The 141712-nt window shown below is 39.5% G+C and overlaps 12 protein-coding genes, 1 long non-coding RNA gene and 2 pseudogenes across 17 annotated transcripts; 2 read left to right on the top strand and 13 right to left on the bottom strand.

Annotated features, from left to right (window-relative positions):
- Positions 1–2394: 2394 nt before the first annotated feature.
- LOC115732299 lies at positions 2395–3544 on the bottom strand (annotated as a pseudogene).
- Positions 3545–18305: 14761 nt separating this feature from the next.
- LOC125316143 (cytosolic sulfotransferase 15-like) lies at positions 18306–19493 on the bottom strand. Of its 2 annotated transcripts, XR_007199463.1 has the most exons (2): positions 18378–19493; positions 18306–18338 (listed from the first exon to the last, which is right to left on the bottom strand). XR_007199463.1 is itself a non-coding variant. In XM_048283552.1 (1 exon), the coding sequence occupies exon 1, from the start codon at positions 19476–19478 to the stop codon at positions 18483–18485; it is 996 nt and encodes a 331-aa protein (XP_048139509.1). In that variant the 5' UTR covers positions 19479–19493; the 3' UTR covers positions 18327–18482. The 2 variants fall into 2 exon arrangements, 1 of the variants encoding a protein (XP_048139509.1); XM_048283552.1 differs by having other exon boundaries at positions 18327–19493.
- A 6638-nt stretch (positions 19494–26131) lies between these two features.
- On the bottom strand, positions 26132–27303 carry LOC125316144 (cytosolic sulfotransferase 15-like). The gene is made up of 2 exons (XM_048283553.1): positions 26186–27303; positions 26132–26146 (listed from the first exon to the last, which is right to left on the bottom strand). Exon 1 carries the CDS (start codon positions 27284–27286, stop codon positions 26291–26293), a length of 996 nt encoding a protein of 331 aa, XP_048139510.1. The 5' UTR covers positions 27287–27303; the 3' UTR covers positions 26132–26146; positions 26186–26290.
- A 1314-nt stretch (positions 27304–28617) lies between these two features.
- Positions 28618–29650, bottom strand: LOC115733049 (annotated as a pseudogene).
- Positions 29651–31508: 1858 nt separating this feature from the next.
- LOC125316313 (cytosolic sulfotransferase 15-like) lies at positions 31509–32465 on the bottom strand. The gene has a single exon (XM_048284331.1). The coding sequence runs from the start codon at positions 32463–32465 to the stop codon at positions 31509–31511; it is 957 nt and encodes a 318-aa protein (XP_048140288.1).
- A 31629-nt stretch (positions 32466–64094) lies between these two features.
- Positions 64095–65413, bottom strand: LOC125316145 (cytosolic sulfotransferase 15-like). Its single transcript, XM_048283555.1, has one exon. The coding sequence runs from the start codon at positions 65350–65352 to the stop codon at positions 64372–64374; it is 981 nt and encodes a 326-aa protein (XP_048139512.1). The 5' UTR covers positions 65353–65413; the 3' UTR covers positions 64095–64371.
- A 1776-nt stretch (positions 65414–67189) lies between these two features.
- LOC125316312 (cytosolic sulfotransferase 15-like) lies at positions 67190–68146 on the bottom strand. Its single transcript, XM_048284330.1, has one exon. It carries the CDS (start codon positions 68144–68146, stop codon positions 67190–67192), a length of 957 nt encoding a protein of 318 aa, XP_048140287.1.
- An 8135-nt stretch (positions 68147–76281) lies between these two features.
- On the bottom strand, positions 76282–77576 carry LOC125316227 (cytosolic sulfotransferase 15-like). Its single transcript, XM_048283941.1, has 2 exons — positions 76452–77576; positions 76282–76412 (listed from the first exon to the last, which is right to left on the bottom strand). Exon 1 carries the CDS (start codon positions 77539–77541, stop codon positions 76561–76563), a length of 981 nt encoding a protein of 326 aa, XP_048139898.1. The 5' UTR covers positions 77542–77576; the 3' UTR covers positions 76282–76412; positions 76452–76560.
- Positions 77577–79365: 1789 nt separating this feature from the next.
- LOC115733839 (cytosolic sulfotransferase 15-like) lies at positions 79366–80333 on the bottom strand. The gene has a single exon (XM_030664448.2). The coding sequence runs from the start codon at positions 80331–80333 to the stop codon at positions 79380–79382; it is 954 nt and encodes a 317-aa protein (XP_030520308.2). The 3' UTR covers positions 79366–79379.
- A 3484-nt stretch (positions 80334–83817) lies between these two features.
- Positions 83818–85265, bottom strand: LOC115756500 (cytosolic sulfotransferase 15-like). Its single transcript, XM_030696311.2, has one exon. It carries the CDS (start codon positions 85122–85124, stop codon positions 84099–84101), a length of 1026 nt encoding a protein of 341 aa, XP_030552171.1. The 5' UTR covers positions 85125–85265; the 3' UTR covers positions 83818–84098.
- Positions 85266–87082: 1817 nt separating this feature from the next.
- Positions 87083–90523, bottom strand: LOC115756498 (protein LNK3). The gene is made up of 6 exons (XM_030696310.2): positions 90353–90523; positions 89262–89623; positions 88654–88888; positions 88420–88545; positions 88187–88335; positions 87083–87745 (listed from the first exon to the last, which is right to left on the bottom strand). Exons 2-6 carry the CDS (start codon positions 89612–89614, stop codon positions 87541–87543), a joined length of 1068 nt encoding a protein of 355 aa, XP_030552170.1. The 5' UTR covers positions 89615–89623; positions 90353–90523; the 3' UTR covers positions 87083–87540.
- An 8209-nt stretch (positions 90524–98732) lies between these two features.
- LOC115756496 (protein unc-13 homolog) lies at positions 98733–113826 on the top strand. 2 transcript variants are annotated; one of them, XM_030696306.2, is made up of 27 exons: positions 98733–98977; positions 99533–99589; positions 99710–99885; positions 99963–100027; positions 100436–100796; positions 101552–101618; positions 101748–101901; positions 102030–102197; positions 102352–102462; positions 102980–103189; positions 103721–103822; positions 104674–104904; positions 105917–105991; positions 106672–106752; positions 107873–108055; positions 108146–108301; positions 108432–108524; positions 109038–109109; positions 110242–110359; positions 110631–110812; positions 111413–111491; positions 112059–112148; positions 112221–112327; positions 112564–112641; positions 112723–112818; positions 112934–113029; positions 113444–113826. In XM_030696306.2, exons 2-27 carry the CDS (start codon positions 99582–99584, stop codon positions 113615–113617), a joined length of 3333 nt encoding a protein of 1110 aa, XP_030552166.1. In that variant the 5' UTR covers positions 98733–98977; positions 99533–99581; the 3' UTR covers positions 113618–113826. The 2 variants fall into 2 exon arrangements, with proteins under 2 accessions (XP_030552166.1, XP_048139419.1); XM_048283462.1 differs by lacking the exons at positions 98733–98977; positions 99533–99589 and having other exon boundaries at positions 99710–99848.
- Positions 113827–115072: 1246 nt separating this feature from the next.
- Positions 115073–120126, bottom strand: LOC115756497 (programmed cell death protein 2-like). 3 transcript variants are annotated; one of them, XM_030696307.2, is made up of 11 exons: positions 119952–120126; positions 118634–118887; positions 118304–118387; positions 117665–117798; positions 117460–117557; positions 117066–117154; positions 116904–116988; positions 116385–116539; positions 116232–116302; positions 115633–115747; positions 115073–115456 (listed from the first exon to the last, which is right to left on the bottom strand). In XM_030696307.2, the coding sequence occupies exons 1-11, from the start codon at positions 120109–120111 to the stop codon at positions 115289–115291; spliced, it is 1413 nt and encodes a 470-aa protein (XP_030552167.1). In that variant the 5' UTR covers positions 120112–120126; the 3' UTR covers positions 115073–115288. The 3 variants fall into 3 exon arrangements, with proteins under 3 accessions (XP_030552167.1, XP_030552168.1, XP_048139420.1); XM_030696308.2 differs by having other exon boundaries at positions 117066–117157; positions 118634–118898; positions 119981–120126; XM_048283463.1 differs by having other exon boundaries at positions 117066–117157; positions 119981–120029.
- A 3591-nt stretch (positions 120127–123717) lies between these two features.
- Positions 123718–124960, top strand: LOC125316338. The gene is made up of 2 exons (XR_007199575.1): positions 123718–124183; positions 124251–124960. It is a non-coding gene; the product is annotated as an uncharacterized LOC125316338 (long non-coding RNA).
- A 12701-nt stretch (positions 124961–137661) lies between these two features.
- On the bottom strand, positions 137662–139874 carry LOC115756523 (aspartyl protease AED3-like). Its single transcript, XM_030696350.2, has 3 exons — positions 139244–139874; positions 138327–138801; positions 137662–138228 (listed from the first exon to the last, which is right to left on the bottom strand). Exons 1-3 carry the CDS (start codon positions 139862–139864, stop codon positions 137867–137869), a joined length of 1458 nt encoding a protein of 485 aa, XP_030552210.2. The 5' UTR covers positions 139865–139874; the 3' UTR covers positions 137662–137866.
- Positions 139875–141712: the final 1838 nt, after the last annotated feature.

The following is a 141712-nucleotide window of genomic DNA, read 5'->3' as shown; positions in this document are numbered from 1 at the left end:
TTTATTTTATAGGAAAAATTCTAAATGAGGGCATGGAGTACTCTTATCTTTTCAAATAAAGGCCTAAAGTGTTATCGTTTTCTCAAATAAGGGTCCGAAGTGAACTTTCTTTCAAATAATGGTATGAAGTAGTTATGTTAATCTCAACGAATGGCCCAACATTCACTTTGGTCAAGAGCATTTTTATCTTTTATTTAAAATTTTTTTCCTTTTTTCTTTCTTTTCTTTACGCCCGTGGTCGGAGGTCGGCCACGGGCCATGCCTAGAGAGGATTGGGCAAGGGCGACCCTTGCCGGTCGTAGCAAAGAAAATAGTAAAATAAAAGATAATTTTGAATTAAAATTGTCTTTGGACCAAAATGTCTTTGACTAGTTGGAATATTTAATCGGTTGGTGCCAGGCCCTCATTAGAAACTGGGAAAAATTCTAAATATGGGCACCAAGTGTCTTCGTTTTCTCAAACAAAGCCTAAAGTGGTCCTTGTTTCAAATAAGTGCCCAAAGTGTTCTATTTATTTCAAATAAAGATCCGAAGTGGCTATGCCTGTTTCAAATAATGGTCCGACTTAGTTAGCCAGCCGACTAGTCAAATATTCCTATTGATCAAGGGCATTTTTGTAAAAATATAATTTTAACCTAATTTTTAGTTAAATTAAATTAAAATTTTAAAAAAATTAAAAGTAAGGAAAAAATAGAGATTTAGGCAGGAGGGTGTTGCCCTCCCGCATGTGGTTCTTTTTTGCTTTTATATTTTTTAAATTTTTGGAAAACTGAAGAAAGGAAAAAAAAATGTTATAAAAAAATACAAAATGCCCTTACCAACCGGTGAGTTAGGCCCTTTTTTTGAGACTACAAGGTCACTTCAGATCCTTATTTAAAATAAAGTCCACTTCAGGCCCTTATTTGAGAAAATAAATCACTTCATGCACTTATTTGAAATAAGGTAAACTTCAAGTCCTTGTTTGAGAAAATAAAGACACTTTGGGCCCTTTTTTGAAATTTATCCTAGAAATTGTCATGGCTACGTCAGGCTCTAATTTGATACTGATATAGCATCATCATGCCCTTATTTAAAGCAAGATCCATTACATTATTTTATTTGAGAAAATAGAAGCTCTTTATACTTTTATCTAGAAATTTGTACCCCGTACTTGATGGATCACTGTTGGTCTTTGGTTTATATGTTAGTATGTGGGAAAGAATTGTGCGAAAAAACAACAAGGATGAACATATGAGAGTTTATTATCGGCAAGAGACTACAAGGAAAAGAGAAGACTTTTGTTATTTGGTAAGTATCACAATGAAACGGAAAGGAGCTAAGCTTGTTGGTCTACTCTACAAAATGAACATCCACTCTCCTATTTATAGCCTATAGGCACTCATCACCGCCTCATAGCACAAATTATCTCTGCATGTCACTGATTTTTTTTGTTTTTGTTTTTTTTGCTTTCATCTTATCCACGCTTTTTTAGAGACTTCAACACTAATCTTAAAACTTTCTTATGGAGGCTAGACTCTTCTAGACATATACTGATCATGAAAATTAAACCAATCATTTTAACACCACTCCATGATCCAATTTTTTTGATACTCCAAGCATAGTCCACAAGGTCTCGAACTTGGATGGCACATGGCAGTAGTGCTTTATTGAATATGTTTGTCACTTGATCATCCGTCTTGCAATATTTGAGCTCGATCTTTCCATTACTTTGCACTTCTCGTGTGCCGACTTTACATCTAGTTGATGGATCTTCCATTCTTTAAGAGGTGTGTTGTCTCAATAAAGGTTGATTTTTTTTTCTTTCCTCACTTCGGTTCCCACTTTATGTCCTACAAGACTTAGGTTTTGGTGTATCAATATGATCAACAGATTTATGGAAAAAAATAATTTAAAAAGTCTTAAACCTATTGTACTTTTGTCAATTTAGTCATAAACATTTTAATTTTGTCAATTGAGCTCTAAACATTTTGAAACTTTGTCAATTGAGTCTTAAACTTTTTGACACTTTGCCAATTGAGTCCATTCAGCCAATTTTAGTCGAAACTTGCTGACTTTGATTATGATGTGTAGTAAGTGGATTATGTCTGGCTCATAAGGTTTGGTATATCAATTAAGCTCAAACTTTCTATCACATCGGGTTGTAGTAACACGATTTGCTGGGGGCTTGCTTGGTTCCTTTGCTATTGAATGAACTATAGATCAGATTGTGATCTCGACCATTAATACCGACAGTAGGACTGTAGTAGTTTACAGTGCCAGATGTAGTCTACCGGTGCAACCAATAAATCTTTTTTTTTTTTTTTTGGCCTTTCTTACACATAATCACCATCAAATACTCGGGTCATCTATGGCGACAGAGAAGTCGAGGATTCTTGAGTTCTCTGTGCTATTCCAATAAGGAGGATAGCGGATCCGTCCATCATTAACTTGGCTTATTTCTAATGGCACGCACGCAGAGAAAGTGAAAGTGATTAACGCTCAACGTGTTTTGAATCGTAACCCAAAGGGGCTCATCTTCTCATGCATGCTGCTATTGAGGCGATCTACCATGGAAGGAGTGAGATGGTTTACCCAATCACCCACCTCCCCTTTCCTAAAAAAGCTTCTCTTCTCCACCACGGTATTAGTCGGGGATAATTTGCCGGATCTGTTGACCTCCGGGTTCTTGAGGGTGTTCAAGCTACACATTTTGGTTGTCTCTTCAATGACACCTCCCTCCTCTTCCTCCTCAGCGAAGGGAAGCCCTACAAACTTGGCCACCTTCTTCAGCTGTCCTATTGTATCCTCCTTCAGGTCCTCATACTTGAGGAACAAGACCTTGTGTGGCCTCTCCAAGCACTCTTTCCAGTACCCCATGATGTGATCCCAAAAGGGCCCGAACAAGACTTCCCCTCGGCAAAAGGTCTCCAAATGCTCCTCCAAGGACCACCCCGGCTGGTCCTCCGACCGTGCCATCTCGAGTAAGAAGTGCCAAGAGGAAACCACGGTATCCAATGGGTTCCGGCAGATGTAAATGATCCGGCAGTCCGACCGCCGGACGCTCTCCGGCAAGTATGGGTAAGGGATGTTCGTTGAGAAGAGCCGCCTCTGCTCCGTGGGGACGTCAAGTTCGGGCATCAGGTTGCTTACACACTCCTGGAGCTCGATGAAAGGAACGAGGTTATGGGGGTCGAAGTGAGCAAGGGTGTATTGGAGATGTCGAAGCCGGAGCGGTTGACGATGGAGAACACTAGGGCCTTAAGCCGGGTGGTCCCTAATTTGGGATTAGAGACCAGGAGAATGTCCTTGTCCTTGGCTTCAAAGTGCCGCTGGAATGCGATCTCGTTAGGAAGCACGAGGATCGGGCAGCAAAAGTTTTGGTAAAGGCAATGGACAAGACGAACCGGGCTTTTGCTTATGGGAAGTGAAGCAATTAGTTCATTAATGGCCTCCCCCCGGTCATCTTCTTCACTACTTACGACGGCGGACTGCAAAGAAAGTTGCTGGTGTGCCATGGATGTTTGAGTAAGAATCGAAACAAGCAGATGAATGTGAAGCACTGATCTTTTTGTGCTTATGGGAAGTAGAGGACTGATTGCTGGTTATGCACATCAAGGGCTTGCCGACATGTTTGGATGGAACTCCTAGTATTATAAGACGACTGTCATAATAATAATAATAATAATAATAATGGCCATAAAGTTATTATTTGAGTGAAATGGACTAATTAACACTCAACAGCTCTCCCATCTAATTCAACTTCTACAGTAAAGGAAGTTTGGTTAAAGAGCTATTTTGAGCTCGTCCTACAATAGACAGATTTACACGGTCCCCATTGCGACAATGCGAAGAAAAAGAAAATGAAAAAGAAAAAAACTATTAACAGATGAAAAAGTAATTAAAAATTCGAAAGATGTCAAAATATTATTAAAAAAACTATCCTGTCAACGTTTGTCGATCAAATGGACTGAATTGACCCGATTGTAAAAGATTTAGGACTCAATTGACAAAAAAAATATTTAAGGCTAAATTGACACAATTGGAGTAGATTTCATATTTTTTTTGATAATTTTCTGTTAACAAAGAAATAATAAATGTAACTTGCTTGAATATTTAAATTGCCAATAGTTTTAAATTCTTCAAGTGGACTGTTTTTAGATACGGGATCACAAATTGCTTATCTAGTCGGGTAATCTCGCTTAATCATGATAGCTTACGGACTAAATAATTATTTTAATACACTAAGTTCCTAGTAGATTATTAACATCGTTTTAAGAATTATTTTTTGATTGTTTTGAGAATTGATGAGCGAGTAACAACGTGTATTTATGACATCCATTTACCAAGCTAAAATATCCTTGTAAATTACAACAATCGTTCTTTTTTACATTTGGGCATATCTTTTCACTAGTAAATTACTAGTTTCATAATGCGATACTGATAATATTGATTGATGGTTGTCTTGTGAAAAATAAATACTCTTTTACCACTATATTCATGGATTATTCACATTGTTGCGATTTGACAAGTAGTAACAGTTGTTTATCAATAACATACTAAGTAAATAATCGATTTACAATATTGACATATCTTTGTTGAATAAAACAGAAAATCTTTTTCCCAAGTCGACACATTTTCCCGCTAGAATCTGTCACGACCCGAACCCTACGAGCCGTCGACATCCCACCTAGCCATGACCGTGTACGGTTCTCCAGGATCCAAAGGCCAACAAAATCGAATTTTGCGGAAGCAACAACAATCTCCATTCCAGAAAACCATTAACACTACGATAACTTGGGATGGTAAAAACACACATATGTACAAATATACATAGTTGTTACAAACTATCAAACCCGGGGCTTCAGGGGCCACTATACAAGCCCGTGACCACCTATAACAAAAAGACACGTGGTCAAAACCTGCTACTCAACCAAAATACGTCACTCTACAAAAACTAAGAGGCCAACTATCCTAAGCCTCATCCTCTCTACCCGGCACAAACCCGTATAAGGCTGCCAGCTCATCATAATCCAACTCTAGAGACTGCTCGGCATCCGAAGGCTCCACCACTTCGCCATCTTCTATCGTAGGTACCGTAGCTACGGGGTTGGGCGCCAAAACTTCAAGTGCAGCCTCGGGATTCACCAGCGCTCCATCCGGGGGTGCAGCATTCACAGGATCGTACTCCCCGACTCCATTAAAGGGAACATCAAAACTGCTTAATGGTCCCACGGTCGGGTCCCCGTGGCGATAAGTCCATGCCACGTATGTCGGGGGCTCCCAGTAGAGCCCTCTAGTGTCTACCCATACCGTAGTACCGTACCTATAACAAGCTTGGTCCTCCCCAACAGGATACTCTGTCACTTGCGTATCCATGTCCCGAGGAATACCGAACTTCGGAGGCGGAACACTCATGGCTGAGGCGGAGGGTCCGAAAAACAACGAACCTACGACGGGGTGAGATAAAATCTCAGTAGGAAAATCTCTAACTCTAGATTTGGTCGCTAGTGCCTCCAGACACATTTTCATTTTAAAATTTCCAACAATCCCTCTTTCCTACCAAAAATTCCACAATTAAATTCCAGAAATTCCTTCTTTCTCCGAAAATTCTCACACCTTCTCAAATATTCTACGTTACTCCCCTTTCGGAGTTCCATGCCTCGATCTAACAATAAAATATTTTACGTGCTCCCGGGCCCATGTTTAACACATCGGGCCATAATATAAATATCCACATTACTCCGAAAATTTCCACGTTACTCCGATAATATTCCACGCTACTCCAAAATATTCAACGTTACTCCAGAAATATTTCACGTTACTCCGAAAATATTCCACGTTACTCCAGAAATATTCCACGTTACTCCACCGCCATCATATAAGTTCATACATTGAGCCTCGGACCTTTATGGAACATGACTCTACTTATATATACCAGGGTCTCAGACACAAAGGAATACGACCCATAAATCTCGGTCTCGGACACATAGGAACACAACCGGATTAAGTCTCGGACAATTAGTCGAACACGACTCATTTTGGTCTCAGATGACTTAATTGAACACGACTTTCATACTTTCTCGGTCTCGGACAATCAGACGAATACGGCTCACTTTGGCCTCGAACGACTTGATTGAATACGACCCTCATATTTTCTCGGTCTCAGACAATCGGATGAATACGACTCACTTTGGTCTCAAACGACTTAATTGAATATGACCCTCATATTTTCTCGGAATAAATCGGGACCACGTGATTCGCTCACGTTAGAGAATTAATAATTTGAGACCACCCGATCAATTTATGCTACCATAGAATCCAATCCACGCCATGCGACCATATTATGCTAACGTAGCAACATATAAGTAACGTACAATTAAAATTATATTAACGTGGAAATTTATCAGGGCCGAACAATAATAATTTTTTAACGTGCAATTAATTTACGACTATAGTACTAAACTATAGTAATGCCATATTTAATTAGCACCATGGCATAACAACATTTTGACACATAAAAGTAACTATAGTTAAAGTATAATCTAACCATGATTCAAAAATTAACTAGAGTCAATAACTAACCTAACCATGATTAAATAATAGCATAAAGTAACTATCGTTAGGCATAAAGTAACCATAGTCCAACTTTGACCACACAAATCCTCTTGACTTTACTATTCACTTCAAGAACATGTTTCTCTCTCCTCCTTCATGCAAATTTTCGGCCACCTCCATTCCAAGCTCAATTCCAACAAATTTCTTAATCAAAATTTCACAAATTCATGGTCTCTTAGGCTTTGTTTGGCAGTGATTCTGTTCCCAAAAAATGATTTTGATCAAAATCATTTTTTTTATTCTGTTCCTTGGATGATTTTTTGAGAATCAGAACGCGTTTGGTAACTGTTTAAAATTTTTGTTCCTGGAACAGAAACGTGTTTGGTAGCTACACAAAATTTCCGTTTCCAATTTTTCATTTAAATCAAATAATTATATAATCACATTTGATGACAAAGAATAGGGAAAATAATCAAATAGTGATTATGGAGCAAAAAAAGAAAAAGCAACAAAATTTCCGTTCCCAATTCGTTTGTCGATTTGTCATGAGTATGCAGTCGTTTATATTGTTTGAAAAGTAATTCGTATTACATTTACAGAATTTGTCTAAATCATTTGTTTGTTATTATTTCTTGTGACTTTTAGATTGATTACCAAAAAAAAAAAAATAAAAGAAAAGCTCCTCATTGTGCAACCGCCTATAGTTTTACACTTTTGTAATTACACATCGTACAAGCTTACAAGACGTGCAACTCAACTACATTGATTTTTTTTTCACCCGACTCGACAAATTTTTTGTGTGGCTCGAAAAATGGAGAAAAAATGGAGATTTAATTCGCAACGCAGAGAGTTGGGTCCAGTCTTTAATAAAAAAAAGAATAAAAGTTGAAAAAACATAACATGAAATAAAAAATATAAACTTAATTAGAATAAAAATAAAATAGCTAAAAATTTGAAAAAAAACATGCGTATTAGAGGTCCCTTAATATAAAAAAATAAATTAGATTTAAAATTTTTCTAAAAACTAATTTTTAAATATAAATATAAATATAAATTGAATTTCAAAATAGGCTTAAAATTTTACAAAAAAACTAATTTTTTAAAAAAAAAGGAGGGGAAGAATCTGGTGACAAGAAATTTTTTTCAAAATTTTAGCTTTTCTCAATCTTAATTTTTTTTACTTTTAAATTATTAAATTAAAAATCTAAATATTTTTTATTTCCCCCATTTCTTAAATTTCTAATTTTTTTATTAAATTTACCTTAAATAAAAATTTTTAATTTAAGAAAATTAGTTTTTAACAATTTTTAAAATTAAAATTAAAATTATTTTAATTTATGTAAAGTTGAAAATCCACGTGGACTTTTTTTTTAAATAATACAATTTTATATTAAAAATTTAATTATAAGTATGAGGGATAAGTCATAAGTATATCGTGCAAAAAAGTGATCCCTAAAAGTGTTCCAAAATACCAGAATTATCTTTTTTTTGCTTCTAAAAAGTGATCTGAAAGTATTCCCAAGACTAGAATCAAAATCATTTTTTTTTTCAATACCAAATATGTTTCTAATCCTTTTTTGTTTATGGGAATAGAAACAAATGATCGAAATCACTGTCAAATAGAGCCTTAGCAACCTAACCACCTAATTTAGGTTTAGAAATAATCCTACCTCAAAAACTAACAAAAAGCTCCGTTGAATGGTTGAGAAAAGCTTGAATCAAGCGGCGATTCCGGCGGTCCTTGCACGGCCGGCGACTCGACGATGATCTAGCAACTCCAAGCGACCCAAAGCGACTCCGGTGGGAGCTTGAAGAATTTTCGGCAATGGAGGGTGAGAGAGAGTGAATTCGGCCAAGTGAGGGAGAGAGAGAGAAAAGTGAGCTAGAGAGAGAAAGTGTTCTTGGATAATGAAGAAGAAGAGGGCCAAAATAATAATTAATATAGGTTAAAATAATTATTTGGGTCCACAAAGTCAAGAGGGATAAAAAAAAAATAATTTTCCCCCCACCAAGACTAGTTAATCTCGGCCAAAGGCAAAAATGACCAAAATACCCTTCGTTCCAAGTGAAAAATGGGGTATTTTTCGAGGGCAAATGGGTCATTTCTCATTTCAAGTCCAAATCTATTTTTCCTAAACCTCTTTGGGGCGAACCGCGAAGGAATTGCACACGGGATGAGGAAATGTCCAAAATTTTATTTATTGAAACCCCCGAAGGTCCGACGTCAAATTACGAAGCTTGATTCGCGATCAATCTCGATCAACGGAATTGTCGGCGTATCTCAAACTAACGGGCGGCTTTTAGGAGTTACGCGTATCGACCCAAGATTAAAATCACGTTTAAGAATTAGTCGAGCCATGGCGACCTTGGTTGTCATTCAATTGCGAGGGTCAATCACTAGTCCCAATGGTCGCGATAGTTAGAAAATAATTTAGGGACGTTTGGAACCCATACGAGGTCAAACGAAATCACCCGTGATCCAAGCGTAGGGTATTACCCAAATCGTTCCTTAATTATTCTAAGATCGGCCTCTATTGGTCCAAAATATTCTCTCGACAATTTTCATGGCCAAAAAGTCAGTTCATGATTAAGTTCTTAGGTCCACATACTTGATTTTCCTAGCTAGCCATTCCCATTTGGTTAGTCCGCTCGAGAGGGATCAATTCCAAGTGAGATTCTACTGAAATACATGGATGAGACTTTTCATTTATTCAAGGCTTCAAAACGAGCCGGATTACAGGATGTCACAAAATCACTTACTTTCCTAGTGTGGTGATCAATTAAGAGTTGTAGTTTGAAAAAAGAAAAGCTATTTTGCCACTTCAAATTTTTAGTAGATTATTAACATTATATTGATTTTACGAGCATCAAATTCTATTTGTCGGTGACATACTACTGAAATAGTTACTTTACCAAGTGGAGTTACCCTTTAATTGCAAAAAATCATTCGCTTTTACAAGTGGGAGCATTCTTCCACTAATAAATTATTAATGGTTTACGTACTTTACCAGTTGGATTGTTTTACCTATGAACAATATTATTATGATGCAACTATAAATTCCTGGTAAAATCCTTGCATCTAGTAGTGGATTACCAAGTAGTTTGTGACCTAATGAGTGAGCCCATCAGTCACCTATGAGATAATGATGTTACCACTCTAGACTTGGCAGTGGACTACCAAGTATGTTAAGATATTGCAGCCAGACCTGACAAATAATTAGTAGGTTATGAATAAAGATAGTGATATTATATCATTATGAAAATCTAGTATCTTGCAGCAGATTGCCAAGTGTGCAGCTTTCAGCGGTGAACATAGCCCGTCTGTAACCCCTATTTTATTGGAATGAAATATGCTTTTATTTAGTAAACATTCTTACAAAGATTTAGAACTGAATTGATAAAAAAGAAAAAGAAATATAAGATTGAATTGACATAATTACAATAAATTTAAAACTTTTTTTTTAATAATTTTTCCAACAATAAACAATCGGGAAACAACCAACATTAACTTCAATTATGTTTTGAGTGCTCACTTCAGCTTCCATGGAACCACCATTATTCTCATGATGGGCGGACTCGGTTTTTCCTAAGACATTGACCATTAAAAGATTTTTTTTATACAATCATTGGAGAATGAGTGATATTAGCATCAACGCAACTGATAAATCCGCATCTTGCTCTAAGTTTATATCGTAGCAATGATATCTTCTTTTCCGATTCTCTTTCGTCCTTATTATTTGCAAAGAAGATTTCAGGCCACAAAATCAAAAGACAGACCAATCATTGTCGGTTGAAGGGGCATCATTGTCCTTGATTGTGACGACAGGATCGATTTTTTAGTGGATTTTGATGTTGCCAAGATAACATATTAAAAAGTTAAGGCCACGCATGATTACATTTCTAAAGTAGAATTTTTACTTTATAAGTACTTCTAACATATAAATTCATTTGACATTGCAACTTCAGAAGCAAAAATTCGTTTAATTATGTAACTTCATTTTTCTACTTCTGAAATAATTTTTTTGCATTAGAAGTTATTTTCGACCCACTTTAAAAAGTAAAAAAAATTACTGCTCTTTTCGAAGTAAAAATCTCTCGACATCAATATCTCTCTCATTTTGTCCTAACTCCCTCTCACTTCAGCCTTTTTTTCATTCTCTGTCCCTTTTTATCTCTCTTCATTGCGAATCGTTCTCTATACTCACTCCCAACCACGTCTTCGCCATAGTTGCCCACCGCCGCCAACGGTCGAACACCGTAGTCGCCACCACCCGTCGTTGCCCACTGCCCATCTCCACCGGCCACCGCTGCCCTCTGTTGACCACCGCCTACCGCTCACCACCATTGCCGTAGTAAAAAATAAATAACAGTTTTTATAAAAAAAAAAACTAAATAATGTTTTTAATAACAAAAAATCATATTTTAAAAAAATTAAAAACATTTGAATTGCATGAGAGTGTTTTAGCAATATCTTTTTTTTAAATAAATTATAAGAAACAAATATTCAATGGATTGGTTAAATATAGAAGTATTTAAGAAACAAATATTCTTAGAAGAAAGAGTCGCTCGGCTAGGGGATAATGACACAAGTGATACCTAAATTTTGATATGACGTCTAATGTAGTTCTTGAATTTTTAATCTGTTCAATATAGCCCCTGAACTTTATTCTAATATACAATGTCATCCTTGAATTTTTAATTTGTTCAATATGGTCCCTAAATTTTTTGTTTATGTTCAATCTAGTTTTTGAACTAACAATGTTATCCCCGAACTTGAATTAATGGAAGAACAATATTGAACATTTTCATATAATTTAAGAACTCTATTGAACATGTATAAAAAAAATCAGGAATTAGATTGACAAATTTAAGGTTCCGGGACGATATTACTCATTGGACTAAAGTTTATGCATCATATTGAACAAATTAAAAGTTTTAGAATCACATTGCATATTTTACCAAAGTTTATGGACCATTTGTGTCATTTTTCCTCAAAGTTGTAAACCCGTGTCGCTTTGAATTCCAGCAAAAATGAAAGCAAAGCTCTTCCCAAAATCTCTCGATGAAGTTCATTGTATCACCCGATTTGGTTCAGTCCAAAATTAGAAGGTAGTGCCCGCCTCCCGAAATCTCCGTGTTCGAGCAGGAGTACCACTTATGCTTGTTCCTTACCGGGCAAGAGAGTATAGTGGTCTGAGTTTCTTTCATGAGTTTGCGAGATTTTGGCTTCACTAGATTGTCATTCATTCATGGAGGAAACCGCATGAGCTTTGAGACGTGATCCCTGTTGTTTTGGCTCTAGGACCAAGAGGAGTAGACATTTGGATGTGTAGACTACTCCCACTTATGGCAGGGAAGAAATTAGCCTTAGGTTTCACGATCTTATTGTCTAGTATTGCCGATTGATGTTAGAACCGAGAATGTTTGCCCTAATTATCGAATCGGTAAGCCCATATGGGATCACCTCTGATGTTGCATGTTCATTTGGGAGCGCTTGAATAGACTCCGGACCTATATGATGGGCACAGTTTCTCAAACTTGAAGCTTGCTTTAGATCCTGTTGGAGGTCAACAGAATTCCCACTTCTTTGATGACCCTTAAGTTCATGTCAATCCTTTGTTATCACAGTAACATAGTTTAGTCTCTCTCCCTCTTTCTGATCCACAAATTTTATGGGAAAAATTTCAATTAGTGACATGAAGTACTCTTATTTTCTCATATAAGTGCATGAAGTGGACTTTATTTCAAATAAAGGCTTAAAGTGTCATCTTTTTCTCAAATAATATTTTAAGTGGATTTTATTTCAAATAATGGCCTGAAGCGGCTATGTCGGTCTCAACGAAGGGCCTAACATCTAAGCTGGTTAAGGGCATTTTCGTCTTATATTTTTATTTTTGAATGTTTTCCTTTTTTTTCTTTATTTTTCCCTTTTACTATTTTTTCCTTTTCTTCGGTGGTTAAAGGCCAGCCACCGGCCATGATTGAGAAGGTGACCCTTGCAGGTTGCAACAAAGGCAAAAAAAGAAAGGAAAAAAATAAAATAATAATTTTGAATTATAATTGTTTTTGGATCAAAATGCCCTTGACCGGTCGGAATATTTAGCTAGTCGATATCGGGCCCCTATTTAAAACTGTCATGGCCACTTCAGGCCCTAATTTGATACGGATATGATCTCTTCAAGCCCTTCTCTGAAATAAAATTCACTTTATACTCTTACTTGAGAAAATGAGAGCATTTTATGCCTTTATTTGAAAATTTGTACTCCATGCTTGATGGATCATTGTTAGTCTTTGGTTTACACGTTAGTATGTGGAAGAGAATTGAGCCAAAACACGGGAAGGATGAATATATGAGAGGTTGTTGTCAGCAAGATAAGACAAGGGAAATGGAGACTTTTATTATTCGCTTAGTATCACAAAGAAAAGGAAAGGAGCTAAGGTTCCGTTTGTTTCACGAAAAATAAAGCGATTTTGGAAGATGTTTTTCAATAAATCATTTTATAGGAAAATGATCATATTTTTCGATGTTTGGCTGAAACCCGAAAATGAATTAGAAAATATTTTTCGCAGGAAAATCAATTTTCACCGTAGACATCTTTTGATAATTTTTTATTTGTTTTAAAATAAATTTTAAATTATTTTGTTGTCTTTTTTCTCTTTCACACTTTCTTTTTTATAGTTATTTTTTTTACTTTCTATTTTTCTTTTTTCTTTTTTGTATTTTTTTTTTAAATTTCTTTTCCTTCTTCCTTCGTACCTCCGCCGCTCCTTCCTCCCTTCGTCCTTCCTCCGTTGAACGCAGCTCGACAACAGCCGCAGCCCGACCATCGACCATGACACAGGCCAGCGAGCTCATGGCTTGGCTAGTCCCGTCGACCCCCGAGCTCGGCCTCGCTCGAAGTCGAATATGGCGGCGTAGCGGCTCGAGCTCGATTCTACCAGATCTGGCGTACTCGTGCCTCGCTCGAGGCCATCGAGGCCAGTCTCGAGCACAAACTCGGCCACCTTCTTCAGCTTTCCTACAATATCCTCGTTCAAGTTCTCGTACTTGAGGAAAAACGCCTTGTGTTGTGTGGCCTCTCCAAGCTCTCCTTCCAATGCCCAGTTATGTGATCCCGCTCTGCTACTGCTTGGTGTTTGAGTAGGAATAGATGCCTCGGGGCTCTTTTCAATTTTATCCCCCGCGGTGTCAAAATATATATTCAATTTTTTCACTTTTACCTCTCTAAATATTATATTTGTAAAAAAAAATTATGACATGTTATCAAAGTTAGACGATCTTGAGGTAATTTTGATTGCACGGGTGTGCATACCGCACCCCGTGCACACAACAACGGAACATGACTTGCATTTTTGTTTCTTTTTCTATTTCTGCTGCTATTACTATTCCTCTCTCTACGTCAATCCTCAATATTGTTCCCTTCCTCGGTGGTTCCGGTGTGAAACACGCCTGGGAACGGGACACCATCAATTTCAATCTTACGTCCTCATCCAGAAAGACAAGCTAAACCGCACTTTGAATTTAGACGAGAGCTGCCAAACAAGTTCCTACCTAATTCTTAGGTCCCAATCACGCTATTGATAGGTCATCCCATCGTTGTTTTTAACATGTTTCGCCAAACGAAAGCATAGTGAATAAAATAAGAGAAACCCCTCATTGGACACGAAACACAAACCGGACGTATACAATGTTTCGATTTGAACTAGTATGAATATTCAAGCACAAACTACACTTGAGTGGAGTTAATCGCTAAGTTAAGTGCTAAATGCGTCAAAATCGCGCAATTACACGCGGGTATAGTGGGGTGTAGCCCACTTGCCCATTTCTTTCTTTGAAAGATAATGTTAACTTTCTAACTAATAAAGTGAATTGCTCTATTCCTTTCATCCCATGTGGGATGCAAAAACGGCAATATTTTGTTTTTTTTTTTTTCAAACAAACTTCAACAATACATAGAGCTTTGACATTGGAGCCAAGAGGAATTTACCTTTGCATTACAATAATCTGGAAGACCTTTGTTTGGCGGATTAGTTGTAACGGTTTGCGGTGCGCGTCTAGGTTCGACATCCCCATCGCCATCGCCAAGCAGTAATACCAACATTAGTATGTTGAAAGAGGACAAATCAAATACCTGTAAGGAACTCCCAGATCTATGTCTAGATCTAATTCGGGAGACTAGAATCGTTGGATCTAGACCTAAATCTAAATCAGAAGATGAGAGCAGCATAATCTCGGAGAGTTCATGAAACTACGTCATGAACATTCTCATCGATGGTTGTTGATTGGACGAATCGCCGATATGATCTCCACATTCACCCAAAATCAGCTACAAAAAATTATTCACACCCGTAAACTCCCAAAACATAAGATAATCCAAGCAAAAGAAAAAAAAAAGATCCTGAAACCAAGATGCAGAAAGATGGAAAGGGACTTGTTTTGATTGATCTGGTGTTTGAGATATTGAAGTGACCACAATTTTCTATTGGAGTTTTAGGCTGCATTTGATTCTGCATTTAGGGAATGTCTTTGCGAAAAATCCAAATGCTTTGGGGAAAGGGATTTTGACGAAAGACAAATAATGTTTGGGGAAACACTAGTTGAGCTTTGGGCTAGCAAAAAACAAAATTTAAAAGAGAAAAATTGCAGAAGAAGAGATCGTCAAACACACCCGTAAAATCCCAACTGTGAAGCAATTAGAGCAAGCGACCTTGGGCGACCTGGCGAGAACAACCCCGCCGGGCCGCCCTCTCCACTGGCCGAGAACGTCATTGCCCTCTCTTCCCCTAGCTTTACATCTCGAGATCTCTCCGTCTCGAACTCGGTTGTGCTCCACTACGGCTCGAAATTGAGCACAAACATCGTAGGACCCTCGGCGGGTGTCGTACGACTCTTGGTCGGCGTCCCTAACCTCCTCCGTGAATTCCCAGTGAAGGGTTTCAAAGTGTCCTCAAATATGGCCGCGCGAGGCCTCGGTTGGTGTCCCCGACCTCAGATTTGGCCCTTCAAGGGTAAAAATGAAATATGAGAAAACTAGTGAGGGTTAAGCAGGATGGCGAAAAATTCATTAAAACCCTAAAAGTTTCCTTTCGAAAAATGTTGAAAGCCCTAGGAGATTCCCACCTGACTTGGACTTTCAGGTTTGCCAATAATGGCATTTGCTCAAAATGATCCCCAAAAAATTTCCCAGATGCCCTAACATTTACCCAAAGATCTTTGAAGCCCCAAAGCTGAACCAAACGCATCCTGTTGAGTCCCTTGCCATGCAATGAATTGAGTAGCTGATTGGGTTTTTGAGTTATTCCTGCTAGACCCGTCAAACGGGTGGATTAGGTTGGATTGAAAATGGTCCAGCCCATAGTGACTCATTTAATTTGTTTTGACTCATTTTCATACAGTACAAATCTAGTAACATATAATTGACTTGATCTATGCCCAACTCGACTCATATTGCTAAAACACTGTCATATTTAACAAAATGTGAATATATTTAACATCTATATTATATTGAATTTTACAGTTCAAAACTTAGTTATTACTCATTTAGTGAATATAACTAACCTAATATGTTCATGATCCATCTTGACAGGTTTAATTTTTGCTAGCCACATGTTAACATGATTATATAGTTGGCACATTTATCACCTTCTCATGGACTCCAAGCATATCTCAAATGTACATGAAAGGTTAGGCCCCTTCCACGTGGGTCCGTAGCAACGTTGTCGCTCTCATTTCCTGATTTACTGATTGAGAAGCCACCAGACATTATACCTAGCCAGCTAGTAAGACCCCACTAATTGACTAAGTTTTGTCGGATAGAATTGCGCACTAATTTGATATTACCAATTCTCATTTGAATTACTTACTAGCACATTGTTTCTTAAGTTACCAATTTCTATGTATCAAATTCTATTTGCTAGTTTAGCAATCTATTTTCTATATTTACAAATTATCAATCTAAATTACCTAACTACATTATCAACTCTCAATTGAGTTACTGCCAACCCATTATCACTAGCTTTCATATGAGTTACTCACTGTATATTTTTATTGAATTATCACATATTATTGTTAACGCTCATATTGAGCTTACTATCGATGTTTATTCTCTTTATAATATGCTAACTTTTTTTAATTGTTTGTAGGCTTTTGTTTGCATTTCTTAGCAACCGATTAAATTTATCAATTTTTTTTTCTGAATTTACTAAACTTAATTAAAGTGACCTGCCAACTTTCTCACATTAAGTGATCAACTAGTTTTGGATTACCAACTCCCATTTGAGTTATTTTCCAATGTTGCTCTCTTTTTCAATTACCAACTTTTCTTCCCTTTTACCAATTTTTATTTACATTTGTTAACTATACTTAAATTTACCAACTGTTATAATGACATTACTCACTTTAAATTTAAATGCATTATCGACATTTCTCTGATTAAACCGTTGATTAGTTGGCTACCAACTCTAATATGAGTTAGTTAACCATATGTATTTTTTTTTTTTGTGTCAATTTAACAACTTTTCTTTTGGGAAAACTTAATCGAAAAAATAAAGTTGGTAACTAACTCATATGAGTAAGGAATGTGCCACGGATTCTGACATATAATCCGATTGCGTGACGCTGACCGACATGGATGAGCAAGGAACGTGCATCACACACAAAGAGAGTCCGGCAACTTCATTGCTTTATAGGCGTCGCATATCCTCGAAACACGTGATAAATGACGGACCCCCTAATCAATTCATGGCAAGTTATTTTTATTAATTTCTTGCGCACACAACTCCATCAATTTCTTAACATGGTGCTAGGTAAACCTCTTATGGCTAATTGCACCAAACACATGATCGCGCATTTAATAATCGGGAAGGCCTTTAGTTTGGGGCACTCGCAGGTGCTTCATAAGCAAGGTTTAGCCAAAATTGGCATATATCCATATTTCAGTTTGGTTTCTCATGATTAACAGATTTGTAATTTACAATAGGATGGGATTGAAACCCCCATAATTTTCAATCATTATGTATATCAAAGTAAGTCCACATCTCACATGTAATCAAAGCAGGACATCCACGTTAGATTGGGAAATTTGCAAGAAATCGAATGATTAGTAAATAGGTTCCCTTCCATGATTTTGTGACATTCGGTTGCATCATAATCATTTTATGTCCATCATGAACCAAATCGGGGACAAAGTCTATGTGCATTTCACATTTAGATGAGTAGCCTACTCAAAAGTTAAGGCAGGAAAAAAATGAATAAGGTTTCACGATATATATATATATTCAGTATGGTAATCGATTATACTAAAATGGTCGCTCATATCACTTATAAAAATGAACTAACAAAAAATATTTTCATTGTCTACGAAAATTTTTAGAGATATATTCTTATTAATAGTTAATATATTTTTTATTGACTAATTAGTTCGAGCAATACGAGTGATATTATTAGCAAAATATTATCGAAATCATTTATTTTCAGCGAAACAAATAGAGCCTTAGTGCCGGTGAAGTATGAAGTGGTTATCTAGTCGAAACTCTTGATTCTTTACTTCATTTTAATTTCCCAATCTGTATGTGAACCCTTGGCATCATAGTAACAAGTAAGACAGTTTTAGTATAATTTTTTTTTCCTCCCTGTTTTTCTCTTTCTCATCCCCTGATTTAAAAATTCCTATGCAGTTCTCACAGAACAATCCTATTGGAAAAACAAATAGAACATGAGAGGCGATTGTGAACTATAGAGCAGATTGTGATTTCGAACTCCAAACATCCTCTCTTTTTCCTTTCCTTACAGCCGATCAACATCAAATACTTATTTGGTCTCTAGCGACAGAGAAGTCAATGATTATTGAGATCTCTGTACTAGACCAATAAGGAGGATTGCAGATCTATCCATTGTTAACTTCGCTTATTTCTACTGGCACGCATAGAGAAAGAGAAAGTGATTAACACTCAGCGTGTTTTGAAGCGTAACCCCAGTGGGCTAAATTTCTCTTGCATGATGCTGTTGAGGCGATCCACCATGGAAGGAGTGAGATGGTTAACCCAATCACCCACCTCCCCTTTCCTGAAAAAGCTTCTCTTCTCCGTGATTGTATGCGGTAATTTGCCAGATTTGTTGACCTCCAGGCCCTTGAGGGTCTTCAAGCTACACATTTTGGCTATCTCTTCAATCACGCCGCCCTCCTCTTCCTCCTCAGTGAAGGGAAACCCCACAAACTCGGCCACCTTCTTCAGCTGTCCTACTATATCCTCTTTCAAGTCCTCATACTTGAGGAACAACACCTTCCGTGGCCTCTCCAAGCTCTCCTTCCAGTACCCCGTGATGTGATCCCAAAAGGGCCCGAACAAGATTTCCCCCTGGCAAAAGGCCTCGAAATGCTCCTCCAAGGACCACTCTGGCTGGTTCTCCGGCCGTGCCCTCTCGAGTAAGAAGTGCCAAGAGGAAATCACGGTGTCCAATGGGTTCCGGCAGATGTATATGATCCGGCAGTCCGACGGCTGGACGCTCTCAGGCAAGGCTGGGTAAGGGATGTGCGTTGCCAAGAGCCTCGGCTCCGCCAGGCCGTCAAGGTCGGGCCACAGCTTATGCTCAATGAAAGGAACGACTTCATGGGGGTTCGAAGTGAGCAAGGGCGTGTTGGAGGTGTCGAAGCGGGAGCGGTTAACAATGGAGAACACTAGGGCCTTTAGCCAGGTGGTCCCCGATTTGGGTTGAGAGACCAGGAGAATGTCCTTGTCCTTGGCTTCGAAATGCCGCCGGAATGCGATCACGTTCGGAAGCAGGGGGGTCGGGTACCAGAAGTTTTGATAAAGGCTATGGACAGGACGAACCAATCCTTTGCTTATGGGAAGTGAAGCAATTAGTTCATCAATGGCCTTCTCCTGGTCATCTTCTTTACTACTTGCGATGTCGGACTGCTGCGAAGAAAGTTGCTGGTTTTCCATGGATGTTCGAGTCAGAATCGAAACAAGGAGATGAATGTGAAGTGCTGATCTTTTCGTAGATAGTGAGCGTTAGTTTGTTTTTTTTTTTGGTCACCGCTTTATACACATGAAGACTGATCTCAGACCCCTAATGGGAATTTGTTCCCTCCGAGGTAAATTTGAATAACCAGTAGTAAAATTAAAATATTGTTTATGAGAAAAATGATTGGTAATTTATTGGTCCAGTCAATTGTCTCTAACAAAAATAAAAATACAAATACAAATAAAAATAAAAAATAAGATATAATACAATCAAATATTAAATATTAAAATAAAAAGTAAAATTTTAAAAAATTCAAGAGGAGAATTCCCGAGAGTGTTTTCACATCCTCAAATTGAGGAATTCATTTTCCTGAATTTATACATCAAAATTTTCGTTGACCGGAAAATATTTCTTGTTAACAAATAGGTGAAAGTTTGGAAGATCAATTTCCGGAAATCACTTTCCTTGAAATAAGCACACCCAAAGTTAACAAAGGAATAATAATTTAACTTGCTTAAATATATTGTAAGGTAACCAATGGGTTTTAGAATTTTCAAGGGGACTATTTTTTTCGCTACGGGATCACGAATTGCTTTTCTGCTTTACCGGTAATGTCGGTTAACTATTATAACTTACGGACTCGACAATTATTTCAACACTATAAATTCCTAATAGATTATTAACATCGTTTCGAGATTTGATGGATAAACACTTGTATTTATGACATCCATTTACCGAGCTAAAATATCCTCATAGATTACAACAATTGTTCTTTTTTACAAGTGGGCATGTATTTTCGATAGTAGATTACTAGTTTGATAATGTTCTACTAGTAGCGTCGGTCGATAATTGTCTTGTGAAAGATAATTACTATTTTACCACTAGATTGGTAGATTATTCACATTGTTTCGATTTGATAAGTAACAAAAGCTATTTATCAATAACATACTAAGTAAATAATCGATGTACTAGATTGAAATATCTTTGTTGATTAAAACGGTCATTCTTTGTCACAAGTGAGCGCATTTTCCCATTAGAATCGCTTACTTTTCTAGTGTGGTGTTTAATTAAGGGTTGTAGGTTGAAAAAAAGGAAAAAGGGAAAAAAAAAAAACTATTTTGCCACTTAGAATTTTTAGTAGAATGTAACCGCCATTATTTTTTTTTCAACACAATCTTTGCCGAATGAGTAATTTTGGCATCAACCCAGCTAATAAATCGGCATCTTGCTCTAAATTTACATCTTCGCAATGATATCTTCTTCTCCGATTCCCCTTCGCCAATCCTCAATATTGTTCCCTTCCTCGGTGGTTCCGGTGTGAAACACGCCTGGGAACGGGACACCATCAATTTCAATCTTACGTCCTCATCCAGAAAGAAAAGTTAAATCGCACTTTGAATTTAGACGAGAGCTGCCAAACAAGTTCCTACCTAATTCTTAGGTCCCAATCACGCTATTGATAGGTCATCCCATCATTGTTTTTAACATGTTTCGCCAAACGAAAGCATAGTGAATAAAATAAGAGAAACCCCTCAGTGGACACGAAACACAAACCGGACGTATACAATGTTTCGATTTGAACGAGTATGAATATTCAAGCACAAACTACACTTGAGTGGAGTTAATCGCTAAGTTAAGTGCTAAATGCGTCAAAATCGCGCAATTACACGCGGGTATAGTGGGGTATAGTCCACTTGCCCATTTCTTTCTTTAAAAGACAATGTTGACTTTCTAACTAATAAAGTGAATTGCTCTATTCCTTTCATCCTATGTGGGATGCAAAAAAAGGCAATATTTTATTTTTTTTTTCAAACAAACTTCAACAATACATAGAGCTTTGATGTTGGAGCCAAGAGGAATTTACCTTTGCATTACAATAATCTGGAAGACCTTTGTTTGGCGGATTAGTTGCAACGGTTTGCAGTGCGCGTCTAGGTTCGACATCCCCATCGCCATCGCCAAGCAGTAATACCAATATTAGTATGTTGAAAGAGGACAAATCAAATACCTATAAGAAACTCCCAGATCTATGTCTAGATCTAATTCGGGAGATTAGAATCGTTGGATCTAGACTTAAATCTAAATCGGAAGAGGAGAGCAGCATAATCTCGAAGAGTTCATAAAACTACGTCACGAACATTCTCATCGATGGTTGTTGACTGGACGAATCACCGATATGATCTCCAAATTCACCCAAAATCAGCTAAAAAAATTATTCACACCCGTAAACTCCCAAAACATAAGATAATCCAAGCAAAAGAAAAAAAAAATGATCCTGAAACCAAGATGCAGAAAGATGGAAAGGGACTTATTTTGATTGATCTGGTGTTTGAGATATTGAAGTGACCACAATTTTCTATTGGAGTTTTAGGCTGCATTTGATTCTGCATTTAGGGAATGTCTTTGCAAAAAATCCAAATGCTTTGGGGAAAGGGATTTTGACGAAAGACAAATAATGTTTGGGGAAACACTAGTTGAGCTTTGGGCTAGCAAAAAACAAAATTTAAAAGAGAAAAATTGCAGAAGAAGAGATCGTCAAACACACCCGTAAAATTATGTTAACACGTGGCCAGCAAAAATTAAACCTGTCAAAATGGATCATGAACATATTAGGTTAGTTATATTCACAAAATGGGTAATAACTGAGTTTTGAATTGTAAAATTCAATATAATAGGTGTTCAATATATTCACAACTTGCTTAGACCTAACCCACCTCTATGATTCTCTCTTCACTCTCTCTTGCCCTCATGCGATCTTGCGCTTATTCACTCTATGGTCTCACTTCAATTTGGATATGAGTTTTTATAGATTTTGTTAAATATAAAAGTGTTTTAGTAATATGAGTCGAGTTGGGCATGGCTCGGGTCGATTATATGTTACTAAATTTGTATTGTATGAAAATGAGTCAAAACAGATTAAATGAGTCACTTTGGGCCGAACCATTTTCAATCCAACCTAATCTACCCGTTTGACGGGTCTAGCAAGAACAACTCAAAAACCCTAACCAGCTACTCAATTCATTGCATGGCAAGGGACTCAACAAGATGCATTTGGTTTAGCTTTGGGGCTCTAAAGATCTTGGGGTAAATGTTAGGGCGTTTGGGAAATTTTTTGGGGATCATTTTGAGCAAATGCCATTATTGGCAAACCTGAAAGTCCAAGTCAAGTGGGAATCTCCTAGGGCTTTCAACATTTTTCAAAAGGCAACTTTTAGGGTTTTAATGAATTTTTCATCGTCTTGCTTACCCCTCACTAGTTTTCTCATATTTCATTTTTACCCTTGAAGGGCCAAATCTGACGTAAGGGACACCAGCCGAGGTCTCGCCTGGCCAGATTTGAGGACAACCTAATATGTCGGCGGGTGTCACAAGTGACCTTGGGCGACCTTGGGCTTCAAACACACCTGTGAAGCAATTAGAGCAAGCGACCTTGGGCGACCCGGCGAGAACAACCCCGTCGGGCCGCCCCCTCCACCGGCCGAGAACGTCATTGCCCTCTCTTCCCCTAGCTTTACATCTCGAGATCTCTCCGTCTCGAACTCGGCCGTGCTCCACTACAACTCGAAATTGAGCACAAACATCGTAGGAACCTCGGCGGGTGTCGTACGACTCTTGGTCGGCGTGCCCGACCTCCTACGTGAATTCCCAGTGAAGGGTTTCAAAGTGTCCTCAAATCTGGCCGGGCGAGACCTCGGCTGGTGTCCCTTACGTCAGATTTGGCCCTTCAAGGGTAAAAATGAAATATGAGAAAACTAGTGAGGGGTAAGCAAGACGATGAAAAATTCATTAAAACCCTAAAAGTTGCCTTTCGAAAAATGTTGAAAGCCCTAGGAGATTCCCACTTGACTTGGACTTTCAGGTTTGCCAATAATGGCATTTGCTCAAAATGATCCCCAAAAAATTTCCCAAACGCCCTAACATTTACCCCAAGATCTTTAGAGCCCCAAAGCTAAACCAAATGCATCTTGTTGAGTCCCTTGCCATGCAATGAATTGAGTAGCTGGTTAGGGTTTTTGAGTTGTTCTTGCTAGACCCGTCAAACGGGTAGATTAGGTTGGATCGAAAATGGTTCGGCCCAAAGTGACCCATTTAATCTGTTTTGACTCATTTTCATACAATACAAATTTAGTAACATATAATCGACTCGAGCCATGCCCAACTCGACTCATATTACTAAAACACTTTTATATTTAAAAAAATCTATAAAAACTCATATCCAAATTGAAGTGAGAGCACAGAGTGAATAAGCGCAAGATCGCATGAGGGCACGAGAGAGTGAAGAGAGAATCATAGAGGTGGGTTAGGTCTAAGCAAGTTGTGAATATATTGAACACCTATTATATTGAATTTTACAATTCAAAACTCAGTTATTACCCATTTTGTGAATATAACTAACCTAATATGTTCATGATCCATTTTGACAGGTTTAATTTTTGATGGCCACGTGTTAACATGATTATATAGTTGGCGCATTTATCACCTTCTCACGGACTCCAAGCATATCTCAAATGTACATGAGAGGTTAGGCCACTTCTACGTGGGTCCGTAGCAACGTTGTCCCTCTCATTTCCTGATTTACTGATTGAGAAGCCACCAGACATTATACCTAGCCAGCTAGTAAGACCCCACTAATTGACTAAGTTTTGTCGGATAGGATTGCCGACTAATTTGGTATTACCAATTCTCATTTGAACTACTTACGAGCACCTTTTTTTCTTAAGTTACCAATTTCTATGTATCAAATTATATTTGCTTGTTTAGAAATCCATTTTCTATATTTACAAATTATCAATCTAAATTACCTATCTACATTTTCAACTCTCAATTGAGTTACTGCCAACCCATTATCACTAGCTCTCATATTAGTTACTCACCGCATATTTTTATTGAAATATAACATATTATTGTTAACTCTCATATTGAGTTTACTATCTATGTTTATTCTCTTTATAATATGCCAACTTTTGTTATCGTTTGTAAGCTTTTGTTTGCATTTCTTAGCAACCAATTAAATTTATCAATTTTTTTTCTGAATTTACTAAACTTAATTAAAGCGACCGGACGACTTTCTCACATTAAATGATCAACTAGTTTTGGATTACCAACTCCCATTTGAGTTATTTTCCTATGTTGCTCTCTTTTTTAATTACCAACTTTTCTTCCCTTTTACCAATTTTTATTTACATTTGTTAACTATACTTAAATTTACCAACTGTTATAATGACATTACTCACTTTAAATTTAAATGCATTATCAACATTTCTTTGATCAAACCGTTGACTGGTTGGCTACCAACTCTAATATGAGTTAGTTAACCATATGTATTTTCTGTTTGTCAATTTAACAACTTTTCTATTTGGAAAACTTTATCGAAAAAATAAAGTCGGTGATTAACTCAAATGAGTAAGGAATGTGCAACGGATTCCGACAGATAATCCGATAGTCCGACCGCTTGACGCTGACCGACATGGATGAGCAAGGAACGTGCATCACACACAAAGAGAGTCCGGCAACTTCACTGCTTTATAGGCATCGCATATCCTTGAAACACATGTGATGACGGACCCCCTCATCAACTCCTGGCAAGTTAGTTTTATTAATTTCTTGTGCACACACCTTCATCAATTTCTTAACATGGTGCTAGGTAAACCTCTTATGGCTGATTGCGCCATACACATGATCGTGCATTTTAATACTCGGGAAGGCCTTTATTTTGGGGTACTCGCAAGTGCTTCATAAGCAAGGTTTAGCCAAAATTGGCATATATCCATATTTCAGTTTGGTTTCTCATGATTAACAGATTTATAATTTACAATAGGATGGGATTGAAACCCCCATAATTTCCGATCATTCTGTATATCAAAGTAAGTCCACGTCTCACATGTAATCAAAGCGGGACACCCGCGTTAGATTAGGAAATTTGCAAGAAATCGAATAGTTAGTAAATAGGTTCCCTTCCATCATTTTGTGACATTCAGTTGGATCATAATCGTTTTATGTCCATCATGAACCAAATCGGGGACAGAGTCTATGTGCATTTCACATTTAGATGAGTAGTCTACTCAAAAGTTAAGATGGGAAAAAAATGAATAAGGTTTCGCGATATTTTTTTTTTCAGTACGGTAATCGATTATACTAAAAATGGTTGCTCATTTCACTTATAAAAATGAACTAATGAAAAATATTTTCATTGTCTACAAAAATTTTTAGAGATATATTCTTATTAATAGTTAAGATATTTTTTATTTGACTAATTACTTCAAGCAATACGAGTGATATTATTAGCAAAATATTATTGAAATCATTTATTTTTAGCGAAACAAACAGAGCCTTAGTGCCGGTGAAGTATGAAGTGGTTATCTAGTCGAAACTCTTGATTCTTTACTTCGTTTTTAATTTCCCAATCTGTATATGAACCGTTGGCATCATAGTAACAAGTAAGACAGTTTAAGTACAATTTTTTTTCCTCCCTGTTTTTCTCTTTCTCATCCCCTGATTTAAAAATTCCTATGCAGTTCTCACAGAACAATCCTATTGGAAAAACAAATAGAACATGAGAGGCGATTGTGAACTATAGAGCATATTGTGATTTCGAACTCCAAACATCCTCTCTTTTTCCTTTCCTTACAGCTGATCAACATCAAATACTTGTTTGGTCTCTAGCGACAGAGAAGTCAATGATTATTGAGATCTCTGTACTAGACCAATAAGGAAGGAGGATTGCAGATCCATCCATTGTTAACTTCGCTTATTTCTACTGACGCATAGAGAAAGCGAAAGTGATTAACACTCAGCGTGTTTTGAAGCGTAACCCCAGTGGGCTAATTTTCTCTTGCATGATGCTGTTGAGGCGATCCACCATGGAAGGAGTGAGATGGTTAACCCAATCACCCACCTCCCCTTTCCTGAAAAAGCTTCTCTTCTCCATGATTGTATGCAGTAATTTGCCGGATTTGTTAACCTCCAGGCCCTTGAGGGTCTTCAAGCTACACATTTTGGCTATCTCTTCAATCACGCCGCCCTCCTCTTCCCCCTCAGTGAAGGGAAGCCCCACAAACTCGGCCACCTTCTTCAGCTGTCCTATTATATCCTCCTTCAAGTCCTCATACTTGAGGAACAACACCTTCCGTGGCCTCTCCAAGCTCTCCTTCCAGTACCCCATGATGTGATCCCAAAAGGGCCCGAACAAGATTTCCCCCTGGCAAAAGGTCTCGAAATGCTCCTCCAAGGACCACTCTGGTTGGTTCTCCGACCGTGCCGTCTCGAGTAAGAAGTGCCAAGAGGAAACCACGGTGTCCAATGGGTTCCGGCAGATGTATATGATCCGGCAGTCTGACCGCTGGACGCTCTCCGGCAAGGCTGGGTAAGGGATGTGCATCGCCAAGAGCCTCGGCTCCGCCAGGCCGTCAAGGTCGGGCCACAGCTTATGCTCAATGAAAGGAACGACTTCATGGTGGTTCGAAGTGAGCAAGGGCGTGTTGGAGGTGTCGAAGCGGGAGCGGTTAACAATGGAGAACACTAGGGCCTTTAGCCAGGTGGTCCCAGATTTGGGTTGAGAGACCAGGAGAATGTCCTTGTCCTTGGCTTCGAAGTGCCGCCGGAACGCGATCACGTTCGGAAGCGGGGGGGTCGGGCACCAGAAGTTTTGATAAAGGCGATGGACAGGACGAACCAATCCTTTGCTTATGGGAAGTGAAGCAATTGGTTCATCCATGGCCTTCTCCTGGTCATCTTCTTTACTACTTGCGACGTCGGACTGCTGCGAAGAAAGTTGCTGGCTTGCCATTGATGTTCGAGTAAGAATCGAAACAAGGGGACGAATGTGAAGCACTGATTTTTTGTAGATAGTGAGCGTTAGCTTTTCAAGTTTCTTTATTTTTGGTCACCGCTTTATGCACGTGAAGCATGATCCCAGACCCCTAGTGGAAATTTGTTCCCTCCGTGGTAAATCTGGATAACCAGTAGTAAAATTAAAATATTATTTATAAGAAAAATGATTGAAACTCATTTGTCCAGTCAATTGTCTCTAACAAAACTAAAAATAAAAATAAAAATAAAAAAAATGTAATATAATGCAATCAAATATTAAAATAAAAAAGTAAAATTTTAAAAAATTCAAGAGGAGAATTCTAGAGATTGTTTTCACATCCTTAGATTGAGGAATTCATTTTCCTGAATTTATACATCAAAATTTTTGTTGACCGGAAAATATTTTCTATTAACTCATCATTTTCGAGGAAACAAACAGGCAAAAGTTTGGAAAATCAATTTCCGAAAATCACTTTCCCTGAAATAAGCACACCCAAAGTTAACAAAGGAACAATAATTTAACTTGCTTAAATATATTGTAAGGTAACCAATGGGTTTTAGAATTTTCAAGGGGACTATTTTTTTCGCCACGGGATCACGAATTGCTTATCTGCTTTACCGGTAATGTCAATTAACTATTATAACTTACGGACTCGACAATTATTTCAACACCATAAACTCCTAATAGATTATTAACATCGTTTCGAGATTTGATGAATAAAGACTTGTATTTATGACATCCATTTACCGAGCTAAAATATCCTCATAGATTACAACAATTGTTCTTTTTTACAAGTGGGCATGTATCTTTGATAGTGGATTACTAGTTTCATAATGTTCTACTAGTAGAGTCGGTCGATAATTGTCTTGTGAAAGATAATTACTATTTTACCACTAGATCGGTAGATTATTCACATTGTTTCGATTCAACAAGTAAAAACAGCTATTTATCAGTAACATACTAAGTAAATAATCGATGTACTAGATTGAAATATCTTTGTTGATTAAAACGGTCATTTTTTATCACAAGTGAGCACATTTTCCCGTTAGAATCGCTTACTTTCCTAGTGTGGTGTTTAATTAAGAGTTGTAGGTTGAAAAAAGGAAAAGGGAAAATTTCAAAAAAGGACCCGAAGTGGTCTCATTTTCTCAAATAAGGGCCTAGAGTGAACATCGTTTTAAATAAGGGCTCGAAGTGCTTTAATCGTTTCAAATAAGGGCCTAATTAAATGACATTTTTGTCTTTTAATCTTTTAGCCTTTTCTTTACTATTTTCTTTTTTTTTTCTCCTCCCCTCCCCTCCCCTGTTCATCGTCTCCTCCAGAACGTCTTCTTCGACAGGTCCTCCATCCCTCGCACCAACGGGAACTCCCACTTGTTGTGTAGCACGTGCGTGATCGCCGCCACCACGAGGTTGCTCATCGCCAACGTCCCTCCCACCACCACGCACCGCGTCCGCCCGTCCACCGACCGCATCTGCACCGGCTCTAGGACGCTCGGCTCCGCCGACGTGGCCCGGCACACCTCCCAGAGCCTGAAGTCGGTCGAACCTGTCCATTTCCAACGCGTGCGCACGCGAGAACAGGAGTGGTGCCGAGCTTGTCAAGTCGTAGCACGACACCATAACCGGCTTCAACGTGTCCCTCGGCGTCGGCTCCCTTCCCGCCCGTCGCTGAAGGACTCCCTCACGAGCCTCTCCCGTGTGGCCGTCGCCGACGACGTGGAGCGGAGCCCCCCCACGGGAACCCGCCCAAGCTGGAGACGGGCTGTGAGCGGTAGAACTTCCAGCCGTGGTCGGCGAGAAACTTCCACATGTCGTTTTACCAGAAAATCGGGCGGGTGTGGTCCTTTGTGGCGAAGAGCGTGGTGGTAAGGATGCCACTTACACCGGTGCCCGCGGCGACGCCGAAGTAGTCAACGATGCTGGCGTCCGGGTTGTAGGACTTCGACTTGAGAGTGTGCTCCAGATAGGCGAGGGCTTTGCCGGGGAGCATGCCGCCGCAGTCAACGGCAAAGATGCAGATTTTGCCTCGCTGGTTCTTGATGGCGGAGGGGTTGTTATTGTCCGCGTAGGCGTCGGCGGGTGGTTTTTGGGTTCATTTGCTTGGGGACCCGGAGCTTGGGGTCGTCGTAGCCGAAGAGGAACTTGCTCTCGAGGATTGAGAAGATCTCGTAGTTGAGCTTTGTCGGTGTCGATGCTCGGCTCTTCTGGCATCTCCGATGAGTTATTGTTATTGGTCACCATCGGAACGCCTCGTTTTTACGGTTTCTTTATCGCTGGTCCACAAAATCTCTCCACCATTCGGAAACACCCAATGAAATCCCTCCGCAAGACCGGCTCAAAGCCTCACTTTCGATCAATCCATTCGTCGCGAGGGAAAGAAATGAAGGAACGACCCAACCCTTGGTCTCTCTCTCTCTCTTTCCCTGAGTGCGTCAGTATATGGAAGACGAAGACCACCGTGCATTCAAGTCAGAAGAGATGATGAACAGGAGGGGAGGGGAGGAGAAAAAAGAAAAAACAGAAAAGAAAAGGCCAGAAGTTTAAAAGACAAAATTATCCTTCAGTTAGGCCCTTATTTGAAATAATTTGAGCACTTCAAGTCCTTATTTGAAACGATATTCACTCTAGGCCCTTTTTGAGAAAAACGAGGCCACTCCAGGCCATTTTTTGAAATTTTCCCAAAGGAAAAAGGAAAAAAAAAAACAAACTATTTTGCCACTTCGAATTTTTAGTAGAAAGTAATCGCCATTATTTTTTTCAACACAATCTTTGGAGAATGAGTAATTTTGGCGTCGACCCAGCTAATAAATCGGCATCTTGCTCTAAATTTACATCTTCGCAATGATATCGTCTTCTCCGATTCTCCTTCGTCCTTATTGTTCGCAAAGGAGATTTCAGGCCACAGAATCAAAACGCGGACGTACCATTGTCGGTTGGAAGTGGGACGATTGTCTTCGATTGCGACGACTCGGTTGATTTTTATGTGGATCTGGATGTCGCCAAGATTGGGACTGTGGCTTTTCCGGGGTCCGCGTTCTACACATCACATGTTCAAAAAGCTAACCAGTGACTAAGCCAGAATGATTGGACGGCCAGTTGACACAAGTCTCAAGACCCCAATCAAATCTTACAAGTGCATAAAACGTGGGCACGTTCCACGGGTGGGTCCATATCAAAAGCGAGCATAGTCATACATTGTAGAGCTAAGTGAGCTACTCATATGTAAGGCCTCGTCAAGAAAATAGCCAACTTACTATTTACTCGGACTGGGTGGGCCTGGATTAGGCATTCTCGGGCTTGGCCCAAACTGCTATTCGGGCCCATTTGTCTCGATTGGATTGGGTTGCGCAGGCTCATCATGGAGCCCATGATCGCTCGTCATTGGTCCCTTCCTGCCTGGCACCTGCTCGACTCTATCGCAGCTCTCTCTCTCTCTCTCTCTCTCTCTCTCTCTCCATGAGGATAATGACACAAATGATCTCTAAATTTTAATATAGTGTGTGATGTGGTTTCATAACTATTAATTTATTTAATGTAGTCCATGAACTTTAATTCCAATTGCAATGTCATTCTTAACTTTTAATTTGTTTAATATGGTATCTAAACTATTTGGCCTGAAAAATATTGTCATTTTCTTGGAAAATTACTTTCCTATAAATAACTTCCAAAAATGTCACATTTTCTACAAAATAAGCGGAAAGCTTGTCTCTCTTTCTAATCCACGAATTTCAAATTTTATATTCCGTGCTTGATGGATCACCATATTAGGAAAAAAAAGGAAAAAGTTGACATACCAAAAGCTTGATTATCGTTTGCTCCTGCTCTTGGTTAGATAAATTGATATATAGAACTTGTTGTAACGGAGATGTGGGAGTAAACCGATCTTCCTTAGGTTCAATGCAAGAGAGAGAGACAAAGCATGCTTCCCTTATATCTTGGCCGCATCTCATTGTGGTCATCCGTTTACTCCTTCTGCAACAAAAAAATCGAGGCCTCCCTCCCGCTGCAATTGCACATTGAATCTTTTCCACACGCTATAGTATTTGTGGGGAGATTCAAGATAAAGAAAGATTGAGTCCAGAATCATAAGAAACGTACTGTTGATATTCTCAGTACCAAAAACCAACTGAAGTGTCCTTACCCAAAAAAAAAATAAAAACCAACTAAAGTGGAAAAATGAATATGGGAAGGAGGACTAACGCGTTTTGAACTCCAACCCGAACGGGCTCATCTTCTCTTCCATGATGCTGTGTAGACGTGCCACCATGGGAGGACTGAAACTGTTAGCCCAGTCACCCACCTCTCCTTTCCTAAAGTAGCTTCTGTTCTCGAAGTTGGGCATGAATTTGCCGGACTTGTTCACCTCCAGGTCCTTCAACTTCCTCAAGCTACACGTTTCAGCTATTCCTTGAATCACACCTGCCTCCTCTTCCCCCGTAGAGAATGGAAGCCCCACGAACTCGGCCACCTTCTTCACCTGTGCTACGACATTTTCCGTCAAGTCCTCGCACTTCAAAAACAACACCTTGTGCGGCTCCTCTAAGCTCTCTTTCCAGTACCCCACCGTCTGATCCCAAAAGGGTCCGAACCCTGTTTTGCCATCGCAAAAGGTCTCGAAATGCTCTTCCATTGACCTCTCCGGTTGATTCTCCGACCGCACCGGAGACTTGAAGAAGTGCCACGAGGAAACCACAGTATCTAATGGGTTACGACAAATGTAGACAATCCGGCAATTCGATCGCTTCACGGATTCAGGCAAGCATGAGTAAGGAAGGTGTGTAGAGAAGATCCTTGGTTCCGGGAAGTCCTCAAGATTGGGTTTGGTGTTATTCGCATACAAGGTGAACTCCAAGAAAGGGACGAGTTCATGGGGATTGGAGGTGAGCAAGGGCGTGTTCGAGATATCGCAGTAGCGGCGGTTTACGATCGAGAACACCAGGGCTTTTAGCCAAGTGGTTCCAGCTTTGGGCTGAGAGGCTAGGACAATGTCATTGTCTTTGGCTCTGAAGTGCCTCTGGAATGTGATGACATTTGGAAGGACGGTCACTGGGAACCAAAAGTTTTGGTAAAGGCATAGATTAGGAGCCAGGAACCCCCTCTCTTTAGGAAGTGAAGCAATTACTTCATCGATTTCCTCCGGGTGGTGTTCCATGGTGGTAACGTTGAGGGTTGAGTAAGAAACTGCTCAAGGTAGAACTTGGAATGGAACCGGTGGGAAACTGCTCCAGTTTGGGGTTCCAGGGTAGACTGCAGATTCAAAAAATTAGGAAACTTGTTATAACTGGTAAGTTCCAAATTCCAAAAAGATGAAATCTGAAATCTAGAACCCAGAACCTGGAACAAGTTTTTGTGTCTTCGCAAGATCGTACAGTATTCCATAGCTTTCGATGATGAGTGTGTTATTTGAAACTACTAGTCTGATCTTCTATTTCCGGCGATATTTATGACCGAGACTTTTATTTTGTTAATATTTCATATTTATTCGTGTGTTTAAATATCAATTGTGGTCAGTGAATTTTAGCAACAGATGGTAATCATTAAAAGTGATGATGATTCACTACAATCGATCCTTTAAAAATATAAGTGAAACCCGAGTAAGACCTTAGAACCGTGACGGGGTATATTCCAGGTTCCGGAGTATGTAAGGTATGTTTTAAGTTCCAAAAAAATAATAATAATAATAATAATAATAATGGCCATAAAGTTATTTGAGTGGAATGGACTAATTAACACTCAACAGCTCTCCCATCTAATTCAACTTCTACAGTAAAGGAAGTTTGGTTAAAGAGCTATTTTGAGCTCGTTCTACAATAGACAGATTTACACAGTCCCCACTGCGACAATGCGAAGAAAAAGAAAATGAAAAAGAAAAAAACAAGACCAAAAAAACTATTAACAAATGAAAAAGTAATTAAAAATTCGAAAGATATTAAAATATTATTAAAAAAACTGTCCCATCAACGCTTGCCTACCAAATGGACTGAATTGACACGATTGTAAAAGATTTAGGACTCGATTGATAAAAAAAATATTTTGGGCTGAATTGGCATAATTGGAGTAGATTTCATATGCTTTTTGATAATTTTCCATTAACAAAGAAATAATAAATGTAACTTGCTTGAATATTTAAATTACCAATACTTTTAAATTCTTCAAGTGGACTGTTTTTAGATACAGGACCGCGAATTGCTTATCTAGTCGGGTAATCTCAATAAGTTCCTAGTTTTAAATCACAATAGCTTACGGACTAAATAATTATTTTAACACTATAAGTTCCTAGTAGATTATTAACATCGTTTTAAGAATTATTTTTTGATTGTTTTGGGAATTGACGAGCGATTAACAACGTGTATTTATGACATCCATTTACCAAGCTAAAATATCCTTTTAAATTACAACAATCCTTCTTTTTAACAATTGGGCATATATTTTCGCTAGTAAATTACTAGTTTCACAATACTATACTGATAATGTTGATTGATGGTTGTCTTGTGAAAAATAAATACTCTTTTACCACTATATTCGTGGATTATTCACATTGTTGCGATTTGACAAGTAGTAACAGTTGTTTATCAGTAACATACTAAGTAAATAATCGATTTACAATATTGACATATCTTTGTTGAATAAAACAGAAAATCTTTTTCCCAAGTCAACACATTTTCCTACTAGAATCGCTTACTTTCCTAGTGTGGTGGTCAATTAAAAGCTGTTGTTTGAAAAAAAAAAAAATATGTTGCCACTTCAAATTTTTAGTAGATTGTTAACATTATATTGATTTTACGAGCATCAAATTCTATTTGTCGGTGACATACTACTGAAATAGTTACTTTACTAAGTGGAATTACCCTTTAATTGCGAAAAATCATTCGCTTTTACAAGTGGGAGCATTCTTCCACTAATAAATTATTAATGGTTTTCATACTTTACCAGTTGGATTGTTTTACTTATGAACAAAATTATTATGATGGAAATATAAATTCCTAGTAAAATCCTTGCATCTAGTAGTAGATTACCAAGTAGTTTGTGACTTAATGAGTGAGCCCATCAGTTACCTATGAGATAATGATGTTACCACTCTAGACTTGGCAGTGGACTACCAAGTATGTTAAGATATTGCAGCCAGACCTGACAAATACTTAGTAGGTTATTAATAAAGATAGCGATATTATATCATTATGAAAATTTAGTATCTTGCAGTAGATTACCAAGTGTGCAACTTTTAGCAGCGAACATAGCCCATCTGTAATCCCTCTTTTATTGGAATGAAATATGCTTTTATTTAGTAAACATTCTTACAAAAATTTAGAGCTGAATTGACAAAAAAAAAAAAGGAATATAAGATTGAATTGACATAATAACAATAAATTTAAGACTTTTTTTTTATAATTTTCCCAACAATAAACAATCGGAAAACAACCAACATTAACTTCAATTATGTTTTGAGAGCTCACTTCAGCTTCCATGGAACCACCATTATTCTCATGATGGGTGGACTCGGTTTTTCCTTCGACATTGACCATTAAAAGATTTTTTTATACAATCTTTGGAGAATGAGTGATGTTAGCATCAACCCAACTGATCAATCCGCATCTTTTTCTAAGTTTATATCATAGCAATGATATCTTCTTTTCCGATTCTCTTTTGTCCTTATTATTTGCAAAGAAGATTTCAGGCCACAAAATCAAAAGACAGGCCAACCATTGTCGGTTGAAGGGGCGTCATTGTCCTTGATTGCGACGACAGGATGGATTTTTTAGTGCATCTTGATGTCGCCAAGATAACATATTTAAGGCCGCGCATGATTACATTTCTAAAGCAGAATTTTTACTTTATAAGTACTTTTGAAATAGAAATTTGTTTGGTATTGCAACTTCAGATGCAAAAATTCGTTTGATTATGCAACTTCATTTTTTTTTTTTTATGACCCGGGGAACCCCCGCACGGCCGGCAGCCGGGGGTAAACCCTGGGGGCAACACGTGCTAGCCACCACACACGTGCCACCGGGTAAGTCACCCCGCGACGCCCCTGGAATTCGAACACTCGACCTTTTGCGAGAGGAAGAGTGCGCAAACCAGCGGCGCCACCCGGGTGGGTGGTTATGCAACTTCATTTTTCTACTTCTGAAATAATTTTTTTGCATTAGAAGTTATTTTCGACCCACTTTAAAAGTAAAAAAAAAATTACTACTCTTTTCAAAGTAAAAATCTCTCGACATCAATATCTCTCTCATTTCTCCCTAACTCTCTCTCACTTCAGCCTTTTTTTCATTCTCCGTCCCTTTCTATCTCTCTTCACTGCGAATCGCTCTCTATACTCACTCCCCACCACGTCTTCGCCATAGTTGTCCACCGCCGCCAACCGTCGAACACCGTAGTGGCCACCACCCGCCGTTGCCCACCGCCGATCTCCACCGGCCGCCGTTGCCCTCTGTGGACCACCGCCCACCGCTCACCCCCGCTGCCATAGTAAAAAATAAATAATAGTTTTTATTAAAAAAACTAAATAATGTTTTTAATAACAAAAAATCATATTTTAAAAAAATTAAAAATATTTCAATTGCATGAGAGTGTTTTAGCAATATCATTTTTTTGAATAAATTATAAGAAACAAATATTCTTAAAAGAAAGAGTCACTCATTTGGGGGATAGTGACACAAGTGATACCTAAATTTTGGTCTGATGTCTAATGTAGTTCTTGAACTTTTAATCCGTTCAATGTAGCCCTGAACTTTATTCTAACGTGCAATGTAAAACCGGGACCACTTGCACGATATTGTCCCTGGGCTCGCAACCCGCACGGTTTGTTTCTCCGGCACCCAAAAAAGGCCTCATGCAAGTGAAGAGCCCCCAACCCCTTATCAACTAGCCCGGACTCCCTTCCTAGGCGATGGGACGAGGATATCACAATATCCCCCCCGGCACACGGCGCCCCAGCCGGCCCTCGGCGCCCAGCGCCCGCCGCGCGGCCCCACACGCGGTCGGAAGTCGGCTCTGATACCAACCGAAAACCCGGGATCCCACTTGCACGATATTGTCCGCTTTGGGCTTCGCAACCCGCACGGTTTTGTTTCTCCGGGCACCCAGCCCAGAAAAGGCCTCATGCAAGTTGAAGAGCCCCCCAACCCCTTATCAACTAGCCCAGGACTCCCTTCCCAGGCGATGTGGGACGAGGATATCACACAATGTCACCCTTGAATTTTTTATTTGTGCAATATGGTCCCTAAATTTTTTGTTTATGTTCAATCTAGTCCTTGAACTAACAATATTATCCCCGAACTTGAATTAATGAAAGAACAATATTGAACATTTTCATATAATTTAAGAACTATATTGAACATGTATAAAAAAAATCAGGAATTACATTGACAAATTTAAAGTTCCGAGACGATATTGCTCATTGGACTAAAATTTATGGATCATATTGAACAAATTAAAAGTTTCAGAAGTACATTACATATTTTGCCAAAGTTTATGGACCATTTGTGTCATTTTTCCTCAAAGCTGTAAACCCGTGTCACTTTGAATTCCAGTAAAAATGAAAGCAAAGCTCTTCCCGAAATCTATCGATGAAGTTCATTGTATCACCCGATTTGGTTCAGCCCAAAAGTAGAACGTAGTGCTCGCCTCCCGAAATCTCCGTGTCCGAGCAGGAGTACTACTTATGCTTGTTCCTTACCGGGCAAGAGGGTATAGTGGTCTGAGTTTCTTTCATGAGTTTGCGAGATTTTTGGCTTCACTAGATTGTCATTCATTCATGGAGGAAACTGCATGAGCTTTGAGACGTGTTCCCTATTGTTTTGGCTCTGGGACCAAGAGGAGTAGACATTTGGATGTGTAGACTACTCCCACTTATGGCGGGGAAGAAATTAGCCTCGGGTTTCACGATCTTATTGTCCAGTATTGCCGATTGATGTTAGAACCGAGATTGTTTGTCCTAATTATCGAATCGGTAAGCCCATATGGGATCACCTCTGATGTTGCATGTTCGTTTGGGAGCGCTTGAATAGACTCCAGACCTATATGATTGGTACAGTTTCTCAAACTTTAAGGTTGCTTTAGATCATGTTGGAGGTCAAGAGAATTCCCACTTCTTTGATGATCCTTAAGTTCATGTCAATCCTTTGTTATCACAATAACACGGTTTAGTCTCTCTCCCTCTTTCTGATCCACAAATTTTATGGGAAAAATTTCAAATAATGACATGAAGTGCTCTTATTTTCTCATATAAGTACATGAAGTGGACTTTGTTTCAAATAAATGCTCAAAGTGCTATCTTTTTCTCAAATAACGTCTTAAGTGGATTTTATTTCAAATAATGGCCTAAAGCAACTATGTCGGTCTCAATGAAGGGCCTAACATCCAAGTCGTGTTGACACCTAAATTTTGATTTTTCATTAATTACATCTTAAAATTAGGGACTAACTGTAGTCCCTAGCAAAAAAAATGTTATTTTTTCGTATAGTGTCGCGACCTAAAATCAAGCTAACGGATTATCAGGTCAATTAAATCAACTAACCCAATGACCCCCCAAGTCCACCAACGCAACTAGGTTTATTCACAAAAATCAATGGAGCCCCACTAATCATTTAAGGTAGGTTGATTAGAAACCTATAAAAATACGGAAACTATTTTATCTCTATGAACCAGAGATTGGGTTCGGGGACTTGGTACGTTAATTAAAAATTAACGCCCTTTCGGTACCAATTTCATGAAAAAGCCTTTCGATTGATCGGTGTGAATTTGATGATTAATTGAAAATGTTACATGAGGACCATATATTAAGTGCCGAGGATGATTTTTTGGTATTTTCGGCAATAAAGAAAACAAAAGCAATCAAAAATCGAACAAAAATAAACAAAAATGCCCAAATATACCTTTAATTTTCGATTTTCCGAAAATCCTCTCATTCCCAAAGACGGGCTGAGCGAGATTTTATCCGCTATATCCTCGAGGATTCGGCCGATGCGGATATGTGTATAGAAAAACAACGTCCCCGCCAAGGCGAACACGACTGTACAAACACATCCCATTCCACGAGATCGTGGCTAAGGCGTGATTTAATTTTTCAAGGGTCTAGGCACATAGGAGCGTATATTATGGGCATGTTTGTTTAAAGATGCAAATTTTATAACAAATCAAAAAAGACAATCAAAACAAACAAGCATGACAAAATAAAAGAAAAGAAAACAATGAGCTTGAAATTACAAAATTTAGAGGGGTGGCCAAAATATGAGATTGGGGTCCACCTTTCCTCATCTAAAATAACTTGATCCACTTTTAATTTGAAAAATTATCTTTAGGATTTGAAAATTTAATTTCAGATAATTCTCAAAAAGAAATCAGATATTGTCTATTTGAACTCAAACATTATCTTTAAGATTAGATATCCATTCAAACCACAAAGATAAGATCAAACAAGGCATCCAACTAACTCACATGTTAAAGATAAACATTCAAAGCCAAAATTATCCATACAAATATGATTTTATCCAATTCAAATGTATTCAAAGATTAGATAAAGTCATTATTAAACCTCATCCAACATAGAGATAACATCAAATAGCCAACAATAAGTTCAATTCAATCAATTCAATGAGCTTAAAATTATCTAGAGCAAAAGGATTATCCACAACATAGATATTATCCAATTCAGATTAGGCAATTAAATCCTGTAGATATGCTCAAATAATTCAAACAAATCAAATTAGAAAACAAGATAATCTTAACATTCAAGGGTAGAATTTTACCTATCTTGCGATTGCGATTTCCTAATTGAACTTTGTTCAAAGATTGCATACCAAGCTCGAAAAGGGACGATCACTACCTAGAGCTTCGCCAAGGGTGGTTTTGTGCTTCGAAAGGCTTGTTTCGCAACAGCAACTTTGAGCATGGATACACCTACAATCCAGCACCGAATAGCAAACTTTTGCGTGAGACAACGAAGTAATTGTCCCTAAACAGTGAGACAAAAATCTGCACAAAATAGCAAATAAACTGGGCACAACAGCTGCTGTTTTGGATGGACAGCTGTTAAACGATGATGAACAGCTTCAAAATCAACCCGAATTGCCGAAACTCGTGTGCTCGTTATTCACAACCACCAGCTTCGAATAAACCTCAATTAGTCCAAAAGCTTGCTCCTTTGAGCTGAATTCGGCTCTAAACAGCAAGGCAATCTAGCACCAAATACAAACAAGTTAGTCGTTGAATTCCAAGCAAAACGATGCTAAATCAGCCCCACCGAACAGGGTCGGAAGCTGCTGGCAAAAACTTGCAATAATCGCATAGAATTTAAGCTTGAGTAGCCGCAACCCCAATTGCTTTCTTTGACCGTAGACTTGGGAAGCAAGGACACCACTGATCTTGACCATGGACGTGGACTTGTTGAACTCGTTTATTCATGGACAAAACTACAATCACCAAGGATTTTCAAAGAGCAAACCACAAGAGGGACAAGACTTGAATCACGACAACCGCCCACTTTGTCCTCTTCTCCCATGATTCCCAATAATGTGGCCTTTCTATTTTGTTTGCTCTTCAAGCAATCACAGCCCGAGCACACCATGTGGGCGTGGTTGGTCCCGGTACACCTCAAAAAGTGCTGTGTTTGACAATGAATTGGCCCCCTTTACCCTAAGCTATAACGAGGTATTTATAAACTAATATGACTCGTTAATGACCGTAGGATTAAATTTATGATCTTCAAGAGTCCGATCCCATTAAAATTCCTCACAAACCGGACTATCATGGGCTATCCGAATTTCATCCTCTTGCGGGCTTGATCGCACACTCTCGGGCTCAAATTGGGCTTTAATTAATTAAATAACTAATTAAGAGCCTTTAACATTTAAATGAGCATAAATGAGCTGAATTAAACATGAAAAATAAGTTCAAGCCCTCTTAGAATTTTTCGGTAATCTCCTCATGCTTAGCCGAATTTTCCATGTGATGCCTAATCCATTTGATTGTCAATTTAAGCTCAATTAATTTCTCTAGTCCGAATACAATGATACGCAACGACTGACGAAAAGTAAATATGTAATGCATAAGAAAATTATTTTTGGTGAGAACTATGACTAGTTCTCATTTTATGCTTGAAATGAATCAAAATTTAGGTGTCAACATATAGTTTGCATATAGGATAGTTTAAACTTTGTTCAATTGCGGTACGATGAAAAAGGGGAACTTGAAATGGACGCGTTGATCGGGCTGCCATTAAAGCGGAGTTCGGGCAAACTACAGGCCCTATGGCCGAGATTGAAGAAGGGAATGGACCTCATCGAACCTCAATTAAGATGTTCGCTCACGTGAATTTGGGCTAATAAAAAAGAAGCATTGATCTTAAGCCCATTATTTAATGTGGCTGAAGTGAAAAACGTGGGTAAATATGAAGAGAAAATTGGCACAATATTGAGCCCATATTGGTGTCCAGAAGATAAACGCATGACATGTAAGGCCGGTGAGGGGAAAAGCAAATAAAATATATTATATTATTTGGAAAAAACCCTAGCAATCCACTATATAAGGGACATTATTATCACACGGCAGAAAGGAAGGCATGCATAATTTTTTTTTAGAGAAAACGTGAGAACGTGAGGGAGTCTTCATTCCATTGTTCGCTGCACTATTTGGGGTTAATTCTGCTGCAAATCAACAATCAAAACAATGCTGTTCGGGGTTGATTCTTAGGCGATTTCACCACAATTCAGCTCGAATTTTTGCCCTGCGTTTTAAGGGCTGATCTAGCATTGTTTGCGAGCAACTCCCTCGCTGTTCGTGAGTTTCCTAAGCCGGCCGCGACGAGGCGATTCATAGTCCGAAGCCTTGCACAAGTGTGATCTTCCAAGTTGTACGTGCGTTGATCCCGTGAACTCTCATCCGCGGATTGGCGGCGTCGAGTTTGAATTGGCAACACGAGCCCACGGTGTGTGGAATTTTAGCGCAACATATCAAGGTAACTCTCTCACATTTATCAACGTTGTTTTGCTGCTGATTTGGGATAGAAAACACGTTGTTTGACATGCCTTAGATGCTGTTCGAGTGCTGTTCAAGTGCTGTGAAAGTGCTGTTTTTTTTGGAATTGTCCTTTGTTTTGCATCATACGTGTCCCTAACCATGCAGAATCTCACCAAGCTTAAAGGTAAGTCTTTTGACTATTTTATTGCTGATTTGGCATGAATTAATTGCTGCTTGTTTGCTGGTTTCTTCGACTAAGAAATCGATTCTTTTTGAAGAAACTCAAAGAACAATTTTCGCATATCAAAACCCTAATTTTGATACAAATTTCGAAAATTGACATTAATTGGAATCACTAGATATGTTTTCAAAATAAAAAAGTCCTAAATGTAAATTAGGGAATTTTATTCCCTAATAGGCAACATCTATGTTAAGTTGGATAAACTTATCCGTCGCCATTCGGATACGACCCTCCAACTTAGTAAAGATGGGAATTTAGTTAATCTGATCTATCGCCGTTTAGATCCGATTTGCTATCTTCAAAACGCCGAATTTAGATTTAGGAATATCTTTTTTCGAAAAAAATGCAAGAGGATGGGGTTTGATTCGTTTCGACTTATCTGGATTGCTATTTTGAATTATCCGATTGGATTGATATTCTACAATTGATTGGTGTTGACGCCTAAATTTTGACTAATCTATTTTTTGCATAAAAATTATAAAAAAAGTCATCTCACATATTTATTTTTAGCGTACATTGCATTGGCATATAATTGGGCAAGCAGAACACTTAATTTAGCATGCGTCTAGACTAGGCACGGGATGGAAAAATACACCGAGAAGATTTGAAACTTCAGGGACTGTATTGCAAATACTTAAAACTTCGGGGACTGTATTGCAAATACTTGAAACTTCAGGGACTGCATTGCAAATACCAAAAGAAGATGGAGAAAGGAAGATGGTGAAGAGAAGATAATGAAAGGAAGATGGTGAAGAGAAGATAAAGAAGAGAAGATAATGAAAGGAAGATGGTGAAGGGAAGATGAAGAAGAGAAGATGAATATGAAGAAGGGAAGATGAAAATGGAAGGTGAAGAAATGAAGATGAAGAAGAGAAGATGAAAATGGAAGGTGAAGAAGTGAAGATGAAGAATGAAGGATGGAGAACTTTGCCTATAAAAGAGAGCTCTTGAGAAGAGTTTTAGGGGGAGAGTGAGAGAGAATTGAGAGAGTTTTAGAGTGGAAGAGAATTGAGAGAATTTGTGAGAGAAATTCTTTAGAGAGGAAAAAAGAGAGTTCTTGAGAAAAATCGTAAGAGAAAATTTGAGAGTGAAGAAAAGAGTTTTAGTCGAGCATCATCTTCGACGAGTCCCGGCACGTACTTCGCCTCTCGCCATCCAACAACGCCACTGCTTGCCTTTTTTCGACGATAGCCACGTTCTTCCAACTCCGAGATCTTGAAGGAAGCCATAACGTGTACGTGAGTAAGATTTTGTGTAATAGAAGGTAACCCTTTCCATCTCGATCTACAAAAATGTAATCGTTTGGTGTGAACATTTGTTTGTTTATTTTAGACATGTCACGTGTCCCAAAATTTAGCATTATTACATGTTAATTTATTTTTGTAAATACTCGTGATTGGCTGCGTTTTCTTTCTTTCTAAATCACTCATGGTGTATATCGTACAAAGTTCAATGTTTTACATCCCCATAAAAAAGAAGAAAAAATCAAAAAATTGTATCTTTGAATTTCAAGTAAAATCCATCAAAATTGCCAAATCAAATATTTTTCATGAAAATGGTATCGAAAGGGCGTTAGAGTAATCTAGCGTAATCAAATCCCCGAATTCAAAATCTCCGGTTCGCGGAAATAAGATAGTCTTCTCCCGCTATTTTATTTAGGTTTCTAATCAACCTACCGAAAATGATTAGTGGCGACTCCAAATTCAAAACACATTGCATGTTAATTATTTGAACCTTAAGTTGCGATTTGGTATGGACTTGGGAGAGTCCGAGTTAGGTTAGTTAATTAATTAACCTGATAATCCATTAGCCCGAAAATTAACTTGTTTATTTTTTAGGTCGCGACAGACTTAGCGACTCATTGGGAATTTAAGAGGACTTAGGCCGGATAATTTCATGAAAAAGGAATCACTTGATTTGGCAAACTTTGGTTGAATTCTCATTCTTAGGTGTTAAATGTTTTTGCAGATTGGGAGTTATAAGGGGAGGAGTGATTGGCTAACCCTTTGTTTTGCGAGGCTTGGTGAATTGGAATTGTGATTTAACTTTTGAATCATTGAAGCGGTGTTTGCTTTTAATTGTTGTGCATGATTTATCGTCTTTGCACTACATCGCACACAACCCGTGACCGAACCTGGGTCACACTAATAGTTTTAAGATGGCATTTAGATGGTCCTTTAACCTTGGCGGTAAGGCTTCGCTAAAGGTTATCCCATCCTGGATCCCGAAAATTTTTCAAAAAAATGGCTCAAGGGTCGTTCTTATGCACGTGAGGCTACGATGCATGAGAATTGCCCTTGTCGACGAACAAAGCCGAAGTGATTGAACCCGACTAGTCATGACTATTGTACGCGAGGCTGCGACTAGTCATGATGATTGCGCGCGAGGCTGCGACATGTCGCTTGTTCATCATTTCACTTTGCAAAAGCCTTTTGGATAGATAGAATAAGATTTAAACTCACAATTCATGCGCATGTCTTTGTGATTGACATTTTCTTCATATGAACGGTAATTTCTTGTCTCTTTTATCTTATTATCTCATTTTTATTTTGAGCTGGTCCATGGTTTAGGAGTATCGTTGTCTTATTTCCAATTTCACACTTTGCTTCCGTAGCTTTTACAATTTCATCGGTTGTCCTCCATTCTGATTTGGCTTGTTCTTGTTGTGCGATTTTTACTAAATTCTACGATCGAGTTTTGAGTAAGTGCCAAACATGAAAGTTGTAGACCTATGTTTCAACTAATATCCTACAAAATTTCAGAATTAAATTCATAATTTAAGATGGCCTTTCGTTTTTTCAACTACCTGCGGTTATAACAGTTTTCTGAATGCGATTTTTCGGAAAGACACATTAAACTGATTTGATCCGCTCATTTCTAGTCTGATTGGCCAACATGAAAGTTGTTCACCATCTTCTCAACTATAAGCTCGTAAAATTTGGACGAATTTCAGTCAACGTGTGAATTAATACGGATTTTTTTAAAAAGCGGATAAACTGAAAATTACATGTTTCAATCCTTTGGCTATAATCACTTTGTTCGTTTGAGTCTAGAGGGATGCCATGGACCGGCTCGATATTCTTGCTCTCTGTACTCATTTTGCGTTTGTTACTACGTACAGGTAATTTATCATGGATCCTCCACATATTACTCGATCGATCGCAAGGAAGATGGCCGACATCAACGCCACCGTCGGTGCTGCCCTAGACGAGAAACTTGGCTCCTTGACCGAGCGCTTCGAAGGGATGATGTCCCGAAAGATGGAAGAAATGATGGCTGCCTTCGCCGCCAAACTTCAATCATCCACCACCAGCCCGCCGCTAACCATTCCTGCTCCAATTCCTCCTATGGACAACTCCGGTAAAGCCCCGGAAACCGCTCCCTATCAGACAATGCCGCTAGAAGACATGATCTTCACGGGCGTGAGCTCGAGCACGCCGCCCGTAGTCCCAATCCCCCAAGCCAGCCCCGTGGCCCCCGGATTGAATGGTGATACGGCCATGCGGTTGGCCCAAATGGAACAGAGGATCCGAGAGGTCGAGGGGACTCACAACATACCCAGATTGACTTGTCTTGTCTTTTCAAAGGTCACGGTGCCGGAGAAGTTCAAAATGCCCGACTTCGAGAAGTATGATGGGACTTCTAACCCGGTTCAGCACGTCCGGATGTACCAGGCAAGAATGAATAAGCACGGGACCAACGGCCCCCTAATGGTCCAGACTTTCCAGGCTAGTTTAAAAGAAGCTGCCATGAGGTGGTATACGGACTACGAGATCTATCGGATGGATGATTGGGAGAAGGCAGCTAATGCTTTCATCAAACATTTCAGCTTTAACTTGGACGTGCTCACCACCGAGAAGATCTTGAACGACTTGAGATGAAGAAAGGAGAAACAATCAAGCGTATGCCACCAGGTGGAGGAATGTGGCATCTCGGCTGAAACCAGTCCCTCCGGAAAGGGAGCTCATGAAGTTGTTTGTTTCCACTCTGCCGCGAATTATGAAAACCCGAGTGCGGGATCCGTCTGCTACGTCATTCAGCCATCTCATCGCAATGGCTGAAGAAATCGAGAACGGTATGAAGAAAGGTTGGTACGATGATGTCACCACGACGACTAAGAGGTTTGCGATAAGGAAAGATAAGGAACCGGCTCCACAGGTTAACATGACCTACAGCTAGAAACCCATGACCCGGACGCCAATTGTGCAGATTCCTAATCGCCAGCAGGCTAATTTCGGCGCACAACGACAAAGAGGGAATCAACGGCCCCCTCGGCGGTTTACTCCTCTACCGGGAACCCCGTCACAGTACTCGCGGTTCTACATAAGAGAGGTTTACGACTTCGAGCCTCTACGATCCGGTAACACGAGCTCGCCAAAATATGATCCATCAAAGAAATGTGATTACCACCGTAGGGAGCCCGGACATGACACCGACAACTGTTTCGTGTTGAAGCATCGGATTCAAGATCTTCTTGATTCTAAGGCATTCTCATTCCAAGGCAACAAACAGCCAAATGTCCAGAATAATCCTTTGCCGGATCATTCTAGTAAAGTTAATGCTGTATTCGGGCTGGGAATCAGACAGGTTGGTGCTAGTAAGGATGAAGGAGTCTTCGATATCGCCGGTTGTTTTGATGATGTAACCATTGCTGCTATATCTGAAGACGGAGCGCATAAAGAGGAACCTTACCCGGCGCCTAAACCTTCCAAATCATTCATTAACGCCATGTGTGATGATCCACTGGAGGGTTTAGATTCGGAGTAACATCTTTATGTTTATGCAATCCCCTACGTGGGACATTTTCTGTTTCCTTTAGGTTTTGGATCGCATTTGGATTTCTATTCTGTCTTGCACTCTTGGATTTTCTTTCCTAGAAGATGTAATTTCATATCAATAAAATTGCACCATTTTTCGAATCTTGTTGAAGTATCCCAAACTAACCCGATGACGATAACCAACGACCAACAAGTTTGTCATCATGGTAAGAACCGAGGGTTGGGCTTCTTCAAGAATTCATGTCCCACGGTTTTGAAAAATAAAAAATAAATAAATAAAGTTCTTCAAAAAAAAAAAAAAAAAAAAAAAAGATCACACCGCAATTAAGCCCTGTTTGTCCTTCCGATTTTGTTACTTTATGTTTCATGGGGATACATGAGGAGGGAAACCTAGTGGATTTAGAAGTATACGACCTAGATGAGTCCAGTCCAGATTATGAGGAAATTCGTCGAGATTTCGAACGACATGAGGAGATCAAGCCCTTGACAAGTGAACAAACTATCTCGGTCAACCTAGGCGATGCGGAAAACCCTAAAGAAGTTAAGATCGGGGCAAACCTTTCCAAAGAGATGACCGAGCGCTTGATTAAGCTCTTGAAGGATTACCATGACATTTTCGCCTGGTCCTATGCAGATATGCCCGGTCTTGACCGTTCCATTGTCGAACATTGTTTGCCGATCGATCCTTCGGCTAAGCCGGTAGTGCAAAAGTCAAGGAGGGCCGGACCAGCATTGGTCCGGAAGATCAAAGAGGAAGTCATGAAGTCGCTTGAACGTCGGATTCCTTGAGACTACAGAATATTCTGATTGGGTTGCCAATATAGTCCCAGTCATGAAGAAGGATGGGCGTATTCGGGTCAGTGTCGATTATCGAGATTTGAATAAGGCCGATCCTAAAGATGATTTTCCCCTCCCACATATCGACATACTTGTTGACGATCTTGCGGGGTTTGAATTGTTTTCATTCATGGACGGTTTCTCCGGGTACAATCGAGATCTTGATGAATGTCAATGACAAGTTGAAAACCACTTTCACCACACCATGGGGAATGTTCCATTACCGAGTGATGCCGTTCGGTCTCAGAAACGCTGGAGCTACTTACCAACGAGCCATGGTTGCCCTTTTCCACGACATGATGCATAATGAGATTGAGGTTTACGTCGATAACATGATAGCAAAAACAAGGCATGGAGAAGATCACGTCGAAACGCTGAAGAAATTGTTCGACAGACTCCGAAAGTACAAGTTACGCCTCAACCCCGCTAAGTGTGTCTTTGGGACCAGCTCGGGCAAGTTGCTCGGATTCGTGGTAGCGGCAAGAGGGCATCGAAGTCGACCCTTCTAAAGTCAAGGCTATTCGTGAGCTTAAGCCGCCGACGACGGTTAAAGAAGTTCGAAGTTTGATGGGTAGGCTAAACTATATTGCTCGATTCATCTCTCGGTTATCAGAAACCGCTAAGTCATTCCTCAAGCTGTTAAAGAAGAATGCGCTAGTTCAATGGGATAGCGAATGTGAAGAAGCTTTTGGGAAACTGAAGCAGCATCTCATGAATCCACCGGTGCTTGTTCCTCCAACACCGGGGCAACCTTTAATCCTCTACCTCACAATCCTTAGTTAGTCCTTGGGTGCTATGTTAGCCCAAGAGAGGAAAGAGGATGGAAAAGAACGAGCCATTTATTATCCGAGCAAGAAATTCACAGCTTCGGAAATGAAATACTCCGAAGCAAAGAAAACATGTGCGGCGTTAGTCTGGGTACTGCACGGGCTTCGGCAATATACCTTGCATTACCAGGTGCTTACGGTGACAGAGTGCGATCCTATCAAATACTTGCTAAATCAACCCGCCTTGATTGGTAGACTTGCCAAATGGCAAATCCTCATCTCCGAGTTTGATGTTCAATATTTGTCCCAAAAGTCAATCAAGGGACGAGCTATAGCAGATGTCCTAGCTAAAAATCCGGGGCGAGATGATGATGCCTATCATTCTCAAGATCGAATCATGTCGGTGGAGGATTACATTTGGACTATGTATTTTGACGGAGCTGTCAATTTATCGGGATCGAGCACGGGCGCGGTTCTGATATCTCCAAGTGGTCAACATTATCCTATGGCAGCAAAATTGGTATTCTCTTGCACAAATAACATAGCAGAATATGAGGCATGCATCCTCGGTTTGCAGGCTGCGATTGAAATGGGGATAGCCGGACTCAAGGTGTTCGGAGATTCCGCTTTGATTATCCTTCAAACTGTTGGAAAGTGGAAGACAAGAGATGCTAAATTGATGCCCTACCATGAGTATCTGGATGAACTGGTGGAGAAATTTGAGGATATCTCATTTGAGTATCTGTCCGGGACTCATAATCGATTCACCGATGCATTGGCTACCTTGTCTTCAATGTTACAAGTCGCCAATGGACTTGAGGTTGACCCACCGAAGATCGAGGTATTTAAAAAGCCAGCATATTGTATGGCCATAATCGATGAACCCGATGGTAAGCCGTGGTACTATGACATCAAGACTTATATTCGAAAGCGGGAGTTCCCCGAAAAAAGTACCGTATCTGACCAAAAGTACATAAGGAAGATGGCCTCGAAGTTCTTCTTGAATGGAGAAAATTTGTATAAACGGTCATTCGATTCTCGTCACCGCTAAGATGCGTTGACTCAACCGGAGCGATTCGTCGATGATGGAAGTACATGAAGGGATCGTGGTCCACACATGAACGGCCACTTGTTAGCTAAGAAGATTATGAGATTGGGTTATTATTGGCTCACGCTCGAAAGAGATTGTATTCAGCATGTCCGAAGTCATCACAAATGTCAGATTCATGGTGACAAAATTAATATCTCTCCAAATGAGTTGCATCGCTTATCCGAACCATGGCCGTTTTCTATGTGGGGCATTGATGTTATCGGCCCTATCAACCCTAAAGCATCCAATGGACATCGATTCATCTTGGTGGCGATTGACTATTTCTCCAAATGGATCGAAGCCGCATCCTATTTAGCGGTCACGGCACGAAATATCGTGAAATTTATCCATCGAGACATCATTACTCGATACGGTTCACCCGAAGCCATAATCACCGACAATGGCTCGAACTTAAACAACAAACTAATGGACAAATTGTTTAAGGAATTCAAGATCAAGCATCCGAACTCTTCCCCATATCGTCCTCAGATGAATGGAGCAGTAGAAGCCACCAATAAGAACATTAAGAAAATCTTGGCGAAGACGGCTGAAAATTATCGCGATTGGCATGAGAGGTTGCCATTTGCACTTATGGCATATCGAACCTCAATCCGGACATCTACTGGGGCAACCCCGTATTCTCTTGTATATGGAATGGAGGCTGTTCTACCGGTTGCGGTGGAAATTCCTTCCTTACGTATACTGTCTCAAGCTATCTTGACGGAAGCTGAATGGATCCAAGAGGGCAAGCCAATTGAATCGATCGATGAAAAGAGAATTAAGGCTATATGTCATGGCCGGTGTTATCAGCAGAGGGTTGCTAATTCATTCAACAAAAAAGTTCGGCCTCGATATTTTCAGATCAATGACCTGGTCTTGCGAAAATTGTTGCCAATAGTCCCACTCTCAGAAGGGAAGTTTACTCCAAACTATGGTGGTCCATATATAGTAAAGAAGGTGCTCCCTGGTGGTGCTTTGATTCTGGCCGAGATGGATGGTCGTGTATTTACCAACCCAGTGAATTCGACTACGTAAAGAAATATTATACTTGATTTACTCTGATGTTTTCATAATCGAGTTATAATATTAATACGGATTCACAAGTTGTTCACATTTGGGCATTCGTTTGTTTCATCGCTACCAATTTTTGCTGAGAGATCGTTTCGAATGGGGGGTCTCTCTGGCCCAATTGAATCAGCCCATCGTAGCGTGAGATTTACATATTCACAGAGTAAAAGGGGTTATCTTGCGAAAAAATATGACGACCAAGATGAAATCGGTAAAAACTTGCATTCATTTCATCCATCAGAAAGCCTTACAAATAGATCATCGGGGTGGGAACGTAAAGCCAAACCGAGCCCTAATGAGCATCACAAAGGAGCTTAACTGGTCCTCCATACAATTGATGCTCCGCCTACACCGATCGCTTCGAGAATCAAGATCCGCCAGCTTAAAGAGGAGGAGCTCACATTTCTCTTTAAGCTCGGCTACCTTGTCCTCGTGATACTCGACAGCAGATTCCAAGTCATGGATCAGCATTCTCCCGCGGGCTATATCCAGGGTCAGATCGTCCATCCTTTCTTCGAGCCATGAGCATTGGAATTTCAAAACAATATTGAGCGGATCCCGCTCGAAGATGGTTTGGGACATGGCCAAACGTTCCACCAAGTTTCCCCTCTCACGAACCAGCAAGGAGACTTGATCATTACCGTAGTCAAGGGCCTTCTTATAATTGTCGGCTACAAGACCGGCCAACACCAAGTTATCTGTCCGATCCTGATAGCGTGCCCTCACAAGATAGGCCAAAGTAACATCTTGATGAGCATGATTGTAAGCCTCCGGGAAGTTAGTGAAGAGGGTAGGGAAGATCCTATATTCCTCTTCTAACTTGGTACCTTGAATAGAAGTAGTGTCCATATCCCTAAACATAAGACGAATTTCAGTTTCGACCTCCGGATGGTTGGCTATATAAGAGTAGCCCTGGCCTAGGAGATTATAAAGTTTCTCCCATTTGGCCAAAACCTCAGCCGAGAAGACGTGTGCAGGGAGGGAGGCCATTGTTGTTGAAGCAACCGAAAAGAATGGATGCGAAAGAGCGCTTAGAAGGTTGGAGATGAAGATATGAAAGCGATGATCATCTCGGCGTTAAATCCTAATTTAAAGGGCAGAAAAAGTCATAGCAATAATTATTGTGGGGGCCGAGTTAATTATCCGGGTAAAACTACAGACGTTTCGTCCGTGAATCGCGGATCTACCATCTCGAGGCTCACGAATTCAAAAAAGTTGCGAAATGACTTAAAGGTTCCGCCATATTAAAAGAGGGACAAGCATACTGGTGAAAAGATTTGAGGGTCCCACCATGTCAGAAGGAAATGAAGAAGACAGAGCGGGAAACACGAAATCTTGGGAGAAGCACCGGCTTAGTAGTTTTCATCCACGTTAAAAGGGAGGCTCTGGAACATACATGTTTACTCAAAAGAATTTGGAAAGAGTAAGCATACAGCAGAGAGTAGAGTGAACAAAAGGCAGTAAGAGGTATTTCAATCCAACATGTTTAGAGGCTACCGGTACTTACTAGGGGGAACCAACCTAGACATCCCCGAGAGCGAACTGCTGGATTTCGAGGCTAGATCCGGCATTGAAGCAGTAAAACCCAACTCCCTTGGCGGTGAAATTCAAGATCTCGACCGCAACAAAGGTAGCAAGACATGCAGTCAAACCCTGTGAAAGAAAACATCAAATTAGAGAGCTCGAAGCTGCCTTCAAGGAGTGCCCTTACGTGAACGGGAAATGAAAAAATGAATTGAGCCGGAAGCTAGGAATGGAGCCCTTGAAGGTCAAGTTTTGGTTTCAAAACAAGCGGGCCCGATTGAAGGTTCAAAGTGAAAGTCATGAACTTGCGTTTCTGAGGGATGAAAACAAAAAGCTTCGAGCGAAAAACAAGAGGTATAGGGATGCTCTTAACACCGCTGTTTGCCATGTTTGTAGCAGCCCCATAACCTTTGGTGACATGTTCCTTGATGAGCCACATCCGAGCATTGAAAATGCTCATTTGTCAATTCATCCCCCGAGAGCGGGTTCTCACACAATCGATTTCGTTGGGGATGCATCCCGAAAGTCGGTTTGCGAGGCGAGAACCAATGCCCTTCGAGGGAAGAGACATGCATCACTACAATTGGAGTTTCCCTAGTGTCACGATCCAGCCAATTCAACGCCGATGAAACTCTGAATCTACATGAAGCTTGAGTTTTTTTATTAGGGGCTCTCGAAATGTCGCTCTTTTGAGCATTACTAGCCAACCCTTATGAATCCTCAAGAAAAGTAGAGACATGCGTGAATGAATGTACTGTTACAAAGTCCCCATGTGAGATATTCTTCTTTTTACGCCTAGAGTTAATCAAGGGGCAAAGAACAATACTATTCGAGAATGTTATCATGCTTAAATGCGTAAATTCCTTGTCAGATTTGACTGAACGCCGAAAGGAGAAGCATTAAAAGCCTTCACATAGGTAGATGCAAAAGGATTTGAGAAAAAATAGCCGCCTCGTTCGTAGGAAAAAGCGGAAAGATTTGAAGAGGGAAATAACCGCCTCTTCCGTAGGAGGGAGCGAAAAGATTTGAGGAGGGAAATAACCGCCTCGTTCGTAGAGAAAGCGAAAAGATTTGAGGGCTCCTCCATATCAGAAAAGAAAAAGATGACAGATTGAGTGAGAGGTAAGAGTTATTACGAAATGGATCCAAGGCACTAAGACCGGAAAGGAGAGAAAAAGCTGTCATCTTTCGTAGAAAAAACGTGAACCTATATGCGAGACTAACATATCGAAAAAGTTTATAAAGTCTCCATGCACCTAATGATCACCGAACTCGTCACGAAAGACCACCATCACTTTGTGATTTTCGGGCAAATTGTTTTGCAAGTCCGAGAACATCTAAAGCTCGCTCTCTAGTCGAAACAGCCATTTTCGGTCTACATATGGAAGGTTTTAAAAGAAAAACACGTTCATTCCAAGCGGAAGTATGGGAACCTTCCTATCCCGAGGATCTGCGAGTCATGGCCATTGATGGCAACCCCGTTTCCCTCTCAATCCTCGTTGCTATGCTGAGAAGTTGCATGTACGGGGTTTTTGCTTATGCGAAGGCAACGGATGCCTTAGAAGTGCTTGAGGCAAGACAAATATGATTTTGACATCGTCGTCGCACAGGCCGTCGTAGGGATCGACATGGACGGTTTCAGTCTCTTAAAGATCATTGATTCCGAGTTGGACATACAGGTCATCGTAGTATCGGCAAGTAATGATCAGCGGTTCATAACGAGGGCCATATCGCATGGTGCTCGAGACGTCCTACAGAAGCCGGTCTGCGTTCAAGTGCTCCAAAACATTTGGCTGCATGCTGTAAGGAAGCAATTACTCGTACAAAAAAACCACGACCAAGGCGACGACGACGATTTTGTCCAAAAGAAAAGGCCCCTTTGGTCCGCCAAGCTTCATTCTATATTCATTGAGGCGGTTCGATAGCTAGGAATCAATTCAAGACGACCACCGGCTGTACACAAAATGATGAATATAGACAGACTCACCATGCAAAGTGTCACAAATCACCTTCAAAGGGTTAGAGATAAGGCGAGGAAGCACGATGCAGCTTGGGACCAAGGCGACCGGACTAGAGTTGGTGGAAGATCAATTCCGGGAAAACCTACCGAGCAAAAGGTACCCGGCCACTTCCCAATCAAGAATACAGGTCATACCAACCTTCCGCTGGTGGTTCTAGTAGCGCACCGAGTTGATCATCCCTACAAGTTCCCGAGCAACGACGGAGGCTCAAGCTTAAGGAGTCGATCGCTCACAAGCAATCGTCACCGGTGTTAGCAAGTAACAATGCCCAATTCGAGTATCAATTGCTCGAAAAATCAGAAGATTACTTTGATGATGAGCTTGCTACCTTGATGAGCCCGTTTTGGAAATGAAGGACCTCCGGAGCCGTGATCCGAAGCAAGTTATTATGGGTCTTCAAACAACGATTGTTGGTGTTTAGTCCAAGACAGAATCGGTTGATCGTTGAAGTGGCCAGCAAGAGAGGTGGAACCAATCTTGCATGAATACTCCTTTAATTCCATGTATAGTTCCCCTACATGGGATATTTTTTACTTTCTAACTGTCTAGAATTTGCCTAGAGTTAAAGGACGAATTTTCTCCTCTCTTGTCAAATGCGTAAGTTCCTTACTAAGCTAGGCCTGTAGCAAATCAATTTGTGGACGACGCCTCCGAACGCCCGTAAAGAGAAATTCCGAATAGCCTTACTTGGGAGAATACGAGTAAAAGGCCAAGCGGGCTCAAAGATGGGTAACTCCGTATCGTCCCAATTGGCTCTCGATCATTTCAACCTCTAAATTATGCTTATTTTATTCTCGACGGGGGATTGCCAACCTGTTTTGAGAACAATATAGCAAAAGCGAACCAACCATGGACGCCAACATCACCACGACCTAGTGGTTGGGGGAATGACAAGGGTCCGAGGCATCCCGGGTTCGATCCTGGGATTTGGCATCAATGTACAAAGATTAATAAAAACTTTTTTGCTTCGCAGTTCGGTGCCGATTGAAACTCAGCCAAGATGGTTACAAAACCTGGAGAGATAACATCCCGGACATACAGCTCGATCCGGATGAATTGATCTTTTCAATTCAAAGTTTGCAAGGAATACGTACAAGGGTAAAGCGGTATCGTTTCAACTCGTTTAGAACGTGAGAACGTACATTGACGCTTTCCCTTTTGATTTTCACAGGGGTCACTACCTTTCCGGATAGGGAAGTATCCCTTCTCTCTAAAATTAATGAAATGAGAAATTTTTGAAGCCTTTGACAATCTCATGTCTCGAACCAGATAATGAAGTTTTGCAACTCATTTGCATGAGCAGGGGCAACTCCCAATCCACGCCCCTAAGAAGTTTCTTATGTGCTTGCGAATTCCGTCCACCAAGATAAAAAGTTGCTGCATTTTATATGCTCAAAAACACTCATACATTGCATAGTTTGCGCATGACTGTTCCTCATGTTTAATTTACCAACTCTGAATAAGGAACATGAACTACATAAGATACATCGAATGTATAGAATGGGGCAGAGCGGGATGATGAAAGGCAATCCTTTCCCAAACACGTCCCATTTTTTCAGGAGAGTTGAACGGTGGCTAAGTTCCGCATTTCACAAGGTAAAAGGTTTTCTCGCAAAAGGTACGATAGTCGAAATGACAGAGGCATTCAGTTCTCTATCCCAAACACTACGGGTGATCCATTGATTACCCCTTTTGAGCGGTGGTTTCATTTCTTTACCCCTGTCAAGAACCACCCCACATCGGGGTCCAGACGAGTTAATTCCAGCAGCAACACGAGGTAAATGGTTAGAAATTTTCTTGCTCGGATCGACATTAATCTTCGGGTGTTTCTTTTGCATTTATACTCGAATTTTAATTCAAGTGCCTTAGGATGATGAAGAGCATTCACTTCTCTATCCTATACACTTCATTCTTTGCATAGCCCACTTGAGCCTCGCAAATTCATTTCTTAAACCCCCGTTGGTGATCATTTGCTCATTCCAAAGACGAAGATAGCATTTTCCCAAGGATTAGAATTGGAGATGGTCGGGTCAACAGAAAATTCCCGAATGGACTCATTTCTTGTATGCTAGATTTTTTATGTTTACATAATTTTTCTTTGTAAATGTTTATGTTTGTTGTAATTCCTGGTTAAAAATCATGGGATTGTAAAAAAAAGGGGGGGAGAGGCAAACTCGGTTTAAAGGAGAAGGGCCCGCTCTCGAAAAAAAAAAAAAAAGGGGAAAAGAAATCTCTTCTCGAAAAAAAAAAAAAAAAAGAAAAATGAGAGTCGGGAGTAAGAAAAGCAAAGACCGATCTCATATGAAAATTTCAAGCATAGAAAAAGCAAAGTGCCTACCAAAAGTAAGGCCAATGCACACTCATTTGTAAAGTACTTCTGAATTTTGAATGTACATTTTTGCACGTTAAGTTGTAAATTCCATGTACATGTTTGCATTGTGTCTCTTGCAAATCCTTGACGGACACTTGTTGTGAAGAAGACTCCCCAAGAAATCAATTTGCAAAGTGCAATTTTCGGTAGAAAACTACCATCCCTCATTCAATGATGGTATTCTTTCTCAAGACATTTCCGGAAGACCAAGATCGGTGACTAGTCGATGATGATCACCAACGTCAAGCCCCTTCTCATTTAATTTCTGAGCCAAAACGAGCCTTTTCGTTCCTCGGTCCCCAATCCTAGCCTACGTTATAACCCTCCAAAGTCTCTTCCGATTAGGGCATTTGAGTTAACATAGAGTTAAATGATTTTAAGCATCACTCGAAGAAGTTCGAGCAAAATTATTTCTCTCATTTTTGCGGGGCTCTTGACTTGTAAATGCGAGCGAGATGATGAAGAAATTCATTTCAGCAGCCTTGACTCAACTAGAGTCCCCTTTGTAAACCTTTGACCTAGCTCTCATTACGGTCCTAATCAAGACCTCCGGATCGGCTCGGTTGTATCAATTGCGAGATTACTCGGATCCTTATCGAATGCGATGCTGGAAAGATTGAGTGATTTCTTTTGAATCCTGCAAACAGGATAAAAAGCTTTTCTCGAGAGTGAGTGAAAGCCCTTTCGGACTGAAGTCCCCCCATTCAGCTCACATTCGAGGTATTCGTCATGTGAGAACCTCCCTGGACAAAATTGGTAATGCAAACTTGACGGAATGGTTATGCATGAACCATAGTATGAGTGATTGCATTTTTGTGTGTGTTACCTCTGACATTCTATGATAGGTAATACATTCCCGATGTTCGAGTTCCCTCCCAAGGTCTCGAAATTCATCCAAGGATTATTGAATGAGCAAGTTTTGTTGGCAAATGCCTACCAGTACGCGATACGAGCAATCTGTTTCGTTCCTTGATTAATCGTTTGGAGAACCCGGGTAAGTTTTCTAAACCCCTTTTCAAATTAACAACTCTTCTGATGATAGTTGTTATGATTCAATTCGTGCAATATGCCCCTTTTGTACTTATCAATTCTATTCGACGGTGCTCCTATCAAATATTGTTCAATTCGGGCAATATGCCTCTTCTATCGAGTCGTGAAGACATATGCACTGGCGATCTTGACATCTTATCAAATCATAATGGCATAGCTCCTATGATTTTCGGCTCCTTTATCAAATCATGAAGACATAAGCACCCATGGTTTTGATCCAAACCAAATCATAATGACGTAGTTCTTATGATTTTGTTTCCCCTTTGTCGAATCGTGAAGACATATGCACTTGCGATTTCAACATTTAATCAACTCACAACGACGTAGCTCTTGTGAACTTGATTCCACTTCTTTCGACTCACAACGACGTAGCTCTTGTGATCTCAAACGACACACATATTTTGCGTTGTCTCGCACCGAAAAGAAGCCTCCGGTAACGTATAAGGCACCGATACCTTAAAATCCTTGCATCCGCAAAAAGAAACTTGGAAATTAAGAGAACCATTAGCTTACGAGAAATTTGGTAAAACAGGTATTCTTGTATGCGATCCATGTGCAGGTTTCTCTAACATGGAAAAGAGGAATTATGACACATGTTATTTACAGTCTTGCATATCTGCATCACTTCATTACATAAAAAATGGGATTAAAACTCCCGCTAAAAAGCTCATTCATCATTTGCACTGTCAAAATTTAGGGTTCAATTTTATCTTTGAGCGGAACCTCTACGAGCCTCCACTCAAAGAGGGGCAACTGTTGACGCCTAAATTTTGACTAATCTATTTTTTGCATAAAAATTATAAAAAAAATCATCTCACATATTTATTTTTAGCGTACATTGCATTGGCATATAATTGGGCAAGCGTAACACTTAATTTAGCATGCGTCTAGACTAGGCACGGGATGGAAAAATACACCGAGAAGATTTGAAACTTCAGGGACTGTATTGCAAATACTTAAAACTTCGGGGACTGTATTGCAAATACTTGAAACTTCGGGGACTGCATTGCAAATACCAAAAGAAGATGGAGAAAGGAAGATGGTGAATAGAAGATAATGAAAGGAAGATGGTGAAGAGAAGATAAAGAAGAGAAGATAATGAAAGGAAGATGGTGAAGGGAAGATGAATATGAAGAAGGGAAGATGAAAATGGAAGGTGAAGAAATGAAGATGAAAAAGAGAAGATGAAAATGGAAGGTGAAGAAGTGAAGATGAAGAATGAAGGATGGAGAACTTTGCCTATAAAAGAGAGCTCTTGAGAAGAGTTTTAGGGGGAGAGTGAGAGAGAATTGAGAGAGTTTTAGAGTGGAAGAGAATTGAGAGAATTTGTGAGAGAAATTCTTTAGAGAGGAAAAAAGAGAGTTCTTGAGAAAAATCGTAAGAGAAAATTTGAGAGTGAAGAAAAGAGTTTTAGTCGAGCATCATCTTCGACGAGTCCCGGCACGTACTTCGCCTCTCGCCATCCAACAACGCCACTGCTTGCCTTTTTTCGACGATAGCCACGTTCTTCCAACTCCGAGATCTTGAAGGAAGCCATAACGTGTACGTGAGTAAGATTTTGTGTAATAGAAGGTAACCCTTTCCATCTCGATCTACAAAAATGTAATCGTTTGGTGTGAACATTTGTTTGTTTATTTTAGACATGTCACGTGTCCCAAAATTTAGCATTATTACATGTTAATTTATTTTTGTAAATACTCGTGATTGGCTGTGTTTTCTTTCTTTCTAAATCACCCATGGTGTATATCGTACAAAGTTCAATGTTTTACATCCCCATAAAAAAGAAGAAAAAATCAAAAAATTGCATCTTTGAATTTCAAGTAAAATCCATCAAAATTGCCAAATCAAATATTTTTCATGAAAATGGTACCGAAAGGGCGTTAGAGTAATCTAGCGTAATCAAATCCCCGAATTCAAAATCTCCGGTTCGCGGAAATAAGATAGTCTTCTCCCGCTATTTTATTTAGGTTTCTAATCAACCTACCGAAAATGATTAGTGGCGACTCCAAATTCAAAACACATTGCATGTTAATTATTTGAACCTTAAGTTGCGATTTGGTATGGACTTGAGAGAGTCCGAGTTAGGTTAGTTAATTAATTAACCTGATAATCCATTAGCCCGAAAATTAACTTGTTTATTTTTTAGGTCGCGACAATTGGGATCTTGTTTGATTTAAATTTCCTGATAAACTTTAAAAAAAATCCTAAAAATTAGTGAGATATGGTTTCTTATAAGCCATGTCTGATTAAATCTTTAGGAAGATAAGGTTTCCTAAAAACTTTATCTCATTAAGTTTATCTTGAAAATTTAGGTAAAGAGAATCAAATCAGAATATTCTTAATCTAGTCGAAAATTCAAAGAAAAGGAACGAAAATCAGTTCATTGTCATCTTGTGTGATTTCATGGATATCTCATCTTATTTACGAAAAAATTACAAAAAAAATCCCATGCATATCTTCATGTTATTTTTCACATATCTCACGTTCCATGCATATCTATTCTGCATTATTTCATTTATCTAGCCAAATTCACTTCATATATTTTCGAGTATCATATATTGCATTCCATATTTTCGAAATATCACTTGCATATCTTTAAGTTGTGTTTCCAAAAATAAAAATCTGCTCGTTTGAGATATTGCTTTATCTTTTGATCGCATCATATTTTCGTATACCATTTAGTCCTTCATCCATATTTTCGGACATTAGCATATATCATCCATGCATTCATACTTTTGTATATCCCATTGGTTGTCTTCCATGTTCTAAAAATAACATTTTGCACATCTACATATCATATAACTTCGCATATCATGTGTTGCATGTTCATGTTTTTTTTTTACCACGTCATACGCATGTCATGTAGTATCGCGTTTAGGACCATGCATTCTAGGTCAGTTAAAATTAATTTATATGTTTAAATCATTTAACCTAAAGTTGCATGTCACTTAGGCTAAATATAGTTTTCGTGTCAAATGTAGTCGGCGTCATAGGATAGCTAGTTTCATGCTTTTTGCACGCCATTAGGATAGATTATCTTACATCATTTTGCATGCACTAATTAGTCATTTAAACTTTGCATATCATTGTTTGTCTTGCATTTTTGCATGAGCATATCATATTGTCATTTAGGTAGAATTCATTGTCATTGCAAGCATACATGCATTGCATTCATTTAAATAAGCGAACCCCAAAAAGAACCCCATCTTCTAAACTTTGAAGTGAACTCAATCAAGTTGTCAAATATAGGATTTTCATGGAATTAAGGTACCGAAAGGGCATTAGCTTTGATTAGTTAATGTAACCAAGTCCCCGAATCCACAATCTCCGGTTCGTAGAAATAAGAATAGTCCTCCCGCTATTTTTATTTAGTTCTCTAATCAACCTACCCAAAATGGTTAGTGGCGACTCCGAATCCTAAATCATTCTAATTAACCAAAGTTGCGATTTGGTAGGACTTGGGAGAGTCCGTATTAGGTTAGTCATCAAAATTAACCTCATAATCCATTAGCTTGAAAAATTGATTTTTTAGGTCGCGACAAGCTGGTTAAAGGTATTTTCGTCTTTTATTTTTATTTTTGAAATTTTTTCCTTTTTTTTCTTTCTTTTTCCCTTTTACTATTTTTTATCTTTTCTTCAGTGGTTGAAGGCCAGCCATTGGCCATGATCGAGAAGGTGACCCTTGCAAGCTGCAACAAAGGAAAAAAAAAAGAAAGGAAAAAAATAAAATAATAATTTTGAATTACAATTGTTTTTGGATCAAAATGCCCTTGATCGGTTGGAATATTTAGCTAGTCGGTGTCAAGCCCTTATTTAAAATTGTCATGGCCACTTCATGCCCTAATTTGATAATGATATGGTCTCTTCAAGCCCTTCTTTGAAATAAAATTCACTTTATGCTCTTGTTTGAGAAAATGAGAGCATTTTATGCCTTTATTTGAAAATTTGTACTCCATGCTTGATGGATCGCCGTTAGTCTTTGGTTTATACGTTAGTATGTGGAAGGGAATTAAGCCAAAACACGGGAAGGATGAATGTATGAGAGGTTATTGCCGGCAAGATAGCACAAGGGAAATGGAGACTTTTATTATTCGGTTAGTATCACAAAGAAAAGGAAAGGAGCCAAGGTTCCATTTATTTCACGAAAAATAAAGCGTTTTTGGAAAATATTTTTCAACAAATCATTTTACAGGAAAATGACTATATTTTTCGGTGTTTGGATGAAACCCGAAAAAAAATTAGAAAATATTTTTCACAGGAAAATCAATTTTCACTGTACACATCTTTTAATAATTTTTTATTTTTTTTTAAATAATTTTTTAAGTATTTTGTTATCTTTTTTCTCTTTCACACTTTCTTTTTTTATAGGAAAATAAAACTAGTGAGGGGTAAGCAAGACGATGAAAAATTCATTAAAACCCTAAAAGTTGCCTTTCAAAAAATGTTGAAAGCCGTAGGAGATTCCCACCTGACTTGGACTTTCAGCTTGGCCAATAATTGCATTTGCTCAAAATGATACCGAAAAAATTTCCCAAACGCCCTAACATTTACCCAAAGATCTTTAGAGCCCCAAAGTTGAACCAAACGCATCATGTTGAGTCCCTTGTCGTGCAATGAATTGAATAGCTGATTGGGTTTTTGAGTTGTTCCCGCTAGACCCGTCAAACAGGTAGATTGGGTTGGATTGAAAATGGTCCGGCCCAAAGTGACTTTTTTTCATATAATACAAATCTAGTAACATATAATCGACTTGATCCATACTCAACTTGACTCATATTGTTAAAACACTTTCATATTTAACAAAATCTATGAAAACTCATATCCAAATTGAAGTGAGAGCACAGAGTGAATAAGCGCAAGATCGCGTGCGCACAAGAGAGAGTCATAGAGGTGGGTTAGGTTTAAGCAAGTCAAAACTCAGTTATTACCCATTTAGTGAATATAACTAATTTAATATGTTCATGACCCATTTTGACAGGTTTAATTTTTGTTGGCCACATCATTGTAACACGATTATATAGTTGGCGCATTTATCACCTTCTCACGTACTCCAAGCATATCTCAAATGTACATGAGAGGTTAGGCCCCTTCTACGTGGGTCCATATGGTGTCGCTCTCATTTCCTAATTTATTGATCGAGAAGCCACCAGACATTATATCTAGCCAGGTAGTAAGACCCCAATAATTTACTAAGTTTTGTCGGATAGAATTGCCGACTAATTTGGTATTACCAATTCTCATTTGAATTACTTACGAGCACATTTTTTTCTTAAGTTACCAATTTCTATGTATCAAATTCTATTTGCTTGTTTAGCAATCCATTTTCTATATTTACAAATTATCAATCTAAATTACCTATCTACATTTTCAACTCTTAATTGAGTTATCGCCAACCCATTATCGCTAGCTCTCATATTAGTTACTCAACGCATATCTTTATTGAAATATAACATATTATTGTTAACTCTCATATTGAGTTTACTATCGATGTTTATTCTCTTTATAATATGCCAACTTTTGTTATCGTTTGTAAGCTTTTGTTTGCATTTCTTAGCAACCGATTAAATTTATCAATTTTTTTTTCCGAATTTACTAAACTTAATTAAAGCGACCTAACGGCTTTCTCACATTAAATGATCAACTAGTTTTCGATTACCAACTCCCATTTGAGTTATTTTCCAATGTTGCTCTCTTTTTCAATTACCAACTTTTCTTCCCTTTTACCAATTTTTATTTACATTTGTTAACTGTACTTAAATTTACCAACTGTTATAATGACATTACTCACTTTAAATTTAAATGCATTATCAACATTTCTTTGATCAAACCGTTGACTAGTTGGCTACCAACTCTACTATGAGTTAGTTAACCATATGTATTTTTTTTTTTTGTCAATTTAACCACTTTTCTATTTGGAAAACTTAATCGAAAAAATAAAGTCGGTGACTAACTCATATGAGTAAGGAATGTGCAATGGATTCCGACAGATAATCCGACAATCCAACCGCTTGACGCTGAACGACATGGATGAGCAAGGAACGTGCATCACACATAAAGAGAGTCCGGCAAGTTCATTGCTTTATAGGCGTCGCATATCCTTGAAACACATGTGATGACGGACCCCATAATCAATTCCTAGCAAGTTAGTTTTATTAATTTCTTGTGCACACACCTTCATCAATTTCTTAACATGGTGCTAGGTAAACCTCTTATGGCTGATTGCGCCAAACACATGATCGCGCATTTTAATAATTGGGAAGGCCTTTATTTTGGGGTACTCGCAGGTGCTTCATAAGCAAGGTTTAGCCAAAATTGGCATATATCCATATTTCGGTTTGGTTTCTCATGATTAACAGATTTGTAATTTACAATAGGATGGGATTGAAACCCCCATAATTTCTGATCATTCTGTATATCAAAGTAAGTCTACGTCTCACATGTAATCAAAGCGGGACACCCGCGTTAGATTAGGAAATTTGCAAGAAATCGAATAGTTAGTAAATAGGTTCCCTTCCATCATTTTGTGACATTTGGTTGGATCATAATCGTTTTATGTCCATCATGAACCAAATCGGGGACAAAGTCTATGTGATTTCACATTTAGATGAGTAGCCTACTCAAAAGTTAAGGTGGGAAAAAAATCAATAAGTTTCGCGATATTTTTTTTTTTTTTTCAGTATGGTAATCGATTATGCTAAAAATGGTCACTCTCAACACTTATAAAAATGAACTAATGAAAAATATTTTCATTGTCTACGAAAATTTTTAGAGATATATTCTTATTAATAGTTAAGATATTTTTCATTGACTAATTACTTCAAGCAATACGAGTGATATTATTAGGCAAATATTATCGAAATCATTTGTTTTCGGCGAAACAAACAGAGCCTTAGTGCCGATGAAGTATGACGTGCTTATCTAGTCAAAACTCTTAGATTCATTACTTCGTTTTTAATTTCCCAATCTGTATATGAACCCTTGGCATCATAGTGACAAGTAAGACAGTTTAAGTATAATTTTTTTTTCCTCCCTCCTTTTCTCTTTCTAATCCCCTGATTTCAAAACTCCTATCCAGTTCTCGAAGAACATTCTATTCCAAAAACAAAGGAACATGAGATGAGATTGTGAACTATAGAGCAGATTGTGATTTCGAACGCAAAACACCCTCTCTCTTTTTCCTTTCCTTACAGCTAATCAACATCAAATACTTGTTTGGTCTCTAGCGACAGAGAAGTCAATGATTATTGAGATCTTTGTACTACACCAACGAGGAAGGAGGATTGCGGATCTATCCATTATTGACTTCGCTTATTTCTACTGACATGCATAGAGAAAGCGGAAGTGATTAACACTCAGCGTGTTTTGAAGCGTAACCCTAATGGGCTAATTTTCTCTTGCATGATGTTGTTGAGGCGATCCACCATGGAAGGAGTGAGATGGTTAACCCAATCACCCACCTCCCCTTTCCTGAAATGGCTTCTCTTCTCCATGATTGTATTCAGTAATTTGCCGGATTTGTTGACCTCCAGGCCCTTGAGGGTCTTGAAACTACACATTTTGGCTATGTCTTCAATCACGCCGCCCTCCTCTTCCTCCTCAGTGAAGGGAAGCCCCACAAACTCGGCCACCTTCTTCAGCTGTCCTACTATATCCTCCTTCAAGTCCTCGTACTTGAGGAACAACACCTTCCGTGGCCTCTCCAAGCTCTCCTTCCAGTACCCCGTGATGTGATCCCAAAAGGGCCCAAACATGATTTCCCCTCGGCAAAAGGTCTCGAAATGCTCCTCCAAGGACCACTCCGACCGTGCCACCTGGCGGTGGAAGTGCCAAGAGGAAACCACGATGTCCAGCGGGTTCCGGCAGATGTAAATGATCGGGCAGTCCGACTGCCGGACGCTCTCCGGCAAGGCTGGGTAAGGGATGTGCATCGCCAAGAGCCTCGACTCCACCATACCGTCGAGGCCGGGCAACGACCTACGCCCGATGAAAGGGACTACTTCATGGGGGTTCGAAGTGAGCAAGGGCGTGTTGGAGATGTTGAAGCGGGAGCGGTTGACGACGGAGAAAACTAGGGCCTTTAGCCAGGTGGTCCCTGATTTGGGATGAGAGACCAGGAGAATGTCCTTGTCTTTGGCTTCGAAGTGCCGCTGGAACGCGATCACGTTCGGAAGCAAGTAGGTCGGGCACCAGAAGTTTTGATAAAGGCTACGGACAGGACGAACCAAGCCTTTGCTTATGGGAAGTGAAGCAATTAGTTCATCAATGGCATCCTCCTGGTCATGCTCTTTACTACTTGCGACGTCGGACAGCGAAGAAAGTTGCTGGTGTGCCATGGATGTTCGAGTAAGAATCGAAACAAGGAGATGAACGTGAAGTGCTGATCTTTTTGTGGATAGTGAGCGTTAGTTTCTTTTTTGGTCACCGCTTTATACACGTGAAGAATGATCCCAGACCCCTAATGGAAATTTGTTCCCTCCGTGGTAAATTTGAATAACCAGTAGTAAAATTAAAATATTGTTCATAAGAAAAATGATTGGTAATTTATTGGTCCAGCCAATTGTCTCTAAGATAACCAATTATGTTAAAAAATTTCCAAGTGGACTGTTTTTTTTTTTGCTACAGAATCACAAATTGCTTATCTACCTTACTGTTTTTGTCGGTTAACTATTACAACTTACGAACAAGATTATTATTTACTCTACTGTTAGTGTCGATCGAAGGTTGTCTTGTGAACAGTCATTCTTTAACAAAATCTTTGGGGATTAAGTGATTTTAGCATTAACCCATGTGACAAATCGGCATCTTGCTCTAAATATATATCTTAGCAATAATGTCCTCTTCTCAGATTCCCATTCGTCCTTGTTGCTTGCGACGGAGATTTCAGGCCACAAAATGAAAAAGCAGACAGACGGACGATTGTCGGTTGGAAGTGGGGCGATTGTCTTCGATTGCGACGACTCGGTTGATTTTTACGTGGATCTGGATGTCACCAAGATTGGAACTGTGGCGTTTCCGGGGTCCGCGTTCTACACATCACATGTTCAGAAAGCTAACCAGTGACTAAGCCAGAATGATTGGACGGCCAGTTGGCATTGAACTTTCATACATTTGTGGGAGGAGTACACAAGTCTCAAGACCCCAATCAAATGTTACAAGTGCATAAAACGTGGGCACGTTCCACGGGCGGGTCCATATCGAAAGCGAGCATAGTCATACATTGTAGAGCTAAGTGAGCTACTCATATTTGAGGCCTCATCAAGAAAATAGCCAACTTACCATTTACTCGGACTGGGTGGGCCTGGATCAGGCAACTCGGGCTTGGCCCAAACTGCTATTCGGGCCCATTTGTCTCGGTTGGATTAGGTTGGGCAGGCTCATCGTGGAGCCCATGATCGCTCGACATTGGTCCCTTCCTGCCTAGCACCTGCTCGACTCTATCGCAGCTCTCTCTCCCTTTCTCTCTCACGTGGGGATAATGACAGAAATGATTTCTGAATTTTGATATAGTATGCGATGTGATTTATGAATTATTAATTTATTTAATATATCCTATGAACTTTAATTCCAACGTGCAATGTCATCCCTAACTTTTAATTTATTCAATATGGTACCTAAACTATTAGGCCTGAAAAATATTATCATTTTCTTGGAAAATGACTTTCCGGTAAATAACTTCCAAAAATGTCATATTTTTTTTTGCAAAATAAGCAGAGAGCTTGTCTCTTTTTCTAATCGATAAATTTCAAAATTTATATTCCGTGCTTGATGGATCACCATATTAGGTAAAAAAGGAAAAAGTTGGCATACCAAAAGTTTGATTATCGTTTGCTCCTGCTCTTGGTTAGATAAATTGATATATAGAGCTTGTTGTAACGGAGATGTTGGAGTAAACTGATCTTCCTTAGGTTCAATGCAAGAGAGACGGACAAAGCATGCTTTCCTTATATCTTGTCCGCATCTCATTGTGGTCATCGTTTAGTCGTCCTGCAACAGAAAAATCGAGGTCTCCCTCCCGCTGCAATTGCTCATTGAATCTTTTCCACACGCTATAGTATTTGTGGGGAGATTCAAGGTGAAGAAAGATTGAGTTCAGAATCATAAGAAACGTACTGTTGATATTCTCAGTACCAAAAACCAACTGAAGTGGAAAAATGAATATGGGAATGAGGACTAGCGCGTTTTGAACTCCAACCCGAAAGGGCTCATCTTCTCTTCCATGATGCTATGTAGACGTGCCACCATGGGAGGACTGAGACTGTTAGCCCAGTCACCCACCTCTCCTTTCCTAAAGTAGCTTCTGTTCTCGAAGTTGGGCATGAATTTGCCGGACTTGTTCACCTCCAGGTCCTTCAACTTCCTCAAGCTACACGTTTCAGCTATTCCTTGAATCACACCTGCCTCCTCTTCCCCCGTAGAGAATGGAAGCCCCACGAACTCGGCCACCTTCTTCACCTGTGCTACGACATTTTCCGTCAAGTCCTCGCACTTCAAAAACAACACCTTGTGCGGCTCCTCCAAGCTCTCTTTCCAGTATCCCACCGTTTGATCCCAAAAGGGTCCGAACCCTGTTTTGCCATCGCAAAAGGTCTCGAAATGCTCTTCCATTGACCTCTCCGGTTGATTCTCCGACCGCACCGGAGACTTGAAAAAGTGCCACGAGGAAACCACAGTATCTAATGGGTTACGACAAATGTAGACAATCCGGCAATTCGATCGCTTCACGGATTCAGGCAAGCATGAGTAAGGAAGGTGTGTAGAGAAGATCCTTGGTTCCGGGAAGTCCTCGAGATTGGGTTTGGTGTTATTCGCATACAAGGTGAACTCCAAGAAAGGGACGAGTTCATGGGGATTGGAGGTGAGCAAGGGCGTGTTCGAGATATCGAAGTAGCGGCGGTTTACGATCGAGAACACCAGGGCTTTTAGCCAAGTGGTTCCAGCTTTGGGCTGAGAGGCTAGGACAATGTCATTGTCTTTGGCTCTGAAGTGCCTCTGGAATGTGATGACATTTGGAAGGACGGTCACTGGGAACCAAAAGTTTTGGTAAAGGCATAGATTAGGAGCCAGGAACCCCCTCTCTTTAGGAAGTGAAGCAATTACTTCATCGATTTCCTCCGGGTGGTGTTCCATGGTGGTAACGTTGAGGGTTGAGTAAGAAACTGCTCAAGGTAGAACTTGGAATGGAACCGGTGGGAAACTGCTCCAGTTTGGGGTTCCAGGGTAAACTGCAGATTCAAAAAATTAGGAAACTTGTTATAACTGGTAAGTTCCAAATTCCAGAAAGATGAAACCTGAAATCTAGAACCCAGAACCTGGAACAAGTTTGTGTGTGTGTGTGTGTGTGTGTGTGTATATATATATATGTATATATATGTATATATATGTATATATAAGTGTATATATATATGTCTTCGCAAGATCGTACAGTATTCCATAGCTTTCAATGATAAGTGTGTAATTTGAAACTACTAGTCTGATCTTCTATTTCCGGCGATATTTATGATCGAGACTTTTATTTTGTTAATATTTCATATTTATTCGTGTGTTTAAATATCAATTGTAGTCAGTGAATTTTAGCAGCAAATGGTGATCATTAAAAGTGATGATGATTCACTACAATCGATCCTTTAAAAATATAGGTGAAACCCGAGTAAGACCTTAGAACCGTGACGGGGTATATTCCAGGTTCCAGAGTATGTAAGGTAGGTTTTAAGTTCCAAATAATAATAATAATAATAATAATAATAATGGCCATAAATTTATTTGAGTGGAATGGACTAATTAACACTCAACAGCTCTCCCATCTAATTCAACTTCTACAGTAAAGGAAGTTTGGTTAAAGAGCTATTTTGAGCTCGTTCTACAATAGACAGATTTACACAATCCCCACTGCGACAATGCGAAGAAAAAGAAAATGAAAAAGAAAAAAACAAGACCAAAAAAACTATTAACAAATGAAAAAGTAATTAAAAATTCGAAAGATATTAAAACATTATTAAAAAAAACTGTCCCATCAACGCTTGCCTACCAAATGGACTGAATTGACACGATTGTAAAAGATTTAGGACTCGATTGATAAAAAAATATTTCGGGCTGAATTGGCATAATTGGAGTAGATTTCATATGTTTTTGAAAATTTTCCGCTAACAAAGAAATAATAAATGTAACTTGCTTGAATATTTAAATTACCAATAGTTTTAAATTCTTCAAGTGGACTGTTTTTAGATACGGGATCGCGAATTGCTTATCTAGTCGGGTAATCTCAATAAGTTCCTAGTTTTAAATCACAATAGCTTACGGACTAAATAATTGTTTTAACACTATAAGTTCCTAGTAGATTATTAACATCGTTTTAAGAATTATTTTTTGATTGTTTTGGGAATTGACGAGCGATTAACAACGTGTATTTATGACATCCATTTACCAAGCTAAAATATCCTTTTAAATTACAACAATCCTTCTTTTTTACAATTGGGCATATATTTTCGCTAGTAAATTACTAGTTTCATAATACTATATTGATAATGTTGATTGATGGTTGTCTTGTGAAAAATAAATACTCTTTTACCACTATATTCGTGGATTATTCACATTGTTGCGATTTCACAAGTAGTAACAATTGTTTATCAATAACATACTAAGTAAATAATCGATTTACAATATTGACATATCTTTGTTGAATAAAACATAAAATCTTTTTCCCAAGTCAACACATTTTCCCATTAGAATCGCTTACTTTCCTAGTGTGGTGGTCAATTAAGAGTTGTTGTTTGAAAAAAAGAAAAACTATGTTGCCACTTCAAATTTTTAGTAGATTGCTAACATTATATTGATTTTACGAGCATCAAATTCTATTTGTCGGTGACATACTACTGAAATAGTTACTTTACTAAGTGGAATTACCCTTTAATTGCAAAAAATCATTCGCTTTTACAAGTGGGAGCATTCTTCCACTAATAAATTATTAATGGTTTTCATACTTTACCAGTTGGATTGTTTTACTTATGAACAAAATTATTATGATGGAAATATAAATGCCTAGTAAAATCCTTGGATCTAGTAGTAGATTACCAAGTAGTTTGTGACTTAATGAGTGAGCCCATCAGTTACCTATGAGATAATGATGTTACCACTCTAGACTTGGCAGTGGACTACCAAGTATGTTAAGATATTGCAGCCAGACCTGACAAATAATTAGTAGGTTATTAATAAAGATAGCGATATTATATCATTATGAAAATCTAGTATCTTGCAGTAGATTACCAAGTGTGCAGCTTTTAGCAGCGAACATAGCCCATCTGTAATCCCTCTTTTATTGGAATGAAATATGCTTTTATTTAGTAAACATTCTTACAAAAATTTAGAGCTGAATTGACCAAAAAAAAAGGAATATAAGATTGAATTGACATAGTAACAATAAATCTAAAACTTTTTTTTTATAATTTTCCCAACAATAAACAATCGGAAAACAACCAACATTAACTTCAATTATGTTTTGAGAGCTCACTTCAGCTTCCATGGAACCACCATTATTCTCATGATGGGTGGACTCGGTTTTTCCTAAGACATTGACCATTAAAAGATTTTTTTATACAATCTTTGGAGAATGAGTGATGTTAGCATCAACCCAACTGATCAATCCGCATCTTGCTCTAAGTTTATATCGTAGCAATGATATCTTCTTTTCCGATTCTCTTTTGTCCTTATTATTTGCAAAGAAGATTTCAGGCCACAAAATCAAAAGACAGGCCAACCATTGTCGGTTGAAGGGGCGTCATTGTCCTTGATTGCGACGACAGGATGGATTTTTTAGTGCATCTTGATGTCGCCAAGATAACATATTTAAGGCCGCGCATGATTACATTTCTAAAGCAGAATTTTTACTTTATAAGTACTTTTGAAATAGAAATTTGTTTGGTATTGCAACTTCAGATGCAAAAATTCGTTTGATTATGTAACTTCATTTTTCTACTTCTGAAATAATTTTTTTGCATTAGAAGTTATTTTCGACCCACTTTAAAAGTAAAAAAAAAATTACTGCTCTTTTCAAAGTAAAAATCTCTCGACATCAATATCTCTCTCATTTCGCCCTAACTCTCTCTCACTTCAGCCTTTTTTTCATTCTATGTCCCTTTCTATCTCTCTTCACTGCGAATCGCTCTCTATACTCACTCCCCACCACGTCTTCGCCATAGTCGTCCACCGCCGCCAACCGTCGAACACCGTAGTGGCCACCACCCGCCGTTGCCCACCACCGATCCCCACCGGCCGCCGTTGCCCTCTGTCGACCACCGCTCACCCCCGCTGCCATAGTAAAAAATAAATAACAGTTTTTATAAAAAAAACTAAATAATGTTTTTAATAACAAAAAATCATATTTTAAAAAAATTAAAAATATTTCAATTGCATGAGAGTGTTTTAGCAATATCATTTTTTTGAATAAATTATAAGAAACAAATATTCTTAAAAGAAAGAGTCACTCGGCTGGGGGATAGTGACACAAGTGATACCTAAATTTTGGTCTGATGTCTAATGTAGTTCTTGAACTTTTAATCTGCTCAATGTGGCCCCGAACTTTATTCTAAGGTGCAATGTCACCCTTGAATTTTTTATTTGTGCAATATGGTCCCTAAATTTTTTGTTTATGTTCAATCTAGTCTTTGAACTAACAATATTATCCCCGAACTTGAATTAATGAAAGAACAATATTGAACATGTATAAAAAAAATCAGGAATTACATTGACAAATTTAAAGTTCCGAGACGATATTGCTCATTGGACTAAAATTTATGGATCATATTGAACAAATTAAAAGTTTCATAAGTACATTACATATTTTGCCAAAGTTTATGGACCATTTGTGTCATTTTTCCTCAAAGCTGTAAACCCGTGTTACTTTGAATTCCAGTAAAAATGAAAGCAAAGCTCTTCCCGAAATCTATCGATGAAGTTCATTGTATCACCCGATTTGGTTCAGTCCAAAAGTGGAACGTAGTGCTCGCCTCCCGAAATCTCCGTGTCCGAGCGGGAGTACTACTTATGCTTGCTCCTTACCGGGCAAGAGGGTATAGTGGTCTGAGTTTCTTTCATGAGTTTGCGAGATTTTTGGCTTCACTAGATTGTCATTCATTCATGGAGGAAACTGCATGAGCTTTGAGACGTGTTCCCTATTGTTTTGGCTCCGGGACCAAGAGGAGTAGACATTTGGATGTGTAGACTACTCCCACTTATGGCGGGGAAGAAATTAGCCTCGGGTTTCACGATCTTATTGTCCAAGATTGCCGATTGATGTTAGAACCGAGATTGTTTGTCCTAATTATCGAATCAGCAAGCCCATATGGGATCACCTCCGATGTTGCATGTTCGTTTGGGAGCGCTTGAATAGACTCCGGACCTATATGATGGGTACAGTTTCTCAAACTTTAAGGTTGCTTTAGATCCTGTTGGAGGTCAAGAGAATTCCCACTTCTTTGATGATCCTTAAGTTCATGTCAATCCTTTGTTATCACAGTAACACGCTTTAGTCTCTCTCCCTCTTTCCGATCCACAAATTTTATGGGAAAAATTTCAAATAATGACATGAAGTGCTCTTATTTTCTCATATAAGTACATGAAGTGGACTTTATTTCAAATAAATGCTTAAAGTGCTATCTTTTTCTCAAATAACGTCTTAAGTGGATTTTATTTCAAATAATGGCCAGAAGCGGCTATGTCGGTCTCAATGAAGGGCCTAACATCTAAGCTGGTTAAAGGTATTTTCGTCTTTTATTTTTATTTTTGAAATTTTTTCCTTTTTTTTCTTTCTTTTTCCCTTTTACTATTTTTTCCTTTTCTTCAGTGGTTGAAGGCCAGCCATTGGCCATGATCGAGAAGGTGAGCCTTGCAGGCTGCAACAAAGGAAAAAAATAAAGAAAGGAAAAAAATAAAATAATAATTTTGAATTACAATTGTTTTTGGATCAAAATGTCCTTGATCGGTTGGAATATTTAGCTAGTCGGTGTCAAGCCCTTATTTAAAATTGTCATGGCCACTTCAGGCCCTAATTTGATAATGATATGGTCTCTTCAAGCCCTTCTCTGAAATAAAATTCACTTTATGCTCTTGTTTGAGAAAATGAGAGCATTTTATGCCTTTATTTGAAAATTTGTACTCCATGCTTGATGGATAGCCGTTAGTCTTTGGTTTATATGTTAGTATGTGGAAGGGAATTAAGCCAAAACACGGGAAGGATGAATGTATGAGAGGTTATTGTCGGCAAGATAGCACAAGGGAAATGGAGACTTTTATTATTCGGTTAGTATCACAAAGGAAAGGAAAGGAGCTAAGGTTCCATTTATTTCGCGAAAAATAAAGCGTTTTTGGAAAATTTTTTCAATAAATCATTTTACAGGAAAATGACTATATTTTCGGTGTTTGGACGAAACCTAAAAAAAAATTAGAAAATATTTTTCACAGGAAAATCAATTTTCACTGTACACATCTTTTAATAATTTTTTATTTGTTTTAAAATAATTTTTTAAGTATTTTGTTATCTTTTTTCTCTTTCACACTTTCTTTTTTTATAGGAAAATAAAACTAGTGAGGGGTAAGCAGGACAATGAAAAATTCATTAAAACCCTAAAAGTTACCTTTCAAAAAATGTTGAAAGCCGAAGGAGATTCCCACCTGACTTGGACTTTCAGCTTGGCCAATAATTGCATTTGCTCAAAATGATACCGAAAAAATTTCCCAAACGCCCTAACATTTACCCAAAGATCTTTAGAGCCCCAAAGCTGAACCAAAGGCATCATGTTGAGTCCCTTGTCGTGCAATGAATTGAATAGCTGATTGGGTTTTTGAGTTGTTCCTGCTAGACCCGTCAAACGGGTAGATTGGGTTGGATTGAAAATGGTCCGGCCCAAAGTGACTTTTTTTCATACAATACAAATCTAGTAACATATAATTGACCCGATCCATACTCAACTTGACTCATATTGTTAAAATACTTTCATATTTAACAAAATCTATGAAAACTCATATCCAAATTGAAGTGAGAGCACAGAGTGAATAAGCGCAAGATCGCGTGCAGACAAGAGAGAGTCATAGAGGTGGGTTAGGTTTAAGCAAGTCAAAACTCAGTTATTACCCATTTAGTGAATATAACTAATTTAATATGTTCATGACCCATTTTGACAGGTTTAATTTTTGTTGGCCACATCTTTGTAACACGATTATATAGTTGGCGCATTTATCACCTTCTCACGTACTCCAAGCATATCTCAAATGTACATGAGAGGTTAGACCCCTTCTACGTGGGTCCATATGGTGTCGCTCTCATTTCTTGATTTATTGATCAAGAAGCCACCAAACATTATATCTAGCCAGCTAGTAAGACCCCAATAATTTACTAAGTTTTGTCAGATAGAATTGCCGACTAATTTGGTATTACCAATTCTCATTTGAATTACTTACGAGCACATTTTTTTCTTATGTTACCAATTTCTATGTATCAAATTGCTTGTTTAGCAATCCATTTTCTATATTTACAAATTATCAATCTAAATTACCTATCTACATTATCAACTCTTAATTGAGTTACTGCCAACCCATTATCGCTAGCTCTCATATTAGTTACTCAACGCATATTTTTATTGAAATATAACATATTATTGTTAACTCTCATATTGAGTTTACTATCGATGTTTATTCTCTTTATAATATGCCAACTTTTGTTATCGTTTGTAAGCTTTTGTTTGCATTTCTTAGCAACCGATTAAATTTATCAATTTTTTTTTCCGAATTTACTAAACTTAATTAAAGCGACCTAACGGCTTTCTCACATTAAATGATCAACTAGTTTTCGATTACCAACTCCCATTTGAGTTATTTTCCAATGTTGCTCTCTTTTTCAATTACAAACTTTTCTTCCCTTTTACCAATTTTTATTTACATTTGTTAACTATACTTAAATTTACCAACTGTTATAATGACATTACTCACTTTAAATTTAAATGCATTATCAACATTTCTTTGATCAAACCGTTGACTAGTTGGCTACCAACTCTACTATGAGTTAGTTAACCATATGTATTTTTTTTTTTTGGTCAATTTAACAACTTTTCTATTTGGAAAACTTAATCGAAAAAAGAAAGTCGGTGACTAACTCATATGAGTAAGGAATGTGCAATGGATTCCGACGGATAATCCGACAGTCCGACCGCTTGACGTTGAACGACATGGATGAGCAAGGAACGTGCATCACACACAAAGAGAGTCTGGCAAGTTCACTGCTTTATAGGCGTCGCATATCCTTGAAACACATGTGATGACGGACCCCCTAATCAATTCCTAGCAAGTTAGTTTTATTAATTTCTTGTGCACGCACCTTCATCAATTTCTTAACATGGTGCTAGGTAAACCTCTTATGGCTGATTGCGCCAAACACATGATCGCGCATTTTAATAATTGGGAAGGCCTTTATTTTGGGGTACTCGCAGGTGCTTCATAAGCAAGGTTTAGTCAAAATTGGCATATATCCATATTTCGGTTTGGTTTCTCATGATTAACAGATTTGTAATTTACAATAGGATGGGATTGAAACCCCCATAATTTCTGATCATTTTGTATATCAAAGTAAGTCCACGTCTCACATGTAATCAAAGTAGGACACCCACGTTAGATTAGGAAATTTGCAAGAAATCGAATAATTAGTAAATAGGTTCCCTTCCATGATTTTGTGACATTCGGTTGGATCATAATCGTTTTATGTCCATCATGAACCAAATCGGGGACAAAGTCTATGTGCATTTCACATTTAGTGAGTAGCCTACTCAAAAGTTAAGGCCGGAAAAAAATGAATAAGGTTTTGCGATATATTTTTTTTTTCAGTATGGTAATCGATTATACTAAAAATGGTGGCTCATATCACTTATAAAAATGAACTAACGAAAAATATTTTCATTGTCTACGAAAATTTTTAGAGATATATTCTTATTAATAGTTAATATATATTTTTTATTGACTAATTACTTCAAGCAATACGAGTGATATTATTAGCAAAATATTATCGAAATCATTTATTTTCAGCGAAACAAATAGAGGCTTAGTGCCGATGAAGTATGAAGTGGTTATCTAGTCGAAACTCTTGATTCTTTACTTCATTTTAATTTCCCAATCTGTATGTGAACCATTGGCATCATAGTGACAAGTAAGACAGTTTTAGTATAATTTTTTTTTCCTCCCTGTTTTTCTCTTTCTCATCCCCTGATTTCAAAATTCCTATGCAGTTCTCAAAGAACAATCCTATTGGAAAAACAAATAGAACATGAGAGGCGATTGTGAACTATAGAGCAGATTGTGATTTCGAACTCCAAACATCCTCTCTCTTTTTCCTTTCCTTACAGCTGATCAACATCAAATACTTGTTTGGTCTCTAGCGACAGAGAAGTCAATGATTATTGAGATCTCTGTACTAGACCAACGAGGAAGGAGGATTGCAGATCTATCCATTATTGACTTCGCTTATTTCTACTGACATGCATAGAGAAAGCGGAAGTGATTAACACTCAGCGTGTTTTGAAGCGTAACCCTAATGGGCTAATTTTCTCTTGCATGATGTTGTTGAGGCGATCCACCATGGAAGGAGTGAGATGGTTAACCCAATCACCCACCTCCCCTTTCCTGAAAAAGCTTCTCTTCTCCGTGATTGTGTTCAGTAATTTGCCGGATTTGTTGACCTCCAGGCCCTTGAGGGTCTTCAAGCTACACATTTTGGCTATCTCTTCAATCACGCCGCCCTCCTCTTCCTCCTCAGTGAAGGGAAGCCCCACAAACCCAGCCACCTTCTTCAACTGTCCTACTATATCCTCCTTCAAGTCCTCGTACTTGAGGAACAACACCTTCCGTGGCCTCTCCAAGCTCTCCTTCCAGTACCCCGTGATGTGATCCCAAAAGGGCCCGAACATGATTTCCCCTTGGCAAAAGGTCTCGAAATGCTCCTCCAAGGACCACTCCGACCGTGCCACCTGGCGGTGGAAGTGCCAAGAGGAAACCACGATGTCCAGCGGGTTCCGGCAGATGTAAATGATCGGGCAGTCCGACCGCCGGATGCTCTCAGGCAAGGCTGGGTAAGGGATGTGCGTCGCCAAGAGCCTCGACTCGACCATACCGTCGAGGCCAGGCAACAACCTATGCCCGATGAAACGGACTACTTCATGGGGGTTTGAAGTGAGCAAGGGCGTGTTGGAGATGTCGAAGCGGGAGCGGTTGATGACAGAGAAAACTAGGGCCTTTAGCCAGGTGGTCCCTGATTTGGGATGAGAGACCAGGAGAATGTCCTTGTCTTTGGCTTCGAAGTGCCGCTGGAACGCGATCACGTTCGGAAGCAGGTAGGTCGGGCACCAGAAGTTTTGATAAAGGCTACGGACAGGACGAACCAAGCCTTTGCTTATGGGAAGTGAAGCAATTAGTTCATCAATGGCATCCTCCTGGTCATGCTCTTTACTACTTGCGACGTCGGACAGTGAAGAAAGTTGCTGGTGTGCCATGGATGTTCGAGTAAGAATCGAAACAAGGAGATGAACGTGAAGTGCTGATCTTTTTGTGGATAGTGAGCGTTAGTTTCTTTTTTGGTCACCGCTTTATACACGTGAAGAATGATCCCAGACCCCTAATGGAAATTTGTTCCCTCCGTGGTAAATTTGAATAACCGGTAGTAAAATTAAAATATTGTTCATAAGAAAAATGATTGGTAATTTATTGGTCCAGCCAATTGTCTCTAAGATAACCAATTATGTTAAAAAATTTCCAAGTGGACTGTTTTTTTTTTTTGCTACAGAATCACAAATTGCTTATCTACCTTACTGTTTCTGTCGGTTAACTATTACAACTTACGAACAAGATTATTATTTACTCTACTGTTAGTGTCGATCGAAGGCTGTCTCGTGAACAGTCATTCTTTAACAAAATCTTTGGGGATTAAGTGATTTTAGCATTAACCCATGTGATAAATCGGCATCTTGCTCTAAATATATATCTTAGCAATAATGTCTTCTTCTCAGATTCCTATTCGTCCTTGTTGCTTGCGACGGAGATTTCAGGCCACAAAATGAAAAAGCAGACAGACGTACGATTGTCGGTTGGAAGTGGGACGATTGTCTTCGATTGCGACGACTCGGTTGATTTTTACGTGGATCTGGATGTCGCCAAGATTGGAACTGTGGCGTTTCCGGGGTCCGCGTTCTACACATCACATGTTCAGAAAGCTAACCAGTGACTAAGCCAGAATGATTGGACGGCCAGTTGGCATTGAACTTTCATACATTTGTGGGAGGAGTACACAAGTCTCAAGACCCCAATCAAATGTTACAAGTGCATAAAACGTGGGCACGTTCCACGGGTGGGTCCATATCGAAAGCGAGCATAGTCATACATTGTAGAGCTAAGTGAGCTACTCATATTTGAGGCCTCATCAAGAAAATAGCCAACTTACCATTTACTCGGACTGGGTGGGCCTGGATCAGGCAACTCGGGCTTGGCCCAAACTGCTATTCGGGCCCATTTGTCTCGGTTGGATTAGGTTGGGCAGGCTCGTCGTGGAGCCCATGATCGCTCGACATTGGTCCCTTCCTGCCTAGCACCTGCTCGACTCTTTCGCAGCTCTCTCTCCCTTTCTCTCTCATGTGGGGATAATGACACAAATGATTTCTGAATTTTGATATAGTATGCGATGTGGTTTATGAATTATTAATTTATTTAATATGGCCTATGAACTTTAATTTCAATATGCAATGTCATCCTTAACTTTTAATTTGTTCAATATGGTACCTAAACTATTAGGCCTGAAAAATATTATCATTTTCTTGGAAAATGAGTTTCCGGTAAATAACTTCCAAAAATGTCATATTTTTTTTTGCGAAATAAGCGGAGAGCTTGTCTCTTTTTCTAATCGATAAATTTCAAAATTTATATTCCGTGCTTGATGGATCACCATATTAGGTAAAAAAGGAAAAAGTTGGCATACCAAAAGCTTGATTATCGTTTGCTCCTGCTCTTGGTTAGATAAATTGATATATAGAGCTTGTTGTAACGGAGATGTTGGAGTAAACTGATCTTCCTTAGGTTCAATGCAAGAGAGACGGACAAAGCTTGCTTTCCTTATATCTTGTCCGCATCTCATTGTGGTCATCGTTTAGTCGTCCTGCAACAGAAAAATCGAGGTCTCCCTCCCGCTGCAATTGCTCATTGAATCTTTTCCACACGCTATAGTATTTGTGGGGAGATTCAAGGTAAAGAAAGATTGAGTTCAGAATCAGAAGAAACGTACGGCCGATATTCTCAGTACCAAAAACTAACTGAAGTGGAAAAATGAATATGGGAAGGAGGACTAGCGCGTTTTGAACTCCAACCCGAACGGGCTCATCTTCTCTTCCATGATGCTATGGAGACGCGCCACCATGGGAGGACTGAGACTGTTAGCCCAGTCACCCACCTCTCCTTTCCTAAAGTAGCTTCTGTTCTCGAAGTTGGGCATGAATTTGCCGGACTTGTTCACCTCCAGGTCCTTCAACTTCCTCAAGCTACACGTTTCAGCTATTCCTTGAATCACACCTGCCTCCTCTTCCCCCATAGAGAATGGAAGCCCCTCGAACTCGGCCACCTTCTTCACCTGTGCTACGACATTTTCCGTCAAGTCCTCGCACTTCAAAAACAACACCTTGTGCGGCTCCTCTAAGCTCTCTTTCCAGTACCCCACCGTGTGATCCCAAAAGGGTCCGAACCCTGTTTTGCCTTCGCAAAAGGTCTCGAAATGCTCTTCCATTGACCTCTCCGGTTGATTCTCCGACCGCACCGGAGACTTGAAAAAGTGCCACGAGGAAACCACAGTATCTAATGGGTTACGACAAATGTAGACAATCCGGCAATTCGATCGCTTCACGGATTCAGGCAAGCATGAGTAAGGAAAGTGTGTAGAGAAGATCCTTGGTTCCGGGAAGTCCTCGAGATTGGGTTTGGTGTTATTCGCATACAAGGTGAACTCCAAGAAAGGGACGAGTTCATGGGGATTGGAGGTGAGCAAGGGCGTGTTCGAGATATCGAAGTAGCGGCGGTTTACGATCGAGAACACCAGGGCTTTTAGAGTGGTTCCAGCTTTGGGCTGAGAGGCTAGGACAATGTCATTGTCTTTGGCTCTGAAGTGCCTCTGGAATGTGATGACATTTGGAAGGACGGTCACTGGGAGCCAAAAGTTTTGGTAAAGGCATAGATTAGGAGCCAGGAACCCCCTCTCTTTAGGAAGTGAAGCAATTACTTCATCGATTTCCTCCGGGTGGTGTTCCATGGTGGTAACGTTGAGGGTTGAGAAAGAAAGAACGTGGAAACTTCGCTCCTTTATATCTAGGGGTTGAGCGTGTTCTCAAGGTAGAACTTGGAATGGAACTGGTGGGAAACTGCTCCAGTTTGGGATTCCAGGGTAGGTTGCAGATTCAAAAAATTAGGAAACTTATTATGATAGGTAAGTTCCAAATTCCAGATAGGTGGAACCTGAAACCTAGAACCCAGAACTTGGAACAAGTTTTCGTGTGTGTGTGTGTATATATATGTCTTCGCAGGATCGTACAATATTCCATAGCTTTCGATGATGAGTGTGTAATCAGAAACCACTAGTCTGATCTTATATTTCAGGCGATATTTATGACTGAGATTTTTACTTTATTAATGTTTCATATTTATATTTGTGTTTAAATATCAATTGTGGTCAGTGGATTTTAGCAAGAAATGATGATCATTAAAGGTGATGATGATTCACTACAATCGATCCATTAACAATATAGGTAAAACCCGAGTAGGACCTTAAATCTGTGACAAGGTAGATTCCGGATTCCAGAGTATGTAAGGTAGGTTTTAAGTTCCAAAAAATGAGGAACTTCCTCCGATGGGCATGTTTCAGGTTCCAGATGAAACCTGTACGAAATCAAGGACTATTCATCCCTATTTATATCCGCGGCTCCTTATTTAACATCTAGCGAAAAAGAAAAACACTCAACATTTTTTTATTTTCAATTAATGCTCTTGCCACAAGTTTGTTGCTGGCAAATAAAAAAAAAAAAAGAGAGAAATTGAGAAAAATCTGTATGGCAAGCATAGCTCGGTCATAACCATGTGACCCTGTCAGCCTATCGTTTCCCTTTCAATTATGTCCCCACCTCTTTAGGTTACCAAAACACATACTCAGCTTTTGAACTCATATTACAAATCTATCCCAAGTCTAGACCCCTTCCTCCAAAAACCATGAGAGTTTTGACCGTTCATCAAGAAATAGTGGCAAAGGATCAGATTGGAGCGCCTTTAGGCCTATTTCAAGAGGTCCACATTAAAGGCTCTTAAAAGGAATTGATCTTGGCCAACCTGGCTTCGTACATCCTGGCAACCAAAGCCTGCACAAAAAAAAAAAAAAAAAAAAAAACAACCATCTATATATGATAGCCAAGCCACCAACCTTTCTAGCAACCTCGAGAGTCACGGTCAGTTGTAATTGATAAATCAGTGAATGTAGGTTAGATCCAAGAATGCCAGGTGGGCAACTGGTCCCCAGAAGAAGGCAAACATAATAACTGAGAGGTGCAGCCACAAACAGGTAAGTATGACCGAGCTTCCTAGCAGTAAAAAGTAAAAACCTGATGGTTGGTTCTCTGGTATCAGAGATTGCTCCACTTGCAAGATCATTTTTATGCATTTGTACTGGGAGCCACAGTGTTGCGCGGAACCAAGCGATCGAACAATAAAATAGACAGAACAAGAAAAATAAATTAAACACCAAATGTACGTGGTTCGGTCATAGAGACCTACGTCCACGGAGAGAGCAGCAGCGAATTTCACTATAGAACGAGCAATGCACGGAGATTACAGACCAAATTCGAGTAACTCAAACACTCTCGGTGTTTCTCAACCCCAATTACATTCAAGAACGCACACAATGTTTAGCCTCCAATTCCTAGTGAAACAATCTCTCAATATCGCAAAAGAATTAACATAAATCTAACCTCAAGATTTAATCGGCTTACTTGAATTCTTGATGTAATTCCGCGGGATAAACCCCACGAGCAAGCACTCGACAAACGGCGCTTCAAAAAGTCCCTCTTCGTTTGGATCAACAAACGGCGCTAATTGCAAAACTCATGCAAGAAAGCCCCACCCCAAAAAGTATGCTGCCACAACAGAATATATATTCAATATATTCGACTTGACCCGTCCATGAAGAAAAGCTCATCGCTTCGTCTTTTGTTGTTATCTGTTGACCTTATCTCTTCTTCTTTTTTAATTTCCTTTCCTTAATTAACAATGTAGGAAATCTTCGACTACCGAACACGGAATATATCTCCACGGCAGACCCCTACAAATCTTGCACACAGATTTTATATCCACAAAAAAAAATTTCCACGGATGTCGTCCACAAATATTCGATTCGAAATATTCACAATTTAGCTTCGCAGGATATCCTCTGAAATATCTTTTATTTTCCAACTTGGGATATTACCGAACGGAGAATAATTATCATGGGTTCGAACCAAGCTTTATCCAATCTTGATCGCATCTTCAAAATAAAATCTGTTAAGATAACTTTCACGATCAAGATATAATTATTTCGAAATTCAAATTTTCACTTCAGGCTCAAACTCGAGACATATTTCTAACACACAGATTCCATACAGACCAAGTTGGTCAAATTTCGAAGAATAATGGGGATCGAAAAGGGAAGAGAAATAATGAGACCCAACATATTACCCCACTCAACATGAAACGAATCTTCGTATTCTTTTGGCGATGTGATCTGTTTTGCTTGCCACATCGTCGTCGACCGTGGGGTAATACCTGTACAAATCGGCGTTCTTTCGCTATACGTGCGCCGCCGAGCGTGCGTTTCGTACTTTATGCACAGAATTCCTAGTGCAAATCAGCTGCAGATCCAAACCCCTTTGCTGAAACGACAATCCCTTCACCTGTATGCGCTATTTTGTAATTTTCCCTAAAGGGCAACACTGGATTCTTACCATGCTTAAACCACAAGTGGATCATGTTCTATGGTCATCCTCCGTGCCGCTGGACGTCATACATTGGAAAGGTCCAGCATCTTGAAACCACCTTCCTTGAAGGTCATACTCACATAGCTCTTCATATTGATGATGACAGACGAAGCGACTAACTATCCAGTTTAGGCCACGCAACAGACACCAAACTCGCCTTTTCTCTTTGGTTCCACACAGCCAATTTGAAGTGATTGCTACTGATATGGGTCGGCTCAAATTGTGCGGGATAATTGCAAATTCTAATAGCATCTAGCCAGCGCAGTATGTGCTATCGAGTAAGTGCAAGAAAGCTACCCTTGTATCTCATTATGTCGATGCTTCGAAGAACTCTTTCTGCAAGTAGAAGATAATGTGGAAAGCAGTTCTGTTTCCATAAGGAAGCTGCAATAGATCATCTGGTTTCCTAGGATTAACATGGACATGCAGATGTATAGTGGAGAAAGCTAGGCATGAATTATTCCCCAGTCGGTAATTCTAATCCTATTAAGGAGACAAAGGCGGATCCATGTGATTCATGATTTTAGTTTTTAACTCCTGAATCAGTGGCCTAGGCCCTAGACATCTACGTTAAGCTGAGTATTTACTTATTTACTTGATAGACATGCCGTACCGGTGTATCACATGATTCACAGGAGCCATGCAATGTAACTGTGCGCATGAGGGAGAGATCTTGAAACCAAATCTAACTATATCAAGACATTAACTTCCTAATCAGGCTATTTAAACAATGATACCTATGAATGCTGCTCATTTTTAATATAAGACCCAAGAATAAATTATCATAACGTGATACCCTTAACATTAACACCTGGAAGACTCAACTGGTAAATCCAGTAGGTGGCGGAGGAGAAGAAACTAGGAGACCTAGCATATCAAATTCGCGCTTTCAGCGCCATTGGCTGATTGTCTGCATCATCTTGATATATCTTCTTCTCTTGCCATGACAAGAAGGCAATCCACCTTGACTAAATAAAAAGAAAATACAAGCACAAACTGATTTGTGAGATGACCGGTTCGATTCATGCCCTCTTTGCCGCCTTGAAAGTTAGGCCAGAACCGCTCAGCTTCTCCTCCAGGACCTTTGACAACCTCTCCGCCATCGGTGGGGACAAGTAATTGACCCAGTCTCCAATCTCAGCCTTCCTGAACAAGTTCTTGTTCTCAAAGTTCATGATGGATTTCCCAGATTTGTTCACTTCAAGCTCCTTCATCTTCTCAAAGCTACACAGCTCAGCTAAATCTTCAACCACGCCATCCTTCTCTTCCTGGACTGAAAACGGATACCCAAGAAAGATGGCCAACTTCTTCAAGTGCGACACGATGTCTGCCTTCATCTCTTCGTACTTCAAGAACATGACCTTGTCGGGCCTCTTTAAACTCTCATTCCAGTACCCCAACATGTGGTTCCAGAAGGGGCCGTAGCCCATGGCGCCGTTGCAGTACATCTCGAAGGCTTCTTCCAGCTGGAGCACGGGCAGCGAGTCCGGCTTCACTTTGTTGAGGTAGATCCAGGAAGAAACAAAAGTGTCGAAAGGGTTCCTGCAAATGTAAACAATCTTGCATTGGGAGCTCTTTACGGGCTCAGCCAATGCCGGAAACGGGATGTGGGTACCGAAGATTCTCGGCTGAGGGAATTTTGAGAGATCAGGGAGGTCATTACTTGCATAGACCTTGTACTCAAAAAAAGGCACAAGGTCATGTGGATTTGAAGTGAGCAAAGGATGGCTCTTCTTCTGCGAGATCGGGTGCTTGTCGCGGTTCGCAATGGCGAACGCGAGCGCTTTCAACCAGGTGGTGCCCGATTTCGGGATGGTGGAGAGGACTATGTCGCTGTCCTGGGCTTGGAAATGCCTTTGGAATGACAATACGGATTGGATTTCCTTGGGTTGGCACCAAAACCCTTGGAAGAGATAGATATGCCTTGTTCTCCAACCCTTCTCTTTGGGGAGAGAGAGAATCAACTCCTTGCACTCATTGCTCAGATCTTGATCGTCTTCTGCTCCCTCAGCTGTTGATTGCTTCTTTGGGGACTGTGTGATAGCCATTTCTGTTGGTTGTGGTAGTGGTTGTGGATGGCATGCAGAAATGGTGGAATTGGCCTCTAGTTATGTAGAGACGGTTCCCTCTGTTATGCCACTGCTGAACTTCACACCAAACAGTACCATGATCTCTCTCTCTCTCTCTCTCTCTCTCGTCTCCACGTGGATCATGCCCTATCCGCATTTGTCAAGGTTTCGCCTCAAGATACTACACACAGAATTTTAATTTTGCAAGACGTCCTCGAAACGCGATATATAACAAATGGCTCGAAAGCACGGTCCAACTTTTACTATTTTTATCAGAATTTTCAATGACATGTCAAATGAAGTGCACCTTAATCTTGAGAAAGGCTTTTCTGTCGTCGACATCGAGTAAGAGATCTTTTTTAAGCAGGCATTATCGATACCATAACATGTTTAGAACTTGGGTTGCTGTAGTTAAATCATTTTTAGCTGTACGCTTGTGGCAAAATTTCGCGCCAAAGATCATTCAGGAACAGTTTGTAATTTGTTGCGACTGCTGATGCAGCACTGGACGGCAGAGATGCCAAGCGCCTTTTCACTCATCAGTCCGTGTCCCCTTTTGCCCTAATGTGACTTTTCTTCCCCGCAAACGAGACAAAATGGCATGGAAAGAAGATGCTTTGTCACGTGAATGGACTGCACTAAGGCAGTTTTTGTCCGTACTCGCCTCTTTAAAGATCTTTTAACGTGCAAATTGTATGGTCTGGTCTACCAGGGGGTGAAAGCATAGGCAAGAAGTTGATGTCAAACTCGACAAGACACAACGCAAGCATAGGAAGTTGCATCATATGTCCGCTAAAAGAAGGGGATCCAGGTAAGAGAAAGAGGCGCCAAAAAGGAAGACCATCTCACTGGAAATTGAATTCTGCACCGAGATATGCACCGCGAACGCCGAGAGGTGATGAACGCGTTGGAGTCGGCCGATGATACTCACGTGCATTATGCTCGCTCTTGCAGGAGCAAACAAAGATCATCGTAATTCCAGTTTGGCCAAGTGATTGGGGATCATCGTCCGAGTCACGTGTCATCATCCACAACTATGACACTTCCGAATTTGTTATCTACGAGGTGTTTGGATCAGTTCCTTCTTTCATCAACACTATCAAGATTTTTAGGATCATCAAGGACGTTACTAACTCAGTGATGGCCGATTTTTCTGCAGCGTTCAGTAGAAATTTGCTGTATTAACAAATGTAAGTGGCAGGACCAATTATTGGTTCACACGTATTAACTGAGTACACAGTATGGCATTCTTTCTTTTTTTAATAAATTTGAGAGAAGTTGGGTATTTTTCTTTTTAACTTGCTATTGTTTTGGTCGTGAAGATCATGAGTTAAGGTTGAATAGCAGTTGGGTTTGCATATTCTTGCGGATTCTGCTTACCAAACAAATGAGTTGACTTTTAGAGGAACGGCAGATATCAGTAGCTCCCATTGGGACAGAACCAAAAACAGACCCGTCTCATTTCTTTCACTTATGAACATGTGCGACCACGAACTCCCACTTTATGACATTGAATGCTTCATAAAATCTCATGGTCCCATGATCTTGCCAGTGTCTAACCACACCGGAAAAAAAAAAAGGCTCGATAGGGTTCTTTTCCCATCAGGAGAGTAGAAAAGTCGACTACGCACTTCGTATTTGTTTCCAGAAAAGAACCAGCATTGTCTATGTTTCAAGCACAACAATCACAAGCCCCTTCCAATGGCTCGACACGATCGACAAGAACGCACCAAACATCTTGCCGGACCGACGTCTATCCATGACATTTTCCCCTTGGCACAACATCGTTTGCATTCTAAGGAAGTTTCCCTCGCCCTAATTCCAACAGATTTATTACTGCTTCTTTGTCATTTCTTCTGACGATTGTAGCATCTCGTCGATGCGGGAACATACTCCACTTTCTGAGGTTATCATCTTATGAGCCGAGAAACGATCCCAGTTTTAGGAAGGCTCGATATAAGCAGATGTCCAAAAGGCCAAGCAGAAACCTTACTTACAGACACTAGGAAAAAATAAAATAACTACAGGCGAGGGGCAAACCCGTCCTTAGAAGAGGGAAAAAAACCGTCCCTATTCATCAGAGACTGCTCATTCAGTCTGAGATCTACTCTACAACCAACAGAAAAAGACATCCTGAAATTTCTACATGAACTTGTCTCGTCTGGAAACATACTTGCTAGTCCTAGAAAGCCTGTAGCAAGACTTGTAGTTTATTATGCCGCGATATATACAGTTCGAAAATGCAAAAAGCTACGTGCCTTTGCGGACCAGTCCCTGTCTCTTTGCCATCACTGAAATTGTGAATAAACCAATGTCATATCTGGCATACACGAATTCACCAGGTGATTTGCAGCATCCGAGAAGAGTTCAGGCCAGTCTACCGCTCCTTGAACGGTTACATCTTTCCGAAGACTGGAACCTCGAAATCATTCGACCATTTCGTGGTGTAAGGATCACAATCTCCAACGATGTCATGCTCGAAACTGTCTGATCCTATGGCAGTAGAATCTTGTAGATTGAAGTCCATCTTGTTGAACATTATATTAGCAATGGCTCGGTCAATGACATTCGTCTCTGATTCCTTTGCGACATTCCTCGACCTATAATAATCGGAGTCCTGGTTAGAAATTACTGCCGCATGGAATATCACCACAAGAGTGCCATCATTTTGTCTTGACAAAAATTCCCACATAACAGGGGACGTTGAAAAGTCGAGATATTGAATATCATCCTACTCTAAGCTAATTATAATGGCAATCAGCACTTTAAGAAGTACTGGTCCTATTAAAGTCACACGAACTAAGTCAGGTCTTATGTCACAATGGGAAAAAGACAAACTCAAAACTCCAAACAAACCATGCCTTCCACAATCTCACTCAGTTTGTAAGATCGGGATATTCACATATCCTTGGAGGCTTTTCCGGTCACAGATCTGTGTTGATCGGATTCACCTACCTACCTCAGTAGCAAGAGGAAGAAATAGTCTCCTTCTAAAAGAAAGACAACAACTCGCGTAAAAGCATTCAACAGAAAAAGAATACCTTTTCCTTGTAGCACCGAGTGTCCACAGTGGTGAGCTTTCTGGGGTGGAGTTTCCGCTGTGACTCTCGGCTTCAACAGGGTGCTGCTTCGAATTATCGGCAAGGCGATACAGAGCATCACGAAAGCATATCCTCATTTTCTCACTTAACTGTCCATATTTATATCATAAGATCAATAGACTATTATACAGACAGACCACACAATTGAAATTTTTTAGCTTTGGAATATGCACCTGTGCCATCACCGTTTCAAGCTCCCACAAAACATATTCTTCAGTTGACATTGTTTCCTCAACCATAGGTTGATACGCTTCACATTGTTCAGAAGGGCACGAAATTTTCACCAGCTGAGCCAGAGCCTTCCAAAAAATAGATTGCAATTTATTAACCTTAGAAGTTCAGAAGCAAGAACTGCAAGTCCTGGCCTTTGCCATACCTTCCAACTGATAAAATGTGGACAATCTCACCTTTGCTGGTTGAAAATTGTCATCATCCATGTCGCACGAGTTAAACTGTGGCATGGTAACTCCTTGATCAATTTCGAAAGATGTTGAAGGGGAACTGTTCCTTGAGATACTCTGAGAATCCATCACCTTTAAGCGCGAATCATCAGCAGTTAACATGCCATGGTTGCATGAAGGACACCAGCAATATGCTCTGTCAAGAGTTTCATTCCCTGGCGAATCTACCAGTAAGGAGTTTCTGCATAAAAGAATCAATAGCATCAGGAGACGCTATTCGGAGCCCGCATAAGCAAAATCACCTATAAAGTGATTTAAGTAATTTTAGATGCCATATGCTCTACATGTCAACAGAAATTTACACAAGAAGGTTCCAATTTTGATTTCATAATTTTGTATCAGCTATTTATCTGTCTATCAAAGTCTATTCTGGTGTCAACCAAAGTACAGTTACTGTCTGGTGTTTCTACATAGCTAGCGCACTATGCTCGCTCTAAGTTCTATAGATGGATAAAATCAACAGCAATTGACCAGACCAGGCAGAACTTAAAGAGCTACATGGTTTCCTACGTGCATCAAATCAAGTATCTTAATCCCATAAGTAGTGCTTGTACAAGAAAATGTCGTCCATCTGATCTGCTCTGGCTAAGTCAAGCTGGCAATCTGGCATGTCGACTGAGCGAAAGTTCCGATGAAACTCCCCGCTAGACAAGCCCTCACATGTGCTGGACGCGCTAGAATGGTGCCGACTGCGAGGCGAAAGTTGCGTCTCCACTTCGCTGCAACTCATAATATTCAATTGGCTTTCTTCCTCATCAGCGATGAGGAATTTGTTTGGTGACCCAAAAGCTGGGCGGCTATATATTCCCCAATGATGCCAACTGTTTGGTGATGGGAGCCGATCTGAGAATTCTTGATCCTTGGGGACAACAAGAACATCGGTGCCGTTCCCATAATTCCGGTCCATCAGTTTTATCTGGACGAAATTGCAAAGTGAAGTTCATGATTCAAAAGGTCTCTAAATTCGATACACATGTTTAACTACCGCAAACAAGAAAACAGGATGCAAGCAACTATTCATCCTCTCACCAAAACAATTACTAGTTGATGCCAGTCACACAGCTCACTTGACGAAAACATGGAAACAAAAACGAGCTATTTCAAACCTGTCATGTGCCTAAAGTTTTCGCATTTTCACTATATCGAAATTGAAGAGTGGCGTATCGATCATGTGCAACTGCAACTACTGACTTTTTATTTTCTCCTTCCACCATCCATCATCACCGTGGTTCCAACCACGCAACCATCAAGCTAAAGATGTTTCTTGAAATAGTGAATGACAGAAACAACCGATCCTCACCGCAGAACAAAAACTCCACGCAGATTCAACAACGAATATCAAACACGACAATCTAAGGAAAGCGATAAGCATGAGAATGGTGGGTACTCCTAGGATCAGAACGAAGTTGCTTTTGCCAGGATCTCCACAAAACCGGTTCCCCACAAACCCTCATAATTAATCTAAAACAACCCTAAAAAAGGCTCAGGTCGATGTTCTCCACTAAATTTCTCCCTCCTTGAAACAACCAGGAGGTCAGAGGCGCGCACAAACAATCGGCACAATCACAAATAACACGACCTTAGCTGCTCGTTCAACAATGGAAAAAACACAACAACAACAACAACAGAGGAAACCAAAGCCTACCTTGTCAAAGGAGGAACAGAGAGCAGCAAGACACTCGGTTACTCAACTAGGAAGAGCTTAATCGAGCCAGACGGAGAACGGAAGGCGATGGAAGATTGAGATCTGCTAATGAAAACTCTGCTTTTCTCTCTGTTTCAGCTGAGGAGGAGAAGCAGAGGAGGGTGGCGGCTACTTGTAGTATTTAGCTTCCGCACTTTATAATTTCCTCTCTCTTTTCTTTTTTTTATATTTTAACTTTCGAATTTGTGAGATATTTCAGATAATTAATTTTAATAAAATATGGTGTGCGTTCTATATAATATATATTCGACGAACTTGTGGCTACGTAAATAGATTGGATTTATTCTATGAGAAAAATATTTAAATGAATAAGTCTTATTTGATGAGAAGGTAAGTGGGGAGGGAGCCTTTATATTTCCAGCTTTTGTGTTTCAGATAAATACAGAAAAGTCAAAATTATAAAAGAATATCTCGAATTTGCACGGCGGAGAAGCAATGGTGGAGACTCGTGGCTGAGAGGACTCCATCTAAAACTGCCATCTGATTGGCGGGGCGGCGGGTCCCACCCTCATGCCGGGGGGAGGAACCTGGGGCCCACCGAGGGAGGTTCTGCGGTTCCTGTGAGGAGGTGAAGTGCACGCGAAAATCCCAAAGGCAATCAAAATCCCCAGACACGGCGCCTCCTGCTCGGGACTCATAGAGCGACACGTGGCGCTCAATCCATCATTCCAGGTTTCGAGAGGGCGACACGTGGCGGACCACCGAGAGCCCTTGCTTGCACGTGGCGTGCGCGGATTCGGCCTGTCAAGGGAGGAAAAGTCAGTGCTGGTATATGTTGGGCTTTGGACTTGTGGAGGCCCAATACCATTTTTCACGGCTCTCTCTCCCTCCTTAGCAAATTGGCCTTTCTGCCATTGATCCCGTCCCGCCTCTTTTTCATTCACCAGAATCATTTACTTCCTTTCTCTCTCTGTTGTACCTGACTTACATTGTGGATTCATCTGCGCATTGCTGATCCCTTTCTCTTCAAGTGCGAGGTACTCCATGGTTGGTCTGCGGCATCAGAGCTGCGCTTAAGGATGCGGACCGAGAGGCAAGTCCGCATCCATGATCATGAGATTGAGATTGGCTTCCGAAACTCAAAAGACGTTGCTTACAATGCTGGAGATCTGCTCAATGATCGTCCACACCGTAGTATCACTTGCCAGGCACCCGAGTCCGGACAGAGGCCATGCGAAAATGTCTTTGAACAAACCAACTAAACTAATGCTATCCCCGAACTTTTCATTTTGTTCAATGTAGTATATGAACTTTAACTTAATGTGCAATTTGATCCTGAACTTTTGATTAGTTTAATGTAATCCCTGAACTTTCGATACATATTCAATGTAGTCCCCGAATTATATGAATATGGTCCATGAACTTTTACTTTGAAGATCTTCAAAGACCTTCAAACCGAAAGTTCAAGTACCACATTGAACAAATAAAAAATTCACGGATCACGTTGAGCAAATGAAAAATTCAAGAATCATTTGTATCATTATCCCTTATTTTGCCTATGCCTCAAGGGGTCTGTCTCCACCATTCAAAGTAAAACCCTGCTGCACTTTTCATTCCCAACGTTAAGATTATAGAAGGGCAAAAGGTGAAGAAGAAGAAGATCGCGGAAGCAGAATATTTCACTCATCTATGTCGTCCGTGGAGCTCCTACGAACTAACGAAGGGCGAGGTTTTCACGTGAATGTGGCCCCACTCAATATTCAACAATTTTTTTTTGGTGTCAAATCAAAGTCATCTGTAAATTCCTCACGCATGTCTAAAAAAAAAAAAAAACAAAAAAAAAAAAAATTAAAAAATTCGTAATTATTTTAAAAAACTTTTTTTTTCTTTTTCCCCCCAAAAAAAAAAAAAAAGGATATGCTGTCGGAGATGGAAAGAAAATGAGACCCCATCACGGACCTAAGGATTTCTTTGTAAATGGCATAATTTCGAATGTTATAAATTTCTATACACATATTGAATAATATGATGCAAGTAAAGGTGCGGGGTTCTTAGTAATAATTGTGACCCATACCTTTAGCCAAGTTAGCTCTTAGGCTCTGTTTGGCAGTGATTCTGTTTCCCAAAATTAATTCCGATCAAAATCATTTTTTTTATTCTATTCCCTGGATGATTTTTTGAGAATTAGAATGCGTTTGGTAATTGTTTAAAATTTTTGTTCCTGGAACAGAAACGCGTTTGGTAGCTGCACAAAATTTTCGTTCTCAATTTGTCATTTAAATCAAATAATTATAAAATCACATTTGATAGCAAAGAATAGGGAAAATAATCAAATAGTGAGTATGGAGCAAAAAAAAAAAAGCAACAAAATTTCCGTTCCCAATTCGTTTGTTGATTTGTCATGAGTATGCAATCGTTTATATTATTTGAAAAGTAATTCATATTACATTTACAAAATTTGTCTAAATCATTTGTTTGTTATTATTTCTTGTGACTTTTAGATTGATTACCCAAAAAAAAAAAAATGAAAGAAAGCTCCTCATTGTGCAACCGCCTATAGTTTTGCACTCTTGTAATTACACATCGTACAAGCTTACAAAACTTGCAACTCAACTACATTGATTTTTTTTTCACCCGACTCGGACAAATTTTTTGTGCGGCTCGAAAAATGGAGATTTAGTTTGTGACGTGGAGGGTTGACTCCAGTCTTTAATAAAAAAAAAAAAAAGATAAAAGTTGAAAAAACATAATAGGAAATAAAAAAAAAATACAAGCTTAATTAGAATAAAAAATAAAATAGATAAAAACTCGAAAAAAAAAAACATACGTATTAGAGGTCCCTTAATATAAAAAAAAATTAGATTTAAAAATTTTCCAAAATTTTATTTTTTAAATATAAATATAAATTGAATTTAAATATAGGCTTAAAATTTTACAAAAAAAAACTAATTTTTTTTAAAAGGGGAGGGAAGAATCTGGTGACGAGAATTTTTTCTCAAAATTTTAGCTTTTTTCAATCTTAATTTTTTTAATTAATTTTAAATTATAAAATTAAAAATCTAAATATAATTTTGTTTATTTCCCCCATTTCTTAAATTTTTAAATTTACCTCAAATAAAATTTTTAATTTAAGAAAATTAGTTTTTAGCAATTTTTAAAATTGAATTTTAATTTATTTTAATTTATGTAAAGTTGAAAATTCACGTGGAATTTTTTAAAAATAATACCATTTTATATTAAAATTTAATTATAAATATGAGGGATAAGTCATAGGTATATCGTGCAAAAAAGTAATCCCCAAAAGTATTCCAAAATACCAGAATCATCTTTTTTTTGCTTCTGAAAAGTGGTTCAAAAGTATTCTCGGTACCAGAATCAAAATCATTTTTTTTTATTACCAAACATGTTTCTGATCCTTTTTGTTTATGGGAACAGAAACGGATGATCAGAATCACCGCCAAACAGAGCCTTAATATATCATCGTATAAGTCAAGGAAATCGATAAATACTTTTACCATTCTACTACGTAAAAAGATTGGAATAAGAAACACTCAATTTTTTCTGAAAATCGTAAGATCTTTGACGCAGGAAGAAGGGCTTGACCCCTATCTACATGACTTGGTTCTGTTCCATTATTTTCTCAATAAAAATATTATTTTTTCTATCCGTATTGAATAAAATATGCTAAGCCAAATCTTCCCATGCAAAACCTACTTGATTTAGATTGGAAAAATCATACTACGAATTACAAATTGGTTATGAAGTTAATGCATGACGGACATTTTATATCATTTCAAACAACACTAAATATTGGACAAAAAAAAAACCAGTACTAAATTCAATTCCTTATAATACAATCACAACCATATCTTGTCACAGCTGTCATTTCTACTGCATTACAAAACCAATTATCGACACGGCGGCCAAATAAGATACTATATGTGTAAACTCACTCATTGGATCGAGGTTCAACTCAATTCTGTACAAGTTAATTTGATTCTTGCATTTAATGACTAAAAAGCTCATCATAACAATTTCTAAAGTTAATACCACAAAAAACTCAAATAAGCATGCATGTGCCACATTTATCCAAACCTAATTTTTGTGTCCCAATATTCAAACCGGTACACTAATGCCATATTTACCTCAAATTAATATTTGTGTTATAAAAAAATTTCAAATTGATACACTTATGTCGCATTTACCTCAAATTCGTGCTAAATTTTAGATTTTCTTGGAGCAAATATGGCACTAGTGTACCAGTTTAAAATTTTTTGTGACATTAAAATTAATTTGGGGTGTGTGGTGTGAAGACGAATGGATCGTTGACAGTGGTTGAGAGCAACAGGTCTCTTTGTAGACAGTGCAGTTTCCTTACCTTACTCTCACTATCATTTATCCATGTCTTGACATATACCAAACATCGTACAAGATTCCAAGTCCCATCATTATTATTAGGATTCAGTGCATAAATTACAAAGAAATAAAAGAGTAAAAGTAAAAAAAAAAAATCGAGATATTGTTTATCTTGGTTCACCCTTAAATTAGGTCCACATCCAATTAGATTGGTCAAATAGGTGAGTCAGACCGGTTTGGTTTTAGATCGGGTCATAAATAGTCCTACCCAAGTAGACTTATTTAATCTTTTTTTTTTTGGTCGAATCATTTATCCTGTTTAGGACTCATTTATCACAATATAAATTTAGTGACCCATACCCGATGCAACACATACGTAACTTGGCTCATATTCCCGAAACACTTACATATTTAATTAAATCTAGGAAAACTCTTACCCAAACCGAAGTGTGAGTACGAAGTGAGTGAGCGCGAGATCAAGTGAGGGCGAGGGAAGTGGGTTGAGTCTAAATAAATTGTAAACCTATTTATGATCTATTTAATACTCATATTAGGTTTGAACCCACTTATGATCCATTTATTAAATATAACTAGCCCGTATAATAACTCACCTCATCATATATTGTTTAAGAATTGGATTTATGACCCATTTTGAATGGTCTACATTGAACAGATGATTTCACTATAATTAGCATCTCACACTTTTCTCTTACAACTCTCAATTACAAAAGAAAGAAATTATATAAGTAGTAGCTATTTATGTGCGCAAGCCCGAAATATTAATAAAATATAGGCTTTGGCGTCCAGGGGTGTTGCCCTCTACAATCCTGCCGAAGCAACTCTCGCGGACCCTCGCCTAACCATCGGGGAGCGGGACCTAGTGCTTTCCTCTCGATGGGAAGTATAAATCACACTCTAACCGTTGAAATATAACGCGCGGAAACTAACTAAGATCTTACAAATAAATCAATGCGAAAAGCCCAGAGAAATAAGGATGAACAATAAAAGATACTAGAGATTATATGGTTCGGTCCGAATATCGATACCTACATCCACGGAAGAGCCAGCAAGAATAATCAACTATAATCGGAGAATCGGAATTACAATTGCTCAATACGCTCGTATTTCCCGTACCTAGATTATATCCAAATCCAAAGTGTTCACAAATAAACAACTTAATTGGATATAATAAAACTCACGCGCAAATCTACTATGGTCAAGGCTCCTCGCGCGATCAAGAGAACGTCACCTTTCGTTCACCGTTTTTTTTCCGTCTTCGCGAGGCGTCCTTCTCAGAGCCTCCCCTGTTCGCGACTTCTATTCAATCTTTTTTGCGCGGCACGGTGGAGTCTCTGTTTTTGGGTGCTCATTAAGAAAAGAAACCCTTCTTTCCTTTTATTTATTACTTTCCTCTCTAACGAAGGTTTTCTTTGGATTGGGACCCACTGAAATCTCTTTTCTGTTCAAGATATATATCCCCAAATCTTGATTAATGGTCAAACGTGGTCCCCACCCTTCTTCTTCTCCACGACAAAGAAGTGCATCCTCCGTGAGAGTTCTCGTATTTACGATATCGTCACCGTTTCTCATCCAAAGAGCATCGATTTTCGCATATGATTTAAAACTCCAGACATAATTTTAACAATTGGTATCAAAGCCGACTTCCGATAGCATGTGTGGACTGCAGTGGACGCTCGTTGGTGCCATTGAGGGAGGATTATGTGACATCCATTGTCCCACATTACTTAGGAGGAGAGTATTGGGCTAGTTTATATGGCAATGGACCCTCTTGACTTGCAAGACACGTTTTTCGAGGGTTGTATGGGCGGCCCTAGAAAGAACAAAATCGTGAGGACTATGTGTCCAAAGCGGATAATATCTTGCAAGTGACACAATGGAAGCGTGGTGAGCTCGGACCGTTAGACTAACAATTATCCTAGTCTCGGACCGTTACACTAACAATTATCCTAGCCGATTTTTATTCTATCCAATGCAAACCTACGATAACGTAAGGGAAATTACAAGCTCTAAAGAAAAGTTGCATAATTACAAAACGTTAGGGGTAAAGTACAAATTTTGAGGACAATTAGGAACGAGATCAGGGATGGAAGTGGGATGGCTATTATACGGTTATTCGACCCGTCCAAACCTGATGGGACACAAACGGGGTAGCGGGTTGAGATCAAAACATGAAATCCAAAAGGTACAATTAATTAGATTTGTAAGAAATAAAAGTCTTTTAACAAATTACTTTATGTCAAAGAATATGGCTTGAGTTTAACTAAACCCCTTGCAAACAGACCAAGTATTGACTACTTGTGCAAATGCAAGACCCTCCTTTGAAAGAGAGAATTTTTGTTTTTGGCTTCTTTCCATTTTTGGGCATTCGTCGGTATTATTCACTGTTCCACCCAATGTTTTGGAAGTGTATTTGACATTTACAGAACACCATTTAACGTGGTTTTCGTCGCTCAAATACTGTATTTAAGCCCTTTTTTTTTTCCCTTTGGAAAAAGATGATAATATTATACTTAATAGTTCTTAAACAAAAAAACCCGCCATAAGAGCTACTAAACAAAGCAAATTCCAAAGAGGTTGGGGAACCGGACTAACCGAAAGGAGAGTAGAGAATTTATTCTATGGGCCGTAGCTACCCAATCGGCTAGAAATGGTTTGAAGGCTAAACACTTGTAAGCCTTCACAAGAATCAAATTGACTCATCAACTAGGACCAAGAACAATCTTTGCATTGCAGTTGACAAGAAGAGGTTCATGTCTCGACAATTCGAATGTATGTTGAAGTTGAGTCATTTCACTCATGAAAATGTAGTATATTCGATCTAGGAACAACTAAAATCACCGATCCTCGTGCTCATTGGCATTTAATATTCACATTCGGCCCTGTGAGCAAATATATGCCGCACGAAATTGATGGGATTCAAATGGGTGACCGCCAAATTCCAAGCTAAATATCCTCAACACCCTAACCAATTGTGCCAGCCTTGGAGTTTACGACTTACATGACTTTTCAAGAAATCAATCAAATCATATGATTGTGTTGCAATATTTCTAAATTCCAGCAGCAAATTACACACACACATATATATTTCTGTTGAGAAGGTGCTGCAAATTTCAGCACTAAATTATTAACTCTAGGCCACCTGATATCTGTAAAACATGTGATCTAGAGCCAATATAGAAAAGAGAAAAATCGGAAGTTTTTGATTGGATTTTGCCCTTTGGCAAGCTACTGAAGATGCATTTTTAAAGACAAAGATATCAAATGTCAATTAAGTTCCAATAATGCCTCAGTAAAAAGGCAAAAATGAATATTCATGTTAAAAAGAGAGATTAAAGAGTCAGAAAAAAAGAAGGTCCATTACTGTCCAAGAGCAAAAGGCAAAATAAATTGAGATTTCACCCATGCATTCACACTCCAACTATAATCAATTTTGAAGATAAAATCAACTCCAACTTTAAGATAAGAACATCGTTTTCTGTAGTCCTATATAATTTCATGTTCATTGTGCTAAATTCATAACATAAGGAATAACAACTTGAAGTGAATATTAATACAGTACATTAATGTTACAAAAAATCCCATTCTAGGTATAAATTATAGACATCAAATAGATATAAGGTCGTGTTGGTACTATTGATTTGTGTATACTTTTGAAACTCGATTTCAAGTGATTTGATTGAGGTACAATTATTAGGATGATATTGTTAACGAATCTATATTTATTATATAAAACACACTAATTTTTATACACGACATCAATTTTTGAAAAAATTCATAATTTCACGATATCACCCAGTTATTTTGTAATTTCTACTTAATTGTAACGGATACTTTTTTTTTTACTTGCATTGGGCGGGAACTGCAAGGTAAATATGTTAGTAAAAAAATTAAATAGGAAAAGAAAAATTCTACCTCCCCACTAAAAAAAAAAGGAAGAAGAAGAAGAAAAAATAAGTAAAGAAAAGAAAAGAAAAGGAAAACATCAATGTCTAGTCTCTCCACAGATTTGACTTCCTCAGCCTCTCATGAAATTTTTTCCTCAGAGAAGCATACCGATTCAGGACTCTCCGATGTGAACCAAAACGCAGCTTCTTTCTATGTTCCCATGCCGATCTCTCTCCCTTCTCATTTCTTCACCGCAAAAAGTTCGCCTTTTTAAGCCTCTCCCGCCCGCTCTCGCCTGCGCTCGCGGGCTGTTCGCTTCAGTCCCCACCCTCGATCTTCTCTCGCAGATTCAGCCTCGGAACTGTATGTGAACTGATCCTTTTGCTTTCACATTGTCCAATTTTCAGTTTAGCGATCGTTAGCTGCTCAACGCGAGTGCTAATGCAAGATTCGTAGTGGGCTTGCTTGGTTTTTCACATGGCCACGTTGATTTAACTGGCTCTGGGGTACTTAGTTTCTGGGACCAGCTTTGGATTTGAGGAAGAAGGAGCTCTGTTGGTTTTTGGCGAAGTAGGTAAAGGAAACTAGGTGGAGTTCTTTAGCGGTTATGGGTATTTTGTGGGTTGAGTGAGTTGAAGGGACCAAGTGGGCTGGTTGGTCATATCGATCGACAACCAACAGGGCAGAATCTTTCGAGCAAAAGGGTTCATTTGTTGTGTTTGGGCCAATGCCATGTGTGTGTGGTCGTTTCATTTCTTGCTTGTGTAATTATGATGTGCTTTGTTGTGGTTCTTGAGGAGTCTGCTGGTGTACCGTCTTCATTATTCTTGCGGAGGGATAACCACATTTAATTGGGTGTGGATGGATGTAAGATGTTAGCTGTGTATTCTTAATCTGATCACGCATTTTTTTTTACAGTGACAATCAAATTCAGTTGATTCGAGTTTAAATTACTGTTGCAACTGCAATGGAAGAGTATGTGTCCCTATATCTTCTCCATGTCTTCTTTTTTGTTCTTTTTAAGTTGATGCCAAATTTGTCATATTCCCCAGAAATTGGACTTCAAAGACATTGTCGCTTGTTTATTTGATTTAGGGAAAATGCACTGGAGCTTCTTCAACGGTATCGACGAGACAGGCGTATTCTTCTTAGCTTCATACTTTCTGGCAGCTTAATCAAGAAAGTCACAATGCCTCCTGGTGCTGTTTCATTAGATGATGTGGATCTTGACCAAGTCAGTGTCGATTATGTTCTCAATTGTGCTAAAAGAGGTGCTCAGCTTTCTAGTTCATTGCAGTTTGTTGTTCCCTGATAGCGTTCTTATCTGCATTGCGCTTTGTTGATGCAGGCGAAATGCTTGAACTATCCGAAGCTATCAGAGACTATCACGATCATACTGTTTTACCACATATGGTAAGCTATGGCCTGCTGTTCATTTGTCATTGCATTGCTCAACTTATTAGAAATTTCTTTTCCTGCAGATAGTTGGGTAATTGGCAACTGCGTACCGTCAAACATGTGATTTATTACTGGCATCCTGATATGGCGTACTTTACTGTTCAATTCATGAAGCTTAATTTTGTGTCCAGTTCTTTTCCGTAATTAATTTTTTGTTACTGATGTTCCTTTCCAAAGAGATGCCTGGTTGACGGCGATTCTATCCCCTATGTCATCTTGACACACATCTCTCTCTCTCTCTCTCTCTCACGCACGCGCGCAGCACGCGCATAGTGTGTTTGTATGAAGCTTTATCTTGTCATCGCGATTTCATTATGCTGATCTGGTTTTAAAGCTTTACCCCCCTTTTTTCCCTTTTTGTAGAATAATACCGGTTCCAGTGATGAGTTCTTTCTGGTTACAAATCTCGAGTCTTCAGGTTCACCTCCGAGAAGGGTGCCTCCACCCTTTCCTGCTTTTATGACACCGACAGTCTCTTCTTTCATGCCATCACCCATTCCTTCTGCACCATCTACAATTCCTGATATCGCTCCATCACCCATTTTGTCAAGCGTATCTAGAGCAGAGTCTTTCAACTCTCCGCAAGTACGAGAACTCACTGTAGATGACATTGATGACTTTGAGGATGATGAAGAGATTGAGGAAGTTGACAATCGTAGAATGTCGCGACGGAGTATCAATGATGCAGCGGATCTCGTGCCAGTGTTGCCTCCATTTGCAACAGGTAACTCAAATAGCATATGTCTCTAGTTTACTTGCCTTTTGAAATTTCATAATTTGTGTGGGTTTAGATAACTCTGATGAGCGAGATACATAATTTCGGTATGAGTCTCGGATAGGCTCTCAGGGCACATTTTATTAAGATTTTGGGGAAGAAGGATAGGTTGTGTTAGACAGAAGCATGGCTGAGTTTGTTTGTCCCTTCTCCTTCTTGTCCTTGTGGATCTGCACTTCCGCAATGTGGTTTCCTCCCTGTTGGGTGTGAGAAGGAGTTAATAGCTTGGCGGAGCTTCTTTTCGGTTGCAGAGATGTCATGTGTACTAAGGGAAGTGGAAGGGTTTTAAGTTTCCATCTATACTAGCCAAGCATTACATTTTTCACTATCCTCATCAACATCAAATCACCTTAATCCCAAACTAGTTGGGGTCGGCGGTCGATGAACCCAAAATTTTTCACTATCCACATAAATGAGAATGTTGCGGTACCCTTGCAATGCTAAGTTTCATGCCCATTTTAGTTGTAAATTATGCTTCTATGCATAGTTTGTTACCATTTTGGTGCCGTTTGAGTGATGCTTCTCTTAACTTATCCAAAAAGGAAATTATTTTATGTTGCTTGCATAACGGTATGCTCTAATCTTTTGGTTAGAATCTTGGACTGACTGCGATTATCAGAACTGGAGGGCATTATTCTACTAACTTTGCAGGAAACCAAATGCATGAAATGATATAACTGAACTTTAATTTCTCGTTTTGTTAGGTATCACTGATGACGATCTCCGCGAAAGTGCGTATGAAATCCTTCTGGCTTGCGCTGGTGCTGCAGGGTATTTTTTATAATCTCATTTCTTTTGCAGTACTTTTCTTCACATGGTGATATAGCTCGTTTTTGAATTGGCACATTACCCCACCTAAAATCATGCCTCTTGCCCACGTCTATAATATTACCAAAACAGGGGTCTTATTGTTCCATCTAAAGAGAAAAAGAAGGATAAGAGGTCCAGGTTGATGAGGAAGCTTGGACGCAGTAGAAGTGAAAATTTGGGGTCCCAATCTCAACGAGCGCCAGGATTGGTTGGTTTGTTGGAGTCCATGCGTGTACAGATGGAGGTACTTTGGAGAGACTTACAACTTCTCTTTTTTTTTGGCACATTTTTTCTTATTTGCCTTTCTGTTGCTTTGTCACTACTTAAAGTGAGACAAAATATCTGTTGTTACTCTCTTTACTGCGACGGCAGATCTCCGAGGCAATGGACATCAGAACAAGACAAGGGCTGTTAAATGCGCTTGCGGGCAAGGTTGGAAAGAGAATGGACACCCTGCTAATTCCACTGGAATTGCTATGCTGTGTTTCCCGTACAGAATTTTCTGACAAGAAGGCATATATAAAATGGCAAAAAAGGCAGGTAAGTTCTCTCCCTTTCCCCTGCCTTACTGAAGTTTTTGCTTGGAATAGATCTATGTTAGTAGGGTGTTTATCCATGTCTCTGCGTATAAGTTAATCTGACGCAATAGCAATATCGTGTTACATTTCAACGTATAAGTTCTGTGCCAGTGCAGTTAAATATGTTGGAAGAGGGGCTTCTTAATCATGCTGCAGTTGGATTTAGTGAATCTGGACGCAAAGCGAGTGAGCTTAGGATGCTTCTGGCGAAGATTGAAGAATCTGAGGTTCACTTTTTGTTGGTTCCACATCCACTTGCCATACCATTGCATTCTGTTGTCATCATTCATCTTCCAAAGCATATTATGGTGTTTACCTTCTTTACTTATGGAATCTCCTATGTTAGCTTTCTCACTTTGCTAGTTCTAGTATTGCCTTTTCAGTTCTGGGAGGTTCCGTTCATGCATGTTGTGTTGCTTTCACCAAAGTGCGATGGGAATTTACTTCTGAACTATTGTCATTCTCAATTGGGTCTGAAAGTACTAGAGCCTTATGGGCCTAATGGCAATAACTAACAAATTCTGGTCATTCTAACTATGGTAATTGCAATTTTCTTTTACTGCATGCTGCTGAGACTCTTCCATGTAAGTGTGTAGACGACTGTTTTGACATTATGATGTTGATGAGAAGTAGTTTTCCCTAACAACTTCTTGAGTTGCACTTTGGCAAAGTAGGCTTCTTCATCACTCATTTGCATGCTTTCATGTCTTTGATATTGCCTATGTTCTTTTTAATGTGTTTCAGTCTCTTGCGCCTTCAGTGGGTGAAATACAGCGCACAGAATGTTTGAGGTCTCTCAAGGAGATTGCTATTCCACTTGCTGAAAGGCCAGCGCGTGGTGACTTGACTGGTGAAATTTGCCACTGGGCAGATGGGTATCATCTAAATGTCAGGCTATATGAGAAACTGCTTCTTAGCGTCTTTGACATTTTGGATGAGGGAAAGCTGACAGAAGTTAGTGCTTATTGTCCTTCGCTTTCTAAGGGATTTAAATAACCTAATGCGTATTGCAGTGAGGTTGAACTGTCCAAGAGTTTTAAGTGTTTGAGGGGCTTTGCCCTCCTAATGTTGGCTTCTCAACAAAAGCCAAAAGGCAAACACCATATGAACTTTGGAATCTGAAAATAAAATTTGTATGATTTCTTCAGATACAAATATCTGACTTTAAAGATTTGTGGTGTTGGATCTTACTATTAACTCCTAGTGAGCTATAACCAAAATTCAAAGCTAAAGTTGCAGCTATCCTAAACACATATCATCTGATTTTAGGTTATCCAGTGAGTATGACTACATACTTTTGGTTTCCGTTTCATAGAAAAATGAAGTGAACTGGCCATATTGTCATGAACTGAAATTTTGATTGCTCCTCACTAGGGAGAAGTAGCATTAGTTATTGCCTATTATCTAGTTTGTGCAAAGATGACATATTTTGTTCACAAGTTGTTGTCCACTCCACTTGTAGTGATCTCATTTACTCTTTCACAGGAAGTTGAAGAGATACTTGAACTCTTGAAGTCCACATGGCGTGTTTTAGGAATCACAGAGACCATGCACTACACGTGCTATGCATGGGTACTATTCCGTCAGGTAATGTTATAGTAGATATTGATGGATTTTAGGTATCTAGAATGCGCTTTTGAGGATTTCTCAAATCGATGTTTTCCAAAGTGTTAACATTTTTTTACCCCTCATATAGTAGAAAATGCTGGTAAGTGCTGCCCCATATATTCTTGCCTGTTACTTTGCAGGCTTTTACTCCCTTCCCCTCGGCATCACTTTTATTTTCTTCCCCGTGTTTTTGAAAAAAAAAACCTTACTCAACATGCTCCTAAAGGCCATCCTGCGAAAGGGGCCATGAGCTGATGGAATTGAGCAAAGTCTTGCAAAAGAATTGTGACGTTTTCTGAATTGCAGCCTTGTTGATAGCACTGATGTTAAAACAGGAAGTGAAGGAACTTTTGTGGATCCTTTCCTACAATAAGCTTTGTTGTGGATAACTTATTCTCCTTTCATCACACCTGCCACTATTCTACTGGTGAATTGGGTACTGGCACTGGTTGAGTTTGAAACCTTGCTTTTGCTGGATACATTGTGTTGTTTCAGGAGGCTTGGGTCAATATAATATCTGTTGCAGTTTCATATGCACGTAAAATCATCATATTCTGTGAGTCTATATGTGGCCTAAGTATGAAGTGTCTGGTGTGGCTTGCTTTCTAACAGCATATAGTGGGCGTAGTAGCATTACAATCTTGGTCAAGATTTCCCACAAGTCAGTCAATGGACTCTTTATTAATTTGCTGCACCTATTCCTTTTCTCGTGTAGATTTTCTGACATGTTCTTATGGTTGTATGGAGGAATTATACTGATTTTTTCATTTCATTATTTATCTTGTTGTTGCATTCTGAGTTATTGCTTGTACTGGGTTGCTTGACCACAGTATGTTATGACCAACGAACAAGGAATGCTTCAACATGCCATTCATCAGCTAAACAAAATTCCTTTAAAGGAGCAGAGAGGTCCACAGGAGAGGTCACACTTAAGAAGCTTGCATTCCAAAGTGGATGTTGGTGATGGATTTCATGAGATGTCCTTATTACAGTCCTTCCTACTGCCTGTTCAGAAATGGGCTGATAAGCGGCTAGAAGACTACCATATGCACTTTGCAGAGGTCTGATATATGTGTTGCGATCAGTGTTCAATCTTGTCAGTGCTATTTTTGTTTGTATGGTTCATTTGCGAGAGTGGTAGCTTTTTCAAGAAAAAAGCTGGTACAATAGGCATAAATGTGTGTATGACATGCATGTTGGGCCTGCAACTTCTTTCACTTATGTCATTGGAGTTCATGTTGAGTTCTTCTGGAGATTTGGCTCCTCTGACCAATCCTATGCGAAAACTTCCCTGCAATGAATGTAATGCTAAATGAAACACTACTTTGAGCATCTTATTCTGGGGAGTTAAACATGCCTATCACTAGGACTGTTGAGCACATCTTGGTAGTGGAATTAGTGAGATGGATGTTTAACTTCATGCAAATTGTCATGACTTGCATTTAGTCACACTTCAGGAGTGTCATACTGTATTACTTTCACAAATAAGAAGACCTAATTGATGTGCTAGAACAGAGTTCATAGATGCAGGTTCGAGTTATCATAGTGTCGGAACTGGGGCTACGCTACCATATATGAGAGAGAGCAGCATCATTGTTTGGTTTCACTTGGGACATGGTAATAGGCCTTCAGGTTCTTGGCTGCATTCTGAGAAATTATATGCATGTCGTGTTACCGTCAAACTTATTGTGATACCAGTAGAGTTCACCCTTAGGAGATCTTGATGTGCAGCACATCCGGCGGTAATTCTTCAGGGTACTTGATGAGAGATCATGCCATGTGATATCTTATGCTTGCTTATCCAGTCATGATGCACATGGTGGCATGTACTTGTAATTATCATTTAGTTGATCAAATTTTGCATCTGTTGTGATCAGTAAAAGATAAAAATTTCAAGCTTCTTTGGATACTGTTGCATTTTTTATGAACATCTTAGGGGTCCATCAAACTATAATACTTTGTTCTCTCTCTCCTTGAGGCCCTAAGACTAAATTTTTTTTTGCAAGGGTCATTCTTCTCTATTTTACCTTGACATGGTTTATCATAAGTGAGAAAATCTCATACACCTGGCAGGGATCAGTCTTGATGGAGAATGTTGTGAAAGTTGCAATGGTTTCTCGGAGGCTTCTTTTGGAAGAACATGAACATGTATGGATGCTGGTATTCCACAGTTGATTTGGCTATAAATTGTGTTGCATTGTGATGACAGATAAAGGATAGGTTAATGATGCAGCATTACACATGGTGTTGGAAACCGAGTCCTGTCTCTTAAATACATGCAGTTAATAGGATCTGTTATGTTCTGGCACCTCATCTACTTTCAGATTCTCTCAGTTCCATATATATGCGGCATTTCTTTATATGTGGGTATTTCATATATTCAGCATGATCCAGTTTTACAAGGTCCTCTTATTTCTGACCGAAAAAAAGGTCCTCTTATGATTTTTAGCCATTTAGGCCTATCTCGAGGCTTTACACATGAACTCACCATAGAGGTGCATATACCTCATGGGCAATCTTCATCTCCCGTTTTACACGTCTGGGCTAATTTATTTAGTTATTTATTTAATCCTCCACTGACGGGACTCTCACTTTGTCCAGAATGCAGCAATGAAGTATATTTTCATGTAATGTACACATTCATAAAATACGGCATCTTATTGACACACCGCATTTGTGATATTCATTTATTCACCCAAGTCTCCATTCCGTAACACATGCTTGTGTTAATCTCGAACAAAGTCGACTCATACCTATATATTGTTAGCAATAAATGCATGGCTTCATTGGGATGTAAAGTTATTGCAACACTTTTCATGTCAACACAGGCAATCCAGTCTGGGTCTGTCAGTGATAGAGATCAGATAGAGTCGTACATATCATCCTCCATCAAGATTGCCTTTGCAAGAGTAAGTTGCTCATTATTTTTTTTTCTAGCAGTTGTTGTGTCTTCAAAGATTTTGAATATTCCTGATTCTCCAGGAATTTTCTTTGGCTACAAGCTAACCCTGATGTCTAGAGAATTGTGTGATTTCTCTATTGTTTCCGAAATTGTTTTGGAGAGATCATGTGATGATAGTGATTAGCATGAGTTTTTTGTCGGACTGCTTATTCTTCTTCTGGACACAGATGCTGTCTGTTGTTTAGAATAGTATTTTTGCGCCCTCTTCTTTTCATTCTTCTCAATAGTAATATAAACTAATCGGCTATCCGGTTACATATCTTTGATCTGTAGCTTGATGATTGAGCTTGCATATGCTGATGTGTCTAGATTATTTTGGATTTAGATATATATCATCATATAATAATGTTGGCATAGGCCATACACTTATCCATGTCCTTAAATCAGCACTTTGAGAGTGATTACATGGATAAAACCCTTCTCAACAATTTTGTTCATACTCATTAAGGTAACGAAGTCCGGAGTTCAACTGCAAGTTCTATGAGGATGAACTATAGAACTTTATGATCCATGTAGTTGTCCTTGCTTTCTCTTGAGTTCACTACTTTGAAAGTGGGATGGGATAGCACTTTTAGGACATAAGGTATCTACATGATGATTACTAAGTAGGATACTCTACTTTTAATAGTAATGCCATTGTTAATGAATGGGTCTTGTTTTAAAAAGGTGCATGCATTTCAGGGCAAGAAGAATGTAGTAAAGGAAATTGACTTTTCACAAATATGAGTAGCTTTTTGCTTGAATGGCTAAAAGTTATTACTTTCGTTAACTTCATAATTATAAAGAAATGTGAGAAATTAATCAGTTAAATTGTTTTCCTTTGTTAATATGCGACATAATAATTTTCCCTTTGCAAATATTTGGCTTGGACAACCTATGATGTTACCATTTATGAGAAGGTATGTTGTGTGGCATCTCACATGGACCTGAGATCTGGGGTTTCCTCTTCTTGAATAGCTGAGCTTTCTTTTGAGGGTCCTGGAAGTGAAAACAGAAAACTCTTAAAGGGCAAATGCTTCCTGTTAGTTCATGTAGAGCTATTATTTCACACTTATTTCTCCACGCAGATATCGCTAGTGATTGACAAATTAGAGGCAACTCATGAGCATCCTTTGGCATTGCTTGCTGATGAGACCAAGAAACTTCTGAAGACAGATTCAAGCACCTTCATTCCCATTTTATGTCAATGGAATCCACAGGCTACTATTGTTTCGGCTTCACTTGCACACAAGCTTTATGGCCAGAAGTTGGTAAGCTTATGTCCTGGGGGCTGGTCGCTCAGGTTTATCTTTCAGAATTATGGTCTTCTCAGTTGATTTTAATCTCTTTGAAATCTCCAGAAACCTTTCCTTGATCATGCTGAGCATTTGACTGAGGACGTTGCTTCTGTTTTTCCGGCGGCGGATAGCCTTGAGCATTATATAAAGTCACTTATATCATCTACATGTGGCGATGAGAATGCTGATTTCTACAACAAGAAACTCATCCCATACCAGGTGAAATAGTCGACATGATGCTTCTAGATTTCGATTGTAGTTGGGCTCCTCTACATTGGTGTGCATGTTTATTTCCTTGCTTTCTCCTGCTATCTATCCATTCTTCAACTCTTCCATTTCCTTTTTCCAGATTGAATCGATATCTGGGACATTGGTGTTGCGTTGGGTCAATGCACAGCTTGCCAGAATTCTTGGCTGGGTTGAGCGTGCTATTCAGCAAGAGGTATGTGCGATATTTCTTGATTTATGGAACTTTAAAACCTCTGAATATATTTTTGCCTGCTGCTTCTTTCCAAGATTTCATTTCTTTGCTGTTTAGAGTTAGACAAAGATGGGAAAGAGATGAATGAAGACAATCTTCATGTTAACAGGTTCTTTTTCTGGGCTTTGTAAAAGGACTCTGATGGAGTCCTTTGATGAAGTTTTCTTAACAAAATTATGATCACGTAGGCTGTGACACCATATGCTGGTTGTATTGTACCATGTGCTCACGAAAAGCCTGTGGTTTGGGTACTTTCCCATTAAAAGAAATTATATGCTCGAGGTGCGCGCGTAGAATTGAAGTCATGAGTGTTATTAGTACTTTCAGTCTAGCTTCTTAAAGTGGAGCATAAATCGTTTGTCTCAGTGAACAATGGCATAATGCTCTATATACTACTTATCTTATTGTTTTGGACCCTTGCCTCTGGATTTTCTTCCATTACGAAGCCTAATCTTTGTTTGAACACTTTTGTAGCGGTGGGATCCAATATCACCTCAGCAGCGGCATGGGAGTTCCATTGTTGAAGTATATAGAATCATTGAGGAGGTGGGTATCTACTTCTTGTCATTATTTTTTGTTATTAACTTGCTGTGGAGATAAGTGGTGGATTGCTTAGGGTGGACATGGTTGTTGCAGTTAAGGGCCTGTTTGCTTTTAGGAAATGTATTCCATTTTAATGAAAATAAAAACTACAAGACAAATTTTCTTTTTCAGTTTTTCTTTTCTGAAAACATGTTTGCTTCTTGTAAACAATTTCTTCAACGTGATTAAAATTTCTGAATACCTTTTTCATTATATTTTATAGCCATTGATGAGAGAGAACAAAAACCTTATTTCATACCTCATCTCAACAAGTGTCTGATAATAACGAGAATGATTGTGATTGGTGTTGATTTTCACAAGATTTATAAAGGGATTATGGTAACGAGTATCCGGGGGCACTTGTTAAGTAACAAATTGAGGAAAATTTATGGTTTCCAATGCACTGATAGCCCCGGTGTTTTGTATAGTCAGTGTCCTGTGAAAATCAAATTATTCCACATAGAATATACTTAACAAGTGCCTCAGTACCCTTCAACAATTAATCAATCAAAATCTGATAAGAGAGAATTTTCAAGTTCTGCTCAGGAGATATTCTACAAGAAAGTCTCCTCTAGACATAGAACTCTGGTTTAGAAAAGTGAAGGGCTTCATCGGAACGAAGCAAGCCGGAGAGGTGTGAACAGTTGACCACAGTCATGGCAGGTTCTTTTGCGTTGTGGGCGTCCGTGTTTCCAATTGGAAGAAAACATACAGACCATCACAATATTATTTTCAAAAATTGGGCGAAAATCTAAAAACTATTCTTAATGGTGTCTTTGGAAACAAGTTTTGAAGACCCTTGAAAACTCACCCCAAACAAGTTTTTATCAAGACTTTGAGAAGTTGAAAAAAAAAAAAAATACTTGGGGAATTCCTCAAAAATACTTACTGAAGAGTTCAATATGAGAGTTGTCAAATGGATTTTTGTTTGCACCCCGAACTTAAATAGAAATTCACGTCTTTATTTTTTTTACTATTGAAATGAATAAGACAGATGCTTGCATGTTCTATCGGTTGAGGTCTTGCAGAAATTGCGTATGTATACTATCTTAACTGAGGGAGAACTTATTCCATCTGTGCATATTGTTTATTGCAGACTGTTGATCAATTCTTCGAACTTACCATTCCAATGAGGTCTACGGAATTAAATAGCATGCTCCGTGGCATTGACAATGCGTTTCAAGTATATGCTAATCGAGTCATTGATAACTTGGGTATGTTTTTCCATCATGTTGTCTGTTTCAATTGATTTTCTCTTATTGAGAAAAAAAGCAACACTTCTCATATGGGTTTGCATGTTTCATTCTCTCTCTCTCTCTCTCATATCAAAATAAGCTTCAAGCCCCTTTGTTGTTTCTTAAATGTCAACCCAGTTTGGTTGTTTGAGATTTATTCTCATGCATAGTTGTTGTTTCCTTAATGTTCTGTTAGGAAAATATCATTCTTCTTGGGAAGTGCTCAGTGCATTTTGTTTGCTATGTGCAGCTAGCAAAGAGGAGCTTATTCCACCAGAGCCGGTCCTTACAAGATTCAAAAAGGAAGCTGGGATAAAGGCCTTTGTGAAGAAGGAGCTTTTCGATACTCCTAGGATTCCTGATGAGCGGAGATCAGTTGAAATTAACATTCGAACAACGCCAACACTGTGTGTGCAGTTAAATACTCTATATGTGAGTGTTGCTTTCCTCTTTGCATGTGTATGGGAAGATGTCCACTTTCATATTGTCCCTGGAATTTGAAGCACACTGAATGTCAATCCTTCATTTCATAAAAAGGCACCACGGAATAATGGTGCCGGTCGTTGCTGTAAAAGGAAAAAAGGTTAGAGTTGTATAAAAAAGCTAAAATGCTGAGAAAAAGAACAGCTTTGAGTTTTCAAATTGTTGAAGCAGACAGAGATATTAATTACGTATTTTGCTAGATCTTTCCTGCTTGTTTAATTTATGTAGGCAGTAACACAAATAATCACTAGCAATTCAGTCTTTCATGGTCGGTGAAATGACATGGTTTGCAAATATTTATTCCAGCTGAAGAACTGAAAGGGCTAGTGAAGAAAATAAATAAAATCTAGATCAGAGATAATCAATGGCAGTTGGTCTTAGTATACTTCATTAACTGTTGAAATTAACTTAGCAAAGGTTTCTGAGCGGGAGGGAGGGAGGGAGGAAGACAGAGACAGAGCTTACAAAGTGTGCGGGCCTTGACACTAGTTCGTTGCCTCTGCCAATTTAGGTTAAGTCAATGTTGATGTATGTTTTTATTCCTGACAGTATGCAATTAGTCAACTTAATAAGTTGGAAGATAGCATATACGAGCGATGGAGCAGGAAGCAACGCGACAACTTAAGTAGTAAGTTCTTTTTCCCCCCTTAAAATTTTATCAAAGCAGGAAGTTCTCTTTTTTCTAATATTGATGAGACTATTGACTATCATTTTATATGCTTCAAATGAACCACTTTTGTCTTCCATAGAAACTATTTGTGAAAGTTTAAACTCAAGCTTACACGAATAGCTTTAGATTATTTATTTATCTTTGTCTATTGAAGAATGCTTATTGAGACATACCGTTTAGTGTCCCGAACTCAAGAAAATTTTCATTTGACGTAATCCCTGGCTTCATCATTTGGGTTGGTTCTTCATGCTTTCTTTAAAGTCTCTCTTTCTTGAAGTACATGAATCTTGTCATCTCTGCGATTTCATTTATTTCAGCTGATTCTTTGGACTTGAAAGATGTTAAGTTTCTTCTTGAACTAGTGCTCTGCATACTTCCAATGATTGTGGCTGTGGATTTTGCATTCCAATATCTAATATATGATTGTTTTGTATGAATAAATTTATTTTTACGAGCATTTCGAATGAAGGTTTTACCTTCGCTTTGTCTTATTCTTACTCATATTAAACCGACCATATTCTTTAGATGGAAAATCGAAAAGCTTGATGCAAAAAGCATTTGATGGGAGCAGAAAAGATTTGAATGCAGCCATTGATCGCATATGCGAATTTACTGGTAAGAGTTACTCCTTTTCTCGCTCTTTTCCTTCTGACACCTTGCTGAAGAGTTTAATTACTTCAACTTCAGGAACCAAGATTGTCTTCTGGGATTTGAGGGAGCCATTCATCGAGAATCTGTATAAACCAAGTGTTTCTCAGGGAAGACTAGAGTCATTGGTGGAACCGCTTGATGTGGTAGGTTTTTCCTGTAAAACTTTCATTTAAATCTGTTTCATCTTCTCACAGCTGCTTAAAGTGAGAAAGATAATTTCCTGCTCTGGATTTGGTTCTAAGATTCAGAGTCATTAGCATAGTGACTAGCGTTTATCTGAATAGTATTAATCTTGTCTGATTACATGCTCATATGTGTATGGTGATATTTTTAGCCCAAGAATTGTAACGGTGGGTCTTTCCAATTTGGAATGTTGCAGGAACTGAATCAGTTGTGTCGCATTATTGTGGAACCCCTCAGGGATCGCGTTGTGACCAGTCTTCTTCAAGCATCACTGGTCTCGGTTTACTTACTTAGGGGGATAAAAACCTAAATCCATTGTCACTATGTTATGGTACTTATCCTATTCTTCTTGCAGGATGGTTTACTTCGAGTTATTCTGAATGGAGGCCCGTTGCGAGTTTTCTACCCTGGAGATGCAAAACTATTGGAGGAGGATTTACAAATACTGAAGGTAAGTGGATGTGGATACATGTTACACCTTATATATTTGCAAGAGACTTTTGATCAGTGATGTTTGTTTTACTTTTGGACAATGACACCTCATTATATGCGTGTTTAAATTACAGGAGTTCTTTATCTCCGGAGGAGATGGTCTTCCACGGGGTGTAGTCGAAAATCAAGTGGCCCGAGTCCGTCAAGTTATAAAGTTGCATGGTTATGAGGTTAGCTGTTTTGCTATATAGTTCATTTCTTCATCCATTGAAGAAAGGATAACAATCCCAAGTAATTTAGTTATCAAAGCTTTATATGTGCCTTTGGTTGGTTATCTTTTTCGGCCATTGATAATAGACCAGAATAAGGCATTTTGAATCAGTGCTGTTGCAACAATACTGGATGGGCCAAGTCCTCCCTTATATCAACACGAGTCTCTGAATTAAGATATTGAGCTATCACATGAATCTCATTTTTACCTCTATGGATCCCATAAGAAGTGTAGGTTATAAATCAAGTATACATGACAATCTTAAGTTCTATCTCCTGATAAAATCAATATATTTCCCATCTTTGTATCTCGATATACAAAATTTGTCCTTGATTATTTGACTATTAACTATTTGCTAAATCAACCCTTGTAGACGCGAGAACTGATTGAGGACTTAAAATCTGCGAGTAGCATGGAAATGCAAGGTGGCAGAAGCAAGCTTGGCGCTGACTCCAACACGCTATTGAGAATATTATGCCACAGGAGTGACTCAGAAGCATCACAATTCCTTAAAAAGCAGTATAAATTGCCCAAATCTTCTGCTTAGGGTGGCATTCACGTGACCCAGGGATAGTCACGATCAAGCCTTTTAAGTAGTGTGATAGTTGTTCCTAAGTGAAACTGGTATCTCCCCAAAATTCATTGTGCCCCACTTTTATTCACTGCTTCTCCATTGTAATTATGAAGATTCTTGAACAAATGCCTTTTTGTAACTTTTGTATTTACCTGAAATAAGCGTTCTTTCATTTTAGACAATTCTGAACGTCATGTGCCAATCCATGACTAATAATTTGAAGCCAAGTGTGGGATGCTGAACATTTTGTATTTGCCCTTGTTTGCTGTAAAAAAGGGTAGCTGATGCCTTCCGCATGAGATTACTCAAGGTCTGTACTTTGGCCTTTTTGGATTTTCTCCTAGGCTCCATTTGTCTCATAAAAATGAATGATTTTGAAAATATTTTGCTAATGTGACCGCTTGTATTGCCTAAAATAATTAATCGCTGAATTTTCTTTTATTATTGACAATAATTTATGTCTAAGCATTTTTTTAATGTTGAAAATATTTTGTGTTCTCCTTGAATTTCTTGAAGACTTCCTCTAACTTACAATTCTGTTTCTTCTGATGGTAAAGACCAAGCAATTCTATCCTACGGGCTAACCCACAGTAACATGAGTTGTCTTGATTACCTTCATCCTAAGAAAAGCTTCAAATTTTCTCCCTTTGCATTGTTTGACAAATATTTTAAGTAGATTCTCGTAATTGGTGAAATATTCGTTGGTGCCTTCAAGAGATACGAGACGAGACGGGTCTTGTCATCGGCGGAGATGGAACATAAGGGATTTGACGGTGATGCCAAAAGCTTAGCAAGAAATGAAATCAATGTAGCAAAGAACATGTTACGTGCTTGTCCCATCTCGCCTGGTCGCATCCATCATGTGCTTTGGGCGTCAATCCAATCCCACACGCATCACCGTGCAACCGAGATCTTGACATCTCAAGAGCGGGTTTTGTCACCTCCAACCCCGACAACCGTCTCATCACAAAGGTCCTCTCCAGGGGCGACGAGTTTGGTCGGACATGATGCGGTTGTTATCACGAGTCTTAGCAGCCAAAACCCCGGAGTCGTTAGGACTGTGGATGATGTTTTCGGATCCAATCCGAATATTGCGACGGACATTATCCGCAAGGCATTTCAAGTCAATAAGAGCGTTGCTAGTCAGATCCGGTCAAAATTCTAGAAAATGAAATTCACGATCCTCATTTGCCCCTCAAGGAAGTTGATTGCGATGCCAAACGTGCCATACCATGTCCATAAAATCAATTATTTGTCTATTGTTGCCTTCAAGGTTGGAGTTGTTCCTTCTCAACAAATTCATTAGGTATGGCATTTATTTCGTCGATTATTTATTCGATTTGTCTACATTCATTCTCTAGTTGATTCTATATACTCATGAATTAGTCAACTAATGAGTAAAGCAAGATAGAGAGAATGAATGAGTCATAAGTTCAAAAATTTGTAACTCAAACCGCAATCAAATTTTAAAACTTTAAGATAGTACGATTAAACCATAAAACATAAAAACGTAATAAGCAAATGCAGAAGACTACATATCCTATCAACCTAAGACCGCAAAATCTTTAGTAACTTTCAGAAGTTACAGACATCTTTGCCGCAGACGATCATCAATTAGAGGAGCTGAATGAAATAGAAAGATTTTCAAGGTACCACTTGAGAAGGGGATGACACTTGCACCCAAGCAAATTCTTCCTTGTAACCTGCCGCCCCATCGCAAGATGCTTCACAGGAATAAACAACTATGGTAGCCCAGTCAAGTGAATCCGCATTGTTCTCCACACCTAAAAAGTAAAGTAGCTGAGGCAAGACCTGAAAAATACCGGGCAGTAATCAAAAGGTCGTCCACTGCCTGGTGGGACACAATTAAGCGCTCTAAAAGATATGCATATCGTGGTAAAATGACAGAGAGGTTTCTGCCACTGCACATTGACATAAAATCTTTGAAACATCAAGGTCTTTCGGAAGAAAAGATGCAAAAAGACAACCTGCAATTCGAAACACCGGGGCTTTCCGCAATAGCTGCAATTGGGAATATCAGCTGTTGATGGCTGACCACTTGACATTGGCCACAAGGGCCTAGCGCCTACATTTCGACAGTACCTATTCAGTACAGGTAGAATAAACAAATAAGCTTCGCGATTTTCTGATCTTCCAAACAAATTAAAACCATTCTTGTTTTAGACTTAGGATGTACAACGAGAAATTACCGAAAAGTGGTTTCGAAGGGTCAAAACAGAAATACGACTGACCTAGACTTCATTGTATTTAATACAAACGATACACACACCACATTCAGACACTAAGTTGATACATGTATAACCCATCTGTAATTTAGTCACAGAAATTAACTTCCACTTGAAGGGCATCACATTTCATCACAACTCATGTGTGTCTCAGCAGGACAACCACAGTAAGGTTCTAAATGTTGCCAAGACATCACGACTCTAAAAACCTGGTTGGGTTCTTCTTGGATGTCGCAGAAAAGTGTGTTCCATCCAATAAAAATACCCACGCATACTAGATACGCATATCCTCATTGATTCATGGATTTCAAAACCATACATTGCACTGTGAATTAAATAACCTTAAAACTTGCTCAGGCGCCCTGGCAATGCGTTCTTGGAAGTTGCCCCAACTCCTCCTGTCACTGTCACCCTACTCAACAGAAGAAGGCGAAGAATAAAGCATGTGAAATTTTTAGCAGAGCTAATTCTCAGTAACTACGGTTCAATCATACCTGGAAACAATCAACAAGTGAATTTATTGAGTCATCCATCTGGTTTCTGGATACCAGACAATCGGTATTATCCAAATCAGCCGGCACATTGACATCATATTCAGCCTCATCCTCATTAACAATCTCGTACTCAGGCCATAGACTCCTGCTTGCAGCTGTTTGAGAATTACAACGTAGAGAAGTCAACATTCTCAAAGTCCAGAAATAAATACCGGAAGTTGAATCATCATGCCGAGTTCACTTTCAACTTCAAGCATAAGACTACAGACCGAAATTGTCACAGCTATGACTACATATATCTCTGGCAATCTATGTACTAAGGCATGTTTAAATTACTCTGATTGACAGAAAGAAAACACTAAAATAACTGTTCAAACAGAGTTTCACAGTAGCTCATATAAACAGCAGAGGTGCGCATGTAAAGACGGAAAATTCATTGAGACCTAAGAGGCACGTATACAAGCACCTCCCTGCAATACTGATATAATTAATCCAAAGAAGCCTAAAATAGTTGCTCACGTTTCTGGTCTTCTGCTGATGAGTTTCCTGCATTTGTGCTACTATTTTGGCAGGTAACTTTATGACCTGAGCGCCAATGCATGGCCTGCAGGTGAAAAACAAGTGTTACGGAAAAGATCATACTGACGGTGAATGTGTATAAGGAGCTGAATAACCAAGAACCTGATGTTTTTCAGAGCAGTATCGTGCTTCTCTGCAACTACCACAAACTTTATCTCCTTTCCATGTTCCACACCATTTACAAAGTGGAGCTGCTCAACAACAGTACGTTTGGGCCAAAAAAGAGAAGAATTACTAACATAACTACTGAGAGACTAACACAACAAAACAAATAGTCACAAGCCCATCATCGAGTTCAGTCGGTGAACTTAGGCCCTTGGAGGCAAGAACAGGACCAAGTCATAGAAATCTCCAATAACCAAAGACAGCATAAACTGATAAAAAGCAGAGGATAGCATATTCATCTGCTCGTATGTATGTGCCCCGTCGTAAAGTGTCCCATCCACTTCCAAAGACATCAAAATGTAACTGACTGGGAAAAGACATACAAAGCTACCTCCACTCCCTAAAGGTTTGTCACTCCCATCATGCCGTGGGGGTTCAGTTGAGTAGAAGGGATTGTCACGAGGCAATTGGCAACGAAAAACCTTCACACTTGAATACCACCAGAGGACCAAAAGAATGAGATAAGATAGATTAAGACAAGTGCACACATAATAAACTGGAAATAGGACTTGCTGGATTAAGACCATTGAAAGTACCTTCGAGATGCATTTACTGCAGGTTGCTTCCATTGTTCATGTTGATCACGAAGAAGACAAGGCATTGACGGACACGTGAACAAATATAATGCACGATGAAATGTGGATTCTCGATCAGAGGTCGGTGCATATACCTAATAACGCCACAATCAATGAGAAAAATTATAAACATCTACTAAACCACATAAAAAAAGGGACACGTGGGCTGAGGCAACACTACCAACCAAATAAATACCCTACTATTGAGAGCTCATAAATGAGGCAAATGATAGAAATGAAACTTCTTTCATTGCTTACATGATCACCAAGGGAATAGATAGAGAGAAAAAAAGACAATTTATCAAGAGAAGGACACACAAACACTCCATCTAGTACATACATATTCTTCACACACGTGCAAATATTAAAACACAAGTAGATACACTGTCTTGAAAGAATATGCAAGTCAAGAACAAACATAGTCCTATATCTGTTAACTATGAACAATAATAGAATTCCAACCGACGATATAGAAGAAGAGCTACTTTACTCTAGATTGAATACGACCGGAGATTTAACCATTCCCATTAAGAGTAATAGGAAATCCAATGCTTGACACATGCTATTTACAAACTCGGTTAAAGCAAAACAATAATATACCTGAAGTAGAAATTGCAAAGGTTCTCCACACATATCACAAAGGCGAGACCTACCAGATGGTAGATCATTTGGATCCAACCAAGCCTGCACTGAGGAAAAAATACCATTAACCACAATGATGTCAAGCAAAATTCAACATTTCGACATTTCTAATTACTTTTACTGAATATCCAACCACTTGTCCATTACGATATACTCTTTAACATCATATCTTACTCTTGAAGAAACGAAAAAAATGTAAATTGGACGCCGGTGTAAGAATGCAAAAAGTATTCAGGCAAAAAGAAAAGTTAACTGAACAGGAGAGAATTTCGCAAAAATAAAACACACCGGTACCCCACCAGCTTTGCTAGGGAAGAGTTGACGGAGCAGGGACCATTTATTTTTTGGCTTTTCTACAAATCCTAGGGTTACTGGTTTTTGCACTTCATCATTCTCGTTGTCATCATCATCATTCATCAGATCCTCCACTTCTTCTCGATCTGCATCATCATCATTATCGTCCTCGTAGGAAGAGATATGTATATTCTTCAGCATCTCCACTGAACCATCGTTCTCTCCAATCTCCATTGGCATTTTAATAACTGCACCAAATCAGCAAAATACAAAAGCGCAACACCATATACAATGTCAATAAGAAAAAGTTGTGTGGGATAAACACCTCTGAGTAATGCAAAAACTTAAATCAGCTGTCCCAAGGTAAGTAAATAGACACTCATACACACATATCAGTACAAACATGGAGTCTTGAAGGTAGAAATATCTCGAAACATTATGTTGCTACAAGTAAAATAGGCTAAAAACTCCATGTACTATCACAATCTCAAAGATAAAGATACATTGTGAAACCATATGAGAAAAGCTAGTCAAAATCACGTCACAACGGACCGACAAAGTATCTTCTTGGTGAAATGACAACAGTTTACAATGTCTTTTTAAAGCATCAATCAAAGAAAGATAAGCGCCACTATCGCCAATGCAGTCCAACTCATCCTATGAAGCTGATGAATGCTACAAATCCTAAGACAGGTCATTAAATTGGTTTTCTAAGTGATGCAAAAAAGTTATATTGGATGTTCAAAATGACCCACTTATTCAAAGGCCCAGTTCCAATCTGCCACATCAATAGCAAACCAATTTAGTAGACCAATTAGCATACCAACCATTAATATCAAAGATACACACACTCAGGAACATCAGCTTTTTCAATAACTTAATATTCCGCAGGAAGCACCCAGAAATCTCGACGCAAGCGCATCATCACAACTTCACACATCCAGTGCAATAAAGTGAGGTAGCGGGAGAAATGCAAGAGAGATAAAGTAAAACCCACCGAAGTTATACTAAATCGATTCAACCAGAGTAGGTCAATTGGCCCAACTCATGTGAATTCCAAGCATAAGACATGAACACCAGCCACTGAATCAGTATCTCCAGGACAACATGAAGTCCGATTTCAATTCGACTTAAAGGCTGAAAATTGCATACTGACAACAAAATTTCACGGGAAAACAAGAAAGAAAATAGCCAGCCGCGGAATCATCATACGCAAATTATGATCACAGACATAGCTAAAGCCAGCAACTTTCAGCAAAAAAGAAAACCACAATGAAAAGCTCAGAAATCTGCGTATCACTTGGACACTGCCCGACTGCATACGAGACAGAGAGGAGCGACCTTGAAGAAGATGACGACGATGGCGTGTCGGCAAGGTGGTGACGGCGAGGGGGACAGAGACCAAGAGAAGCGAAGAGGAGAGAGAGAAGCGGCCTGAGTTTGTGTTTCGTGTTTTTTGCCGGTCTACTCATGTAATTTTCGCTTCGCTCACTAAACTTCTTAAAATCACAACCAGCCCAGTGGGCGGGCTCGGGCCGGACCCGACCCGGGAGTCGGAATTGGCCCTGTCCAGGCCCGCCCACAAGACTGCCTGAGCCCGACCTATTATTTGGGCTTTTTCTCCCTGACCTGATTCGAAAAAACCATAAATCTTCATAAAAATTGTAATAAAGGCCATGCGTATAAAACTCCGTCAGATCCTTCATAAAACATTACTTAGAATTAAATCTTCATTATCAAAAAAACCCAGAGCATACATACCGTTAAGAAGGAGAAGCAAATCGTATTCCATGAATATGATGATATCTATCTAGTGCGATGTATAGAATATATGATAAAGGTGGAGTTTTAAAATAATTGTTTTGATCGGTCATATCATATAACCTCGAGTCGTACATCCAATTGTTTCGATTTGAATTATATTGTCAACTTTTTCAATCTCTTTTGGGGTATTCAGAAAAAATGAACGTGAATCCGGATCTTCATTACCTTGGAATTAAGCACCCATTTCTATACCGGTTCTGAAAGAGCGAAGAAAAAGAGGGCGTTCGCAGCAAATCAGGTACAAAGCTTCCCCATATTAAAGACCAAGAACAAAAGTAAGAACAAATGGAACATGAGAGATATTTCAGTTCGATTGTTGCTCAACTGAGGATGTTCTTCAATAAGCAACTGAAAGAAACCTTAGATTAGATGATGCTTTTTTCTCATTTGGCAGATCCTGGAAGTGGAAAACAAGACAATGTGCAAAAATCCATTCTCTCACCTGAAGAACCCACAAGCTCAGCAGTGAATCCAATCAAAATAAAGCGAACCCAGCCAAGTAGAAAATCTGGACCGAAGAAACAAGTCAGCTTTGCCGAAACGTTAACAAGAACAAACACAAGGAAGGTACACCTTCATGCCGTGCTCATGGAAAAAACCTCGAGGTCGAATCGGCTCAGGATTGGGAATGGGTGAATCGGATCTCGACGAACCGCGCCACCGTGGCTCGTCCTATCTGCCAAGTCGTAGTTGTCGTCAGGTTTGTCTCCTCCAACCTGGACAACCGTTTCATCGCAATGATCCTCTCCAAGGGCGACATGTTATGCCGTTTTCGGATCCAATCCGTATAGACATTCTCGGTAAGGCATTCCAAGTCCAAAAGAACATTGCTAGTCAGATCAGGTCAAAGCTCCAGAACATGAAATTTACGATCGTCATGTCCTCATAGCGACTCTTGCCTACATCCCGTAGCCCCCTGAATGGCTTTGATCTTTCTTTCTCGACGGTCCAACCTTCCCTTTCCCTATCCTCTGCTTCTTTCAGCTTCTGGAGCTCATCAGATGCTGCTCCCTGGTCTGGCTGGGCCTGATCCTCGACCGGTATCGCCACAGGAGGCGTCTCATCAGCAGCTTGAATTGGTTCGGGAGTGCACGGCCACATTTGAAGAAACGAGGGCCACCAGCCGGTTGAACTTAGCAAAGAGGTCCATGAAGTTTTGCTCCAGGGCGGAGAAGCAGACGTCGGCAGCTGAGGGATTATGTTAAATCTAGTTTAGGCAAGACTTCAGAGTACAGGGTGCTTGTTCAACACCTATGTTTTCAGTGTGCGCTGGGCCAAGAGACATCCCTAGCTCCTCGGGCAAAAGGAAAAAGGACGCTTGGCCATAGTCGGGCCAGCGCGAGATCAGCCCAGCGCCACCCTGGGCACTGTAGAGTGCAGACCACCAATGTGGCGCTGACGTGGCACCCCATGCGCTAGAACTGCCAGGCTTATTTATCTTTTAGTTTTCCTCAAATTTACAGATAAGTGCTCATACCCAGAGATTTATTGTAGAGTATATGCATGGAAAGGTTCATGCAATGCACAGTCCACATGCAGCCTCGAGAGATTGGCTTTGGATTAGTATCGAGATCCCACATTATGTTGATCTATTGAGATGTTCTGGAGAGTTTTTGGTGTGATGGGCTCATTACGGCGAATCGGATATGATTTACCACCCTCTTAACCTATTTTAGTGGGCTTGATGTCAGCCGTGTCCTCATGATATAGGCGACTTGCCCTTAATATATATTCTATTCTGCATTACTAGCATGCCTGTGGTACCTGTGAAATCTACTGTAGGCGTTTCAGTAAATGTTCGAGGGTTTGACACGTGGCAAAACACCGTTAGTCTATTCAACATATTTGGAACCTCGCCGAGTGAGGTCCTGTTCCAACTATGTTTTTTAGCGGGTCTCTTACTTGGAAAAGTCTTGTACATTCAAATTCTTCTTTTCGAATGGGGTGGCATGCAAGGACCCTGTGATGGTCCAAGCCAATGACTTCTCCTTCAGAGGGCTTCACTTAGCCGGCAACTCACTGAACCCATTGGATGATAAGTGACTCTGCAGCTTACCCCAAATCCTCTGATTTGCAATTCTGTTTATTATTTTATTATTATTATTATTATTATTATTATTATTATTATTATTATTATGGTAAAGACGAAGCAATTCTATCCTACGAACTTGATTACCTTCATCCTAAGAAAAGCACCGAACTTTCTCCGTATGAATTGTTTGTGTTAAAATTGTGTCTCAAGTTTGAGCCCGAAGCGAAAATCTGAATATTTCGAATTAGATATTTCCTATTTGAAATTGGAGTCCAAGGTGAATATTTTGAAATTAAATTGCCATTTTTTTAAGTCCAGAATCTTAGATATTATGGATATCGATTCTGGTGCGAAAGTCGGTGAACAGAATAGGAAACGTTGAAAGTCCACAACAGATTTGAATTGGATTGTGCTTCAGTCAATTGGGATTGTGTTCGGTCAACATGGGCTGATTTGGATAGTGCTCCGTGGACCTTGACTTGGATTAATTATTAGGCACATATAAATATACGAATTCAATTTGTACGTGGGTGCCTTTTGATCAAGAGGAGTAGTGCTGCTGTTGATGCGAGACCTTGAAGCGCCAATTGAGTGCTTGAACGTGGGTCTTCGCCGTTCCAGAAGTGAAGATTTTCTTCATCGAATTACATCAATAATTCTTGTGTTCTAGTCGAGAAATTCTTGTGGTAAGAATTTGCGTTTTAATTCCTTTGTGAGATTGAAAGATTATTTCGCGAGGAATTTGAGTCTAAACACTGTGTGCGTTCTTGGATGTAATTGGGGTTGAGAAACACCGAGAGTGTTTGAGTGACTCGAGTGTGGTTCTGTAATCTCCGTGTATCGCTCGTTCTATAGTGGAATTCGTGCTGCTCTCCCCGTGGACGTAGGTCTCTACGACCGAACCACGTACATCCGGTGTCCGATTTATTTTCTTGTTCTGTCTATTTTATTGTTCGATTGCTTGTTCCGCGCAATAGCTTGATAAATATTCTAAGTAGATTCTCACAATTGGCACAACATTCGTTGGAGCCTTTGAGAGAGACACGAGACGAGTCTTATCATCGGCGGAGATGGAACACGAAGATTCGAAAAGCGATTTCACGGCGATGCCAAAAGCTTAGCAAGAAACGAAATCAATCAATGTAGCAAAGTAAAGAATATGTCACGTCCCCGGCCGGTTCCATCTAGATGGTATTGTCACCTTTCCTTGCCCCATTTCCCATTCTCAAGTTATTCCCTCTGTTTTCCCTTTGTTTGGGTCCTTTTACCTCGTGACACACTCGGGAATCTTCATTTCGAGCACAGCAAGTAATCGTCAACTCCCCTGTTTACGTTGATAATAAAACGCATCAACAACATTCTTCTCCACTATGAAAAGCTTGGAGCTCTGCTTTTTCCATTTTTCACGGACAGGACAATCAAATGTTTGTTGTGTCCCCTTAGTTCATCTCTGCCTATTTGCCTTCAATGCCTGGGATCATCAAATGCCAAATTCTCTTTGCCAATCCTTGTAAGTGTCGTTTGTAAAGTCGTTCCAACTACTACTTACAGTGGCGGTTTATTAGCATTCGGATATATTCACCATATCTTCAATCCTATTCCAATATTCATTTCATCGTAATAATGTCTAACTCTCGGGATGAATCTGTGGCTGATGACATGAAAGATTTGTTATCTAAAGTGGTATCGTGGGAAAAGAGCACGCGGGCTCTGTTGACCGACTTCAAAACCAATGCTAAATGTGCGGAGAGCAAGCTTGGCGAGTTAGAGCGCCTTGTGCAAGAATACTGTGAGTGTATTGGAGCCCAAATCATCCTCGAAACACCGAAAGCAAGAGAAGGCGGTTCAACCTCTAATAATCTCTAAAGATCTTGAGCTGGCAAAAGAAAGATCAGTCAAGAACCATCTTATGAAGAACCTTCAGCTTAGTTATCACAACATAGGGAGTCCTCGGTTGAAGCTAGGCTTTCTTTCTCTTGCGATTTTCCCTGGGAATTCCATCATAAAGAAGAGAAGCTTAATATATTGGTGGATAGGGGAGGGTTTAGTTTCCAAAAGTAGAGACAAGACGGCGGAGCAAGTAGGCGAAGAAGTCTATGATAAGCTCATAAAACAAGGCCTAATTGAGCCCAACGATAACGATCCAAGCCCTCTCATGAATAGATGTAAAGTACATCCCGCATCCGTTATATGCTTATCTCGTTGGCGCAAGAAGCGGGTTTCTTCTATTTCAATTCGAAGGATGAAACGTCTCTTGAGGTTCTCCAAAAGTGCTCCTTTAGCAGCAGCCGCCCGCACTTATTAGGTGAAGCAAACAGTCCGCCATATAGAGAGGAGGCTAAAGATGAAGATGTGTCCACGGTGTTCAATGTTAATCAGCAACACCTTAGTCTACGTCGCCAATGGCTTTTGAAGATGAAAAAATTGGCGGTTCCTCAACTAGGGCGGTGGCTGCACTCACCAACCTACCATATTGAAGTTGACGATCGGAGATTCTTGGATGATCTCGGGGTTCTTCATAAGCATTTGAAGTTCCTAAGCCTTCGAGGGATTTCTAGGATCACGACTCTTCCCGATTCTATTGTCAAACTAGAGAGCCTAGAGATTCTTGACCTCCGAGCGTGCCACAATTTGGAAAAGTTGCCCGAGGATATAGGATCATTGAAGAAGTTCACGCATCCGGATGTATCGGAGTGTTACCTTATAGACCGCATGCCGAAAGGGACCGAGAAACTGTTCTCCCTTCTCGTCATAAAGGGGTTTGTTGTAAGGACTGTTGGAAATTTCCTATAATATGGGCTTACATTAATTAATTGATTTTATGTTTTGAATATTCGGGTTAATGGATATTCCAATATATGTGCTGAACCCTTTAGTGATCTTATTGAATTGGGTTTTGGCATCTATAAATGACAGGCCTAGTTGAGCAGCAAAGTGTAGGCAATTGTGTTTAATCGAAGTCCGTGATGGGAGGGGCACGGTTAACGCACTAATGATTAGGGTTTGCTAGGTCCCATCTCTATCCAATAAAAGGGTAGGTTATACCTATCGGTCGCTTTATCCCATTAAAAGCTGCTATAACGAAATAGGTTATAGAGAGGAAGATCGACATTCCAATAGATCGTTGATCCATCTTTCTTCTAGAATTGCAATGGCTCAAACAAGTACGCTTTAATTATGCTGCGTGTCTTAATTATGGTGTTCTACATTCGTATATTAGATCTGATTGTTCTTATATAATTACTGTTTATGCATTAAGAAATTGTTACATTTGATATCAGAGCCAAATCATATATGATTGTAAAATCCATAAGGTTAATAACAATCGAATTTCAACTAGATCTTGGTTACTTTTGATTTTAGGGTTCATATTAATGAATGAATCCTAAAATTTCGATTTTCCTCCAATTTTCCTCCAATTGGTTACTTTTGTTTCTAGGGTTCATATTAAGCTCAGATCCGATTATCTAAAATAGCTTCGTTCATGTGTGACTTGATAACTTGGTCCTCTTGCGTGAATCAATCGTATTTCTTTCGGGACTGTTGTTTATAGCGAAAGGGATGTTTCGGATCTTGTTAGGTTTTCGATAGATGTTTTCAGCGTATAATTGATGTAGAATAGATGGTGCTTAAGAATTACAATCGCCGAGAACTAGAGAAATTTCACTTTTATGGGGTTAAATAACTCGGTTTGTGCTCAAATTCGGTCGGTTGAAGCAAAACGGCCTTCCGAGCCCAACTCACCGCCTTTGGGTGTGAACTACGATGGTTTTCGGCATTTCGAGGTCGTTTAGATAGGTTTCTGGACAATTTTATAATTTAGGCAATTTCGGGGCATCTTTTGTAATTGCCTTGTTAAATGCAATATGATCCCGAGAAGCACATGTCGTAAAGTGTTTCATATTGTCTATTGAAATTATGGGCATTTTTTTTTAATGGAACTTTCGCGGTTCCTTGTTGATAAGGATTAATATATACAATCACCTACTCAAAGGGGGTTATTGTGTATATTAATTTGAAAATTGCATGAAGATAAGTACTCGATTTAAAAGATGGAGATGTATGACTCGAAAGATTTATCCGCCTAAAGGGGATGAGTTTTTTGAATGTTATGTGTAATTCCCCTCCGTAGTGATATAATGGAGATATATAATTTAAAGGATTTGTCCGCCCAAAGGGGACGTGTTCTTGACAATTATGTGTAATTCTCCTTGTTGTTATAAGCTTCATGCTGTGAAAAATAGTGGTGCACTATATACTCTGCCCAAAGTGGAGTTTATAGTGTACTAATTATTTGTTGAATTGCTTATCGCCCATAATTGATCTTATTGCATTGTATGTGGATCAAATAGTTACTTTTGTCGTAAACAACAATAATGCCATTGTCCAAATGTTAACTGGATCAAACTTCAAGAGATGGAAACAAGACATAGAATTTGCCCTGGGAATTGTGGATATGGACTTGGCTCTTCGTGAGAATGAACCTCCCCAACCCAATAATCAAAGTACTGCAGATGAAAAGAGCCATTATACTATATGGGAAAAATCCAATCGACTAAGCCTTATTGCTATAAAGAGGTCCATTGCCGAGCATCTCATTAGTGGTTTGCCGTAAAATATAAATGCGAGAGAATTTCTTGCGGCAGTGGGAGCAAGATGTGCGGTCTCGGACAAAGCTGAGGCCGGGAACTTGCGGAGTGAGTTAACTAGTATGAGCTATGATGCTGCTATGGGTGTTAGAGAATTTATATTGAGGAAGATACATATTCAATCCAAGTTTAAGGCCCATAATATTGTCCTTTCTGATAATTATGTTGTGCATCATGCCTTAAATATTCCGCTCGCTGAATTGAGTCAGATTAAAACCGCTTATAGCACTCAGAATGAGACTTGGAGTGTTAATGGCTTGATTACTAAATGTGTGGCTGAGGAAAAAAAGTTAAAGAATGAGAATATTGAATCTGCCTACTTGATTACTAATGCCAAGTTGAGTTCCTTTAGAGGAAAATGGAAGCCTAAAGGGTCGAATGTTTGTGCCCTTCAGAAAGATCAAGACTTCAAGAAAATTAGCAATAGTGGGAAACATGAAGATAAGAATTTTAAGTGTTTTCACCGCAAGAAGTAGGGTCACAAGAGAGCCGATTGTTGTAAGTTCAAAGCTTGGCTAAAAGAAAAGAAAGAAAGTAGCCAAGGTGAGTTGTTGGTTTGTTCCCAATCAAATATGGTTGATGTTCCTTTGGATTCTTGGTGGATTGATTCGGGTGCTACTGTACATGTGACTACTACCTTACGGGGTCTTACAAATCTAAGAAATCCAAGTCCGAGGGAGTCGAAGCTTAAAGTTGGAAATAATATCGGCGTTGATGTGGAGCATATATGGACGGTTGTTTTGAATTTAGACTACGGATTTCGGCTAGTTCTAAATAATGTCTTTTATGTTTCTGGATTTAGGATGAACTTGATATCTCTTTCTTTGCTTGACAAGGCTGGATATTGCCTTTATTTTGTAAATAATAGAGTGGATTTGTTTTATGACTCGAAAATTATTGGGAATTGCATTACGTTTGATGGATTATATCGATTATCTTTATCTCCCGATAGACCATATTGTTCCTTCAATGTTGAGAATAATGTGGCTAAAAGATTCTTGATCAAGGAGAAATCCTTTTTGCTATGGCACAAACGATTAGGGCATATCTCCAAAGAAAGGGTAAAACGGCTTACCAAGACCGATATCCTTCCTCCTCTTGACTCAGATGATGTTGAGATTTGTATTGATTGTGTGAGGGGAAAGTTGACTAAAATTAAGAAGAAAGGTGCTACTCACGGTCACAATCTGTTGGAGATAATTCACACGTATATTAGTGGGCCATATTCAGCCACCTTGTGGGGAAATAAGTATTTCATCACCTTCATTGATGATTACTCTCGTTATTGCTATGTTTACTTGATTAAGGAGAAGGCTGATGCTCTTGACATGTTTAAAGTATTTCGCACTGAAGTTGAGAAACAATTGGGAAAGATAATCAAAATTGTCGGATCTGATCGTGGTGGTGAGTATTATGGGCGATATATCGAGATTGGACAGCAAATGGGATCATTCGCTAAATATTTACAGGACTGTGGTATCGTCGCTCGGTATACAATGCCGAGGAGTCCCGAACAGAATGGTGCAGCTAAGTGGCGAAATCGCACACTCATGGAGATGAAACGAAGTATGATAAGCGCATCTAATATGCCTAAATACTTATGGGGCGAGGCAATTAAAACAAGAGCTTATATATTGAACCGCGTACCTAGTAAATCAGTGCCAAAAACACCTTTTGAGTTATGGACGGAGAGAAAACCAAGCTTGAATCACTTTTGAGTTTGGGGTTGTCCCGCAGAGATGAAAATTTATGATCCTTCTCTCAAGAAGACCGAACCCAGGACTACTAGGTGTTACTTTATTGGATATCCTAACCATTCCAAGGGGTATAGGTTCTATTGTCCTACTCGTAGCACCAGAATCGTTGAGTCTCGGATTGCTAAGTTCTTGGAGTTGGATGTTGTTGAAGAGAGTTCTTCTCAATCTTTTCAAAGAGAAGAACCAAACAATACGATCTCTATTCCATTGCCCATTTTGAATGATGACTCCATGCAAGAGATTTGCAGAGAGGAAATTTAGCAAGAAGTAGATATTGGAGATATGACAATAAATCATCCTATTATGGATGAAGTTCCCCGATTGAATGATCCAGCTCCGAAGTGCCTCGTGCGTAGATCTCAATGACAAAGAAGACCAACGCTTTTGAATGATTATCATGTCTATCTTGGAGAAATTGATTTTGACATTGGACATATAGTTGATCCGGTGACCTTCAAAGAAGCTCTTGATAGTGATCGGGTAGACAAATCGTTAGGAGCAATGAAGGATGAAATGATTTCCATATCAAATAATCAAGTATGGGAACTCGTTGATTTACCCGATGGGCACAAACCAATTGGCTGCAAATGGGTATTCAAAACCAAGAAAGATAAGAAATGCAACATAGAGAGATTCAAGGCAAGATTGGTTGCGAAGGGGTTCACACAGAGAGAAGGCATTGATTTCACTAAAACCTTTTCTCCGGTGTCCACTAAAGACTCTTTTCGTATAATTATGGCATTAGTGGCTCATTTTGATTTAGAGCTTCATCAGATGGATGTCAAAACAGCTTTTCTAAATGGAGATCTGGATGAAGAAGTATATATGCAGCAACCTGAGGGGTTTAAAGAAGCTGGAAAGGAGCATATGGTGTGTAAACTTCGAAGGTCTATATATGGTCTCAAACAAGCATCACGTCGGTGGTACTTGAAATTTGACAGAGTTGTGAGATCGTTTGGCTTTGAAGAAAACAAATTTGATCAATGCATCTACATGAAAGTAAGTGGGAGTAAATATATTTTCTTATTACTTTATGTAAATGACATTTTGATTTCTAGTAGCGATGTTGATCCGTTGAATGATACAAAAAGTTTTCTGTCTTCAAAGTTTGATATGAAAGATCTTGGGGAAGCCTCTTATGTTTTAGGCATTGAGATTCATTGTGATAGATCTAAGAAGGTTCCGGGATTATCTCAAAAAAGTTATATAGACCGCGTTTTAAAAGGATTGAATATGCACACCTGCAAGGTTGGTGAAGTTCCTGTTGTGAAAGGAGATAAATTAAGCATAGAACAGTGCCCTAAAAATGATGTTGAAAAAGAAGCAATGAAGAGTTCCATATGGTAGTGCGGTTGGCGGTCTTATGTATGCACAGGTATGTACCGGACCCGATATTGCTTTTGCGGTGAATACTCTTGGGAGATATTTATCGAATCCAGGCCATGAACATTGGGTTGCAACTAAGAAAGTAATGAGATATCTGCAGCGAACAAAAGAATTTATGCTTGTGTATAGTAGAGTAGAGGATCTAAAGGTGATTGGGTATTCGGATGCAGATTTTGCTGGTTGTTCAGAAAACAGAAAATCAACTTCTGGATATATTTTTATGATGGCTGGAGGTGCTATTTCTTGGAAGAGCGCAAAGCCAACCTTGATTACGAACTCTACAATGTATGCTAAGTTCGTAGCTTGTTATGGTGCTTCAACTCAGGCTGTTTGGCTCAAAAATTTGATTTCAAAATTGCGAGTTGTGGACTCTATTGCTAGATCTATGATAATCTATTGTGACAACACCGCAACCGTGTTTTATTCTAAGAATGACAAAATCAGCAATGCGTCAAAACACATGGAGATCAAATATTATATTGTTAAGGACTTGATGAAAAAGGGAGATATTATGATTGAGAATATTAGAACCGAGTCCATGTTGGCCGATCCTCTAACAAAAGCTTTACGACCCATTTTGTTTAAAGAACATGTAAACAATATGGGTGTTTTAGATTCTTTTGATTCCTTTTGTTAGTGGGAGTTTTGCATAGTTTGTTTATCTGGATATTGTAATTATATGCAAACCGATAATGTTTTTTTTATGATGTTTATTGAAGCATTTACTTTTGGTTTTCATCATTTTTTTGCTATGCCGATCGAGAGATGGAAATATAAAAAAGTATCTTTAAACATATTTCAGTTTAAAGATGACTGGATGTCACTAATTTTGAGATCTCATGTTGAATAGTGACATAGTTGGGCAATTTCATGTTGTTTAGAAATTGTACCAAGGCAATTTCGTGTTGTTTAGAAATTGTCATAATGCAATTTCATGTCGTTGAGAAATTGCATTGAGGACCGATAAGGAATAGTGCATGTTTGATCACATGTTGGCACTATTTCTTACTACACTACTAGGCCTATGATCCATGAAATTATAATGCTTACTATATGTGATTATAGAAGGTCATGTGTTGCGGTATTTTCTTAACACTTAGACCGCCATAGTCCTATATTGAGGCTATAAAGGATTGGGTTGATTCAGAGATGCCTTTATTGGAATATCATTTATTTTGAAATTGTGGCCACATAAAACAAATTTTCAGTTATTAACTCGAGAGTATCATTTTCGAAATAAAATCGTTCTAAAAAAAATTAATTAATGTAGCCCAAGTGGGAGAATGTTGGAAATTTCCTATAATATGGGCTTACATTAATTAATTGATTTTATGTTTTGAATACTCGAGTTAATGGATATTCCAATATATGTGCTGAACCATTTAGTGATCTTATTGAATTGGGTTTTGGCATCAATAAATTACAGGCCTAGTTGAGCAGCAAAGTGTAGGCAATTGTGTTTAACTCAAGCCCATGATGGGAGGGGCCAGTTAACGCAATAATGATTAGGGTTTGCTAGGTCCCCTCTCTAGCCGATAAAAGGATAGGTTATACCTATCGGTCACTTTATCCCATTGAAAGTTGCTATAACGAAATAGGCCATAGAGAGGAAGATCGGCATTCCAATAGATCGTTAATTTTTCTTCTAGAATTGCAATGGCTCAAACATGTACGCTTTAATTCTGCTGCGTGTCTTAATTATGGTGTTCTACATTCATATATTATATCTGATTGTTCTTGTATAATTAGTGTTTATGCATTAAGAAATTGTTACAAGGACTGCCAGGAAAAACCCGTGCGGGATCAGTGATTTGAGAAATTTGACTATGCTGAGACGGCTAAGTATATATATATAGGCCGTGGAGCAGCCATAAGTGGTGTCAAATTTGCATCAATGAAGGATGTTGCATCTCTTTGGCACCGGATGCAAAGGCTGTTGCAGATTGGGATCTTCCACAACGTCTGGAGAAACTAGAGCTCATAGGTATGCCAGAGGAGAGGATGCCAGACTGGAAGAACGTAAAGAAGCTGTACATCATTGGAGGGAAAGTTGCGAGCTTGGATCCCCCACGACAGATTAACACTTCAGTTGAGATAATGTGACTGAAATACCTTCGGGAGTTGAGAATTGGAAACATGGAAGATGTGCTGAAAATGTTTCCACGGTTAGTTTACTTCGAAAGGAAAAATTGTGCGGATGGCGATATCTGGTAGCACAAGAGTAGTGAAGTCAAGAAAGGAGTGTGAACTATTGCTCTTAAGACGCCCAAGAGAGAAAAACTAGAGTTTGTGCAGAAACTGTCCTTATTTGAGAAAGGGTGAAGGGACAGTTACGCTCAAGTGTGCTAATACCGTAACATGACAAATGCATAGTCCTTCACTAGTGAAGCTTTGTCTGACTTTGTTGTATGTCTAATTTCCCCTGTAATGATTTGCAATTCGTCATTTGTTTGCTACGCTGAATGCATGAGACCTTAAATTCGTTTGTGATATTCAGCCATTCGATCAGCCAACATCCTGGGACAGTTTTCTTTCCATCTCTGCGAAGGCCTTTGCAGCTAAAGGTAAGCCAAAGCCATGGTGTTGGATGTAACCTGAAAGCTTTTCCTCATTTAACTGGTACTTTCCAATGTTGTTGTTGGGTATCTCCAAACAATTTTGTGTCCTTCAGATATCCCTACGGTGACCAACAACGCTCCGACACCATTGTCCTTAGGCAAGTCCAGGAGAAAACCTGTCTGTCTCTCTTTTGCTTCCAGCTTTTTGTCTTACTCCTCGAACCAGTCATCCGTGCACCAACCTTTCATCCGCTTCCACCACAAGCAGGTACCTTTGGCCGGTTGATAAGAGGCTCATAGCTTCCTAAGGCTCCGTGATGCGAAAAATTCATAATTCATCAAAACCACTCTCCAATTCCTTGAAAATAGACACAAACCCCTGAAGCTTGTCCACTCCTTTCCCCGAGTTATGCGAAGAACATAGCCGAATCCTGGGATGGAAAGTTACGGACACCTCCAATCATGGAAAATACTTTGTGCCCGAGCTGGTTTTTCCTGTTCTGCACGTACATATTATTAAAATTATGTCTGGAGTTTGAACCCGTGAAACTGGACCGAACAAGATAGAGTTCTTGACTGGATCCTTCCGCTTGTACGTGTCCGTGTGTGTATTGGAGTTTTGAGAAAGTTCATTGCTGTACAAAGGAGCACCACGCAAATTAGTGACACCAAAATGAAGGATAAAATGGACGTCAATTTCCTTCCTTGACAGTGGTCGGTCAACAAGTGTTTGCCCGTGAAAAATACTTGAACTTGTGACCGACCGTAATTATATGATTCTCCGACTATTAATAGATTATTTATTATTGGCTCTCTTCGTTTGTGGGTAGATGTTGATATTTGGATCGAACTGCGGAAATCTCATGTTTATTTTTTTATACAATTTCTCATTCATTTCTCAAGTCTTTTCAAATCGATCTAATTATAATATCCTCATTTATTTCTCTAGTGTTTTCGCATTGATCTAATAATAAGATCCGGCTTCCGCGTCCCAACCACCCCGAATCCACATCTAGAAGATCCACTCCCAATTAAGGCTCCGTTTGTTTGGCAAAAAATAGTTTATTTATACAATAATTTTCTTAAAATTAATCGCTTGTATTACTCATAAAAATGAATGAACGAAAAAATATTTTCATTATTCATGTAAACGGTGAGACATAATTGTAGTTGAAAATGAACATATTTTTCAACGGCTGATTATTTCAAGCGATCATTTTTTAGAAAATATTCTCTAAATTATTCAATTTTGGTGAAACAAACGCACCCTAAATCTTGTGGTAAGATGTAGCGTAATCCTTTACGAGATTACGAGCATATCTCGTGAGACATTGCGGCGTGTTATTAGGAGAATGAGAAATACCGATAGAGTCCGAGTGATTCGAGTGTGGTTGTAATCTCTATTGTATCGCTTGATGTATAATGAAATCAAAAGATGCTCTTACCCACGCAGTAGTTCAAACCGATCGAACTACGTAAATATAACGTTCAATTTACTTTGCTTATTTTGTTTAATTTACTGTTCGATCGCCTGTTTTCACAATGCGGAGTAAATTCAGCTTGGCTGTACAAGAAGAAAACCGTTTCTTTGGGGCGTCGAAGAAAACATAAACAGGATGAAATGACCAAGGTTTATCGATTTGGGTTTGGTGTAGGAGCAAAAAGAGTAAAACAGTTAGTTTGGCTCCCTTTTCCCCAATTCATTCAGAACACTATTTAGCAGCCACAAACATTTCTGCGTCTACATTGGCACGATCATTTATACGAGGAACGCGTAATTTATGTAGAAAATGCTTTCCTTTCGGACAAGAGCATATTTTAGGCGAAGAGACACTTTCCATCGCCGGTTCAACATTAAACTCGCCACACGAATATTAAACCGTTGCAATTGGATGTAATTTATGCGAGCTTCTCTCATCGGGTTCAAAGAAGTGCAGAGAGAGAGAAGAATCGGAGGATATTGGAGAAATTGAACAGCTAGAGCTTACCGGGAAGGACACTTGCAACAAGAGGTGCAGTCAGAGCAAATAAGCATACACTCATCACAACAAGAAACGAAACGAAGGTGTAAACAAAGTGATTCCTACCATGAGATTTCCAATGGAATTTGCTGGTTGGAGCCTCATCCTTTGCCGACTCGGCAACTTACCCGCCAAATTATTTCTGAACAAGCAGTTTTGCTCTAGCGTGACCCTCGACTATTTGGAACTGCTCACTCAAGCCGAGATGTACCACCAATAACCAGACCAAGGTGACAAGTTCTCCTCCTTTACCAAGTCGTTGAGCATGCATGACCGGCTGGCAATGAATCGCGGCATACCCCAGCAATTCCACCCAAAACTTCACTCACGATCTCCCACTTGGTCTCCCCGAATTTCCCCAACACTCTTGCCTGTCTCCTTTCACATCAGCAGGCTTCACTTCTGTAGGAACAGAAAGGAGACTTTCGCACGCAATTTCCTTAGTTATAGGTTTGTTCCCATCATAGATATCACGGAAGAACTTGTCCATCTCGGCACAAGTGTCTCGGAACCTTATTTGACCAAGCCCAGCCACTGCAGACATCATATTAGGTCGTTTGACCATGAGATAAATCATGTAATCTGACAAGACCTTAACGCTTTCCCGGTGTTGGTTTGCACTCTTATCCGTGTTGTGATAGAGTTCGGCGGCAATGTGCCACAGTAAAAGGCTCTCACCATAATCAACATTGCGGATGAAAGGAAGCAAGTTTGTGCGACCTTGGTTTGTTTTAGAATGCTCCAGAGCCCATTCACCTCACGCAGCACACATCTCCTTTTTGCTTTCAGATCACTTGCAGCCGGTGACTCCCGTTTCAGCTCATAAAAAATCAGTCCACCTAATCCTTCGCTGTATTGTTCTACTCGTCCAGACTTCAAGTCCTGTGGCCACTTATTCAGCTGAGAATCTATCAAATTGTGCTGGAAGATAGATTTAGACCATCAAGCACGAAGTAAACGCCATGCAAAAGATGAACTTTCAGATTTGAATTTGAGGAGGAACTTATTGAAGATGCTTCCTACAGACCAACTTCTACGATGTTTCTCAGATCTCCCTAAGAATGCAATTGTCCAGTCAGAGCAAATGAGCATACTAAGAGCTACAAATTCCAGGCCAACAGCTCCAAGGAGCAAGGTGTATGTAATCCGTGTATCATATTATTGGTGAAAACTATGCTTGTTCAGGACATAGAAAAGTGCAAAAGCAGTAATGACGGAGCCAATGGAGAAAGCTCGGAAAAGGTACCCTCTTCAACAGTTAACAATGGCAGCCTTGGTATAAAGAACATAATAACAGAAGTTGAGCTCAACCTCAACGACCCCAAAAGCATCCTGTGCGGTTCTGCTTCTGAAAAATTTCATGCGGCTCTTATCACTTCTCCCTCGTCCAAGGTGGTTTTATCTTCCTCTCCATCATCTCGGGATTTGATATCGGGCTCCGGCATCATCTCTATTGAAGCAGGGATATTAGCTTCCTCCTTCAAAGAGTATTCTTCCATGAGCTTGGCATAGTTTGGCCCAGGATCAGCGGACTTGAGCAAGTGTGCTCGGAATTTACTAAAGCTTCCGAGATACAGAGCACATGTTCGCTCTGTATATTTGATGATTCCACCAATAAACACAAGGATGGTTGGGACAATTAGCTTGTCACTGGGCAGCGATTGATAAAATACATAGCCTGCAGCGCCTAGCAGGAATAAGAGATTAAGCAAGTGCCTACCCCACAGCTCCTTATCCTCAAGCGCAAAAGCGGTGATGGTGTCAGGTCCTCCGAGATGTAGTAGAAGAAATGGAGCCCAAAATGCCGAAAGGTCACCCTGTGCATCAGCGTTAGATTCTGAAGCAACATCAGTGAATTGGGCTTTGGAAATGAGTCCAAAGGCATAGTCAGCAACCAAGTAAGCTGACTAGGTGAGCATTATGATCCCCCTTTGTGACCACCTCTTCCGAATGGGTGCCAAAAATATGAGAATGACTTGCAGAGATAGACTCATTATGATCATCCCTCGCAGATGGAGTTTCATCCATAACTTCTGGACTCCCGCAAGGATATTCATATTTCACTCTCTCACCAGATCCTGGAAAGGAATGTTTTAGTCAACATGAGTATTATATTAAGGCAGCAATTATGGAATCAATATGCAAACTGGAGAACATAATAAACAGAAAAGGTGACTATTGAGGGCCGAGAGTCGATAATACCTTGAAATTTCCTTATGATCAGATAGGAATGGACGTCCTGCTTCATGCAACCGAGTGTCGAGCAATGCGTAGCTATAAAGGAGTTAGAAGCTGACGGGACTTGAGCTGAGGTCAGCCTGGAGCAGAACAGGAGTCGGCGAGAAACTCGTGGAATGTGAATGAAAAGTACGAAAACCAGAGCGCTTTGGCTGTTGTTCGTGATGTATAATCTTTTCTTTAGCTCACTTTAGCCTTTCTTCTTTATCTTTATCCCCTCTTCTCATTCAAGCACCGTCATCACACCTCTCACTGTCTAAGTGTCTAGCGTCCGTCAGGAGATCATGTACCAGTTTGAAGTCGAGAGAGAGAGAGTCTTCTTTTGTCATTTGGTGCTTCTTGCTTTCGAGCTTTAACACTGTTTGTCTCCAATTTTAGCTTTAGCCACATTCACATTTCTCTCATTTTGATTGCCTTGCAGGTTCTCAGCTTCCTGATGAAGAAGAACATAAGCTAAGACTTACAACAGACAAGAGGCTTCACAACTACACTTCAGACATTGACAACTTATTATCATGAAGCATCGCAAAGTTAGCAGAGTTAACAAAGTTCAGAACTTCATCCAAGCTCAATGCAGTAGCTTCATTCCTTCGCGAGAATTGTGCAAATTAATCCCATCAAAGGAAATGGGACAATAATTCAGAACTTCAGACAGCGAGCAACCAGAATACCAAACCAAAGCACAAATTCGATGCAATGTGCAAAACATGTCCTTAACTTCCTGTGCTAAACCTGATCAACAACAAAGAGAAATTCAAAAAATCACGAAGAACACTGTTCGCGCGAGACACCAAGCCTGGAATTGGGGGCGTCGAAGAGGAGGCGATGGTTCTGCTGCTGCATGCTGGCAATGACATTGAGGACGGAGTTAACGTTGTTGGGGGCGGATGCCATGGCGAGGCAGGTGGTCGTCCCGGCGGTGCTGTGGATCAGGAGGTTGTCCTGAGGGAGCGTCACGTTCATGCCGTCGAACATGAAGGTCATCGTCGGAGCGACGATCGGGACGGTGTAGCAGGTGTCGAAGCCTCCGAGCGAGGTCACCGTTGCGTTCCCACCGACTCGCTTCCGGAACGCGTCTCGCACCGCCGCGTACGCCGGCTCCACCAGCCGAGTGAACACCGTGCCTGGACGTCGCACCGACGACCGGAAAGAAGAAAGGTTAGAAAGGAAAACCAAGTTAAGAAGGAAAAGGAAGAACAATCTCTTGGGCCTGGCCTTCTACCTGAATCAAAGATGGTTCCAGCCCCAGTGGTAGCATTGAAGGCCAGTGCACTTGGTGGAATATCCACAATTTTGCTCCCTACTCTTATGCCCATCAAGTTGACATAGTATAGTGAAGACCTTCTTGGGTTCTTGAGCAATGGAGTGTACTTTATCTTTTTGGGCTGGCCCACCGGCCCGAGCCGGAGAGACCCGGAGAAGTTGGCGGACCTGAAATTGGGCAAGCAATACGAGAACGTGGACTGGTACAGGCTCTGGGCCTGGGACAAGAGCGACAACGGGCCTCGGCTCAAGCCCAGGAGCCCCTGCGGCGGCATGGAGGTCCCCGTGGTTGCCTGGATGCAACCGAAGGTGTAGCCGGGGATGGGGTCGGTGGCTAGGGTGAATGTGTCCTGTGAGAGATTCGCCAGTAGGGTGGACCCGCCATATGTCATGTTGAAGGCGCAAGTGTTGCCGCCACACGTAGGATTTGGTACCTGAAATTTCATGTACGCCTTAATGAGCTCATGAAAGCAAGATTTATGAAACTGAGTTGTTTTTATAGGTCCTTTTAGAACGTTAATCTTGTATGACATTTGAATTCTTTTGGCAAAAGCACGTTTATTACGACTCATCCAATGTCTTAAAAGACGTCGTGAAACAACCGGCGTCAAAAGGATTTAGGATGTTGGATAAATCGGTAATATCTCCATACTGAATTCACGTAGGGACTACTCTCAACAATTTCACATGTCAGCAAAGAAGTTACTTATAAATTTAGTTTTTTTTTATTCCAAATAGAAGTCAACCTAACTCTGTGTTATTGTGTCATGTCAGATATAACGAGCGAGCTGAGCAATTTAGGCATGTCTATCTAAATTCTATACTAGTCCAAGACAAGAACAAGAGCATAAACAGTCCATTGCATATATATACTACCTGATTGCACTGAGAAGCTTGGCAATCAAGGGATTTGAAGCTAGTTGACTTGGCAGAATCAAACAGAACACTTGAAGAGCAACCCGCACACCCACTACAAGGGACCCAGGCAGCATCATTGCTGGTGTCCACAGCCATAAGCATGCTTTGAGCAGGAGTCCCAATCTGAACCTTCACAACATAAGTGGCACTCTGTAAGATCTGCCGCCCAGATGCAATGGGCACCACAGATTTCTTAGCCACCAGGCTTGGGGACAAGAACTGGAGCCTTGCTTTGTCCTTCTCTTGCAGCTGGAGCACAGCGTCTTCCCAAGACATGGCCTCAGGTGGCCTCAGCGGAGAGCACGGGCTGTTCACGTGGAAGACTTGGAGGGTCGAGCCATGGTTCGGGAGGTCACACTGGTTGGGATTCCGGCCTTGTGCTGTGGACAATGAGAGGAGGGCCAGTGAGAGCAAGAAAAGGGTTTGCTTCATGGCTAGTTTGTGTTGTTGGGTTGAATACTGTTTGTGTTTCTTGGATACGGTTTGGCTTGGGAGAGACAGAGTGAGCGAGCGAGTCATATATAGCTGGGTGTTTGTTAGTACTTGGGGAGTGGCTAAGGAGGAATGGAATGTAGGCATGTGACTTGTGGAGTGGGGTCTTAAAGTGGTAATCTGATCACAGACTGTATTCCATTTGCTTTTTGCAGTGTGGTCCTCTCCTTCCCTTGTCCATATTCACTTGATGATATGAGCTTTTCTTCTGTTTTTCCCATAGCTATATATACTTATGATAGACAACAATCTACGATCTGCAATAGGCAAAAATGCATGTCTCTTTCGTTTGTTTTCTAGTGCTTTCTGATACCCTTTTAGTTATTTAAACCACCAGATTGGAAAAAGCATGTAGACTTTCTTGCTACCCACATTGGTTTTTTGTTCAATTTCTATTCAGATTACGACATCCCTCCTTGATGCGATTGATGGTCAAAGAAATTTCAGCCATAATTGATGCAGAGTCCAAGCTCAGCTGTCCTCTTACTGTGTTCATTATAATGTCACATCCACACAATTTCTGTAGGATACTGCACAAAATATTGAACTATAGTCGTGGCCACTGTACTTCCTCTTCATGCATTCAGCCATTACTCACGAGAAATAATTAGGCAAATCCAACAAAAGATACATGTAGTGTAGTGAACAATCATACGCGTCTTTTCTGCGAAATTAACTGCAATGCACGGCATAAAGCTTGAGTTATATAGTTTGTTTATCGAAAAAGTACAAGGATTGTGATGGTACATATAGCCTACACCTGAAATTCGTTCCCAAGTTAAAATTCTTCCTCCTGCTTCAATAAAAAGAAGAAATGAAAAACTCTCCTGTAGAGAGCACCTTCCAAGCTTTTTCTTCTTATCTTCCACATATACGTAATTATGTCCGTATCTATACGAGAGTGAGCTTCACTTCACTTCATTGCAGCGCCAGGGAATGAATTCTTTTTCTTGTTCTGGCCGACAATGAAATCTTCCTCCACTCTCATGAATAATGTGACGTTGTACGCGTCGCACATGTTCAACATCATAACACATTCCAAGTTGTGGGCGTCACACGCCACTATGTGTGAAACAAATGGTTGTATTTGGCTCATGCCTTGGTGTTCTGCACCATCGGAGCAGATCATACGCTGGTAAAAGAAAAGAGCGATCCAGAGAGTATCCACAAAAGAGAGGAAAAATCGTCTGCATTTTTATCCTACTAATAGACCGAATCAGTAAACCGCAAATACGACCGCTTGCATTCTTTCTGAGTGATTCCCTGGTACCCCACGACATGAAAATTATGCGAATGGTCTGCCACGTTGGTGTTCTGTCTGCACAAGAGGATCAAACTCGAGCTGAGTGCATCTCCAGTCCCAAGTCCAACAACCTCCGAGTCACTGACCTTCCCAAGCTTATGTTGGGAGTGTTCATTTTGACTTGTTAAAGTTGTAACTTAAGCAATCAGTGCTCCCTGGAATGCTAGATTCTAGTGGCCCATCATCCAGGGATCATCCGCCTCTACTGACTCCTTTGAGATGCCCTAAGCAACGACCAATTTGCTTAATCTTATCACCCCCCTCAGAAAGCAAGCAAGGGTCGCGTAACTAGATACCTTAAAGCCAAATCATGAGTAGACATGGTACAATAATAGGACAAGATTGTTTCAGTAATTCTGTATAGGGCGAAAAGTGAGTAAATTGCCTGTCCTTTTAGTCCGAAAATGCACAACAATGAGCAGTGACCCAGCGTCTAAGTGGTTCTCATTGCTATGTACAATCTGTAATCATCTCGTGAGCAGAAAATGCCTGAAGGAAGAACCATTCATTGCCCAATATCTTCCCCAAGTCAAACCCTCCAGATTTTGCTTGAATCCTGTTTGGGGATTCAAGAAAACCTTAACTTTCCAAGGGCCCACATCCACTTGAGGATTAGAGCCAGCTCAGGAATG

This window comes from Rhodamnia argentea, chromosome 8 (genome assembly GCF_020921035.1).
Source record: "Rhodamnia argentea isolate NSW1041297 chromosome 8, ASM2092103v1, whole genome shotgun sequence".
NCBI classification, from domain to species: domain Eukaryota; kingdom Viridiplantae; phylum Streptophyta; class Magnoliopsida; order Myrtales; family Myrtaceae; genus Rhodamnia; species Rhodamnia argentea.
This window is presented reverse-complemented; position numbering and strand designations above follow the sequence as displayed.

Excerpts from the sequence above, each read along its gene's own strand:
- LOC125316143 (XM_048283552.1), bottom strand. The coding sequence starts at position 19,478 with ATGGAAAACCAGCAACTTTCTTCGCAGCAGTCCGACATCGCAAGTAGT.
- LOC125316144 (XM_048283553.1), bottom strand. The coding sequence starts at position 27,286 with ATGGCAAGCCAGCAACTTTCTTCGCAGCAGTCCGACGTCGCAAGTAGT.
- LOC125316313 (XM_048284331.1), bottom strand. The coding sequence starts at position 32,465 with ATGGAACACCACCCGGAGGAAATCGATGAAGTAATTGCTTCACTTCCT.
- LOC125316145 (XM_048283555.1), bottom strand. The coding sequence starts at position 65,352 with ATGGCACACCAGCAACTTTCTTCGCTGTCCGACGTCGCAAGTAGTAAA.
- LOC125316312 (XM_048284330.1), bottom strand. The coding sequence starts at position 68,146 with ATGGAACACCACCCGGAGGAAATCGATGAAGTAATTGCTTCACTTCCT.
- LOC125316227 (XM_048283941.1), bottom strand. The coding sequence starts at position 77,541 with ATGGCACACCAGCAACTTTCTTCACTGTCCGACGTCGCAAGTAGTAAA.
- LOC115733839 (XM_030664448.2), bottom strand. The coding sequence starts at position 80,333 with ATGGAACACCACCCGGAGGAAATCGATGAAGTAATTGCTTCACTTCCT.
- LOC115756500 (XM_030696311.2), bottom strand. The coding sequence starts at position 85,124 with ATGGCTATCACACAGTCCCCAAAGAAGCAATCAACAGCTGAGGGAGCA.
- LOC115756498 (XM_030696310.2), bottom strand. The coding sequence starts at position 89,614 with ATGGACCGGAATTATGGGAACGGCACCGATGTTCTTGTTGTCCCCAAG. Across the intron at positions 88,889-89,261 it reads CAGATGGACGACATTTTCTT|AAACTCCTTACTGGTAGATT; the intron begins GTACAAGCACTA and ends TCTTTTATGCAG. Across the intron at positions 88,336-88,419 it reads TTGAAACGGTGATGGCACAG|TTAAGTGAGAAAATGAGGAT; the intron begins GTGCATATTCCA and ends AAATATGGACAG.
- LOC115756496 (XM_030696306.2), top strand. Across the intron at positions 102,463-102,979 it reads CGAAGATTGAAGAATCTGAG|TCTCTTGCGCCTTCAGTGGG; the intron begins GTTCACTTTTTG and ends AATGTGTTTCAG. Across the intron at positions 112,328-112,563 it reads TGGTGGAACCGCTTGATGTG|GAACTGAATCAGTTGTGTCG; the intron begins GTAGGTTTTTCC and ends GGAATGTTGCAG.
- LOC115756497 (XM_030696307.2), bottom strand. The coding sequence starts at position 120,111 with ATGAGTAGACCGGCAAAAAACACGAAACACAAACTCAGGCCGCTTCTC. Across the intron at positions 118,888-119,951 it reads CTCTGTCTCGTATGCAGTCG|TTATTAAAATGCCAATGGAG; the intron begins GGCAGTGTCCAA and ends GATTTGGTGCAG. Across the intron at positions 116,303-116,384 it reads CACTTGTTGATTGTTTCCAG|GGTGACAGTGACAGGAGGAG; the intron begins GTATGATTGAAC and ends TCTGTTGAGTAG.
- LOC115756523 (XM_030696350.2), bottom strand. The coding sequence starts at position 139,864 with ATGCCTACATTCCATTCCTCCTTAGCCACTCCCCAAGTACTAACAAAC. Across the intron at positions 138,802-139,243 it reads AAGCTTCTCAGTGCAATCAG|GTACCAAATCCTACGTGTGG; the intron begins GTAGTATATATA and ends ATGAAATTTCAG. Across the intron at positions 138,229-138,326 it reads TGGAACCATCTTTGATTCAG|GCACGGTGTTCACTCGGCTG; the intron begins GTAGAAGGCCAG and ends TGCGACGTCCAG.